Genomic DNA, 112967 nt, shown 5'->3' with positions numbered 1-112967 from the left:
CACTAATGTTGTGCGTATCTTTTAAACATGTCAAAGAAAATCAGTTACTAATCTATAGGTTTTTTTTTTTGCTTTAACTCCATCATGATTTTCCCGGTATGGAGAATCGAAATCACACCTTTCGGTTACAAGGCGGAAACGTCAAACGTCAAACGTTTGTATGACGTCAAACGTGACGTAGGCAATTCCTGGTAGCTCGGCAGCGACTAGCAGGCGATACATGTAAAGGTAAATGTTAAATTGAAAGATTTTTATATTATTTTATATATTTTGTTAGATCTGATTTGGATAAAGGATATGTTTTTTATTATTAATCTGTTAATTATTTTGGCAAAATATCCACAAATGTAAATGGTCTAATACTGCTCCCTCTATTCATGCTTTTAAAGTTGAATCCTTTTTTATTTACATTCTATTGGAAATTTAAAGAATCAAAAGGCAAGACATGCAATGGAAATTTCTAATAAGTATAATTTTTAGTTTTTACAGTTGTGAATTCCTCTGGGTTTGAAGTGTCTGTTTCTGTATATATGTCATTATTCTGTCTCCTTTTTTGTATTTCTGGTGTTTAAATAAAAAAAAATATTTAAAAAAAAAGACTAGCAGGCGATACCTTCTCTGACATGACGTAGCCAAAAAAGTCAATGTTTAAGAATAAAAGTTGCCATCTCTGATGAATACATAACTAACTACTACTACTAATACATAAATAACTTTATAAAGATTACCTTTTTTCTATTTCATCAAAGTATACTTAATTACAGCTGTTGAATATTTACATAACCTGAAGATTTGCATTGTTGGAGTGCAGTGCCTATCGGGATGTATTTATTTTTTTACTTAGGAATGTCAGTAAGAACACCGCTTCACCGGCCAAGAGCAAACCTTTATAACTCCCACCCCCCCCCCCCCTCCCCGCATCACCAATGAATAGAATCATCAGATGAAATACATTTTAAAAAACAATTTAGAAGAACGAGCTTCTTCTGCAAACGAAGCGCCGGTCCGCGGCCGGTCGCGGTTTGAAAACGAGCTGGCGAGCTGGCGGAGCCGCAGCCGCCGCCGACGCGACGCGACACGTCACCGAGGTCAGAGCGACACTGGAGCAAAGATGGCGGCCGCCTACGAGAGCTTTCAGCTGTGAGTGCATCCTATTTTTACCTTTTCCCCCCTTAGCCTTCGGCGATTCAGTGGACGGGCTGAGTTCATTCTTAGGGAAGCCAGAAGCGGGGTGAAAAACGGGGACGCTGGGTGCCTTTCCTGCAAGGTCTTTGACCCGGTTTATTTTCCCGAGGAGTGCTTGTCATGGTTATGGGGTCTTGGCTGCACTTAGTACTCGGAAGTGGCGAGTCGCTCAGATGATCGGACGGACTGAGCTGGACTGAGCTTTGCGAGCAGTGAAAATAAGCGAGGTCACAGGGCTGTGGTGCATGTGTCCAAAGCGTCGTTGGTTTAGTAACAGACCCGTTTTTGTGTGCAGAAGAAAAGCTTGCAACTCGGATTATTATGTCGGGGATTGCCGTGTGCCGGGATGGTTTTAATAAAATATTTTTCATCCCACCCAAGCCATGCAGAACTGCGCTTTAGATTTCTGTAGGTAAGGGATCGCTAGCGACGTCACAGATCTAATTCTCCTCGTTTACAGTGACGACTTCCACTCCACTGCCGGTATAATTTCATTGACTCCTTCAGCAACCCAGCAGTCAGAGCAGGAAGTCCGGTGTTGTGTAGTTAAACTGGGCAAATCGTATTTAAAGGTGGAAGCGTATGGCCTGATGGTAGTGAAATTATGTTTGGCATAATGGGTATTGCCATGAACACGTAATTAAGAACTGCTATATCCATTTGAAATAAACGAAAGGAGAACCTACAGTATGTACAATTTCCTGAGAAAGACTGAGTGCACCTTTTGCAAAATGACAGCAGTAACATTCAGACTGCGTATGGTAAGACCATGCTTGAAAGACAGAGAGTCAAGAAAAAGTGGTTACCAAAGTGACTAGTGGTGTCTGTCCTGGCTTAGGTAGTTGAATGAAGTCGCTTTCTTGTAAATATGGAATCCCACACAATGTTGGGTTCCAGTGTACTTTTATTTCTTATCCAACAGAACAGTGCACGTTTAATTTAAAAACAACACAGCTTTCACCCATATGCGATCTGATGTCCTATTGATTCTTTAATAGAAGAACAGAACTCCGCAAATACAGGCCCACAGACAAAAGAACGCAACTGCATATCTGGACGTAACTGGTGCAGTGCCACAGGGATCCGTTACCCAGCCTATCCTTGATTTCTTTCGGGAAACAGCTGGAGGAGATTACCTCCGATCAATTACCTACTGACTACCCAACGGGCCAGACAGCCTCCTCTCACTTGTAAAGTTTTAGAGTTAAAAACGCTGCAAATCTCAGTAGTGCAGTAGTTGTTGGGTAGAATCATGGTGGTGGGTCATGGGTTCGATCCTGGACTGGTGAACCTTCCGGGTGGAGTTTGCATGACCTGCCTGTGCGTGTCTGGTAAAACATGGGGAACTAGGTGAGTGGAACTCATGGTGAGGAAGAGTGTGTGAGGCTCAGCAGCCTCAGCCTGGATTGAGCTGTATCTCCTGCTGTCTTCCTTCACCACTCCTGCTCTGTCTGAATGTGGCTGCTGTCCATCGCTTGTAAACCTGCCTCTCCTGCGGGAGTCACAAAGGCGAGGAGACGTGTGCGTAGCGCCGGCACGCCCTGGGGGGGTGAGACCGTGAGGTATTGCCGATGAGTGGTAGCTTGCAGGAGATAAGAGACCCTAATATGTACTTTAAAAGCAGTCTTGTGCCAAAAACCATCTGTACCCAATGCCAAATAAGATTGATTGCCGTTTTTGTAGCTTTGCCTTCCAGTAAGCCATTGGCTATATTCCATGTTCTTAAAAGTAGTTGTTTAGGAACAGTGATTTATTTTCAGGGTGTGGTACAGTAGGTGCTGGACAAGGCACACCCAAGCAAGTAACCGGTGTATTGGAAACAGATTTTGTAAGTGCACACATGAGTTCTGCTTCTACGTTTGAAAGTACAGTACTTAAAATAGCTCCTTATAGGTGCCGTAGCTGTATGGAAAACAGGTTTTCAGGTTTCAGAGAGTATTCTAGATTGCTCAGATTGACTGTGGGCAGCCCCTTTCATGTAAGTAGAGTACGTCAAGCGAGGCAGAAGCAGTCCTGTGTCACAGGGTTCACTACATTTAGCAAGCAAGAGTGTCTCAGGAAAACTGACTTTTGCTTTCAAAGCTGAGGAAAAGGCTCTGTAGGCTGCCAGTGTCTTCAGCCTGCGGGTATACCATTGCAACTTATTGTAAACAGGGGGGTGGGGGATTCACAAAATACACGTCGATTCACTTTTTTTAGTCTTTTAAATTTAAGGGCTCGCTTATTAACCGAAGATATGCTGTCTGTCCACTCAGTGCTTTCAAGACTTCACATCCTGATTGTTGTGATCAAACAGTGGATCAAACTGAATGTTAATGTCTCGCCCACCATTATATAAGTTTATAATAGGACTGGTTTGCTTTACACATTTTGCTTTAAAGGCAGCCTTTACTGCATTAAGGGTCCTCAGTGATGCATCAGTGTCTCATTATTAACTCACTATTAACTCATTATTAGCCGTGTACTGGGCTCGTGTCAGCTGAGCACTCAACAAACCCAGCTCTCATGCACTGCCTCCCTAACCTGACAGACAAGAGTCAGGACTGATCGAGCTTGTTCCTAGGCTGTGTTGCAGGTCTCTGAACCTGTCATCACAGACAGGGCCACTCATGTTTATCGTAGGCTTATAATCCCATGAAATCGATGTGCATATTGCCATTTTGTGATTTATCTTTTCCTGGAGCGCATCGGTTGTGAAACTTATGTCTCGTTCGCTTATGTAAGGAGCTCCGCACAGCAGGGCTCTTCTGCAAAGGAGCCAGTAATATTTAAGCTTTTGTGCTATAGTGTGTAACATAAACCCAAGAAGAGCATTAACCAGCAAAGACCGGATTCCTGCATGAGTCCCTTATGAATAGTTCACATCCTGCATAACCTGTGTCAGCAAGAAATCTGAAAGAGGAGCAGAACGCGTTGTGTCAGCAGGTTTATGGAATGTGCATCCTATTTTTTTGCACGATATTCCAGTATACTAAGTCCTGATAAACATGCTGATGAATAATTCTTCCTTTTGTGATGAAGAAGTCATCCTTAAAAGTCTTCCAAATGGGGCTCCATGTACTAGGACTTATGAGCAGAGAAAGCAAAAAACACAATAAACCTCATGAAAGAATTGAATTTATTCAATTTGCTCGTCAGAAATGTGTTTTATATTGTGTGTCACAACATGAGATGGTCTCATGCTAAGACTGGGACAGCTATATATTCGTGCCCTTTCTAATAATTTCACACTTGTCTCCTCATCAGGGCAAGGCTGAGATAGTGAGGAGTGAAGTGTTTGTCACCAGACAGGTTCTCCCTAAAGGAGCTGCAGTACAGACTTTCCATCTGTTGCCCTAGAGTCCAATAACCCATATTTAGATTAGTCTGTAACCTCACGTCAGGAGATTATCATTTTGGCACCAACCATCAGCCTAAAAACTAAGACATAACTCAAAATACCTTGGCCTACATGTGGCAGATTCAAATTCAACTGATAAGGATGATTTAAAATGCTGTACAAATGAACTTTTTCTATTCAATAAGAGTGTCGCACATTTTCAAGTAGTGAAGATTTTTAAGTTCTGCTTCAGTAAGTCAGGTTTAATCAGTCCAGGCGTAATGTGTTCACACAGCGGGTCCCGCGAGTCGAGAAGCAGAGTTTTCATATTGCCAGTGGGTGGAGTATCTGCTGGAAACCCAGTGAGCTGGAGTTCAGGGTGAAAGATATCCAAAGATAGCAAGCCACAACCCAGCAGTGTGGATGCTTTGGAAGATGTTTTATGTCAGTTATCAAGGTTTGTTTTGGAAAATACATTGCATTTGATAAACAGGGAAAAAGATTCAGGGCATTCATAATTCAATTAGTGCTTTGCATTTCATATTGTCATTTAATAGAGGAGATGTGTATTTACTCCAGATTTGTGTTCCAGGCTATTGTAAAAGTACTAGGTCATGTGTTTTTTTTAACTGGTACAATGCTTTTAACAGTACTCTACAGTGCAGGGTATTGTACAGTGTAGTGTAGTCTACAGTGTGTTCTTTGTAGTACTTTAAAATTGTATCTGGGAGGTGAAAACTTACTGCTTCCCCTCGGTTCAGACATTAAAAATGTCCCCTTGTTTCCAGCGAAATGCTTTGCTCTGTCTGTAAGGTATTGGCCTACTACACTATAGTCCTGCAAGCCCTGGTTCATCTTTTCAGTTCACAGCACTCTGCTACAGTACAGTGCAGCGCAGCAGAGGGAGAGTACAGCAGCCTCCTAGCTGGTGCTGCAGGAATACTAACAGCTCCTTCACATTTACACCCAGCTGTGTTTCTGGCTTTTAAGAGGTAGCGACTCATCTTGTAGGCCTGATAATCTTTGTACAGCTGAGCAGATCTGACAGCAGACCTCAAAAACTGCAGGTGTGGCGCGTATTAGTAAAGCTTTAGTACTAGAGGATGATGTCTGGGACTGAAAAATGTCACATGTACAGACAGAGTGCTGTTTGAAGATGAGAAGAATCAGTCAGCTTGTGGCCTTCGATGTAAATGAAAGTGCTGGGAAAAGAAACCTGATTTTTAGGCTTAATATATTTAAAGTTAAAGTCTTCCTCCAAAGGTGCTTTTTAAGAAAAGGAAGAAGAAACAACTGCTTTCAGGTTTCAGTTAATACAGTACCTTTATCACACGCTGAGAATACAGCAAAGAAAACAACAAATCAACAAGAATAAATCAATATTAATATGGCACGTGAGAGTAAGGGAGCATTCTGAAGCAGGTTTATTCGGAGGCCTGAGAAGTATTAGTAATTCTGGATTTTTGATGTGTATGGACCGACTGTACACGCACACAGAGGTGAAGAGCTAGTGGAACTACTGAGCCCTGCCCTCATGCTGAGCAAGCGTGTCACTCTTTTACACAGGCACACAACACCCGAGAAGTTCTACATAGAAGCTTGTGATGACGGTGCCAACGATGTCCTCGCCATCGACCGGGTCTCCACAGAAATGACCCTCACAGGTAACGAGCTGGAGACCCCACAGCCTGAGGGGGACATGGGCCTCCTCTGTCTCTCATACTGCCTCTGAAAGGACAGGAAGAGATTTGCCTTGTTTTCATTAATATGCTTGGGCAGTTTTTAATTGTATCAATATTTTAACCTATCAGGACATAGGACATACCACAATGATATTTAAATATTCAAATTATATACTCAAAGCTGAAGTAGTTTTGTTATATCAAAGGAATTTGTTCAGCTAAGTTTAAGAAACGTTTTTTTTAAATATATGCCAGAACTTTTTTTTTGTGCTAAAGAACTGTTTTTCAGGTAGCGTTTTATGCAGAAACTGAGTTATTTGCTAGCAGATGAGAAAAAGGTCATCTCTGCATGCCAAACTATAACTGGAGCTGCAGAGCATGACATAGTGTATCACGAACATCCTGAGAGGACAGAAGTGGAGAAGGCAGGTTTGAGATCAATACATTTAGTGTCTTGGCCAATTTGCATAAAATTGGTTACTTTCCAGAACTGTTCCTTAAAGAGCTAAATCTGCGCTCCCTGTGATATAAACTCTTGTTTGTTTTGTGCTGCTCTTGGTGTGTGAGAGCACATGCTGATGTGGTTTCTGGATTAAAAGGCCTTGTGTTCAGCATGCTGAAAGCTTATCTTCTCCGGGAGAGTGACTGGTGTCTTGTTTCCTCAGTGAAGAAAGACGTTCCTCCTTCAGCGGTTACCAGACCAATATGTGGCATCATGGGAACAGTACGCCTGGTTGCAGGTGGGTTGGTGATACTGGATTGTCAAGGCCTGTTCTTGTATTCAGCGCAAGAAAAAAGATATAGGAATTATTAGAAGGTGAGGTTAGATCTGCACGTACACTCCTGCAGAATTAGAAACTCAGTTTCACTGTGGGGTTTCTGTTTACACCATGAAGACAGTGATGAAGTCATTGTAAGTCACCCTGGATATTTGTATATTAATAATAATATGGTAAGTGATAGAGGGGTCAGGTGGCCAGCAATCCAGAAGATGCTTCTGTGGATGCAGCATGTTTACTGTGGTTTGGTAGTTTATTGCTTTTGAGTTGTTTTGTGCACTGTGCTCTGGTCACAGACGTGTGCTCTTTGTAGGTTAGACACTACAGAAGAACCAGTGTACAATAATCCATATATATATAATAGACTAGATGGGCTTTACTGACATATCTTAATAAAATTCTGCTACACTAATTCTTAGGAGGTACTACCCAAGTGAAAACTAGATGCTGTATATTCTAATACATCTGATGCATGTGTTTAGTGCAGGTCTTCACAAGGATCACAAATAAAACAATTGTCTCAATGGAAATACTCAGGAATTGGGGAAAAACCACAGGATGTAAAGATAGAAATATGGTCTACAAAGGCCAGGATGTTCACTTGGGAACATTTTATCTCCTGTGAGATTTTAAACAAACAAAAACCCCATAGTACTTTGGTATTTGTACATGTTAAATCTCAGCTCGGATGGTGTGATTCACTGTTAAATAAGCAGACGTTAAGCACCGTTTCAGCTATTTTTGCTTGAGCTGGAACACATTTGTTCAGAGTCGTAATAAGGATTTTCACTGCAAGTGGGTCACGAATGTAATCCAATGCAGAATACTGGCGTTCAAAAGAGAAAAATCATGTGCTGAGTATTCAAGCCAGAGCTATTTTTTTGGTCAGTAGTCATAATGCACTTTCACACATGAGGTGCGGGCTTGAAATGTTAAGCATGCAACTGCTTCTTTTGTAGAATTAGGAATAGGCTAATATTCTACTTCATCTGGTGAAAGAGAATTGTTTTGTTCTCATATAGCTAAATAATGATAATGTTCAGTGAACTTTATTTTTTCCCCCGCAGGCATGTATCTTATTGTTATCACCAGGAAGAGAAAAGTTGGAGACTTATTTGGTCATGCTATCTGGAAGGCGACAGAATTTGATGTGATATCTTACAAAAAGACAGTGTTGCATTTGACAGACAATCAGGTAATGTTACAAGTTTTCATCTGCATGTGGTTTGTGTTTATCACACTGAAGACTTTAAAACTCTTTTCTTACCATGTGTTTTTATGAGGGAGTGGAGGATACACTGTACATATTCCTCTTCATGTGAACATCATCCTTGTTAGCACCATAAACAAGACTTGGTGTTTCGTGTTGGTACCTTAAAATGACATTTTTTCCATTTAGAATTGGAGATACTCTTATTACCTTTTCAACCCTGTCGGTTCAGCAGACAGGGCTGTCAGACTGACCGCTTCTTGTGGGACTGAAACGCTAGCCAGAGGACAGGTGCATGTCTCACCGAGAGCAATGAAGCTTGATTGCGCAGAAATGCCAGAATCCCCTGCAGACTCAGGGTGACTTGACCATTACAAACCAACCAACTTGTACATGGTACTCTCCTCTCCAACACTGATATATGTCTAATAAAGACGTGTGAGAATGCAATCAACGTGTTGAGAGTGCCACAGCACTTTAAAATTAAAAATAAGCATGGGAGATGGGCAGAACTGAGGAACTAGAAGTTCCTTTGCTTCCGAATTATAACTTTGTACACTTTTTCTTCACAGTTATTAATTCAGTTGGTAAAGTTTGGTCAGGTCAGATATACAGATATGAAGCTAAAATGATTATTTTCTGCATGTAGTCTTTAGTTGCTCGGTGTAGACTCTGGACTGAGCATGAAGAAGCGCTAGGAGAGCGAGTGATCTGAGCAGGCTGTTGAGGTTTTTCCTGTCAGGAGACTGGACTTGATGTATTGGAAGCGTGGTGGAGAGGGGAGGCCAGAACAGCATGAGTGCTGAAAAGGCTTCACAAACTTTACAGGATGAGCCAGGTCCGTGCAACAAGAAGCGATGTAATCAGTCTTATTGGTAGCTGGTTTTTGGTTTGTCGGTGGTGCATGTGTTTCATATAACCGGCTACCTGTCTTCTCGGCGTGCATGTGGTTGTCCGACCTATGATGTGTTGGATCTCCTCGATTAACCACAATATAGGAAATCAGTATTTGCTAAAATAAACCTGTCTATAATAATGTTTAAATAAGCTAGTGAGAGTCTAGCCTTCAAAACTGACCGGAAGAAGGAGAGGCTTTGAGGAAGAGGAGGAGGAAGGTGAATAAAGATGTTCTTTATTTCTCTTTCTTGCTTCTGCTTATGCTGTGGTTCATCACTGTTGAAGGTGTATTCTTCAATAGTAATATGAGGGACTTAGTCATTCGCAGTGAAGGTAATTATCCTGAGTAGATCGTCAGAAACGCCCTTTGATCATTTGAGTTAACTGTCCTCTTCGTCCCCTCAAAGCAAGGCAAACGCCTCAAGACAGTCCTCTCTGTTCTTAGCTTTCTGAACTCAGATCTTCCTTGGTAAGGAAATGCATCTAAACTTTGCTGTCCCCAGGGTGAGGACAATATTGATTGACCTAATGCACATTTAGTTCGCGTTGCATGTAAAGGGGAGAATATTAACATTTTCAACTGGATAAAGTAATTGTTAGAGTAGTTTTTTTTAGATTTAAAAGCATTTCTCTTTTGCATAATAAAAACTTCAAACCCACTTTGAACAAGTGGGTTAAACCCTGCAAACCTAACCTCCAAAACTGAAATGTTGTACTTTTTCATGAGCATAAGTATTGTTCTTCTTACCAGATGCAAGACAACAAGACCTTCTTATCGATGATCAACAATGTCCTGAGCACAGATGGGTTCTACTTCGCCACCAGCTATGACCTGACCCACTCCCTACAGCGCCTGTCCAACACCAGTCCCGAGTTCCAGGAAATGAGCCTGCTGGAAAGGGTAACGGAGTTTTCCTGGGTCTCTGCAGGCTTAGCTTTTTGTAGGACTGATGTAAATACTGATTAAAACAATAAAACGGTCTTCTGAATGCGAGTTAAATTTGAACACTTAAAGTCATAATGCTTAATGCGGTACTGAAACGGAATCCGTATGATGTACCAGGTCTTTCTTCAAAAATATAGCCTTTTAAGTAGTAATATACACTTAATTTCATTTAGAAAAAGATTTAAATGTCTTGTAAAGTATAGAATGTCAATAGTGAGAGAGCTAGAAGTATTGCAGTATGAGGTTAACGAAGTTACAGGCTTAGAAGGGAATTTGATGGTCAGTAGCCATAGATCACTACATACTTAAACTTTTCCATCTCTGTTCATGAATCCATGACTCAAACATGCATTAACCGGTGTAAATTAAAAATAAGATTTTGGTAACGGATGTTATTTCTTCATCTTATAAAAACACTTAGCTGTATGTGATTCCTGTCCTTTTTCTGAAAATAATTGCAACATCTGAAAAAAAATGATGTTCTGAAATGAAAATATCTTTAATATGTACTGCACATATACTCTTTTTTAAAGAGTTTAAATGTCACGTTTATAAAGCTTTGTGTTTAACAGTAACGACAGAAGAGAAATAAGCCTGGGCACTGCAGACCAGCGCTCTCGTTCATAATAAATGAGGCATTCTGGTTCAGATTACAGTGTGAAGTTCTTGGCAATGAATTAGTTACATAGGAACTGTCTTTTCCATGTCATGCAAAACCAGAAGGGCTTGTAGCAATCTAAGAAACAAATATCCCAATGATTCTAGGTTCAGGATGACGCCTATAATGGAAGACCAGATATAGCACGTTTTATTGACAATTCAGCGTTTTATGCGACGAAATTCACCTGAATAAGGATGAGATTCTTCATATATTTTCAGGTTTTGGTTATGAGTCCTAAACATTCACAAATTTGTATTTAATTATACATTTTCTTCAGTCCACCGCTTAATCAGAACAACCTAACGACACCAGCTCCTGAGGAAGCTTTGTATAGAGTCACCAAAAATAACCAGATAGCCAAATAGTGATTCAACAGGCTAATACTGTAAAGTAAAACGTTTTGTTTTTCCCTATTGTACAGTACCTACTAATTGTGCCTAGACTGTATGTACAGTGTCCAAATATATTTTTTTCTAGGGATGTTTAGCACATGTCCTTCTATTTTCACTTGCTTTTCCTGGTGCCTGTCGCAGTGACTTAGTGCATCTGTTTGTTAAAGATTTACTTACGAACCCAGGAGTAAACGTGTGCCCTTATAATTCTCTCCTCCTTTCCCAAATAACGGCGAAGGGCAGGGAGCTGGACAGACAGTAAGTTTGTGTCTTGACATATGGTGCTGTTTCTGGTGTTTGCAGGCAGACCAGAGGTTTGTCTGGAACGGGTATCTCTTGAGAGAATTCACAGCACAACCTGAGGTAAGTGTAGGGGTCAGGGGGGGTTTTAATCATTCAAAACACTGTGTGCTTTCTTGGGTCTTCATCTTTAAATGTTACATTTATTTTGCACCTATCAAGGTCAAATGCACAAGAGCCAGGAATTCGTTTTTACAGCTGCAAAAACCAGATATCACAAATACTGGGTTCTGTTATTTCGTTGCCAACAGAGCAAATATTTGGTGTGAAATCAAACGAGGGTCCTGTGCAGTGGAGAGAGGAGCAAAGAGTACTGCACAGGTCCTCATTAGTGCTGTGCTGCCTTGTGAAACGTGTTCCGCCTGACCCCTTCCACAGTATTTCCCCTTCTGGCATTATTTCCACATGTATTCCTAAAAATTGGGAAATAACCCAAGAACGACTTTGAGCGCTTGAAAGTTCAGTTGTTATTAGACCATTCAGGTACCAGTAAGTGGATTTCACAGAGCAAATGCAGAATATGAAAGCACCTACAGTATCCTGCATGAATTCTGAACGCATTTCTGCTTATAGAGGATGTGAGTATAGTCAGTTTCAATCATAATAAAATATACTAAAAACAACAGGCATTTTGGCAGATGTGCGATTAACACAGAGCCATTTTTTTTAACCTCTGGATTTGTGTCATACGTGTCAGTAAAGTCAGGATTTCAGTATTTCGCCTGAATGGGACTGGGACTAGATCAGTCTTTTTCCTTCCCCTCAGTTGATTAATTCACACTTAGCCCAATTAGGGTTCTCGTAGCAAAACAGTTCACGGGAGGTTCATTAGTGTGCTTTTCTTTCATCTGTCCCACAGCTTCACAAGTTCGCCTTTCCAGTACTACATGGATGTATCCTTTCCTGGCGCACGTTAGTCTTGCTCATCTTCACATGATTTAATGTATGGGAAAAGCTGTGTATCAGAGAATTGGTTAGCAGTGTGTTGAACACGTTTGGACATGCAAACTTCTATCCTGTTAGACGTTACTTTTATACAAATGTGTCCAACATCTAGATGAAACAGCCATCTATACAAAAGCAGTTTTTGTGAGCAATGGCCTTGGAGCTTGAAAGAAGCTTGTAAAAAAAACAAACGCTGTATTCATGCCTTTCAAATAGAGCTTTCTAATTGTCTAAGTCTGCCAAGTGTTGCTGTAAAGTGATTATTAATAAATGTGTAAAGCTTCTTTTAATGGATTAGCTTTTTCACATGCTTTCCCTTGAGTTTGAGTAAGATTGCATAGTCTGTATTAACTTCGGATCTCAGAGAACTAGATCCAGTTATTGTTACTATACTATGTTTTTGTGTAATTCCGAATTGTACTTCCTATAATTATTTTATTGTTGGTGCCGTTTAATTTAGTCAGGAATCTGTGTTTTTGCTTGCTACAACACTCACTGATGTTAAAAGATACCTGGGCAGTATACATTGTTGAAACAGAGGGGTTTAGTGTTTATAAGGGGCCACTAGTGAGAATTGCATTGTAGCACAATGTGTTTTTGTGTTTTTATGCCCATAAGTAGTACCTGTAATGGTGTTTTAAAAGAATCAGATTGGTCTTACCTGTATTTCAAGTGTTATTGCTTAGTCAGGTAGGGAGAAGGCCTGAAGTAATTTTATATGGCATTAAGCTACTTTCTCAGCATTGCTGCAAACAATCTGGTTGTAGAATACGAAGAATCTGGAGCTGCATTTTGCCTGGTAGCAGAGGCTAAGGCAAATTTTGGACTGTAAAACTAAATAAAAACATTTGAGCGAGGTGCTTTGTCGGTATCCAAGTTTCAGATTAACAAGCAGAGGTTAATTCCACACCGAGAGGCAGAAAGCAAGAAATAAAAACGCCATTTCAGCAGTAGAGTCTTCTTCAGGCATGTTGCAGAATGAGAAACACTGCAGGAATATGAGACTGAGAGACGTGTAAAGAGAACATAAGAGTGTGAATTTGTTTTTGTCCGAAGAAATGGAAATAACAAACTCCAAGGAAAGTGTGAAAGGCCAAAGTCATGAAAATACAAAAGTACTAATCACCTACACTGTGTCACTGACAGACGCAAACTCGTCGCAAAGATATTAGTATATATGGAAGATCAAACTAGTAATAAGGTTTACATGAAGGCAGTCGCACCTTAAAGCTGTCCTTTATAATGTTCTCTGCAGCGTCCTTGCTCAGCACTGTTTAGGAAAATCGAATTTTGGGTTTTGAGACAAAGTAAACTGCTAGATTTGCTTCTAATTGGTCTGCGAAACGCGTGCAAGCGAACTCCCCCGTGCGGATTAAATTTGCCGAGAACTGAAATCATTGCAATAACTCCTGGAAGACTGGTCGCACGGTATGACCCTGAACCCCAGCCCCCAGTCATCGCTATGAAGTCCGGCTGCATCAACGGGAAGATCTTCGACTGGGTCATCATCTCCAGGAGGAGCTGTTTCCGCGCTGGCGTGCGGTACTACGTGAGAGGTGAGAGCTCCCTTTGCCCGCCTGTTCTGTCACACTGTCCTCGTCTTACTTCCTTCCGCTGGCACTGCCTGTCCCTTGTCCTCCCTGCAAGGGGTCTGCAGTCCCACGAGTTTCTTTCTCTCTGTGAGGGGTTTACTCATCTCAAAACCATCCAAGTGATCTTAGATTTAAGAGTACAAGCTACGTTTCTATGATAGTTACAATATTTTTTGCATGGCTTTGCAGACTTTAACTGAAACTGACATGCGCCCCATTTACTAACAGGACACCCCTGTTTACTTGTGGAAAAACAAATTGCAAGAATACCCTTGATTCCTTGCTTACAATATGGTGACACTTTTAGGTCCGGCGTCCTGATCAGGCTTGATCATGTATTTGTGACATGGAGTGGTCTTGTCTTTCCAGGTATTGACTCTGAAGGGCATGCTGCTAACTTTGTGGAAACGGAACAGATTGTACAGTACAGTGGGGGCAAAGCTTCGTTTGTGCAGGTGAGCTGAAAGAAGAGGGTTAAGTTCAACATACCAGCCATAGATGGAGAATAACCTTCATCTGCAGTGATTTGCTATCATTGCCAGAGGTGCTCTGTGTTGTGCTTCTGTATGAATTGCCATAAACATGAATTACATGTCGATGTCCATCTGCGCCAAATATCTTATAAGGGGTTTGCGAATGTCCAGCGTTATTCATGGCTGTTTATCTCTTACTTCTGTTTCTGCTTATTGAATCACTGAAGTACTACTGAGAATTTTAAAGCATCATATATAAGTTTATTATGTCTTGCTGTACAATGATTTAGATTCTGGTGCAGTGGCCGTCGCAGTGGCCCCTCCCCCCGTGGGCGTGTCAAGCACAGTGCCCCCTCCCCCTGTGGGTGTGCCTTTATTCAGAAATAAAGGCAAGCAAGTTGAGGAGGGGCTGTTTGCTGAAGTTATTGGAAACCATATCCTTGAAGTAAGGTCTTTTTGACACTCAGGACAAATAAACTCTGCATTTGTGAGCAAATAACTCAGTTAAGTCAACAATTAGCACTGGGGATTTAGAGCTGGAATGAAATCCAGTGATTTCATTGTTTGGGGGAAAACAATGAGAGCCTTAATTTTTTTTTTTAAGGTAATGTTACCTTACAGTTTTTGCAATCCTTACGTTTCAGACTCGCGGATCCATGCCGTTCTTCTGGTCTCAAAGACCAAACCTCAGATATAAACCAAAACCACAGATAAGCAAAACAGTGAATCACGTAAGTTATTCCCATCATTACTTATGGCTTTAAATTCACTGTATAGCATGTCAGTCTGTTCCTGGAAACACCACAGAAGTATCTGTGGAATCTGTATTTAGGGCCAGGGGCAATTTTACCAGGAAACGTCTCATTATTGTTTTTAAACCACCATTAAAAGTTGAAACCGCTGCTTTTCTGAATGTAGAAAGGATGAGAGAGTCCAGTCAGTTTTACACGTACCTGAACACTTACATTTACAAATATACTCATCTGAAGACCCTGACAACCTTTATACTAATTCTGTGACGTATCATGGTCAAAGCAGGAGTGAGCAGATTAAGGCATTTTGCAACAATAAATGAAAATTTAATATACACCTGTTCTGGAAAATATACAGTATGTAGTGTTTTCTTTATTAATACTTTGTGCATTTAATGTTGCATACAATTTTTCTTTGTAGTCTGATGGTTTCCAGAGGCATTTTGACTCGCAGATTATCATCTACGGAAAACAAGTGATTTTAAACCTGGTATGTCTTTTCCCCTGTAACGTTTCCATTTCCGAAGGGAGGAGTTTGTGTCGTGCACATTGAAGAGAAAATCGAATCCGTTTTCGTTCCAGGTCAACCAGAAGGGCTCTGAGAAACCCTTAGAGCAGGCTTTTGCCAAGATGGTGTCGAGCCTGGGCAATGGCATGGTGAAGTAAGTGTGGTTCAGTTCCAATCGCGATTGGATCATTCTGTTGCTTGAGAACTAATGATTATTAGAAATCCATTGATGAGAAGCTGCCATTCTCCTGTTTAATACTCGGAATCTCAGGTGTGTGGCCGTCTCAGGCGGTGTTCCCTGGCCTGTGTGCGCAAAAATCTCAGGTTGTGCACATTTGTTCCCCAGTGACAAAAACGTGTGCGCACTAAATCGAGTGTATGTAAAATTGTAAACCTGAAATTATTTTTTGTTAATATAGTCATTCTCATAGAAGCATAGAGATCCAAAAGACCGGGACAACGACTCGGCGAGCCCAGTCATAGAGACTGAGTGCCGAGCGAGCAGGAGCTATGAGGTTCGAGACTACGAGAGCAGAGATATCGATTATCGAGTAGAAATAATACTGCACACAGCCAAATTGAGCCTCTCGCAGCCAGTCTCACTTGGTCAGTTTAGCATTTTTCAATTGACAACCGTGTTTGTTTTATTATGATCATATTTTGGGGGGAAATTATATATTTTTTAATTAATTACATTTCCTATGTGCGCTGATTTCATAACCTGTGCGTGCGCACACACGCACACAGCTTAGAGGGAACACTGGTCTCAGGCCTAGGTCAGGAGCGTCCTGGGTTTGAGACGGTCAGCACCGTGACCTGTGATTTCAGCATGAACACAAGCTGTGTGTCTCCCTCCCCGGCTCAGATACATCGCGTTTGACTTCCATAAGGAGTGCAGTCGCATGAGGTGGGACCGGCTGCAGACCCTAGTGGACAAGGTGGCGGAGATGCAGGATGAGTTTGGGTATGCTGTTCTGTTTGTTTGTTTTTTAAGTCTGAAGTCTTGTTTATATTTGATGTGGTACCTGAAGTAGCAGGCTTTCCTTTGCTAATGTCATTTTACACCTTGTAACGGGATGTAAAAAGTTCTGCGTGTAAGCTCCACGTAGCGTATAGAACTTCGATCTACTTCATTCTGTTTAGGGAGCTGTCTTTGATTTTTTGTTTCCTTCAGAAAAGCAGTAATAACAAAAGAGCAGCTTTTACTTCTGCATTTGGTGTTGCGTTCTTTACACAATGCAGCTCATCCTTGAGTGCACTGGAATAGATGCACAAATGGGTGAAAGACAGTGTTTTATTGACATCGCGACCATTTGAATGCCATTTTGAGCCATTTGTAGATCTTTGTCGTCGGTGTCATGCCATGATCTGATTGATGAGGGGCGTACGAGTCCCTGATGGGCCAAAAGCTCAGGATCAGGAGTGCAAGTGATCAGTAAGAGCTGACTAGTGGTGCTCGAAGAGCTTTGTGACTACAGGCATTGCGAAGCCTTCGGGCTTGAGGCTGCAGGGCGGCACCCTGAGCAGCCGTGCCCGGCTGGGGGCTCTCCCCGCAGGTACTTCCTGGTGGACGCGGAGGGGAAGGTGCTGCAGCAGCAGGAGGGCACGTTCCGCAGCAACTGCATGGACTGCCTGGACCGCACCAACGTCATCCAGAGCCTGCTGGCACGGCGCTCCCTGCAGTCCCAGCTCCAGGCAAGCAGGGGGGCAGGGAGGGGGCAGGGGGGCAGCGGGCAGGGAGGGGGCAGGGGGGCAGCGGGGCAGCGGGGCAGCGGGGCAGGGGGGCAGGGGGGCAGCGGGGCAGTGGGCAGGGGGGCAGCGGGCAGGGGGACAGGAGGCAGGGGGGCAGGGGGACAGCGGGCAGTGGGCAGGGAGGGGGCAGGGTGGCAGGGGGGCAGGGGGGCAGGGGCGCAGGGGGGCAGCGGGCAGGGAGGGGGCAGGGGGGCAGGGGGGCAGCGGGCAGGGAGGGGGCAGGGGGGCAGGGGGACAGCGGGCAGTGGGACAGGAGGCAGGGGGGCAGGGGTACAGCGGGCAGGGGTACAGCGGGCAGTGGGACAGGAGGCAGGGGGGCAGGGGGACAGCGGGCAGGGGGGCAGGGGGGCAGCGGGCAGTGGGCAGGGGGGCAGGGGGGCAGCGATGAGGTGCTGACAGAAGCTCTCCGTGTTCGTCCGGAGCGGAGTTACAGCGCTGCTGTAGCTGCACCGGTTGCCTCAGGTGCTAGCTGGTAAACAAGCGGCTGGAGCTTTTCAGTTTTCTGAGCGGCTCCTGACATGTCTCGCCTGCTCCCAGCATGCCTTGTTGGGTCACGCAAACTGCAGCCTGTGAAATAAAAGCTTTTTGTTTCTATTAGGGTCGTGTACATTCAGTTGCATCCGAAAAGTACAGTTTAACATGTGAACTGTAAAGCCTGGCTGTTTTTTTTTAATTCTAAAAGAAATGAATTGGCTACTTTAGCCACCTGAACCTGTGGTTAGATTAAGGATAGTTTTTTTCTTTTTTGTTTTTGTCAACAGTGTTGTGAAGGGCAATCATGAATTTGCATTCATTTGCATAACTTGCAAAGCTTTCTTTTACTGTGTCTTGCATAAGTGCTGTCTGTATTTTCATCCACTCTGATCCTGTCCTTGGAGGGCGGCGTGTACTGTGTGTCTTTCTGCTGTTGTAGGCTCGGAGTTTTGTTCTTGAACTCTGTGAGTTATTTAATCTTGTGACATAAACTATTTTACAGTCCTCTCCTTTCAGTCGCAGTAGGAGGGCAGCTCATTTTAACACGCAAATGGCACGATTTCAGTGATGCACGTTGAAAAATAATTGCTGTTTTACATGAGTTTATGATGAAATAACAACATTGTAAGGTTGTCAGACTTTAAATCGCTTGGTTTCGTGGGCTCTGCAGCTGGGTTCTTTCTTATCAATAACACTGATTGGCCTAGTTCCGTTGTATTGTTGATCACATCTACTTCTATTGCCTTTTCCAGAGGCTGGGTGTCCTCCATGTTGGACAGAGGATTGAAGAACAAGCAGATTTTGAGAAGATCTACAAGAACGGTGAGTGGTGTCAGGTCACGAGCTCTGCCAAGACCCCCGTTTGTTTTTTTTACTGCGTCATTTTAACGGCCGACGCCTCTTCTTTTGCCAGCGTGGGCAGACAACGCCAATGCTTGCGCCAAGCAGTACGCAGGAACGGGGGCCTTAAAGACGGATTTCACAAGGTAATACTCCAACACTCCAAACATCTTACATTCCCGGCTTCTCATTCGGAAAGATTCCAGTCATTCACCAGCCTGTTGACCTTCACACCTCTGCAATTTCCCTCACGGGATCAATAAAGTATCTATCTATCTATCTATCTATCTATCTATCTATCTATCTATCTATCTATCTATCTATCTAAAGGCTGATTTTTTTCTGGCAAAGTAAAAAAGCAGGAGTTTTTTTTTTCTTAGTTAATTTTTGGCATCTTAAAATCTGTAATTTTGTCACGTTTGAAATCAGCGTTGCGGGTCCGGGTCATCTTGAGTCTTGATAGATCAGTCATAATTGAGACTCCCTCGGGCTTATCTGTGTTTGGATTGGAATATTTTTATAATCATTCCGTGGGCTGATGCTTAAAGGACAATGCGTTTTCAGATAGCCGATATGAAAGTGAGCAAACAAGTATATTGCACGTATCTTTGATATTATGGGAAACTACCAATCATTTTTGGTCCTGCTTTTTATGAGCTTTAATGATCAGTCCCAAAACAAGTCAACCCATGTTGAAGTTCGCCCTCTTTCGCGGTGTTTCACTTGCTCCACAGCCCCACTACATGTAGCCCAAGCCTTTTTGTGCTGGCTGTGAAGGAACGGTGGATTTCAGGGGCAGAGAAGGTCAAGTGTTAGGCCAGCGTTCAGACCGAAAGGGCCCAGCAAACTCGACAAAACCGTTCTCACCCCAAGCAGCAACTAAAGCTCATGTTCACGGCCCGCATGAGGAGCCAACAGGCTTGTTTCCTGTGGTCTGAAAGCCTCCCGTCTGCCTGCCAATACCATGAATCACACCTCCCCTCTTTGCCAAATCCGGGAAACAAAAGGAGAGTGGTTTGGACGAGGCTGACACATTCTTCACGTGTCTGTTCAGGACTGGCAAGCGGACCCAGTGGGGCCTGGTGCTGGACGGCTGGAACTCCATGATCAGATACTACAAGAATAACTTCTCGGACGGGTTCAGACAAGTAAGCTCCCATCTCCTAATCCAGGCTTAACCAAGTGTATAATGGCGTACATCATGATACCTGCCATAACCCCTTCCCACAAATTCTGTTTCCAGGACTCCATAGATCTCTTCCTTGGGAATTATGCAGTGGATGAAGCAGACGCTTTAACTCCTCTGCACGTACAGAAAGACTGGAAGTTCCTGACTGTGAGTTTATCCACAATACTGGAGGGAATGTCTGCTTAGATAGGTGGTTTAACAAGCTGTACACTGCCTGAGGTGGAGTAGTTTTATGAAACAATGTCTTTTTTTGCATGTTCTATGCTGCCAAGCATGCCTAAAAACTGCTGGAGCCTGTAGTTTCTTGCTGTCATGTCCAGGAAATGTGTTTGTGCTTCACCTAGCAAACACTTTGTGTTATTATTCCCTGTCTAGTATAATTGCCCTTAGAGTTTTTTTTTATACATTTCTTCTTCTTTTTCAGTTGCCTATCATTATGGTAGTTGCGTTCTCCATGTGCATCATTTGTCTCCTAATGGCAGGTAAGCATACAGTATCTGTTTACAAAATAGCCCCTTGTTTGAAAATGAATACCCATTGAGATCACTGCTCTAACAAATACAAAGATACTGCTCTTCTAAAGCTGTTAGAAATATGATGAAACATGACTGTACGTTTTTTAAGAGTGAAAGAAAAAAAAGAGGCCAGTAACATTTGGCCCTTTGTATTGTAACGGGCTTACATTATTGAAAGTACATTATTAGTCTGAGCTGTCTCAGCTAACCTTTAGAGCACTTCGGTGTGCGGATTCTGATCAGCAAGGGCAGCTGAGACATTACAGTTCTGTCGTGCGTGAACTTGGGTTCTGCCGGATCTTCTCATCTGCTGCCGAAGCTGCCGGCGGTTCAGTCTTGCTCAAAGCGCTCTTTCGACTGCCTGCTTGCAGGTGACACCTGGACGGAGACCCTGGCTTACGTGCTGTTCTGGGGCACAGCCAGCTTTGGTACCGCAGCCATCATTCTCTTCAACGGCAAGGAGTTCGTCGATGCCCCGAAGCTCGTCCAGAAGGAGAAGATGGACTGAATGTGTGCGTGTGGAAAGCAGATCGGTTACCATGATTCCTCTCTGCAGGCCTGGAGTTTGTACTGACCTGCTCTCCACACCGTGGCAGGAGGCTATCCTCATAAGTGTTGGGTTTTTTTTCTTTAGTTTTATTTTTACCATCAAGAAACAGTTACTGTCTTTGGGTGTTCAGGGGGTGTGGGGATCTAAAAGAAGCGTCATACATCCGGAAAACAAAACCCTCCTCAGTGTCTGACACCGTCCGAGATTTAAATAACCGTTACGTTTTGCTGTTCACCCACGTGCAGCATCTTCTACAGGTGATGTTCAGATTCCAACAGATTGTAGCACAGCACTTATTCTCGTCTTGCAATTCCCACACTTCTTACGCAGAGCAGAATTTGCAGTCTCAAGGGCTCGGGCTTCACAGAGGCTCTTAAATTGCGTGTTGTATATGGTTGGCTATAAATGTGATGTCTATAATCCTGGGGATAAAATGGTTAGCTTTTGCACCAAACAAGATGTATAACAGGGCCGTAGTCAATTCTAGGTTTTTTTTCCAGAATCACTCTTTCAGATTCAAATCAATTCCCAATTCCAATTCCTTTTTTACAATCCCTGAATGGGAACTGGGAATGGACCTTAACCCAGACCTACAAAGAAGTGTTAGTATAGAGAACACTAAAGTACAAATATATTCCATCCTTTAATGGGATCTTTATATGGTCTCAGCATTCAGTATATGCATTGTCGCTGGTTTAACACCCTTTTTAATTAACATACTGACGGAAGACATGTGTAGTGTCCTGGTAGAAATTACATGAATGCTTTGATAAAGTGCAGTTTTCCTTGTCTGTATGTAATTACTTTGTTTTAACTAAATTAATTACTTTGAAGAGGATATACCAAAAAGCCTTATTGACAAAAATAATTGCGTGATTGTCCAAAATAATAAAGGAAAGGAAACCAGAATGAAATCAAGGGGAAAGAAGGAATGCAGTTTCCTTTTTCACCATCTTATACCTTACAATCTTCCAATAAAACAGTCCTTTTACATTTGAGCTCCTGTGTGGGGGGAAATCCCAAACTCCTGAGAGTTGTGACGTTTCACAGGTGTCTCTGAACATTGCCTAAACATTTTTGTTCTTTGCACAGTCACTTTGTAGGAGATTATTTTTGTAAGTTCTTTAACGAGAAGTAAAGTTCCTAGGAGTAACAAAAAATACAGAAAAATAACATTTTGAAAATTGCTGCTAGAACCTTTGAGACAATAATCATCATACCTCATAACTGGGTATCAATTTAAGTTGTAGAAAATTAACATTGCCATATTTAAGATCATATAAAGTTCCCATCGGACCAAATCATTTTAACCATGTAAAGTGCCACATTAGTGGCTGGTCTGTCTGCTTTTGCAAATGTTCTGTTTGATTGCTGGACTTAACACCACTGGGTTGGGTTTTGACTGGTTGCATTGTCATTGTGTTTTGTCTTGTTGTATTGTGCTCTCAGCTCTGCAGTTAATCAGATTTCAGCTTGAATGTCTGCCTTACAAGCTGTTGAACAATGGGGAAAGTGTTGATAGACCTATGGTATATATTGATAATGTAAATTATAATGTTTCTTTCTGATAAGTGGACTTCAGGATGGTCTTAACAAATCAGAGAATGTATAATTGGTTAACATGCCTTGTATGTGTTTTTCCACTTTAAATTTAGTGGTCCAAACCATAAAACATTAACAGTGTTAACGCATTCATTATACTGTATGTACTTTTCTCCCTGGGTCAGCTTCTTCTTAATAGTCTCTTAGCAATATAAAAAGGAAATCACAGACTTGAGATATCAAGTTGTTTTAACCTTTGGTGCACATAACCTACAACTTACTTTTACTCTTTTTTGCATGGAAATTCTTCATTTTTTAAAAAAAAAGCATTTTAACATGATGCAGATACTTTCAATAGAAAAAAAAAGAGTTGTAGGGATTTGTGTTTTAGGTGGACAGAGGTACAGATCCACCCGTAGGTTAAAAGAATACCAGCCTGCTCCCCCTCAAGTTTGTTTTCAGTGCGATCTTTGTCTACGTATACAAATGACTTTCAGATCTTGTTTTTTTTTAATTGTGTAAAATATTTCCTTGTAATTATGTTTTGGACAGTTTCCTTGCACTTCGTACACAGTACACATCTCTGTATACAAAGCTATATTTGAAAATGACCTGCTCCAGTGTGGTTGAGGTAGACTTAATTTAGAGAAAGAAAACAATATTAAAACTCATGTTGTATTGCAATGACTGCTACAAAATATGTCAGTTCATCTGGATCAAATGCTTTACTGCCCTTAAAGGGAACATTGCTGTTTATACTGTAGAATATGACTCCTGAGTTGTTGTACAGCTCTTTGTGCAGATGTAGTGGATATTGGTAAAATCATTTCTGATCATTCTTTTATGTCCTTTCAGTGGATGATATGCTCACCATTCTGTATATTTACCTTGGTAATAATGTGAGAGATGGATTAGGGATATTATATTTCACTTTGTCTCATTAGATTTAGTTGATTTCTAAATATTGACACTTGGTTAGTGTTTTACAGGGAGGGCTGTCTTTAACTTTGCAATAAAGTCATTAATAGATCAACATCTGTTTCATTTCCTATTTCAGTCATTGCTGTTTTATTAGTGCTTTTCCTGTAATGAACTTGAGAAACCATTCCATTATTCAGATGTAAAACAAAATCATTTTCATATAAATGAAGAATAAGGATTTCATTTCAATAATGACAAATATGGTATATTATTAGCGTTCATATTTTACAAACCCCTGTTCTTCCTCTTGCAGTTACATGTCATGGACAAAGTTATATAGTTATAAAATACAGTAGAAGTCAGGGATGAAAATAGGAGTAGTCTTTTAAAGGTAATTTTTGATTAAACTAAGTGCAAAGGTCACCTTTCTTTAACGAAATAATGGTTTAATTGTAACTTCAACACTGCAAGTTAAAATTCAAATGTTTTGTACATCCAAACCTATTTGGGAAGATGTTCTGTTTCAATCCACAAGTCTGAGCAGTCGGTACATGTACAGTGCGCTGATGTTGAGACTAGCTTTACAGACTAGAGCCTCTCTCTGTGCTTTGCATTTGTAGTTCAGTGTTGTTCTGCACATGCCCAGTTTGGAGACGGTGCGCAGCTGTATCGCTGACGGGCTGTATGGTTTCTGCCTTGTTTTAAAGAAATGTAACTGCCACAGCTTTAATTCCATTGTCATAGAATGAATGCATGATCATTGCAGGAACTTTTGTCCAAAGTGAATGAATTCTCAAATTGTGTCAGGTTAACATGGTTGCGGCAAGAGATTTGCATGGACGTGCCCAGGTTACTTGATGTGCAGGAAATTCATCTATTTGTTTGGAATTTACAGTTGTATCTTGTATCTAAATTTAAGTAGAAACTTTTAATGACGGCTATAACCCTGGCAATATCACCATGCATGTGACACGATTTAATCCAAATGCTACATCATTGGCTACACGTTGTATATTTATTGCATGCTTGCCGCTTTTCCTTTCTTGACAGATCAAGTACCATGCTTTTCACACATCTATATGCCTGTCTGCTTTGATCTAGTATCTTTTGAGAGTGGATAAGATAATATAATGACCATTAACTAATTACTGAAGTATTTTATTACCATTTGCTTTGGCCGACTACAAAAAAAGTCAAGATAGCTCTAGCCATCATGATAGAAGGGATCCTATTATGTCTGCTGTGCATAAACAGTAAGAAGCCAGTTCTCTCCCCAATGTATTCAAGGTAAGGGGTAGAGAAAAAATATTTCCAGTGTGTTCAAAATTGTAATGATTTTTAAAAATGTTTTGTTGTGGCTGTCTGCAATACCAAAATATCGTTTTCTCACTTCTGTCATTCCATGTTTTAAGTGGTATGTTTTATTTTACAGAATTAATAAATTCTCATGAAAAACAGACATTTGTAGTCATTTACTTCTGATTTCTCTTCTGTGTGTGCCCAAAACCTGGCTTCTTTTTGTTTTTTGTTAAGCGATTCAGCCGTGACAAGCTCGTTATAAGGAATCATCACATATAAAACAAATAGAGCACGTTTAATGTGGTCTTTCCAAAACTGCACAGGAAAAAAAGTCAAAAATTTCTCATTATAGTCCCTAATAACTGCAGAGAACATGATTGTGCCATATCGCCCCATCTTTATGGAACAGCTGCAACAGAAAACAAATGTATTGGTAAAACTGATAAACATTTGACAACTTTATATGGCATTAAGGTATTTTTAAAGTTTCCAATCACAGACGAAGGGTTAGGCAAATGTTTATGCTTTTATAGCTCCTGGCGTGGAAGCACATCACCTGAAAGGTATGGGCGCTGTTACCCCTTGGCACCGTGTCTCAACCAGCCTAGACTAGTAATCTTCCACATTTCGAGAGGAAACGCATCTCGAAAATACTAGTGCACGATGCTTTATTTTCAGTAACACGTTTCCACGCACAGCAACGAAACGAATCTCCCAGCTTCGTCCCCCTCAGACACCCTGTAAGAGGGTGCAAAGGAACAAGTAATAGGTTTATTTCATGCTGAAAAAAAGAAGAAAGAGAACACAACGTTTCGGCCGTGGAGCCTTCTTCACACCTGAATTCCATGCTGAAAAAAAGAAGAAAGAGAACACAATGTTTCGGCCGTGGAGCCTTCTTCACACCTGAAGAAGGCTCCACGGCCGAAACGTTGTGTTCTCTTTCTTCTTTTTTTCAGCATGGAATAAACCTATTACTTGTTCCTTTGCAGCCTACGCATGCTGACGCAGCTCCCCACCTGAACTACCCTGTAAGAGGGTGCCGTCTACTTGTTCCTCCACTGAGTAATGAAACACACGGTGGCGCTGTGCTGAGCCTCCCATCCCCATCCTACGTCCGAGGCCCCTCTTCGCGTCTTTCGGCGCCTTCGGTGCGTTTCCGGGTCACCGCTGCCTTTCACTTCCGAGTTAGTTTCCGATTTAATGCCGGAACGGCCCAGCGTCGCTGTATCGTTTCGTGTATAATTTTTTGTCTTACTCCGGTGGGGGGTTTCTTCTCGCCATCAGCCGCCAGCATGAAACTCGTGCGGTAAGACGTTTCGAGGTGTTTCGACCTTGGGGCCGGCGTTGCTAAAGGGTGTAAAAGCGCAGGGATTGCCGAGGATGGAGTTAGATTGTGGATTGTTTTCAACTCCAGAAAGCGCTGTTCGCGTCGGGGAGACGCAGGAGGCGGGAAGGGGTGAAATGAATGGCCGATTCAAACGGCTTCCAGGGGGTGGGAGGGAGAAACACCGTTTCGCATAGGGCTGCTGAAATCTGAAATCCGTGCCTGTTGTCGGATGTGTTTAAGCGGCGGGTCAGTCGAGTCCCAGCGCGGCTCTTTAATTTCTCCGCACAAAGCGCCGTAGAAATGTTGGAGAGGAGCGCCGGGCCGGCGGAGACATGTTTTCATCCGGTCGGTGCGACTCGGTTTTCGTGTTTAGCCTCCCGGTGCAGGACGGTGCTCGTCCCTCTTTACACCGGAACTTTTGACGGGTGTTTTATGTACTGACTTTCCCCTCTCCCTCCCCCCTTTACAGATTTTTGATGAAGTTGAGCCATGAAACCGTCACCATAGAGCTCAAGAACGGAACGCAGGTCCACGGCACCATCACTGGTGGGTGGATTGGCTCTTGTCGCAGTGTTTGTTCTCAAGAAGCCCAGTGGGTTGGTTTCTCTCAGTAACGCTGCGGGTTTGGAGGGCTGGAACATCAGGTCCTTTGTCTCGTTTCAAGACGAGGAAGGGCTGTCTCTCGCAGCACGTCAGGATGGAGGGTTCTTCGAGCCCGGGAACAGATCTGATCGATCTGCCGCCGGGCTGAGGCTCCATGCTCGGGTGCAGTTGTCCCCGTGATCCTTAAAATCCACGAAGCTTATCCCTCGCCAGAACAGCTTCCCTTCTCACGAATGTGTTTAGCATGAGAATGTACTTACTGGCTTTGCTGGGTGGTACTCGGGCATCTCTCTGCTTAAGGATAGTCGATCCCTGTTTACTTGCCTGCTGTAATAACATGCAGTCAGGGATCACCCGGTACAGTGGATAAAAGTATTGGCCATCTTTTGGGGGTGCTTCCTGTTCAGACCTGGATGTGTGTCCTGTGTGCTGGGGGTCAATTTAAAAGTCAATCTGACAGCAAATTCATACCAAATTTTACTTTTACCTTCAGCCAGTTATAGGAGAGAAAGATGGGCTAATTCGGCAGAAAACCAAGTGTTCTTTGTGCGACCATGAGTAGAATAGCTCATCCCCTTTCCCGTGTTTGTGTGCTGCGCAGGTGTGGATGTGTGCATGAACACTCACCTGAAAGCTGTGAAAATGACGTTGAAGAACAGGGAGCCTGTCCAGCTGGAGACACTGAGCATCCGTGGAAACAACATCCGCTACTTCATCCTGCCGGACAGCCTGCCCCTCGACACCCTGTTAGTCGACATCGAGCCGAAGGTCAAGTCCAAAAAGAGGGAAGCAGGTAGGAGTTCTGAGAAGATGCTTTTCCTCAGGAGTCAAATATATCGTCGGAGTAGAAGTGCGTTTCTTCACGCAGTTTTAAATAAGAACTTAAGCATATTCCCAAAAGAGAGGTGGTCAGGATCTCTTCTTGAGGTTTCTCGAAAGAAGCCGGGGTATCGGCTTGATCAACATGGCTGGTCAGCTTGTTCCACACTCCCACTACCCTTGGTGTATATGGGATAATGAAGTGTCTCCTGTTCCTGGTTTTAAATTGTCCCGTGCATGGTTTCTTTTTGAGGTTGTTTGAAAGGACAGTTGGAGCAGTGGTTCGTGTACAAAATCATATTTCAGTTAAGACTCATTGTTTGGTTGAATACATTCAACTTCCTAAGCTCAGATTTTGATGTATGGACACTGAGAGTGTAAACCAAGAAAATATTGTTGCATGTGCTAGGGACTGCCTTAGACATTCTTGGTACCTCTTTGTTTTGTAGATGAAAATGAAATCAGTTTGCTAAGACTAAACCATCATAGTAATTCATTGCCTGAAGTTAAGTTTCTGCTTGGTTTTTTGGGGGGGTTCACTGAGGTGCAAAAAAACTGAGGCATTTCAAAGTATTTCTATGTTTTATATACTGACAAAACCTTAAAGTAAACTAAAGTCATCTTATAGCAGACGTTTCAGGTGCGGTAATATGGGTTTGTACCTGTTGGTTTGATTTGTACTTCTCGTAGTTTATAACTAGAATTGACTTCCTGAGCTATTCCCAGGAAGTTGCATGAGAATAGTTTATATGTGGATGTAATGATTGAGAGTCTCTGTGCCCCTTTTCCTTAACCCTTGCAGTATCTTTAAAGGGCGGATCGGTTTTCTTCTTTGGTATCTGGATGTCTGCACAAACAGTCGACAGGTTTTCCTCAGCGTGTTTAACCCCCCTTCAGTGTTTTATTTGTGTGCATCGCTCCTGCTCTTTCACTGACGGGCTGCAGTGCGGCTGTGAGCGCTCAAGCTGCGCACTGGCGCGACAGCACGGCGGGTGACTGGTGTCTGTCCTCTCTCGCAGTGGCCGGCCGCGGTCGAGGCAGGGGACGGGGCAGAGGCCGAGGAAGAGGGCGAGGCAGAGGAGGACCGAGAAGATAACTTCGCTCGCTGCTGCTGCAAGTGCTCTCCCTCTCTCCAGCAGAGGCTGTCTGTACAGTTTTTTTTTTATTTCGCAGGAAAATGTTGTGGATGATCTCACATTTGTTTTTTTATATCTAATAAAACCATATTCCTGATAACATGGTGCCCTGTTTAATTGTAAGTGTTAAAGGTTAATCTTTCCTTTGGTTGGGGTAGATACTGCTCTGTACTGTATGTGTTGATGGTGAGGAGTGTTTGCAGTGTCTTACTAATCGAGACAGATCTTTTTGGCATTGAGCTGTGGGACTGGCTTGTATTGTTGGGGGCCTGTTGATGAATCCAGGCTTGGCCCTTGTAAGTTGTGGCAGTGTGCAAACGCACAGGGAGGGTTTAAACGTTATTGGTTTAATGGTCATTCTCTAATGCATTTCTTCAGCCCATTTTCTAAGTCCTAAATACTTTTTTTTTTATCTTGGATTTGTTAGAAAATTGAGTGGCAGGTGGTTTTAAAACTGTATTTCAGGCACATTCCTTGTTTGTGCAAGATCCTTGTCCAGAGAATGTTTTGCACTACAGAGTGCTAAATGTTGAATCATTGGAATTGCAGGCTCTTCAACAGGTAGGTTGACACTGATTCAAACGCAAAGCATGCCGTGGGCAGGAAGGAGTGACCTTGGCAGTAACCGAGTGTGACTAAGCAGTATCCTTTAGGTCTGTGGCTTCTAGATCGTCCTTCCAAATAAGTTGGTCATCAGTCACCAGTTGCTAAAGTTTGGAAAAGGTTGTAGGGTATTAATCAAGTCATTTGGTCAATTACTAGATGTCTGGTCCTTAAGGGATGAAATACAATTTTAGTCCTATATTGTATCTAAGTCACTCAGTTTGACAAATCACCTTCAGAATTGATTTAAGTTTTGGGCTAGTGATAACAATGTTGCTTCTTACATTTACCTGGGGGTGATAGTAGCATTGCTAAGCATGATGCTTACTATCTGTCCAGAGCAGATCTGCAACAGGCAGACAACAGTTTTTAAGAAAGTTGGTTTGCAAGGTAATTTGTTAGCCAAAATAAGAAGGCGTGTGCTACCATTTCCTAAAAGGGAACAATACTTTATTCTTCATCACGCTATAGACAGGTGATCCCTTTTTTATGTCTTAAAAGATCTTTATGTAATCCTACTACTTCAAATTCCACTTTGGAATTTTTTTTTTCAGGTGTCAAATGAGAAATGGTGACTTTAATATGAACAAGGATAGTTGTATGTATAGCTATAATATAGGCAAGTACAATGTTTTTTAAAGGCACATACTTTATATGTAGAAATGAGAAATTCCTCTTCAGTGGCTCTTGTGTTTCAGAGTCAGAGGCTGTCAGATTAAGGCCATAGACTGTGAAGAAACAGATTTTTCATCTCCATTCACAGAGTATCCCACATTTCCTAAGTGGTAGCGGGGCTGACTGTAGTCTCTTTGGCCTTGCTGGTCTTTTTCTTGATAAGAGTGACCAGGGCCACCAGCGGGACACAGCTCATAGACGATACCAGGAGAATCCCAATGAAGACCTGGGCATATACAGGATACTCCTTTGTTACCGTTTCTCCCTGCGTTTAAAAGAAGAAATACAGATTTAAGAGGATGACTAAGTGCCTGATTATCAACAGTAATGTCATCGCTCCGTTAAATATTATGCGTAGTCAAAGACGTGAAGCTTTGTGGCTGCCTTTCATTTAAACCAATTCATTGGCTTTGACTGTAAAGACTACGATTATCAATGAGCGTGTTTTTTTTGGGGCTCATGGGGATCATGGTAAAACTTGAAGAAATAACGGTAGAGAAAAGAATAAAAATGGGACAAGATTAAAAACAAAATGTTGAGGGAAAAAATGTTATTCAAGCAAATATTTTGAGGCGCCGTCTCTGAATTGGGCCTGTGTGCTTGTGTGCGTAGCTGGGGGTGTACTGTATCTCCTCGAGGCTCCCTGTCGTTTTGGGATGGGCTGCAGGTAGCTATGACCCCCCCCCAGGAATGAGCAGCTTTCGGACAGGGAGGGGGGGGGCTTCAATGGCCCGATGGCGCAGTGAAACTCACCCGGTTTCCGTCCCACGCTTGGTATGTGGGAGTCCCACCCATGATGTAGTTGGCAATGTAGAACACAAAAAGTGCAACTATGAGAACGGGACTCACAGCTGCCCATGTTATTTTCCAGTACCAGTGGGGGCGATGTCCGATCATCACTTCAATGTCCTTCTCGAACCTGCAGAGCCAAATGGGCAAAGCACAAAAACAGGGGAACCAAAATCAGCTCCGCTGACGTGTCATATGCACAAGTGCAAGGAAGCAGCGGGCTCTGCATCTGGACGTTCGCGCCTTTATGCGCCTATAACGCTTATCAGAGGGAAGGGGGGGAAGAAGAGGGAGAATGCCGTTCTGTGGATGTGTGCAGCCTGCTGACAATCACACCTTCGCAGAATTAACAGCGGGTGAGTGCTGGATGAACGTGGCCGCTGAGCAAAGGCTCTGGTGAAGGAACAGGTCGAGGTTCCTTCTGTGCTGAGATGGAAGAAAGAAACAACATTTTGTCTGAAACGTGTTTCTTTTCTTTTCCTTTCAGCCCAGAATAGACTTACCTGCTCCTTTGCAGCCTGCGCATGCTGACACAGCTCCCTACTTGAAGAATGTTTTGTGCCCCACACAAAACAACACAATCCACACCTCCTGTTGTCGCTGTGCCCCTCCCCCCTCCACATGAAGCTTTTAAGAAATAAAGTCACACAGCCAGCAGGAGAGATGTTAACGGGGTACAAACCTTTTCAGGCCGTAAATATAGCAGACGCTTAAGATTTCAATGAGGACGATGAAGAGCAGAGAAAACGTGGCAGCGTATTCATTGAAGATGGCGAACCAGTAGTTGCCTGACTGGACTGTGAACGCCAGGCTTGTCACGCCACAGAACAGGCACACCAACCCTGTAACACACAGACACTGCCTGAGCCGCCATCACCCTCCATGGTGCCCTACATGTGACTCTAATTAACACGGCCATCACAACTAAACAAACTCAGCAGGACCTTATTCTTGGAAGGGGTAATACTTTTTTCTTACTTGAATTTTGCTTAATCACGTACTAGACAAAAGAGACCGGTGCCCTAGATATGGTACAGTAATGAGCCAATTATGAAATACAATAAACAGTTTTGCGTTGATGAACATACGTCATATGTTAAGTAGAAGGAGATTTTCCGTTTTGTTAAGTCAATTTGTCAAAGCCAGTTTTTTTAAAGGAAAATATGTTAGGTGCAATGTACTGTAAATCCAGCCAGCTAAATGGCAAGATCTAATTCCGGGACCAAAGAATGATGATTTTGAGAGCTTGAGATTTCTTCTTCTGCCTCGATTATCCTGGCTGTGAGCGTCACGTTCTACCCACAACGGCCAAAAATCAATGTCTGAGGGGAACGCCAACTCAAGCAGACTGTTCTACCTTATAAATGGTTTTTTAAGCCTGCAGGTTTCTTTAATCTGACTGATCTTACTGGCCAGCGATTGGATTTTAGTGGGTATCTTTTTTTCGACCTCCTGTTTGGTCTGAGGTTCCAGTTATTCAGCGCAGATCGCTGGCTCCTGATCGGGCTCGGCGGCTCACCGTTCACAGCTTCCTTCTTGACGCGCTTGGACAGGAAGTCCCAGTCCCTCAGCGGGGTTATAACAGCAGCCACATTTCCCAGCATGCTTCCAATCCCCAGCATCAGCAGCATGGAGAAGTACAGCACGGACCAGAACTGGGGCAGGCCCATGTTCTTGATGGCCTCACTGTACACTATGAACGCCAGACCGGTGCCTTCGACAGCCTGGGAGAGTCAAACATGTGTCAGCATTATATAAGGCTTGGGTCTGTTCCTGAACAGGACACACTCATACCAGCTGTGACAGTCGCCATGTTCATGCTTGGTAAGCACAACATAACCCTTTTCAACCCCATTTTTCATTCAAGCTCTTCTACTATTACAGCCAAGGACAAGAATCTCTTCCTACCAGTAATGTTTATCTTGACTGACCAGTTCATTTTGAAAATTGTTTTGGTAAAGGAAATTTTCTGCAGCTAAAGAAAATTTTATGGGTGTGCCACCTACTGTCACACACGACATAAATGCCCCTTATCTTAGAACATACAGATAAGGAGCTTGATGTTAACCGTCTGTGATACTCATCTGTGACCTAACGAAGTGTGAAAATTTCCATTACTGGTGTTAGAACAATGGTGACTTGCCTATGTACAGAAATCTAGAAAATAAATATATTATCCTCTCATTTTGAAACCCTCTGTAAACTCACCTTCAAGTTTTGATTGAATGAATTAATCCCCTTGCCCTCTTATGAACCAGCTTATGCCAGCTTGAAACATGAAGTTAAATTCGTGTTTCACTGACGTGGAATTAAACTTACAAAGTTGACAGTCAAAAGCTTTTCATGATGGCCTTCAAAGATCTGAACAATACCAGCTTATCACAGCAGTGGAATCACAATATGGTAAGTGCCAAATTTTTATCATTATTTTCAAAGTTACCTGTACTTACCATATCACCTTATCATCTATTATCTAACCAACCGAATTGAGAAGTTCTGTGAGAATATAAAAAATGCCAAATGTGAGAAAGGACAATTTCTAGAGCTGATGAAAATATTTCGCTATGAATAGATGATATGTACTGAAGGCATGATTTCTCAAGATCTTTTGCACCCAAGTGACTGCCACAAATAAGCCCCAAAACAGGTCTGATGAACAGGAACTCCTGATGTAAAATAGTCTGGAGTTTAAATAATACATTTCCTTATAAAAGAAAATGAAGCCAAATGATACTGGTGCAAAATCCTTGTAAATCCGTCCTCCACAGGTGGTTCCACACATCACAATGATTGCTAGTAAATTAGCTGCCAATGATCTTCAATCTCGGCTCTTGTTTCTAGAAAAGGTATTGGAAATGTATCGAAACACTAGTGTAAGATGTTTTTCCATCTGACTTCCAGCAAACCAACTGGAAGCAGAGATGAAGACTTCTGCTAAGGTCTGCAGAATGTACATGTGCAAACCAGAAACCTCCCCGTCACTCCTGCATTATTTCAGCATGTTGTCATTGTCTTAGATGGCCCTAATAGCAACGATTGTCAGGTGTAAACCACCTAATGTGACTCCAGAAATAAAGAAGAACTGGAGAACTGACGACCCACCCTCTTCAGTGGCATCTTTTGATATCCAGAATGTTAGTTAACAGGAGTTAAAAAAAGAAAAGAAAAAACAATAAATCATACATTAAGCGGAATGAAAGCAACAATCAATGTCGGTCGGTTTTGCAGACTTGTGAGTTAGTTATCTTAGCCAGTTTCTCCTTACCATCGCTAATGTTACGTAAAATAAGGAGTTGAGCAAGGAAACTTTGAACTACTGTTATGGCTAAACAAGGAACTTTTTCTAACTCACAATAAAGTTGTATTGTTTATTGCTGGACTGTGAATTGCCAGGTTGTAACCAACAAAGAAATGTATTCACAAGAAACTGGCGGATGTCCAAGGATATTTCAGTGACTTTGCTTAAGACATCGAAACTCCATCAGATTTCGCAAAATCTCAAAGGCCAGGTCACAGTACTTGCCTTCAATTTCCTACTTTTCAATTTAATACTTAAAAATGCTAAAACAGCTACAGTACTGTAGCAATGATCGTATCAAACTACTGAACTCTTATAGAGCCAGGCTGGCCAGCAGCCGTTTCACCCTGCAGCTCACAGCTCACAGCTGGCAGCCCACTGGAGCTCAGCAGTGTGAGCCTGGTCTGTACCTGGATGGGAGACCTGCTGGGAAAGCTAGGGTTGCTGCTGGAAGAGGAGTTAGTGGGGCCAGCAGGGGGAGCTCACCCTGCGGTCTGTGTGGGTCCTAATGCCCCAGTATAGTGACGGGGACACTATACTGTAAACAGACGCCGTCCTTTGGATGAGACGTAAAACCGCCCTGACTCTCTGTGGTCATTAAAAATCCCAGGGTGTTTCCTGAAAAGAGTAGGGGTGTTGCCCCGGTGTCCTGGTCAAATTTCCCCCCTGGCCTTTACCCCTCATGGCCTCCTAATAATCCCCATCTCTGAACTGGCTTCATCACTCTGCTCTCCTCCCCACTGAGAGCTGGTGTGTGGGGAGTGTACTGTCCTCTAGTGCCTCACATTTGCTTATTTTATTCATTGTGTCGATTCTACAAAGAAAGTTTGTGCACCTGGCTTTAGACAAATTATTATAATACAAGCAGTTATGTTATGTAATTTTAACGGAAATTATAATTAGCCTCTGACTCGGGATTGAGTGTAAAGGTATTCACATCAAGGCTGGATTGTATCCCAAAAAGCTTGTTTTGGGGTCTTTTCCATAAAACTTGAATAAACAAAGCAGATATAGATCTAGTATGTGACTTTATATAAGCGAAGGACAAATCAGAAGTCAAAAGCTCTGTCTCCCTATTAATGTTGCATTAGCTAATTAATATAATCAGTAGTAATTTATCATTTAATTATGCCACTTAAATTATGGAGAGTGGACATTTTTTACATATTAATAGGACTTTTTATGAAGACGCATTTGCCAAAATCTGAAAACCCAGAAAAGGGGCTGCAACAGTTTTTCATGGGGACTTCAATGACCAAGCTCACCATGTCTAGTTCGGCCTCCAGACTGCAGACTTCAAGTCTGGAAGATATTGAGGCGAACTTGTCTGGGTACGTTGTATTCAGCTCAATCTTCCAGTAGTCTAAGTTCTCTGGCTTGATGCTGTCCTCCTCCATATCAAAAGTATTTAACAGCAGCAATATCATCCTGTGAATATGAAAGGCAAGTAACAGAATGACTGCAATTCCTTCAACATTAGTCAACTCAAGATAATTTTTTTTCTAACATTTGAAGGAACATAAGAATTCACTATTATTATTTGGCTTTTTCGTCCTCAACATTTGGCAGGGATCTGAGTATTACCCATCATGGGCTCCCACAGATATTCAGTTCTGTTCACTTTTTCAACCTTGTAAGTCAACGTCAGTGATAATTACACTGGGTGTTCCAAAAACAGTACCATTTTACTTCTAAAAAGCTACTTCATTTAACCATGAAAGTTCCTTCAGACTTGTCAGAATCAGAGCACAAACATGGCTGATTGAACTGTACATGTTCAGTATGTCTAGATAATAAGTGAGCTATGTTAAGGACCCAATAAAACTATAAAAGAATACAGCTACAAAGAATATTTAACTGCAGTACACATTACCCCCATTTTAAGCTGTAGTTTCCATCACAGCTGGAATATTGAAAACAGCACTGTGAAATCACATAGTCAAAAATATCCTCTTCCTGTTTCATTCAAGTCTGGTCAACAAGACGACACTGGACTCCCTTGACCTGCTTTGAGGTTACCGTGCCAACAAACAGCAACTGGCACTTCCAATGCAGAGAAACGGGTGTCGTTCTATGGCCTATTAGCTGTTATACGGTCAGTAAACACACACCGATGCTCTAACGGACTGCATGAGGGTAAAGAAATGGAGTAATTTGAAAAACTGAAGATGACTTAACAGCACGAGAAAAATTAAATAAGGTCTACCTGTCTAGGCATCTCTCATAGTTGCATGTTGCCTTGAAGCCATAGATGGCGAAGGTGACGAGGCTGGCGAAGATAGAGGTGCCACTGTTGATGATCGACACGGCGATGGCCTGCTTCTCGAAGTTGTTGTTGGGCTGGTTGTAGCTGGCGAAGGCAATGAGGCTGCCAAAGCCCAGGCCCAGGGAGAAGAAGATCTGGGTGGCAGCGTTGATCCAGGTCATGGGGTTGGCCAGCTGTTCGAGCTGACAAGAGCGCGCAGACGTTAACTGATGGAGACATGATCCCTGGCAAAGCTTCGACAAGCGATACTGAAGCTGCTCTATGCAGCACAGTGGGATGTCCAGCTGCCACAGCCTGGAAGGTCTGTCTGAGCTTCTGCAGTGGGCTGGCAAGATCACTGATCATGAGATCATGTCCAGCCCCGGTCCTGGAGAGCCCCCATCCGCATAATCTTATAGGTCACCCTAGATCTCCCGTTATTTAAAGATGAGGAACACCCATCTAAACAAGTGTGTCACATACTGTAGCATTAATCCCATCTACCGTTACATTCTTTACCATGGTCCAGCACTTATGAAAAAGTGGTACACACAGTAGGATCAGGCAGTAGAAAAGGTAAATATAACCTTTTTTTGTTCTGTGACAAAGAGGCAGGAGGGTTTTTTTGCACAACATGCAAAAGCCAGACCAGATGTATTCAAACACACATTTTAACCCCAATTTGGCAAAGACAGGAGTTTAACATTTTACCTTAGGTGTGAACATATACTTCACTCCATTGATAGCTCCATGTAGAGTTACTCCTCTTATCAAATAGATGATCAGGACCAAATAAGGGAATGTGGCTGTAAAATACACTACCTAAGGCAAAGAGAAAGCACAGTGTTTTGTTTTTTTTTGGTTTTTTTAAATGTTGTTGAAGAACAGGAGTTCATTTAGACTGTTTTCTTCCGCTCTTGTCTTTTAATCTAGCAGATGGACAAGGTAACCCATCCATCCATTTAAGTTACATTCACATCAAGTATATTCATAAAACATTAATCATGTATCCTTTCATTCAAACTGCTTTATCTAATTCTGGAGCCTATCCCAGCAAGCAACGGGCCCAAGGCAGGGTACACCCTGGATGGGACGCCAGTTCATCGTAACACACAAACAGACACACACACTCACACCAATGCCAGTTTTCCCGAAACCAATTAACCTACCAGTACGTCTTCGGATTGTGGGAGGAAACCTGAGCACCTGGAGGAAACCCATGTGAACACACGGAGAACATACAAACTCCACACAGACAGCACCTCAGGAATTCAACCCAGGGCTCCAGCACTGCAAATCAGTAAAAGCTAGCCACTGTGCCCCCATGCTGCTCCATTCAAAACCACAAATTCAAAAGAGAGAGATAATTACAAGCTATCAGAAATCACTGAATGCTACCAAATTCTACCAAAAGAGAAGAAAGTTCAGTATTTGCACAAAGAGCAAAAGACACATTTATAATCATATCTTTGTCCCCCCCCCCCCCGATGTCCTGCCTCTGAGATTTAAAAAATTACCTTTCCTGTTGATTCTGTTCCTCTAACAACACACAGGTACACCACCAACCAGGCTAGGAGGAGACACAGCGCCTGTCCCATATGGACATTCCCAGTTTCATCCATCGAGGATGTGATGTTTAAGGTCTCTCTGTACCAGAAGTATTCTGTAGCAGAGCTCCTCTCACATTCCTCCACATAGCCAGTCAGGTTGCTGTTCACAGGGCACTCTGCCCAGGGCAGCACTGTCTGAGGGAGCGCAAGGAGACATTCCGATCAGGGTGAGACTCGGGCAAAATCAGTGGGCTTGAAAAACACTGTCGGCAAGTAAGCATTGAGGCTTTGCTTTCCAAAGGTGAGAAACTCCCTGTTTAATTTTGAAGAAAAAAAAAGAAATGCACTATGTTAAGGATGTTGGCCCTATGAAAACTTTAACTTACTAAAAGGAAAAGGAAATTCTTCACATTTAAATTAAGATGGTAAAATTATGGTCTTACTGGGGGTAAATGTTGCATCAGCTGATAAAATTAAAAAAATAATTTAAGTATTCTGTATAACAGAAGTCTTTATTTAGGGTAACTTACATAGCAGAACATTTCCATTAGATGTATGTACCTGTACAAGGAACAATTGTGCTGGTGCAGTAAGGCAAAAATAAATTATTAAAATACCTACAATGCATGTCTTTTATTAAGGCTGTTATTTGTTGTATACCTAAAAAGGGCTTAGATGCATATTGGATATTCTTAAATAAGTTGTTTTGTACTTGTGGGCCCAGGACATTTTTGGAAAAAATATCAACTAAATACTCCAACCTGAAATGAATGGAAGAGATACCAAAATGCCCAAGCATTTATAACGTTGTAGTACATGGAAAGATATATGGATGTCACCACACTTGCTATACCTAAAACAGAAAGAAACATTTATTATTCATGATGTGGACACAAACATCTACTGTCTAGAAAAGAAAGAAGACAGAACACAACAACAATGTCAGGTTTTTGATTGCTTTCTTCTTACTTTCCAGAGTGAAATTAGCTTCTGCTCGTTCCTTTGCAAGTCATCTGCAGATACAATTCCTGATATATTTTAACTTGGTTTTTCAAGTGAACTTCAGGGATGTAGAACAGATCCTAACATTTTGATAGAATTCGTTTCTGGCTCAGTTTCAATGAACTGAACACAAAATACACTCAAAAAGGAAGTGATTTTAAATAGAGATTTAGGTTTTTTAATTCTTCATGGGTCAATCACATTGACCTATGATGACCGACAGTGTTCACATTGTAGATGGGCAGAAGTGTATCAGCCATCCAATAAATCATTTTCTAAATGATGCCATTTCACAGACTCAGGGGGCAAAAGTGCACACTGTGTGCAGTCGGAGAATGTTTTACAAGGTATGTGGCTAATAAGTAATAGTTTTCTTCTATACAGGAACATTAGAGAAAAGTAGACTGACCAGTTGACTAGATTGCTCATAAGCCAAAACAATTTGTGCAAACCGGCTGGATAATTTGAAATATTATAATGAAGGAGCTCTCAACTAGAATTCTGTATGCAAATAAGATCTCTGGGAATAGCAAAAATGGATTTAAAAAAGCCTGTCTTGCTAAACTAACTTGCTAGAGTTCCTTGAACAAGCAATATTAAGTACTGGATGCACATAGAAAATCTAATGTATTTTGACATTTTCAGAAGAAGCCTAGCAGATGGTTTTCAATTTAAAACACAAACTATAAATGCGAAATGGGGAAATGCCGAGTTTGCATCTTCCTGGGAATGCGGATAAGCAAATAAAAAATGTTAGGATATACAATTCAAACCGGAGAAATGAAAACTGGGCAACGGAACGAAAAAACTGATGATGCAGGCAGGCGGAAGATCCGATTGGGAATATTTCCTGTGCTTTCACAGTTGGTATCTAACAGGTCCCTGACGCGCTCACCCACTCCGCCGAGATACGGGTTAATGGCTCTCCACGCCCCGATGCTGCCCAGACGCATCTGCTGTCCGATCGCCAGCTCCATGTAGAACAGAGGTATTCCTTCTACCAGCAGCATTACCAGGTAGGGTATCAGGAAACCGCCTGCCAACGCAATTAGAAATGTGTGCACGTTTATTTCTACTCATTTCTTTATCATCTTCACCAAACCATCTCAACAGTAAACCATTGCTTTGTGATCAGACCAAAGTGCTTCTATGCATGGCTTTTGTGCTCTTTAGCGCTTGCAACATTTTGTTTAAAGGATCTAGAGAGGTTTCATGTCCTTTCAAAGCACTAATAAAATCGAATAATGTCCTTGACATAGCCTAAGCTGTACACATAAGCCCGTATCGTGCTTGAAAATTGTACTGTTATTTTCTGCAGTTTTTAATTCTCCTTACATTGTACTCTTCTTGCAATGACTAAAAATTGGTATGAAATCCAGTAGATTCCTTATTTCAATTCTAGCTATCTCAGGATTGCGTGCTTAAATATTATGTACCCACCAATACATCATGCAGACTGCACTAGCTATTGTTAATGACTGTGACAGAAACATTCCCTGGAATATTTTGTTCACATTGTTTTGTAGAAGACCTGTTAGGGGTTATGAATTGTGTTGATCTATTTGGTTTAATTATGAATTGATTGTGTCTGGGTCCCACACCACAGGAGCTTGGCCTCCATCCTGTTTCGTTTCCTTGCTAAGCTTTTAATTCCAGACAGTAATTATTGTATTCTGCACCGCAACGACAGGCTCACAGGAGTAGGTAATGTGTGGCTGACACTCCCGTTGGTGAGCACTCTTGTGTCCACTCTTTCCCATTGCGACACGCTGTTAAAAATGCCTAGTTCCCATAATTGCCACCAATTAAATCCTAGGTCAGGTTTACCGGTAAAGGCTTAAACCTGTTGTCTTCCCTTTGCTTCAAAGAATTTTTGCTCACGTAAGCTCACAGAAATTGCTGACCACAACAAATAAGGATTAACTCTCATTGTTAAAGATATTCCAAAATAATGTTACTGTAAAAGCTCAAATCCTCTGAGTTATTTTAAATAGAACAGTGCTAACGTTCTTGTGATGGAAAATATTTGCTTGGCCTTGACTTTTCATCACAAGGTTACTACTTATGAGTGGTGCCAGCAGGTCTTACCGTATGCACTTTACGGGAAGTCAATAATCATTTGACCTGCATTGATACAAAGCTCGTGGATTTATTGTGAGTCTTGTAGTGATTGTGTCATGGTCCCTCAGCTGAACAATCTGATTGCATGGCTAAGAACCTTTCACTCAAGCTTTTTATTGCTTAGTTTGAGACAACGCAATTGCAACTCTGGCTACATATTGTAAAATCGTCCCGTTTCTGAAACTTGTTAGCCGGAACCAGGGAGGGGGAAACTGATGTATGGACTTCTGTTCTGTTATCTGGATGTGAAAATGAGAAAGACGTGGGCAGAGATTTTGTGTGCTGTTCTGTTAGACACGCGTATAGAAACAATAATAGAGCAACATAGAAAATTAGGGAAAAGCATAGGCTAATATTATTTTTCTTCCCTACGGTGGGTAGTTCTTCAGCATTCCGACACTTTGCTGTAGTAACCGTAGCACTCTCTGATGCAAATTGACATGAGAAAAAGGACCTTTTGTGTCTTTTGAAGATTGCTTCTCAAGTAATTAATGGAATATGTCACTTATATGAAATTTTCACAAAATGAATATGTTTTGTGCAGTGTTTCATTTAAAATAAGAATCCAGTGGTGTTGTAAACAAAAGCTGAAGTTCATATCCTAAGCTAGAAGGAAAATTGGTTAAAGACACCTCAGGTTTTGAAAGTAGCTCGCTCAACACAGTGGCTTTGCACCAGATACAACTGCACAGTATAGTACAACCCTGACAGCAACAAACTAAAACAACAAGTGATTTCCCAAAGAATTAAGCGTTACAAAAAACACTTGCTTTGTTGTGTACACATTTACAATTCACTTCCATATTAATTGAAGAAGGTTGATGAAATACTGTAGCAGTAGAATCTGATTTCTTAAACTACTGCATAGCCTTATAATATTATTATAATATGACTATTACTAGTCTAATTGATTAAATACATTACTATGTGAAGGAAGTACATTTGTACCCTAACATGTTTTCAAAAAAAAAGAAGACATCTAGAAAAAAGTAAAATGCAGTTTCCTTATTTTTGGAGTTATATTTTACTTTTACCATTTATTTCATCGTTAACCTGTCAAAAGGTGCTCAAGCACTGCATTCCAGTTTTTAAAGCTTTCAGGTACATGTATCTGTTTGCTCTGAAACACACTACATGGTACAGACTATTCACATCAGAACATATTCAGGAGAGATAAAAACGAAGTGATTTAAGAAAAGTCTTAGTCCAGAAAACGAACCCTACCTCCTCCGTGCATTTGGCACAAATATGGGAATCTCCACACATTACCCAGCCCCACTGCGTACGACACGCAGGCCAGGAAAAATTGCATTTGATTGTCCCATAATGGTCTGGAGTCCTTCTCCATTGCTGAGATTAAAGTATCAGGAACAGCAGAGACTTTGCTTCTCAGCTGCCTTCCAGGCTCTTTCTGTCACTGTGAGCACTTGTTGCAGGAGCTTAGCAGCCTTTAACCAGTAAACCTATTAAAGAGACCTTGTAAATAGATTACAGACAGGCTGACAGAACTATTGTGCTGCTCCTGCACTTGGGCGCTGGGTAAGGCCACCATTTACCAGATGGACGTCTTCTTGAGAGGGAGGGCCTTTTCAAGGAGGGTGTTACTACAGGCAGGCCAGTGGTTAATTAGGAGTTCTTTTATGGCAAGTGTTCCTTCTTACTCGGAGCTCCTGCACTATCAATTTCATTTTATTGTGGTCGTTTGTGTGCGTGTGTGCGTGTTCGTGTGGTTCCTAGAGATACAGGAGGTGAGCCAGAAGATTCTTGATTCATCTAGGAGAAATCATAGGACGTGAATGTTTGTAAAGTCCAAATAAACAATAGAAGCCCTTGTCTGTGGACTGTGAACTTTGCCTTGCTTGAAACAACCTCCATCTCAATGATTGGGTGTTCTATTGGGGTCGCTGAGGCGATGCAAGATTCCAGATTTTCTTCCTGAATGATGACTCTTTTCCTTAGTCCATAGCCAAGATTTGGCATGCAGAGTCCGTGGTGACCCAAAGACTTGATTCACATTTCAGACACGTCATGAAAAAGAATTAGAACACCTCTTATACAGGCTTTTATATTTCAAATCAGTGGCCCTAAAAACACCAGCAAGGGATCTAAGCAACAAAGCAGAGCACTAAACATCTTTAATGCTCTGCTTTAAACTCAGTGCACTCAGGAGACAGTTTGCAGGCAGTCTACCACAGTAATACAGCATCTCTAACATGGCTACAACAAAGCCAAGCACACTTACCCTACAGGTATCCAGCACGGATAACTACACAACAGACACAGGCATCATCATGATCAGCTATTTTTAATTATCCAGATATGTCTAAGAAGGTCAGGTCTGGGATAGGTCTGGGAAGACGGGCAAGCACAGAACTGGCCAGTACACCTAAGGCAAACCAGGCCGCTGCTGTCGGTAGTGCTGGTGGACCACAAGGTGGCGGTCTTCCTCTGGATCACAATCTCCAAACCAACACCACAGCGTGGTGACTGCAGGAGGAGCTTTCCTTCAGGGGAGACATCATACTGAGGTTTAAAGTACTTAAGTCACGGCAGGGGAGAGGGGGTTAACCAGCTGGTGTTCTGGCACAACTCCTCCCCAGACTCTCCCTTCAGTTCAACTGCAAACAGTAATTTTTACGTTCTCTACTGGGCTTGCTGTGTAGAGGGACTGCTGGTTCAAAGAGGCTGGTAGAATTCAGCGGTAGAAATTACATGTAGTGTCTGCATTCAAAGTAACTTCACTTATACCTTTCTTTTGGAGAGGAATTTACACAAAGCACAAATTAAAAGAAATATGTAGAATATAAATTTTCACCACAAACCTTATTGAGCTGGATGTTTTTTTTTTGTAAAACTGTCAATAGGAACTTTAAACTTGTAGAGTGTGCCTTGGTCATGATGTTACTGATGATCACTATTCCCTGTCTGTGTGCCTGTGTGTCTCATGGAGAGCAAGCTGGGGTCTGCGAAAAGACAAATTCCTAATGCAAGAAATTGTGTACGGCCAATAAAGTGATCTTATCGTCTTCTTTTTCAATCTTTGGAACAGCTGAGTTTATAGATGGCAAATAAACAACTACATCTTCGCAAAGAACAGATGTGACCATGAAGGTTAATGCTGTTGGTACCCAGTTACTTCAAATATTGTTGCTTTCACAAAATGCACAATACCAGTTAGTTTTAGCCGTTGAGCAGGAGCAGATGGAAAAGAATGAGCATGGGCCCAGGAAGTGTGAGTGTGTCTGTCCGGCATTAGCACTGCAATGAGAGAAATATCATTTTATTGGTAGTGGCTGTGTCCCTTTAGCCTGATCTGGCTCTCCAGCGGTCAGATGGGGCTGTAATAGGCAGGAGAGCGTGGTGGTGTGAGAGGAGAATCGGTAAGCTGCCTGACAATGTCAGAGTGCAATTCAGGATGAATAACAAGCGCAGGTGGCCTTGTGGAGATCAGTCTGCTGTGAGATACCAGGTATTGGTCTTGTCTGAATGCTCCTGTACTGTAACAGTCAGGGTCATATTTAGAGGGCATCTTGTGATTCCATAAGATGCATCAGTGTGCCATAACAAGGACTTTCAGGGAACTAAGTGCCACTAATATGTTTAAAGAGTCATCAGAAATAACACCATTCAGTCCTCACGTCACACAAAACCCGATTATGGATATGAAATGAGACAGGAGACCTGTACCACCTGGGAGCAGTTTATGACCACGCCCACCTCAAGGGGTCAGGTTATTGAACGTCTACTGTATTCTGTGCGTGTTCTGCACTCTAGGTCCTGGTTCTCAGCCTTGTGATTCTTGGTCTTCTGACTGATACATTTTCTACTACGCCTTTCAGACTTCCCTCGGTGTCATGCTACTGTGTTTACTGCCGGCTATGGACTTTTGCTTTGTTCCTGTCTTCACTCTTGGTTTGTGTTCGCCGTGCTGTCTGGCCTGCACATGTCCCCCTCCACATCTCTGCCTCTCTCTCCTCAGCCTTTACTGGGCTTATCTCTTGAACGATGGGACACTGCTTCGTTCCACTAGGAGCAGTGGTTATGACACTCATTCATTCATATGAATAACATTCATATGTATAATATTCTCTCTATGCCCTGTTGTGCTGTTAGCAAAACTCTTTTAACAGCCCACAACAGAAAAACTTGTGTCCACTAGAGGGACTCTGGGGGACGTATACCACCTCAGTAAGTAAATCTGGCAGCCACACCGCTGTTTTTGTGATCAATCAGAATCAATGCATTTGCATGAGAATACTATGTGGGTAAACCGCATATATAAAAAGCCCTGCAATATATTTGTCCTCTGTTCCTGTCCTGCCACAGCCCTGCACATGTCCAGTGCCAATTCAGGAGGCTTTGTCAGTTTGTGTCTCTTTTCTGTATTTTGAACGGTTTTCGTGTCACTTCTCGCTGAAGGGATAAAGATGGAGGACGAGACCTTTCTGTACTTTGCTTATGGGAGTAACTTGCTGAAGGAAAGACTGCAGCTGAAGAACCCATCAGCTACAATTCACTGTGTGGCCAGACTCAAGGTAAGGAGAATAAAAGAAGGAGTGGAGACTTCACAGGGCTTCCGATGATGTGACCTTCGGTATCTGTGCAACTAAGATATTTTCATTGGAAAACTTCCAGTTTGCTTCTTTATCAGGCAACGTCTTGTATACAGTGACAGTGTTGATGTAAGGATGCAGTGTGGTAGCTGTTTTATCATGTCTTATTTGCCACTTAACTTTACCAGATTATTTTCAATTATGTCTTTGTTTTTGATATCAGAGCTCAAAGGACAACATATTTATCAGAAAACCGCATATCAGGCCTCACAAACAGAATGATTAGGGAGAAAAGCCCAGCTCACGTTGATGACAAAAATCGAATGAAATCAACACGAGAAAGGTTTATGGAGTTTTAGTTTCTTGTGTGATCCAACATCCACTTTTACAACGCTACTTATTTATTTCTTCTTCACAGACCAGAGCAATGTTAGTTGCCGTTCTTGCTGTGCAGCAGTTCAGTGTCCTGTAGTCGCATGTGAGGTGTAGCAGATCTGACCTTCTCTGGGTCCGTCCGCAGCACTCACCCGCTCTCCAACGTGCTTCACTGCAGGACTACAAGCTTGCCTTCGGGAACTTCGAAGGCCGGCCTAGTGACCGCTGGCACGGGGGAGTGGCCACCATCGTTCAGAGCCCAGGAGATGAAGTGTGGGGGGTGGTGTGGAAGATGAGTGTAAAAGACCTCCAGTCCCTAGACAGGCAAGAGTATTTCTGCTTCATGAACTGGCTTCTATTTAAAGTGATCTTTCTGGATTTGTGCCCGATATAGTGCATGGAAAGATAGATAGATAAGACTTTATTAATCCCGTAGGGATTGATGGGAGTTGATGGGAGTTGATGGGAATCCATCCATTGATGGAAATTGAAAGGGATAGTCATGAATCCTTTCTTCTTGGGTTTTGTATTAAAACATTAACCCTAGCTGATTTTTGTAAAAGAAAATGTCAGCTTCAACAGGGCCTGTCTATAGCATTTGACCCACCAAATCAGTCATCCAGGAAAGCTTTATCTCAATGGTTAGCCACAGACAACTCCTGAAAATTGCAACCTCACTCTTAATATAGATGGCTGCACCATCATACCTTCAGACAATGAGTATAAATGTATAAATGTGCTGAAATACAATAATTTGCTACGCACTATGCTTTACGTATAGTTGTGCTTTTTAAATTAATTCTAATACAATTTCAAATTGAATTAATTATTATAATTATAATTATTTCAAATTAATTAATTCGGTCATGTAAAATACACTTTCCTTTGGCAGACCGGGGGTGTTCTCGGGTCAAAAGCTCAGGTAATTTGTAGATTTGTTTTGTACCTGAACAGACAGGAGAATGTGAAAATCGGTGCTTACAGTCCAGCAGAGGTTTTGGTCTCAACAAAAGTGGAGGAATTGACTTGCCGGACTTACATCATGAACAACTGTGTCTACGCTCCTCCTTCACCACAGTATCTTAAGGTAAGTTTTTTTTGTTTTCCATTTATACAGAATCCAGTGGGGTTTATTTTAAACTGAATCTAAAACGTGAAAAATTCACTTGTTTTGAAGAATCCTATAATTAAGGGCTCTCCAGATGATAAAACAGTACTTTGCATTGTTTAGAGGGTGGATGTTATGGAGGAGATGTTGCTGGCTTGAGCTAACCTGCCAGACTGAGCTTTGGGATTTTGGGGTTATGATGTAAGATGAGTATTCCAGTGCTGTAATTTCCCACAAGGCTAAAGCACTGGGATCCCCTGCAGAGACAGGTTGTCCTTTTGAAGCAGTAGTTATGGACTATACAATCGGGACAACCTGAGGTGCCTATGGCAGCACCTTCAACCTGGAGTCGAACCACATGCTACAGCTGTGCCCTGCAGAAAAACTGCTGCCTATCATTAGACGATTTTGCGGCGAGTCTGGAGTGAGTACAATGTGTCCTCTAGTGCGAGATGAGATATTGTAGTGGTCTCACTTCTCAGGACACTCAGGAACCTTCAACCCCCCTGTAGCAAAGTATAGCAGACTCACTGTTTGTCTGGACTGTGTGTTGGGTGCTCTGAGGTGCCAGAAAGGGCAGCTTGACTGAGATGTCTAACCAGGTTTAGATTTACATCCACAGTAGGCAATATAATCAATATCTGTGCACATCTGAAATAGCAAAAGATGCAAACTGAGTTTACCCACTTCTTTGCACACCATGACCAGAACTGAGAATTAAACCATCACAATTCTTTCATGTATTTCAGTTTTGTGCACGCAAACCAACCAGTTTGCTTAAATGGCAACAGACATTATTGTACTCTTCGTGTATGTGGGCTTGTTCCCATAGCAACAGCTGGAATTAGAAAGCCCCATTGTCTTTGCGTTGAAACGACAATGAACTCAAAGCAGCACTGAGTCAAAAGCTTTAAGCTCTATTCATAGTCGCTCTCCTGAAACCACTGGAAAATACATTTTAGATTCATATTCTGGATATTGCGGCAGCAAACTTTATTCTTCATTATTAGTCAGTGTAAAAATAAGCTTTACCAGCATATTTCTATGAATAGGGATGATCTGTCTTTGCTTCACTGTGGATATATACAGTATAGGCACATTTTGCGTCTCGTGTTGGGTTTTGGAAATTTCTTGGGCATTTTAATTGCATTGCTTCATTTAAAGTAAAATCGGTTTTGTCTATTCAGGACTTCATTTTACTTTTGTGTGAATTTGTTTTGAATATATTGCCCAACAAACTTTTTATAGCGAATGAAAAAAGCTCTGAGATTTCAGTAACAGAATTAACACTTCTTAGGTAAATCTTGCAGTTGAAATAATAAAGTGTTAATCTTGTTTTCAGAAAAGAAAAATAACCATTACTTTCACCATAGCAGTTTCAGTTTCCTAATAAACAATGAGCAACAGAGTTTGATTTTGACGTACAACTCTGACAAAATACAGTGGCAATTAAGTGGACAATTCCTAATTGAGTTACTACTGTAAATGATCAAACTACAGTTTTTATTTTTTTACATAAAATATTGTAATACTCTGAAATTGGCATAGGGGATAGTAATATTTCTATGACATAATTTAACATACAAGCTCATTTGATCCAGGTATTAATTTAAAATAATATATCTCAGATCCTAACTACTTAACCTGTCCAGAATACAACCCTTATAAAGCTGATGGCAGCACAATATACCATAGCCAAGATCTAGAACAGCTTTGTAACGTTTGTTTAGAAATATTTACTGTGCTAAATCTTGACATTTCTGTCTACATTTCTTTTGTGCTTCAGGTTATTGTTTTGGGTGCCGAGCAGAACAGTCTACCATCAGAATATCAGCTGAAGCTGAAGGCAATAAAGACTAACAACTACGAAGGACCTCTAGATTTAATGTCCGAAGTTGAGAAGGCCATGAAGAGAAAGAATAAGCAAACCAATAATAAATAACTATTTTTTACTAAATGGGGAGTCCTTTTCTTTTGTGTCCAAATTGACCACATCACAGTGTGGGACTTTAATATTAGTGTGCGCACACCGGGGTAAACATAAATACAGCAGCTGAGGGCATCTAAACTAGAAAACTCAGAGGCACAGACTGGTTCGGAAAAGCCCAGCTAAGACTGAGAACACCCTTCAAGGAAATAAAACATCTGCTGTGAAATTCTTATACCTTTGTGTTAACAACCTAATGAATAAAATGCAAGATCTCAAGGTTATTGCGCCGGGAACTGTGTGACATAATAGGAACAACATTAATACATAATAAAACAACAGAGAGTGGGTGGATACATTTTGTCCCACAAGGACAGGTAGGACAGGAGTTCTAGAGTTCCGACCATAATTTAAAAATAAAAGACAATATTGCAACAGATGGAATGCAAAACATCTTCAGTACTTACGACAGCAAAAGAACTGTAAAGTGGAATAAATCAAGAGATAAAAGTGATAACGGGAGATAAAAACAGACGTATATACCGATGTTATTAGAAACCATGGATAACTTACCTCGTGTAATAAAAAGAGCCCCGTTGTCTTTGGATAATTCAGCTTAACTGACACCCCAGAGCTAGGTCAGCTTTAAAGTAATAAATTGAACGATTATCGAGCTCATTATTCCGGTTATACTTAAGGAAACAAGATATATTATTCATAGACCCATAGTAGTTAGGATAGTTCAGTTTTTGCTCACTCTTATGTTACCCTTAAACTGCAGGACTGCAAATTGCAGTTGAATGGAAAAGAAAACAAACAAGAAACCAGCAAACTGTACACTTGGCTTGCATTTATTCAGTTACTGCCACAGCTGTGGAAACAGGTGTTCGAGGTTAACTAGAGATGCAGAGACGCGCACACACTGTCTGCTACCACTGGCGGCGATGAGATTCACTCTCCTGGCAGCCGGCTTGTTCAACGCGTCGCGTTGTGGTGTCGTCATCAGAGGCGACGGAGCGAGTGTTAGAAGCGGTCGCTGATTGGTGGATGGACATGGCACTATTGCGCGACCTCATTGGGCCGAAAGTATTACAGTATGATTTCCTGCGACCCGGCACCTGTCTTCTTATTAACTCTTTCTAGGTCTAGGTTAGATTCGAGGGGTTGAAGTATAGGGGCCCGATCGCTTGAAATAAATTTTCTCTGCTGCCAGATTTGCATACACTGCCATTCAGTGTCCACGGCTCGCTGTGGACGTCCCTATCAAATTACGCTTGCCTCTATGTTCCCAAAAAGAAACGTGATTTTTTTAATGCAACGTGTTTGGATGTTGGCCTTCAAGGGTTAATTAATGGGTATCAGGTCACAAATACATCTGTACTATCTAGGCTACAAGCCAGGTAGTAAATCCAAGCCACTCTATTACCTCAGGTGCTGTAGTTGCGCGGATACGTTTCTGTGCGTCTTTTTCCGTTTGTAAGGAAAAAGAAAGGATTATTGGCACTTATTGTTCGCGCAAAGCCCGCAATATTAATAATTTATCTTCGACAGCCGGTTGGAGAGGTATTTTATAGTAATTGTTTTTGAAAAGTTCGACTGTTTGACCCTGTCGACGTTAATGCTGCAGTGTGAAAAAAGCTATTAATAACCGGGTCATGACAAACAACGGGTACTTCTTGTACTTTGCTTACGGGAGTAATTTGCTGAAAGAAAGACTTCATCTAAAAAACCCGTCTGCAGTATTTCTCTGCAAGGGCAGGTTAAAGGTAATTTCTCAAAAGTTGCCCTTTCCCTGTTCTGTTGTAAATTGTTGTTTAATTGTTGCATCGTGTAAAAAAAATTAAAGTCCGTTTCCGCCAGGCAGTAAAAAAAAAACGCGCTATGATATCTCGCAATTGCGACATTGTATCTCAGAATTACGACTTCATATTTCGCAATTGCGACTTTATATCTCACAATTGCGACTTAAAATCTCCGAATTACGACTTCATGTCTCGCAATTGCGTCTTTTTTTATCTCTGAATTACGACTTTTTGTCTCACATTTGCGACTTCGAAATGCCCACATTTCGTTGTCTGTCCTTTTGTTGTTGTAGCGGATTCGGGTTCTAGGGCTTGTGCCCTCGCCGCTCCCGCCCTATTTCGTGCCTCCCTGCATGGGCTCGAACCCGGGTCCTGCCAGCTGAGCTAAAGACCTTCTGCAACCAGATCGTACAACCTGTATGTCGGCCGGTCCGTTACACTGTATTCATACATCGTACAGGATCTATAGGCCTGAAGACACGTCTTGTACAGTGCCCTGATAAAAATCAAATTAATTACACTAATTTTTATGGAATCCCATTTCCGCCAGGGAGGCTTCCATAGTACCAGGATGGAATAGTGGACGGTGGGCTTTTTAAAAAAAAGTTTTTATTTAAACACCAAAAAATACAAAAAAGGAGACAGCATATGGAAAAAGATACAGAAATAGACACTTCACATCCAAAACACAATTTTGTTTAAATGCAATTAACCAACAAACGTGACAAAGATTCCTTCTCATTTTTACAAAATACACATAAGTCATCTTGTTCGTGTTTAAATCTAGAAAGTGTCAATTTAACAGGATAAAATCTATGAACGATGTTAAATGAAATTGCTTTAACTTTATTTGTAAGACAGCATCTATCAGCAATTGTCCAAACCAATTTCCAGTTTATATTCCTAAACATAGCATTCCAAAAGGAGACACAAGAAAGTATTAAGCCACAGTGGGCTTATTGTGCCAGATGAGCAACCTACGTTCATTGCTGGCGCCAGAAGTGATGTCAAAATTGTCACATGAAGGTGCAATTGCGAGATATAAAGTCGTAAATACGAGAAATGAAGTCGGAATTAACGAGATTTTAAGTCATAATTCTAACATTTTAAGTCGCAATTGCGAGAAATAAAGTAAATGGGCTTCCATATTTTTATTGTATAACTATTGTAGCAAAAAATAAAATCAGTGTAGAAGAGCAAGTGGTACAGACACCTTTCCAGTATTATTTACGTTTTACTGTGTGTGTCAAAATCAAAGTCCTGGTCCAGGTGTTTCACGGCGGGTGCAGGCATCATTGCGAAACTCCCGCAATGTGGTTGCTCCTGTGAAAAAGCTTGCACTGACTTCCTCTTGTACTAATGGAGATTCCTTTGATCTAGAACTACGCGTTAAAGTTTGGATTGAAGAAAGGGGCTGAAAACAATAGGTGGCACGGAGGCCTGGCGACTATTCAAGAAAGCCGAGGCGATGAAGTCTGGGGAGCTGTGTGGAAAATCGGGACTATCCATCTCCATAGTTTAGATGAGTACGTGTTTTTTTTGTACCCCTAAAATACTTATGGTACGTCATCTGACCGAAGTTACATCACACAATAGCTCAATTTGAAAACAGTGTTTGAATAATTGAAATGATGTGTGCGTTGCGGAATACAGTGATGTTCACGGAAACTAGAGAAAACGTCTTTCTTTATATATCTAGAAATATCTATAGAGACAAGGTGGAGGCTTGTATCTGATAAAGCACTTAAGGATCATATTTTTTTCTCGACACAGAACTAATGCTATCCCTCCAAACTCACTATTTTCTGAATAGCAGTAAATGCTATCACAAACTGAATGTTTTCAATAAAAATATGTAGTCAATAATTATTAAAAACACATTCCTAGTGCAGATTGTCTAATAACTCTGCCTGATAAGAGCACCCTACTTCCTGTTAGCCACATTGTTAATAAGAAAGTATCAGAAATAACATATTGTTACTGTCAGTCAATACTTTATATTTTCAGCTTTGTTTATTATTTAGCTCTGTGCTCTCTACAGTTTCTTTCAGCCTTGAAGCCTTTTATGCATTCTCAGGTGTAAATGTGGCAGGACTTGTTTCTGTGGCACAGCGGAGTGTAATTCATTTGAATAATTTTGCATTACTTACAGGCAACAGGTCACTTGTGTTTTGCTACTTTTTAGTCCTCTTGGCATGATGTCAAGGTCAATATTCTCTGCTAGTCATTGCAGAAAACCAAGAGTTTAAATTTCTTTAATAACCTCTTTTCCTAACAGTGAGAGGACTTTAGCTACAGTAGATTCGATGCAGTTCTGTTGAATGTGACAAACTCAACTGCTGTGAATCTCTTTCGAGTACCTGCCAAATGCGTGCACTTTGCAGGATAGGAATTAGAGTACAGCTTTACACGATGCCATTATGCCATGTGTGTGTCTGTTCTGGAGGCAGGAGTTGGTCAGTCTGCAGGTGTACAGCCCTGTTGAGGTGAAGGTGGAAGCAGAAGGAGGAGAGCTGCTTTGTCGCTCCTACCAGATGAATGACTTTGAGATCTGCCTTACCTCACCGCAGTACAAGCAGGTAAGAGACCACACTAGTAACCAATCTAAAGGAGGTTTTCAGGATGGATCTTTTTCTTCTGACTCCATTGGATGCACCAAAGAAAAATAAATAAATTATTTAAAATCTGTTTCAATAAAGACGTATGTTGTTTGTGTTATAAATAGTGTTACTGTATGTTTATACTAAGGCCTTGTATCTGGAAAAATCCAATATAATTGCAACTGCAAGAACGTGTTTTATTTTTTATCATCCAAATGAAAACATTACACTCAGTTTGCTTTGCATGTTAATAATGTTTTTTTTTTAAATCTGAAGTCATATAAAAAGCTTACAATCTTTTTTTAATTTATTGAACTGTGGAAACTCCACATATAGCATAGTCTACTTCTGTGATTTAAAAGTTTAAGTGAGTTAGAGTTCATTAGAAATTTTGGATTGGAAGAAGTCTACACGGAGAGTTACTCAGGACAGTTAGATTCTGCACATTCCTGGTTAATGGCTAATCAGGCCCCCCATAGCAATGAGAGCAATTTTGCCAATGAGCCAAATTAAATCTTGGGATACAGAATTTGCGATGACGCTGGGAATCAGTGTTTAATATTCTGAACTTGTTTTGCCTCACCCACTCACTCCTGTTTTTCGCAAGGTTGTGTGCTCAGGAGCGAGACAAAGCGGCCTGCCTGACGACTACATCAAAATGCTGGACTCTGTGGAGACCAATACGTACGACGGGACCACCGTGCTGGATGACATCAGGGAATCAATGAAATAGTTTGTGTCGCTCATCACCATGGCCATCACCAGTGCTCTGACTTGGAGGTTCTGGGCACTTGCTGCGTGCCCAGTACTTCGAGATGCACCGTCAATATACACTTCTGGGCTCCCACTTTATTACCAACTGACAGCCTCACAGAAAACCCGGGACCTCCTGTATACTGAACACTAGAGCCAACTTGTCATCATGGACTCGTCTTAAAAAGATGCTGGTGAATGAACCAGCCATGGAAGCTGCAGCTGTCCAGTCACTTTCGGCATCTAATGAAGACGCATCTCTGTAGACTTCACCTGTGACCTCTCACCCCCGTACTGTACTTCAGTAGCACTTACTCTGTGTTGCACCAATGCTTTTAATTCTTAAACTGGTAATATAGCGTGCTGATTGCACTTAGTACAAACAATGTCTACTTACATGCAAGCCCTTTAGCATTACTGTTTTTGCTATAGTGCATGTATATTATTTTAATTTTTACTGTTATTTTCTTAAGTGAACCTCTTGTCCCTTAATTGTACCTCTTGCACAATTGTTCCTTGTCTTAAAATTGCCAGGTTGCATAGATGGCTACTGCAGACTACAGTGCAGTACTGCCTACAATATACCTGTGACACGATTTCCCTGTAGAAATGTCACACTCTTTTAATAATTCAGTTAAAAATTGCTAGATCAGTTGGAGAACTGAGAGATTGTTTCACCTTTTAAAATTTAATAAAACTACAAAAGCAGAAATTTTGTCCGATTTTCTGTTTCTTTTTCTCTTTAATTGTGATCTGTTTTTTACTAGTTGTCCTGGCAGACGTTTTTCCCCTTGGAAGAGCCTGGTCGACAACTTCCATTCACTTGCCATCTTCCGGTTTTTATGTTTAAGATCCTGTTTATTTCAGATTCCTGTAAATAGCTTCTTGCCTGACTATCAAATCCACCTACAGGTCAGGTAGTATTCGCTTAGTCTCCATTTAACTTTGTGCACATATTTTTCTAAAATTAATTAATAAAAATGAATACAATCTGGTGGGAATAATAAACATTGATAAATCATAACTTAATAACCATCAGATTAAAAAAAACTTGTATTGTTCTGAAAATGTGCAATTGTTACATGAAAACCAAGAACATTCTACAAGAATGGTTTATATAAATACAATTGTAATGTGGATACACATAGTATTCTACTTACTTTTTAATCTGTTTTCATCCTTGTCGCTCGGTGGAATGCAGAACAATTAAAAAGTATCAGCGACAATCTCATTCTGCAGTTGACGAGATGTATCGTTTTCAGACACCTACTGAACAACCTCAGAAAGAGGAGAAAATCAGCTTTGTCTCCCATCTAGCGGAGACCAAGCGAAATCGCAATTAGTCACTAACCCCGAGGTACAGTATGTCTCACCCGTGGAAAGGAAATAATCCTTTTGTCACATACTGTACAGCGTGTTTTAGTTTTAATCTCAATACTACCTGACATCTTTAAGGAGGTGGTTTATTTTTTCCCCTTTATTATTCTATAAACTATCTCCCCAGATTGTTTTATTTCTTAATCCCAAATATCTCCTGCTAATTGTAGAAACTCCCTGCGGCTCACAGCTCCAGTGGCAGTAACGGCACAATTCAAGGATCTTCGTATTTCACTTTCGCTTGCTTGTTAGAAACGTGTACCAGGCTGTAGTGTTGTTCTTGTGGCGGTGGTGGACGACTTTCCCTAAAATACTAAATACGCCACATCGCCATTTCCTTGTCAGGACAAATGCAGATTTAGAGACAGCCAAAGAGCGAGTCGCCGAAGTCACGCATTTAACGCAGAAAGGGTCAAAGAAGCGTTAAAGTCTCGGTTACTACGACCGACAGACACAATCACTCTTGTATTCCTTTCTGTTTCAGCCGGCCTGGCGGATAAAGGCGGGGGCTGGAGTAATGTAGCTGGAGGTGTTGCTGAATTCTGCTGAGAATCACAACTGGGTTTTCACTTCCTCACTTGAGTGAAGTTAGTTGTTATAGGTCCTTGACTATGTGATAACCGGTAAGTACCTATTTCTTACATTACTATTAAATATTCCATTATTATTTTGAGGGAAAAGAAGCTTTGACTGTATGCATCAAAACACAACGCGACTAGCAGTTTCGTTTTCTACACTTTAACTGCGTGGTATTTTGTTCTGTCTCACTGGACGCAGTTCTGTGGTTAAAAGGGGTATCAGCAGAACGGGGGAAACTTAGTCGGAAATGTGTGAAGGACTAGTCTCTGTTTGGGCCCTGGTGTCCTTTCAGTCCAGGTCTTAAAACAAGGAAGAGTTTAGGCTAGTGATTTAACCATTGAGGACATTAAACTCATTTCACGCAGCAAAACAATCGGTCAGTTACACCACGAGCGAGTGCTGCACCCTTTTATAATAATACCTCAGTGAAAAGGGCGGAATCTTTTTTTAAAAAGTGGATAAAAACGTGGGTTTCAAAGCCGATTTTCCGATGCTGACGCATGGAGCTGACATCCAGTTTTTCCTCTTAAGGTAGTCACTGTTCTCCACGTGTTATTACAGCTGCCGTCGCCCGTTTTAAAATCGCTGCCGGGAGAAAGAGTGCCCCCGAACCATGGTCTTTGACAAATGGGAACTCAGGACTGCTCTGCTGCAGAGAGGCCCGGTAACGGCGTGAATACCATTAGACTCCTCACAGTGCACCGGGAGATACTTGTCAGTCATATTAAGAACACGCAGTGCATCCTAGACAACCTGCTCGGCAGTGGCTTCTTCTGCACTGAAGATGCCGAGATTATATCGCGGTTCTCTACTAAAACCGACCAGGTAGGCTACTGCTTTCTTTCTAATCTCTAATGCCATCCGTAAATGTAAGGTACAAACCATGAAACGCATGACTTTGCATTACAGAACTAAGTTTCTATTTAAGCCAGTTAATGCATGCTTCAGATACCCCCTGTATTTTAAATGATGTTGCTCATTCAGGCCAGTTTGTCTGATTTTTATTTTATTTTATTGGGCATCTCCAGTAAAAATAAACCTGCCAGTATCTATACAGTAGAAAAAAACCATTCTGCTCTGGATTATGAGTGGAGAATGTATAGTTTTCAAACCCATGTGCTCGGAGAAAATGTTAAATTCATCCTCAAAGATATGGCATAAAATACATTTTAATAACGCATTAGTCCAGTTTTGTCAATGACTCTCACAAATACCTGTATTTAACTGTTAATTAAAACTCAATTAATTAATCAATTCATGTCTTGCCAGGTTCGTAAAATTTTGGAATTGGTGCAGAGCAAAGGAGAAGAGGCGTCTCAGTACTTTGTGCATGTTCTGCATGAGGCCTATGATGCCTATATAGACCTAAGGCCTTGGTTTAAAGAGATTCAGTATCAACCCTCTGACTCTGTTAAGGAACTACCAGTGGTCAACACTGATCCAGGTAAATATTAGGGTAACTTATAAAGGAACACTTACTGTAATTAGATGTTGATATTTTTGGTTTGTTGTGTTTGCAATTGAATAATTTACAGTGCCTGCAGGAATCCTGTGTCTAGTTTTCGAGCTGGCTGTAATACGGAGCACACTGGCTGTTTGTAGCTGCCCCTGCATCAGGATTAAGATTGATAATTGGCAACTGAAAACAGTTGAATTCTTTGATTGGGGAACCTTATAACTAAACAACAAAAGTTAAGGAAGTTAGTTTCCTTTTTTTATTTCGAATGTGTGTTGAATACACATTTAAGGTGGTCGTGGTTTAATTAAATAAAGGTGAAAATGAACTGTGGCGGTAGAAGTAACTAGACATACATGTTCAGTGAGCGGGAGCAGGTTGGACAGCAGTATTTGATATCTAAGGTGTGGAAGTTAAAGATACTGGTTTCCCTCTCTTTAGGATTAACGCTCTTTTCTTACTGGCTCAAGGGCAACTTTCTAGCACTAGGCCTGTCTCTGTCTGGACCTGGGTTGAGAAAAATAGTTTTTTGTCTCGGCTAAGATTCCTTCCCATTTCTTTTACCGAGTTCCAGCAATGTCCAGCTTGTAGATACCTGCTTCAACACCTAGAAGTAGAGTTTTCAGTTCACGTGTATGTTTTGATTGATGGAGCTTCATTAAGACCGTTATTTTGGTTCATTTCTTTAGTAAGCAAGTACTGCAAGAAGCTTCGTCATGAGCTGGAACAGGACACCAAGTTCATCACCTCCTACGCGCAGAAAGAGGAGACGCTGCTGGACGAGATGTACACGGACACCGTGATAGAGCTGCTGAACGAGCGCAATGAGAGCTTGGGTTACCTGGAGGGCCTGGAACAGCTGTTCAGTGAATGCGGGGTCTTCAACCAGCTTGCAGAGACCATCTTGGTCCTGGGAGATGCTGGTGTTGGGAAGTCCATCCTGCTGCAGAAGCTGCAGAACTTGTGGTCCACGAGGCAGCTGAACATCCAGGCGAAATTCTTCTTTAAGTTCCGGTGCAGGATGTTCAGCGCCTTCAAGGAGACCGATGAGATTTCCTTGAAGGACCTCCTCTTCAAGTACAACTGCTACCCGGACCAGGATCCGGACGGCGAGGTTTTCCGGTACATCCTGCTGCATCCAGAGACCGTGCTCTTCACCTTTGATGGCTTTGACGAGATCCACGCCGACTTTGACACGAGGAACATTCCAGAGGTCTGCTCGCCCGAGGAGAAGACCCACCCGCTCTTGCTGCTCATGAACCTGCTCAGTGGGAGGCTGCTGAAGGGCTGCAGGAAGGTTTTGACAGCGCGCACAGGCACGGAGATCCAGAACAAGGTGGTCAGGAAGAAGATCCTTCTGAAAGGGTTTTCCCCAGAGAGCCTGCGGAGGTACACTGCTCTGCACTTCCAAGAGAGGGATTATCAGACTTTAGTTAATACCCAGCTGGACGCCAACCCTCATCTCTGCAGCTTGTGCTCTGTGCCCTTGTTCTGCTGGATTATCTTCAAAAGCTTCAAACACTTCCAGTCCATTTATGACGATTTTGAGCTGCCCAACGTCTACATCACCCTGACCAACGTGTTCATGCTCATGGCGGAGGTGTTTCTCAGTCGCCCCTCCAGCCCCAGCTTGCTGAAGAAAAGCAGCAGGTGTCAAGCCGATACTTTCAGGACCGGGAGGGAGACTCTGATGGCTTTCGGCAAGCTGGCCAATCTTGGCATGGAGAAAACTGGCTTCGTGTTTAATCACGATGAGGTGTCGTCCTGTGGCCTGACGGAGAAGGAGCTGCAGCTGGGATTTCTGAGGCCTGCCAGTCACTACGATGGCTGTGGGAACCCATCAACCTTTGAGTTTCTTCATGTCACCCTTCAGTCTTTTTTTGCAGCTTTTTTGCTGGTGCAGGATGAAAACATAGGCTCTGTGGGTATTCTGAAATTCTTTACTGAATGTGAATATAGAAAAACTACACATTTTCCTTTCTGCACCTGCCTTGGAGGCTCCAAACCTTCTACGAAAGATCCCTTCCAGGACAACGAGCATTTGCAGTTCACTAACCTGTTCCTGTGTGGACTTCTGTCCAAGTCAAATGTCAGCGTGTTGGAGCACCTGGTGTCCCCAAAGTCATTGAAGAAGAAACGAGAAGTCCTTAAGTCCTATTTGTCTGACAGCGTGAAAGCTCACTTGAAAAATGTGCCTCGGTTCAAGTCTGAGGAGGAAGAGAGCAAAATACACGTTATGCCCAACTTCATTTGGATGTTAAGATGCATTTATGAGACCCAGAGTGAAGAGATCGCCAAGCTCACTGCCAATGGAATCTCAGCTAGTCACATCAGGTTGACTTTCTGCAATATCTACTCGGCTGATTGCAGTGCACTGAACTTTGTTCTGCACCATTACAAGAAACGTATCGGTGTTGACCTGGACAACAACAATATCAGTGACTATGGTGTGAAAGAGCTGAAGGCATGTTTCCATAAACTGACAGTAATAAGGTAAAGGATATACAGCGAAACTGTTGTTGGTTGGTGGGTTTGTTTACTAAGATGAAATAAAATGTGTTTTGAAGTGAACTTGGAGGGTGTCTGGCAAGTAACGTGAATAGTAACTTTGTAACTCTGTTTTCCTAAGTAAAAGTTATATTTAGGTGTAATAAGACATTTGTGCTTTTCAGATTGTCTGTCAATCAGATCACAGATTGCAGTATGGAAGTCCTAGCGGAAGAACTGATAAAGTACAAGATAATCAGGGTGCTGGGGTAAGTAGTTTGTAAAAATGTTTTGCCAATTAAATGAGTAATGTTTAAGTGATTGCATCCTTAATCACATCCTGTCTGGATTTTAAAAGTGGGTATGAAACTGTTCAGTCTTCCCGATCAGTATAAAGTATTATCTGCTAATCCATGCATGGACTGACATAGAAGGACGAAGTCCTCTTCTGGCAGGATGTCAGTCATTTGGAGGAATTGCCCCCCATATCAGTTAAGACGCTCTGTTGGTACTTGATAGTATTTGATCTAATTCTGCTTCGTTTCAGACTGTACAAGAATCAGCTAACTGATGTTGGAGCCAAACTGGTTGCTCAGATCATTGAAGAATGCCCAAGTCTCAGAACTGTAAAGTAGGTACCATACATTAGACGTTTTCCTTTGGTAACATGATTTGTATTATGTGGATTCCCGTGTGTACTACATGTCGTCCTTGTTGTACAAGACTGGATAGAGCTCAGGCCACCCAGCTTGAATACTTGCTGGCCTTTTTTCTGTTGCAAAAAGTAACATAGTATTTAGTCCTCATGTTTCTTCTTTTGATTCATAAGAATAGGAAGAAATGGTTACAAATGAAAGGAAGGCCACCCAGCCCGTTTGGTAGTTAGTAGCTAATTGATCCAAGGATCTTATCCAGCTGTTTCTTGAAGAAAGCAAGGCTTCAAGCACATGGTGCGTGGCTTGTTCAAACTCTGATTAAAGTGTGGCTAACCAGGAGAAAAATGGCACTTTACCATTTCAGTAGGATTCCTGGATTTCTGAATTTCTGTGCACACTGTTAAAACTTTCTTTTCCTGTGATAAAAAATTGAATTTTTGTGTCTCAGAATCGGGTGCAACAAGATTACGAGCAAAGGAGGAAGATACTTGGCCGATGCAATTCAGAAAAGCAGAACTATCTTTGATGTTGGGTAAGGCTTACTGCGCGTTTAGAAACCACATGGACTTCGAACCCATTCCGGCCTCCTCAGATATGACCATGACCTGTGCTGTTCTTCCATGTCGGTAGGATGTGGGGAAACACCATCGGGGACGAAGGAGCGAAGGCCTTTGCTGAAGCCCTGAAGAATCACCCCAGTCTGACAAACCTCAGGTAGGAGCATCTGTGCGTCTCGAGAAGCTGCTCTGGACTGCAGTGCTGTCTGAGCTTGTTTAGAACATGTGCTCGAATTACAGTAGCGTCTGTATTTCCTGAAGGCAGGCTATAGGAAAGGGCAGATAATAGATAGAACAGGCTGGTGACGAAATTGTCGTGTCGGAAGGGTGTGAGGTAGCAGTCTACAACACTATAACACTATATTACCTCACCACTGCCCGTTTGCTTGATTTTTGGAATCTGAATCTCCGGAATTTTTCTTTCCTGAAGTTTCCCCAGGTTGCAGTTGAATTGTAAGTGAATTGCAGTTGTACTTACAAAGTGGGGAAGAGCTCCGCTCCACTTTGCCCACGTCCGTTTGAAGAGCTGCTGGCCCTGTCCCCCGTGTCTGGTCGCACAGAGCCCGCAGGAGAGCAAGCAGTGGTCGGAGGCGTGCTGCAGCTCTCACCGAGAGCCAGTCATGCTGGCTGCTGACTGGACAGTTGTAGTGGTTGCCATTGTGCCGCCAACTGTATCACGGCTTTTGTCTCGTCCTGCTGCGTGGGGAATTGGGGCTGGAGTTGTCTAAGGGGACAGTCCTCAACTGGCGATGTCTAGACTGGCTTTACTATTTGAGTCCCCAGAGTGTCTACAGATGTATGATGATAGAATTTCTTAACATCCTTGTGTAAAAATATAAATCTCTTCTGAAACAATAGCTACTTTTAACAGGTTGCCATTATGGAGGAATACAGGTGTTGTGACATGAATGTCGCAAATGTTTCCATGTGTGCTCTGCTTGGTCATTTGCAGAAATAAAACAGACCCTTAAGAGACCTCCTCTTAAATGTAATGTTGGCAGGATTATTTAGCCCAGAGAAGCACCTGCCTAAAATGTTTCTTATTTTGTCTTGAAGCCTTTCTGCCAACGGCATCTCCACTGAAGGAGGAAAGAGTCTGGCTGCTGCACTGAGAGAGAACACATCTGTCCATATTTTTTGGTAAAATACACACCTTTTCTCTAGCTACAAATCTGATTGCAGATTCATGTGTTTTGAGGCAAAGACAGAAACAGTAAAAAGTCACTACTAATTAGCATACTATTTTTTCCAGATAATTTTGTTCTAGTGAATGAGTTCCAGTTAATTTTCCAGAATCCTCCAGACTTTTGTCCAGCTTATTGAACTCCTGCATAGTGCAATTAAATGTGCAGTACAATTTACCTGTGTTTTGAGGAGTTTCTCATTTTCAGTACACCTGTGATAAACAACTGTAAAACACACGTTCCCTGCAAACAGAACTTTAGGGAAGTTTGACTTCTGCTGTCAAAGAAGAGTTTCCTGTGGCTCTTTGTCCCTCAGGCTGGTTCAGAATGAGTTCAATGATGAAGTTGCTGGATGCTTTGCAGAAACAGTCCGAGTCAACGCTGGGTTAACCCATCTGTGGTAAGTGCAACTTCAAAGGGCTCAGCCAACATACAACATGCAGTCTGTGAGTGAGCTAGCCTCTTGTTCCAGGCTCAAAAAGGAAGTATGAGTAATGATGTGATATTTTGTGTTGCTCAAGAAGGCTTTTTTTAAGACGTGTAGGGTAATACAGCACTTTGCAGGCATTTGAAATGGTCATTCTTCTTTTTACTGTATCTGTAATTGAGCTTTGGGTCATTCGATTGCAGTGGAGATTATTGCTCATGTACAGTATGTGATCAGATATGTTTCATTTTATACTTTTGATTTCCACGCTCAGTCGATTTTGGGAATTTAATATTAGTTGTGATCCACTGCTGAAAGGTCTGCTCAAAGATCTATTTTGATAATAGAATGATTTTAAATACAAGAGAGAAAATTTCATTCACTGAACTGAAAAGGAGGAAGTCCTTGATAGGAAAGCACTGCAAATTAACCAGATTAATTCTGACACATGTGGCTAATTATCCACAACTCGTATCAGGACAGATGCCAAAGTTAATCATTTATTTTTGCGAAGACTTTTTTTCATTTTTGCAGCTAAGATTTTGGTAAGCGGCACTGTGACACTCCAGTATTATTGTAACCGAAGTGAGGAGCACTGTGATTTTACTAAAACTGGTGCTGTAATTAGTCCAGATGTAGCTAGCAGCTGTCACGCTGTTGGATACTGTTGTTAGGAGGCTGGTTTCAGACGAGAATCTAATTATGAAATCACAAGATACTTGTTTTGAAAAAAACAAGTTTTTGGACTGTAGAATTGTGGGCAAGCCATGTGTTACTTGCCATAATTGAAAAGCAGTTGATATATTTTTCCAAGACCCTTATAACCAATTTCCTGTCTACCACATCCTAAGAGATCTTGTATAGCTTATATTAAATCTTAAAAAAAAAATGGCAAAAAGTATAAACAAGTGTAATTGTAAAATTGTACAGTGTAATTTGTAAAATTTGGAACTATTTGTTGTGTAGTAAAATTGATAAAATAATTGGAATAGTTAATATTACTTTCAGGACACATATCGAGTTACCCTGGAAATATGTTTCCTTATACACTGTCATCTTGTACTCTGTCAGCTGTTCATTTTCAAGATGGACGTCTGTCAATATCTCTGTTTCCAGGTTAATCGAAAACAAGATCACGGCTAAAGGGGCAAAACTGCTAGCGGATGCTCTGCCTCAGAACGGATCGCTTAAGGAGATCTGGTAAGATTTAGACATGCGTCTCCCGTTGTCGCGCTGGAATGAAAACTGTAAAATCGCCTGGCCTTGCGTGCCGAGGCCTGCTGCAGGTTCAGCTGGAACCCAGGCCAGAGAACTTGTAAAGACGGCTAAGGCCACCTGTTGCCCCCCTCCAGACAGCGCAGCTCGTGAAGGGTGGCTCAGTTTCCTCTTCTCATCTTCCTGCTTCTTTTGTAACAGCCTGAAAGCAAACCTCCTTTCCAAAGAGGAAGAAGCGTCTTTCAGCCACGAGCCGCGGCTGATGTTCTGCTGACGAAGACCCGGCCCGGCGCGGTGACATGACCTCACCTCACCGCGTGAGCCTGGTTTAATTGCGTAATCAAAACACATGTGGTCCGAGGGCCGGACGCCCGTGGAAGGGCTGCAGTGGGCTGGGTCGCTCCGGAGTGCTGTTGCAGCTTTGGGAAGACACTTTCCCCAAAAGAAATGGATTAAAAAAAACATTAGGGGGTAGATTTTGTCACTATCCCTCAGACAATTTATTTTTGTAACCTTCATGCTATTGCTTAAACAGTTGAATGCAACCTGTTGTTTTTCAGCCATGTTAGATCATTTGTACGTTTGTTAGAACAGGGATTATCTGGCCATCGTGGTAGCAGTGTAATGAAGTGTTTCGCATCTGTGTGATAAATGTGTACTCCCTTATTCCCTTCTGTGACACTCTGGATTGTGGTGTAACAGTTCTTACTCCTAGTCCAAGGCTAACTGCAGTAAAACTGCATTGCAGAGCTTTGTAGCACTTTGAGCTCGTTATTTTAAATGTTTACTGATTAAAGGTCTTGTCAATGAGAATTTTAATTTTACGGATCATCAGTGAGTTTATAATGGTACACAACAGCCTGTTTTAATTGGCAAGGCATTGACCACTGTTGCTTACATTTTAAATAAGTTTGTTAATTGCTCAAGAGGTATTATTCTGCAAGAGAACAATTCCGGGCTCAGGTAATGATTCCTTAAAATACCAGGCGCCCAGTATTTGTTTCGAGTTTTTAAATTTGTTAAGGGAGTTGAGAATCGGTATAGATATCTAGTCAAAAAGACATTTTAATGCATGTAAGCCCAAGCCACTTCTATGCCCTACTGTGATGAAAAGGGCCTGGTTGCTGTTAGCGTGAAGGTGGTTTCTGATGCAGGAGTTGCCCAGCGTTCTCCTTCAGCAGGCAGCAGAGCGGAAAGCAGCCCTGCGAGGAATAGGCCATGTCCACAAAGACTGACCCTGGACAGTCGCAGAACGCCGAGAACTCGGATGCTTTTGTCTCCACAGTGTTGTTCTCTGTCAAACGTTTTCTTTCACTTTTCAGATGAAGGAAAATAAAAATCTAATCCATTACACTGTCTCCCTCCCTGTCCCTAAAATCCCTCTATGTTTTGTTTAATTGCGGGCAAGAGGAAACTTTCAAGACGTTCTGTGTACACTCTTGATTTGAAATTCACTAGTAGCAGCCTGTGTGGTCATCAGTCTTTTATCTTGTGACTGGTGGGGGGGTGTCAAGTCAAAGAGCTCCTAGTCCTTGTGCAATCACACTGACACATCACGTCCTCACATACACTAACGCCTCCTTTGTGTTCCATTGAACCATTAAACATCAGCAGCAATCATGAAGCAGCATTCTGGGACAGCAGAAAAGACAGGTCTTGCACGTACAGTTCTAACCTGTTGCTTTCAAAGTCGCTCCCGTAGTAAAACCTTTCTGGATTTGCACCCCACTGATCCAGGGCCACGGTTTTGCAATGACAGCTGTTTTTTGAGGGTGCGATATAGAAACCCGGTTTCACACGTGTTAACAATACAGTATAACATCAGGTATAGAAATATGTGACAGGTTGACTCAGCAGAAGGTCAAGTTAGTCCCTTAGTCTCAAAATGAAACGGAGAAAATCAGTATTTTGTGTTAAATGTTTTTTTTTCTTACCCATCTGTTCCACTAAAAATACATTCAAGGTGAAAAAGATTTTATTTCACATTTATGTACATATTTTACATGAATGGAATGTTATTACACATACACCCTTAAATCATTAAAAAAATATACCATGATCATCAGCTTGTCGAAGAAGTACCACAGTGCTACATAACCAGAATATTCTCTTTCAACCGGTTTAATTACAAAATGTACAAAGAGCTTATTTCATGTCAGCTGCTCCAAATTGGTGACAGAGCATTTAACACTTCTTCTTGATTACAGAAAGACAGTATTTGCCTTAATTTGTTTTGAATTATCCAGCTGGTGTCACTCATTGTTTTGTATCAAATCAGTAAAATGTGTTGCATTACCTATGAATATAATGTTAATAAAAGGAGTTCATGTTTTAAAGCCCTAGAGCTTTTAATTACTCACACAACCTGCATTTATTCTGTTTTTCTGTGTGGTGAATACACTGTTAATTGGAAGCTCACCTTTCGCAAACTGTATTCACATGGGCTCAGGTATGGCAATTTTAGCATAAGCAGCAAATACAAATATTTACAATTAACAATGATGAAAAACATTGAAAAAATAAGTATTTACTGGGGAAGAAAGTAAAATTATTGTAACCTTGATAAATTCCAGCAAAGGTTCTTAGATGACCTCTTTTCGATCTATTAAAGCAGAACTAAACAACCTTACAGAACAAGCCAGGAGTGCCCCTGTCCAGTCCTAAAGTATTACTCTCTAGTATCTTCTTTCAAAAATTAATCTATAAAATATTACAATGTTTCTCTGGAGCAGGTCAGAATCTTCACTGAGAATTTCATAGCATAACTGGACTCATGTCCAGCAGGCTTTCCGGCCAATGCCCTAGTAGAGTTGTGACATAAATCACTGGCTTCACAAGATGAAATGAAAACCCCCTTGGCACTGCAGGGAAATGGGACTGTCCCTCAGGGGAAGACAGTGAAAAGACACAAGGGAGTCTGGCTGTAGCTGCTAACGTTATCTCCGTTTAACCTGACTGCAAGCCTTTCTATACGAGACGCAACAGCCAGGCTGCTCCTTTTTTAAACATGAATTCTCATTCTTATGCAGTGAGAACACAAAAATCTGGCATCAATTTCTCTAAACACCTAGTAAATTAACTCTTCTCTCTCTATTAAAAAAACGTAGTCACAAGTATAAGATGTTGATCTTATGTCAGTTTCACTTTGATATTACAACACTATTTCTTTTGAGATTGGTGGACTGTTAAAAATATCAGTGTCTCTGACGATACAATAGTGCAAGCTAGAAATTAGAATCCCATATACTTCAAGAAATTGTTTATTTCAGCTTTTTTTGGTATCGTATTAAATATCATCTTGTCAATCCCTTTGACAACCAATGGTCTGCAATAGCATGTCTCCTTACTCTTATTAGAAATGTTAAGCAATAAAGATGTCTCACATCCCAACATCTTACAGGTTCCAAAGCTTTAGTGACATTCACTGCGTCCTTACCAGCCATTAACTCTTATTTTTACCATTTGTGAATTACTTTCAGATTAACACCAAATGGGCTTTGCTTGGCATATCACAGCACTTCAATGGCTTCAGAAGGGTTGATACAGCAAAGTACTCGGAAGGCCTCCAGTTTCAGCTGAAAGCTGATACGGGCTGCAATCATCCCCAATGAACTGCAACAAGACTGGGATGTTTAAGGGGAGGGGCAATGTAATGTGTGAATGTGTTACATTTGTTTTGCTGGTACTGCAGTTGCTGCTGAAGCTTATCCATTGGCAAATTAATGGATGAAAAAAGCCACATTTTCAATTCAAACCAGACTTTCACCACTGTACCTTCATATTGAAATTTTTTGACGGAAGACAGTCACATCTAAAGCATTAGGACCACAGCTGAACTCACAGTGAGCTACAGACTTACAGCTCGTGATTGGCCAGTAGCGTCCCTTGTTTTTTTGATTATTCAGCACGCTGGCTGTGTGAACAATTCACTCACATTCACAGAGATGCAGCACAGATAGTGGCTCTCAAGCAGGATCAAACCCGAGAGAAAAACAACTTCAGGCCTTTGCAAACAGACCCATGAAAAAGCACAGGCTGTTGCTCCTGCACTTCTACAGTATTTTACAGATGAGCTTAAAGGGGAGAAAGCACTCCACAGAAATGCGTTTCTGAATCATTTAAAGGACTTACAACTCTTTGTGCTGTTTTTAATGCACAATGTTTTTCTTTCCTCATTTCTTATGTGCACGCCGGTGTCATGTCAGAAGTATGATCTGAACACATTTCGAAGGTATGAATTGAACTTTTTCTCTGTGACAGCAAAGTAAGTTTTTTAATTAAAGTTTCCTACTATGGCAGTAATCTGAAAGCCTATTCTAAGGAGCACAGAGCATGGCACAGACACTGAACAGATTCACTAAGGCAGGTCTCCACTGCGATTGAATTCAGTGTGCCATTGTTCTCGAGAAAATCCTAGAGGACGTGTACACATTAATTATGCACTTTGTAAAGCAGGACATCATCTTCTCTAATCAATATTCAACTGCGTGTGCACATAAACCTCAATTTTCTTTAGCACGGATATTTTTAGAAAGGAGCACCTCTGCAGCCAGAAATGACTCATAATTGTGTGGTTGTGCAAAATGTACAGACATTACGTAATTTCGACATTAAAAGATGAGTAAGAACAACAGTAAGAATGATGTTATTAGCAATATAGAGGCAAGAATATGTACAATTATCCCTGTACTTATCCCTGGATTTAGTTCAGGATCAGCTGAGCTTCATGTCCCAAACTAATATTGCTACCCTCTACGACGACCAACATTCCAGGCATACATCAAGAGCATCAGCTTTCTCTACGCATTCAGGTTACTTTGCTGCTCCCACCCCTGAAACAGCCGAAAGACCTAAAGAAAGCACACAGCAAAGTTCGCCTCCTCCTCCCCCAGCTGCAAGAGACACACACTTTCTGCAGGGTCTGGCCCAGGTGGCTGCAGCCCAATGTTTGTCGTGTAGAAAATGCTCAGCCACATTCACTGCTCACAAGGGACATGGCCCTGAAATCTAACCCACCCACCACCCAAGCCAGACCTGATGGACGCGTGGGGTTTCAGCCTCCTCGGCCTGTAGCATCCTGACCTTTTCCGTGGAATGGGGCTCTACGGCAGCGATCGGCCCCTTCGGTCTGACTGAGAAGGCACTGGTATACAGTTAGGAAGGAGCTGGCTCCAAAATGAAGAGCTGTCCCATCGTACAATCAGCCAGCCGATGAAATCAGCCCAGCAAGCAGAGGATTTGGATCCGTTGTCTGATAAAGCACTGGAAAAGAGTGGAGAACCATCCTCCTCCACCTCATGGAGAAGACTGTGCCCTTGAAAGGCAGAGAGGAAGCTACTGAACTTTCCCCTAGCACTTGAACATCAGTGAACAGCAGGGCAGAGTATAATGCATTTGAGCTGCATAGGAGTGTCGGTGTGTTTGCAAAGTATGCTTGGATATACAGAAGAGTGAGAGTGCAGACTTCTGTATATCCACAAAGCACACAGATGATATGTACATATTAAGGTGGGGTGGCTCATTTTTATCAGCAAAATCCCACAAAGTTATCACTGATCTGCATTTCTCAAGGATCAGGAGCGACTCCATTCTGATCTGACGATTAGGAATAACTTTGATTAGCCATAACAAAACACGTGTCGCACAGTCTGGAAGGAAGATTTTGTTTTGTTTTTAAAAAAGTGAAATTTAAAGTAAAAGCCTGCCATGACAGCAACCTATAAAATATCACTGTGCGTCTGTGGAAAGAATTTTAAATCCTTGAAGTCTTTTATAAAGACAACAAATGTGTGCAAACAAATGCATAAATATACAAATCTGTATCCCTGAAGACTGATTTAATGTTTTGGCACACCGAAGTGCTGTGACAACTGGCTCAAAGAGAGGAGGATACTGTTTTCCTGGGAGGTGAGGATCCGTGTGCGTTCCGTCCAGCCAGAGGCAGGCGCTGGCAATGGTACTGGCATCTTCATGAACAAAATGAGCTCTGCAGTCTGTTTGTCTCGGAGCAGACCTCCTTCCTTAAGAGGGGAGGTGGAAAACTACATGAAAAAGACGATGTTTTAAGTTAATATTATTCCTTTAACCAGGATCATTTTCCATGTTTCATAACCATGAATTCGGTTCCAGGAATAGGCTCTGCTTCAGAACTACTTACAGTTGAAAACTTTAATCAAATTGCCTGCTTACAATATTTAACCAAGGTAACTAAAAATAAACATAGCATTAAATGGACATTTTATTTATTCAAGTAGTATCTCACAATATCAATACCTACAGAACTATTCACGCACGCAAGAAGCAACATATAAACAGCATGCTGTAATAATACCGAGCCTTTACCTGTGCAAAAAGTAAATTCTTTAATCTGAAGGGTGTTCTGGACACGACCTGTTCACCTCGAACCATTCATCTATACAGCTAGGGGAGACAAGAAAAATCATAATGTAACTCATAAACAGCGTGCACTCCTAGACATAAACTGGTCAAAATAATTTAAAAAAAATAGACAAATATACTGGAAAAAATGAAATATTTTCTAACTCCGAAACTGCAGCATGCAGTAGTGAAAATATAGTAAACAATTAGGTGTGAACAGAGCGAACCTTTCTACTAAACCAACGGGTTTGGCCCCAGATTTCCAGAGCGAGCCCGAGCGAGATGGGGAATATGAACAGACCGCCTGTCCTCACCCCTTGTGGTAGATGCACAGACAGGTCAGGCGAGCGATGGTGTCTCCTTGGACCAGCTCCTCCAGGCATATCGCACACTCCCCTGCATCTTTCGTCAGTACGTCCTCTGAAGGAAAAGAGCACAAGGCAGCTTGAGAAATAAAGGGGAGAGTTATAGACCTGATCCTCCCAAGCCTTCTCCGAACAGATAATTACATACAATAATCAAGATCTTTCAGACTGTGAAGTGGATTTGTATAACAGCTCTTCCGTTCAGTATCTCATTACTCAGTAGCTTCCTACCGGAACGATGCTGTAGTCATAGGGAACCGATTAACAGTCCAAATCTAAACGCTTCTGATAGTGAATCAGGAATGTGTACTTCACGTCAACAAAATTATAACTGCACAACCTCTTCTTGGCATTTAAAAATACAGTCTAGTTATGTTGCATGTTAGGAGCCAGACACTCGTGAAACCAGCAGAGGGCACTCTTAATCTAGATATGACATTGCCGTAACCATTAAATTCATTAAATAAGGTCACAGGTTTTACATTACAGTAATCGGCACACAGAAACAAACGATCAAAAATGTTGTGCAATGTAGAGCACTACTGGTGGATGCATTGCAATGGAATGTTATTTATTGTGTGATGAGACGCAGTCAGAATTTAACTGCCAAACAAGTATGAAGCAAAATGGACAGCGCAGAGCAGTCATTTATTCACTGGGTGTTTTTCACTGAAGGGTGAACACTCTGGCCATTGCTAGGTGGGAAATACACAGCAGCAGATTAAAAATCTCCCATTTTAAAGAAACGAAAGAAAAACAAAAGAAACATGAGGGGGAAAAACCACTGAGGAGCAATATGATCCCTTTGCCTTGGAGAAGAGCTCAGCTCTAACCAACACGCAAGGCTGCTCTGGGGAGGAAAGAGCCTGTTACTGAACCTGGGCTGGAGCAGCACCTCAGTTCGCTGATTCAACGAGCAGGACAGCAGGCTGACGTAGCTGCAGATAAAACAGTGGACTCTAACTTGATCATTTTTACCAGAAAGCGATTTTTTTCAAGCCTGACCCAGAAGATCTAAGAACGTGATGCCAAGACAGGCAAGTGGAGAAGCTTGGAGATCTTCTGCATACTTCCTTATTCCAGTCAAGCCTGGGAGAGAAACCCGGGAGCAGACATTCCCAGGAAACCAATGCAACACGAACATCGTTTCTAATTTTCTAATTCACTGATACAAACTCTATTTGAAGAGCAGCAGCAGCCTGGCAGGTCTTAGGTCAGTCGGGAATCTCCACGGAGCAGAGCGACCCTGCCCCAGCTCAGGGCCAAGGCAGCTGTGAAACGCTTTCTTCACAATACTGAAGAATTACTACACAACTTCAAGAAAAGCAGCAGCATTCATAGTGGTCATTTCAATTTCTGTTCCAATCAGCTGGCAAATCCAGTTTTAAAAAAAAGTCCTTGCAGACAGTTATCCATTTGGCCTTAAGTATTTTATGTAAGCTTTAACTTGGATATACAGTATACAACACCTCCCATACAATCTCAATTCCAGCACTTAGTCCGGGGATTTTGTGTTGCACATACAGAAGGGGAAACTGAAGAAAAACGGAAGAGGATCGCACCAGTGGCTATTTACGACAAAATGCTGACATGCTCAAAAACTAGACTCGATTCATTCCTGAGGAAGAGCAAACGTGCCATTTTAGTGGATTTATAAATGGAAGAATTTCCAGCAGGAAAAACCTGACTGATTTACAACTTTATTTGAAGCGCCTCACCAATATGAAAGTAACGATCACTGAGTGTTAAGCTTCTTTAAGTCCCAATGTGAACTCCTATCTGGAAACAGCGTTTACCGAAACCCCGAAAACCTCACAGGCAACTGGCTCCTGAGTCTACTTTTTTGGAAATCCATGTATAGCTTTACCTCTTCTCTGGTTTTCACTGGATGAACTCAGTAATGGCACAGGCTCCTGTGACCCAGAGGTGCTGGACAGCATGGGGAAACAATTCCCTTAAGGATTCAATAAACAATCTATTTTTCCCAGATGCATTTCACAACAAACAAAAATGTTCAAAGTCAAAGGGGACAAAAAAAGCCACTTAACTGGTACTTCACGTTCAATCTGAGACGATCGTTTCAAAACCATTTTAGCTCCAATTGTCTACAGTACATAGCATTATTTTAATCAGTTTCCTAGCTCCAATTAGGAATGTATGCTGTTAGTATTACAACTAGCTTGTGACGTCAATGGGTACGATACCTTGTCTGACAAGCTTGTTCATCTGTGCGACTGTGGTGCCAAGCTAAATTACATGATCTTGGGCTTTATCAGTTTAACTGTACTTCACATTTTCCAGCGAAGCCAAGCTGTGCCAGTGTACACTACAATCGTGTGCATGCTGTTGTGAAGTAAATCATGCCCACACTGACAGCAGCACTTAATCCAGGCCCTTACAGAGACCTTCACCAAACACAACCTACACTTTCGTCCAGACTGACGACATGCCCAGAGACAGCCTAGCCTTATAAACACAGCAAGTAGTTTCCAAAGCACTGTGGCTTACCAGTGCAATAAATACATTTCCTACTACTTTAGAAGGTAGAATACCACATAACATCTTCATAGACTATACACGTTCAACAGAATTTAAATCACTACTCCAATTCTGCAAATTTTTAGGTACAATAAAATGCAGTGTTTTAAGAAATTTTAGAAACCACTGCCAAATGTGCTTTATTTCCATAAATTCACTTGATTCACTTTGTCAAAGGTTAGTCATCCAGTATCTATCCAAGCAAACCACTCCTTGATCTTCAATTGTTTCCACCAGATTTATCACTGGCACTTACAGTACATGTGGTATCAATACAATGGTTTGTTTCAGCAACTAGAGCAGAAATGTTTTTCTCCCTCTCCAGGACAAGTGTATCCAGTGCCATGAAAATCAATATTTCACTCCTGTACATTTTATTTCTGGAGGACGTAGAACTGAACTTTGGTTCCCTTTCTAGTAAAACATTAGCCCCCAAAATGAAAGGGATGTTCTGTTCCTGGAAATGTGCTCAGAAAATTATACAGATTTCCAGAAGGGTCTTCAGAGTCATGGGTCAGGGGCAGCAAAGGATGCAGAAAAACGTCTCGGGGATAAAGACTGGACCCTTCTCAACTGCTGCAGGGAAAAGGTGGATATATTGAACACATATCACCGTGGAGTGGATCAAAGAAAGGACAGACAACAGGCTAAAAGACAGAAAGATCCATATTAAACATGAGTAGTATCTGCGACACCTTGGGAGGTTCGCTGGTCAGAATACCCAGGCGTTTCCTGGCCTGTCCTCTAGCCTCTGGTACAAAACAGAGGTCCTTCTCATCGAGACAAACTGCTCCTGCGGTTGGAGACTTCATTTGTGCCCGTTCCCACAAATGCAAGAGGGCAGACACCTTCTTATCTTGGTTCTCCAAAGTAATATCTTCCAAAAACTGCTGGTTCCATGTTCTTTTTTTTAATTCACTAAAAAAAAAAAAGAAACTAGCTTCCAGCACAAATACCTGTTCTTATCACAAACAGCACACTGTCTGCCACAGCCTTAAACACCCCGAGCACAGGGCTTCCATTGAGAACAGCTCTGCTTCATCAACTCTGGCCTTGACATTGTCAAAACAACAACGGGGAAAAGCTGTGGGGGTAGAGATGATCTAAACCAGGCCCACAGCAGAATCCCCCTACTATTTCCTCATAATCAGTCATATACATTACTGCCTCCCTATATCTTGAGAAGAGCGAGGGGATATAATGGGGCAATGGAAACACATGAGGCAACGTGTGGGGGGGAATCTGACACGCACGACGCGCATACCGGGCAGTAATAAGACCGCGACGACGGAAAACGCCACCTGCCTAGAAGAATGATGCGGCTCTTTGACACTGAATCTCCAGGAACATCTGGCCCACAGCTGTTATCTCCAGCAGTCGCATGTCTGCAGCAATCACAGCCACAATTTAGGACAGCCTTTGTGTGAGCGGGATATCAAAATAATCTTGTATTCTCACAGAGTCAACTGTTAAATCTATCCCCGCCAATGACAAACGCCATTGTTCTCTCCACAAAATATCATCTTCAAGCATCGTCAGGAGCCACACAGCCCTTTTCACCCCATCCTTACAAGTGTGCACAAAACAGTGACGTTGTGATGGACTGGATTTTCCTCTTATGTACTTCATCCTCTGACCCGTTCATCAGTAAGCAAGGAATCATTTACTAAACTCTGGGTCTCGTGTGCTGGTTAGTTACCGTGTGTTACTTCTTAATGAACCTCACAAGACACCTAAGCATTGTGGGTAATTCTAGTGTAGTCCACTGAGCAAGACCTATTTAAATTTTTATTCCTTTATATCTGGGAACACACTGATCAGTACGTCCCTAATTTCTCGTCCCTTTATAGATATGCAACACAGCCAATCCGAACTGAAACCAGGGATTCCAGGAATGTATTCTTCCCACTAAAGAGCAGTGAACCGGTTTGGAGACCTGCGTCACAGGCATTTTTCACACTTTGATTCAATTTGCTGCAGAGCTGGAAGCTGGGGGGCTGGGAAGAGTGGCATTACTGCAGGGGCTCGGCTGTGTCTTGCCGTCTGGGCTCTCACGCGGGACCTGAACTGCGCGACACCGTCCCGGCGCAGTGTGTCCAAGACTCAGCCCACGCTTCGCCCGAATGAAGTCACACATTTGGCTGTGAAATGCACCCGCCCATATCATCGTGTATTTATTGAACAAACTCATCTGCAGACAAAACGCACAGAAGCTTATTAATACAAGCCAACTACTAACATGCAGATGAGCATTAAATTATAGCATTCACTGAATTAAATTTCCCAAACAAAAAATACATTTTACAATTTAACAGTACCTCAAAGCCTCACAAACTGCACCCTATAGTATTTATTTAACAGTTTCTCAACACGTATAGCTCTGTGCGCAGTATCGTTTCAGCCCGTTCTAGCTTTGAAAACTATACCCAACTGGGCTCAAGCACCTTCAGTGATATCGACATGATGGTGTGAATCAGTTGGCTAGTTTTGCTTACTCAGATGTAAGACGGTACACTATAGCAAATAAAACAGGGACACAGAGGAACAACACAACTACTTCTCTGTTCTCGAACATGCCTTCCTGTCGACAGACGCCGTCACTGCAATGTGAATGCCTCTCAGCACGTCTCGCTGTTAACCAGACAGCTCCTGGACTTCCAGCCGGACTTGCAACCTTCAGCCAGCTGCTGTCCTGCTCAGATTAAACATGGCTGCATCTTTAACGAATCGTTTTTTGCCAAGAAAATGAAAAGAAGTAAAACCCTGACAGTCAACATGAGCATGGAACATAAAGGGTCAATTTAAACCGCAACCAGCCTATTTTGGTCATGCAATTAAACTTGTGATTATTATTTGGTTTTAAAAACATCTTCTACGCAAAATAAAATAGCTTAAAGGCCTATTTTAGCCTTTCTTCGGCACTAAAATGGCAAGCTTCGCCAGTGTCAGTTTATATCATCCAATCATGAATGATTAATGCAGAGCACAGAACAGGGAACAGGTTTACTGTGCTTTTAAAACATTCGGAATGAAACCTGAAACTTTGTAAATCAAAGCTGAACCTGGCATCACTTACAGGTGACTGATGAACTAGGGTCCAGACCAAGTGCTGATCTTGGTTCAATATGAAACACTGAGAAACTGAACAAAATCAATGCTCCTGTGAGGTCAGGGAGCAAAGAATGAGCAGACAACCAAAACATGTCTCCTCTCTCGAATAACGCTTTCTATATACCAATTCTAAGCACAGAATCACAATACTGAACAACCACAAAAAACACCACCTTATTTTTCAAATACATACGAATATTCTCTTTTACCATTGAGAACTGACAATGTAAGATGGAAAAGCAAAAGCAAAAGCTGGACTAAAAAAAACACGTCTCAGCCATTCCCATTCCCGCGGAGGCCATAATAAATAGGAGTCACTGCCCAAAGCCACAGATACAAATGTTTACAGATTACGACATCAATGTATTCAAAATCCTTTCAAGTTATTTAACGCAACAGAGATGATGGGATTCTCCGGCTAAGGACAGCATGTCACAAAGAAAGGACCAGTTCACTCATCAGTGAACGCTGACATGACACTGATGCAGTCAATGAGTGAGCCAATGGCAAATCGTTTCATGTAGCTAAACATGCATCACACACGTGATTTTTTTTTGGAACTTTCTACAGTGACTGACACATACAGGCCTTAGCATGTGATTAGCACAAGTTGCTTAGTGAGGCTTCTGCTACTTACTCACCCTATCTGTTTCCAAAGAAACACATGACAGTCAGTCCTTCTGTATAACACGAAGCCCCACTGCCTCCTTCTCTACTAGAACAGAGTAAAGAGAACAGGAATAAGAGGAATACGAGGGAATTTTACAGCATGCATTTCATCCACACGCACACTGCTGGAATGAGGATAAAGCCTGTGTATGCAGAGTTTTTACTGACACTCCTTTCACGGGTGTCTGTGCTCTCACTGCAGCCTGAGCCGCATCTCGCACTACTGTAACACGGCATGACACTTCCTATCTGTACTAGTGTGCAGTAATATACACAATGTCAGCTCCTCAGAATGAGCCCTGTCAGCATCACTCATCACTAGACGCAGTGCATCTCCCCAACACCACGTTTTGCAAAGAAATAATCAATCGAATTCATGAGACATTACGTTGTCTGCTGCCGAGGTAATGACATAATACCAGTCAGAAAATATTTTGCGATGCCGAAACATGATTTTATGATAAATTATTGACCCCTTAAGGAAAAGGTTGAGTCTGGATGGACCAAATTGCCTGCACTCATTAGTAACTGTTCTGGAGGTCCTAACAGCAGAGCAGAGGAAGAGCGATCACAAGGCCTCTTCTCCCAGCATGGGCTAATGTACAGTATACTTAAAATAAGGATCTACAGATGCCCTGGTTCTCAAGATTACAGTGATTTTATTGAGATTATCCAAGTGAGCGAGACACATTAGGCACAAACAAGCACGTGACTCCCACACAACATGCAGTAAAAACACTGTCTATTGGGCAGGCAGTAGCAAACATTTGAAAGGACATAAGATCATGGCTTTGAGGCCCTTGTCCCTTCACTCCATGAACCCCAGACACTCATCCCCTGGTCTCAGTATCGCGAACACTTCGTCAATCCAACTACCCGACACCATACAGAATCTTCATTCTGTGCAATAAATAAGTAAATCGTCATCGCAGTCAGCTCGCCACAAGCATAATGCTGCTCATCAGTTGCAGGATCCACACGCACTGTACAACCATACACAGATGGCACACTTCAGACGTACAGCTGACTGGACACTCCAGGGTGTGACTCTGAGGAGTCTGTACACAAGTACAGAATCTTTCTCCCCCTCTGACACTCTTGCTCAAAAGAGTGTCTCTGTGTCATGGCTGCCTGATCTAAAGTGCTTTTAAGATCCTACTGCTGTGACCACTTTATAGACACAAAGGCAAGGCCAAATGAGAAGAGAATCAAATGGTTTTCTGTTCTGAAAAGATGGAAATACATTTTCACTGTCTAATCCCTTAATGCTGTATTGTCACATAAAAAGTGCTGGGGCAGTTAAAAAAATTAGAAAATCCACAAAGAAAGCAATTTCATTAAATTCCCAAGTTATATTACAAAGGATTAAGCAGAGATTAAGCTTTGTATTGCATAATGTACACAGTAAGAAATTACATACAAATGCTTGATTTCATACTTCCATACTAATCTCCAGCAAGAATAAGCCTGTAATAAACATCACCTAAAGACAGTCAAACACACAGACAGACACTTCTCTGCCAGTGTTCTAATTTTCTAATTTGTTTCGCTTGATTGTTTTTATTCTTGTATTTTATTAAACTGATATTTTTATAAAATATATAAAGTAAAAAAGTAACCCCTTTCCAGCATCTGAGTAACTTGCGCTTACTCAAAGTAACCTTGAGTAGATCTTAAAATGGATTAACGTGTGTAAGACAGAAAATGATACAGTATCTGAAGGAACAAGGCTGCTGCGCTAATACAAGGAAATGTAATATAACGTAACTTGTATCATTGTTGCATGCTGTGGCACAGTGCTGAGTGCAGGTGAAAACAAGTCAAGCTCCCGTCTGCGTGCCCCGTCCGAAGATCAACGGATCAAGAGACTGTCACCAGCCTGCATGGATTAAATACCACGGTGTGTAAAACCCAGACAGAGTAATCGGTCAAAGGCTCGTGTTGAGATTGACTGCATTCACCCTTAATAACAGGTGGAAGCCAGTCCATCTGCCACACCCCCAAGGGAATTCAGGATCTGTTTAGGCTTATGAATATTATTTAGTTAAAGAGTAGCCTCGGGGACAACTTGGAGTCTACGCCTTTTTTTAACACAATTAATTTAGTATTGCCAATTCGTTTTCGTTACACCTACCTAATTTGGCCAACCTCAGAGTTTGGCATTTTTCAGGTCTCTGTTGGCAGCTGCGATCCCCCGCGACTACACGCTGGGGAGAGTGAGGTCAAACTCCCCAACTCAGAGCAACTAAGGGGGTCCCAGGCACGCCCACAGCGCTGCATGCCTGCGAGTGCCCAGGAGGGGGTGCCGCCCGGCTGAGAGCCAAGAGTGCCCTGGAGCCACCTGTGTGCTGGGGAATCCCAGTCACAGTCGGCTAGTACCCTGGCCCAGGCCCATACCCAGGGTGCCTGAATCCTAGAGCTCAAGCCGACTGAAGCACCTTGCACCTCATGGACAGCCAGATTCAAACCTGCAGCCTCCCTGGGACAAGCCCATAGCCCTAACCTTTCCCCCACACCGCTGACATCTGTAGCTATAGGCTGACACTCCATACAGCAAAGCCGCCTGCACTTCTTCAATCATAAAACCCCATCCTGTACCTGGCCTTAAATGGAAAAACAAGCCCTTGCTAAAAGCAGTGTGAGTGTTGACTGGCATTAGCTAGGCGTTAGATAAGTCCAGCATGCCGAAAAAATAACGTCTACATTCTAAAACTGAATATCAAATCTTGCAAGACGCCAACGTTGAACTTTTTTTTGGAAATATTAATTGTGTGAAATAAATGCTCATTTAACGCATGACGAATCAATCCCTACGTCGTGTGTAAGAGTCTACAAGCATTCTCACTCTACTGGAGGATAATGGTGTATGACGTTCCAAGGTCAAATAAGACGGTGTCATATACGATTCGCTATAGGTAGTCACAGTCTCCATCCTTACATGTAGGGTAACGAGAAAGAGCTCGTAACCCCTCGGGTTTTAATCGAAACTGAGACACTGCTCGCCTGGTCAGTGCACAGTAAGCTCTTCGCTCCCCACCCGTGGCAACGGTTTATTAAAAAGCTGCACTCTGGCACACAGAAAACGATCACTGGGAGCAAATCCTGCTTTCCTTTCTTTACTCCATTATGCTAGGTAACCGTGGGTGGACAGCAGCTCTAGACGGGTACGCTCTTCAAGCCTGGAACACTCCATCCATCACAAAACGGGAAGAATAAATTAGCGCTGTGCAGGAAGAAATGGTCGAATCTGACCACGCAACATGAACATTTCCAATCAGAATTCATTTCTTTTCCAATTTTCACATTTATAACGGAGAGTAACACGTCTGATTTAAACAGTGTGTTTCTGTCCCCCACTATGCTTGCAGCAAGTCAAACTATCATTCTCGCATTGTTCTTTTAGAGAGATTTCTAAACAAACCCATGGTAACAAAACACATCTGAATGTGGTCTAATGCAGCCTCCTGGCGGGGGCTTTAAACAGGACTAAAATTCTTTCATTAATTGCTCTTTCAAAACCAACACCAAAACGATAAAAAACTGCATTCGTTTTAAGGTTGAGAATTCATTATTAACAGCTTAAATTTGGCCCTTTTAAAGTTTTCAGTTTCGAGATCCAGAAGAGCACTTTCTGAAATGCCTATTAAAAAGTTCCATTACTGAACTTATTCCCAGTAGGCTTACACTTGCGGAAGAATGAGAGATCATACATGCTGAGCTCCATGACTGATTCTATTGCTTTAAGCCAAGAATTTGAAAAATTATTTGAATGGAAACTCTCTACTGTTAAGTTAGCTTAATCTAGACACCGAGACATACTGAGATTTGGTACTTCTAACAGACAACCCATGTGATCTTTGACAGAAATTCTGCAACTGACTCGAGCTGGTTTCGAATTATGCTGTGAAAGAAATGGATCAATCACGCTCAGAATCTCCCCCCCCCACTCTAAACAACTCATTTCAATTAGTGGAATTTAGTGTATTTAGTGTCTTATTCAAAAAATTTCCACTAAACTCCCTTATTTTTATCCAAAGGAGGTCTGGGCACATTCCTCACATAGAAGAGAATGAACAAACAAAAGTCTTTTTTCCCCCCTCTTAAAAGATTTATTTATTAGTCAGTCAAGATTCTTGACTGCATGCCACATTCCCCGGCTACAAAGACAGGCCCGGTCAGGATAAAACATCATTGGATCCGACGATTCTAATTCATGACAAAGCACTGCCTAAACAAGGAAGATGAAGGAATTAGACCACTGACGCAAAGTTTCGCTTGCTGCTGCACAGCTGGGTGCTTACAAACTGAACCGGCACAGCCACTTCAGAGGCAGCTGAGTCATGCATTGACATCGCAGCAATCTGGAACTCGGACCACACCTCTGTGAGCTGAGGTAACAGCGCTTAGATGTCTGTCTGCTTATTGCAATTTCTGTTTTAGTAATGCTTTTGCTTCTAGTGCATCCTGACCCACTATTAATTTGTGTCATGCTGTATATGTACAGTACTTCTGATGCCTGGGTACCACTTGCAGTCCTGAGTTTACAAGTACATATCAGCTCTGGTGTCCTTATACAGTTACGGTAGGAAACACTGAACACAATTACATTTTGGGTACATTTAAGTCTGAAAAATAATAAACTAAATTCAGAGATACATGACATGCAGTACTAACTCTATGAAGGTAAATGTTGATTAAATGAACATAAAAACTGAATGAAGCTAAAGACATTTAATTTTACTCCATGTGGAAGGACAGATGTACTGTCAGAACCTGACCAGATCTCACCTCCACACAATGCATCTCAGAGTACATGTAGCTTAAGATACTTGACCCCCCCTGAGACCCGAGACAAGGAATTTTTGGGTTTTACCATTATATGTCGCCCTTGGTTTTGTTAAACACATAACAAGGTGCAGATCCATTTCATCTGAGGGTACAAACTTGGAGCATACAGGGCACTTGAAACCTGCAAAAACAAAGAATGGAGAAGTATGTTAATCCGTAAGCCAAGTACAGCAGGTGTTGCTTCAATATAGCCATCTTTCCTCAAACAACTGCGGTATTAGGACCATGTTTTTCACCTGCACACACTTCAGCTTGACTTCATCACAACCAATATCAGAACAATATCCTTCACTTATTTCATTGCACCAGTAGATTCTCCTTTCGGCCAGTGAGACTCCACTGTGATGCTTACGTGTATTAAAACCTGGCAAGATGGCTTCAACATAACGTGTGCAGTCCAGATCCCTGTGTGGTAAAAAGCCAAACACCCCCCCCCCCCCCCCGTACCACAGGACCGCATTTCTCTAGATTTTCTGTACCAGGGACCAGCTGCCAAGGGTGCCCCTCCTTTGAGGGCCTCCCAGGGCAACAAAGCAGTCCGCAGCTGGAGTGCCAGCTCACCGGCAAAACTACTACTGCAGGGCAAGGCAGCGACTGGTCAGCACAGCTCGAGAGAGCTGGACCAGCCTGCAATCTGGGGTTCGAGAAACACAGCCACAGAGGTCAGCGTGAGGATATCTGCTATTAGGGTAGGAGATTTCTGATGAAAGGTCTCCCGATTCTCTGTGCTTGCTTAAACTGCAGGGACAGTTTGCATTTTTAACAGGATTGTGCACTTGGGGTAGGGGGGAGAGGTGTAATTCCGCTTTCAAAGGGAGTAAGATGGGATGTTAGAGCATGTGACTTTGTATAAGGCGGCTCAAAGAAGCATAACACTTCCCACACACACACACACGCACGCACGCAACACCTTGGAGCATCTACCAATTTCTCAGCTTCCTCTTCCTCTGTTCTACATGCTCAGTCCTCACTTTCTTCCCCTTTTGGGCAGCTGTACAGGAGCCAAATGTATTCGTCCACTTGACGGACTGGAACAAACGCTGAACTTGCCAAGAAAATACATCATAAGCACTCACATCACGGGTTTTCACCATTTATGTATTAAAAAAGTTCTCATGTGTTTGATGAGGTGCAGTGGCTATCTCAATAATGTCGTTGTAATTTATATTGAGCCGGTAAATGTGTTGAAAGAATGCTATAAGTCACAGATGTGGTAGATTTCTATACAGAAAGGGTATAGAAGCTTTCTGAAGTTCTAAAGGTTTTTTGGAGTTTTTATATCCTCTGGCAGTGGCGTCCTGCTTAGAAATGAAGGACAGATGCAGGCCAATGTTAGCAGAATACATTTGCCGAAACAGAAGCCTTCCATCAAGACGCTCAAACTAGAAATAAAGATGACAGGATTATATAAAGCTTAATTGCAAAGTGTACTTTTGCAAGTCTCTATCAATATGTTTAGTACAGTAGCTGTAGAAAGCACGTTACAAGCACAGTCCACAAAAGCCTAACGGAAAACCAGGTTCAGCGTGGGGCGCTGGTCCCTCCTGAAAGCACCCAGAAACTGCTAACACCCTCAAAGCAACACAACCCAAAAGAGGGACCCCACGCGTCTGTGACACGAATACATTCGATCGTCACGCGTTTACAAAAAGATGAACTCTTCCCATTCTGCGTATACAACACCCTTTTAAACAGACAAACAGCCACTTCTAGTTCAATGTTTTTTCCATTTTCTATCTATAGTTTTTCTTACCACCTGCTTGCAAAACTCTGCACTTTACCACATGAACTGTCAACCTCCCAGGTGTTTGGCCAGTCTTGAATTTTACTTGCTGTTGGCAGGTGTCCGCCAGTCCTCCTAGTTTGGCACCATCTGCCAAAGTGAGTAGTTTACTCACCGTACCAGAACCTTTATCGATATAAATTAGGAAGAGTACTAGATTCTGGAACGAATGTCTGAGGTGCTTCACTCATTTCATCACCACAATCAGAACATTCGCTCATTATCTTTACCTTCCATTTTCTATTTATTAACCAGTTCCCAATCCAAATACACACATCTCCCTGAATGTCTACTGCCTGTGATCGCAGGGTTAAACTCTTATGAGCAACTTTGTCAGAAGGCCTTCTCAAAATCTAAACAAGCAATATCATCTGTTGTGTGTCCACTGCTGTCATTGCTCATTCAAAGAACTATAGCAAGTTCATCAGGCAAGACCTAACCTTCCCAAATCCCCGCTGTCTCTTCCCTAGAATATTTCTTCCAAATAACTCATCCTCCAGTTGACTCCAATAGCTGACATTCAATTGGTCTGGAATTACTGGGATCAGTAATGTTTTTAATAATATTCTCCACCAATTCCATATTGATCCAATCCCTCTTCAAGTCACCTGTTTTCCCCAGACTGGCTCCAGCAGGGGTGTTGGTTCACATCCCACTCACATAATGTTAATCCACAGAGCCGGCTGTGTGGGGCGTTGGGACTGGCTACACCGCTCACAGTCAGCTGAAACCCTCATAATAACACTCGTGACTGAAATAAAAATTAATGTAATTGAATGCAAATATCTTCACTTCATGATTAGGCAATCACTGCAAAAGATAAAAAGGCCTCAAGTTACTTAAAATCCCATTCTCTCTTTGCAAGCTCTAATTTCTTTAATTCATTTCTAAATTTGAACTCCCAGTCGTGAACCTGATCATTAGTGTCGTGGACTTGAGATGTCTGATTAAAGGGTGCTCTTACTGGCCTGTTTTTTTGCCATTCAACATTATAGGGTTTAACTGGAATGCCTGACAGCTCGTGCAAATAAAACGAACATTAATTCTGAACTAAAGATGTTAGGAATTAATAATCTTGTGTACGGCTTTCAGGCTGTGTAATATAATTAAGACTGTAACTGTTGTGCTATTACATTAAAGCTGATGACCTGGGAAAGGCATCCCCTATGACACTAACTGCTTTGGACAGTAAACTGTGCCTTTGCGATTATGATTAAGAGTTGTGATTATCCAATAGCTGCTGTAAAGAGTTAAGAAATAAAAACCGTGCACCCTTTTCTGCACATGATGCGGGTTTGTCCAGTTTCATACTGACTTATTATTAGTTTGTATGAACAGGAAGTAGTGTTTCAGCATATACCCCTTAAACGCTTATGGACAGCCAGTATAGATTTAAAGAAACAAATGCACCAGGTTTTACTGAGCTAACACCCACACTGTGAAGAGGCGGCGTTAAGCCAAAAGTATGGGACATGCATAAGCTCAGACAGTTGGTCAGATTAAAGACACTATTGCTGTACCTGTGGTGTTTTAATAGACAGGTGGCTTCACAGATTGCAAACAGATCGCAATGCTATGCGACATCCTTTGTTAAGCCTAGTTGCCAAACATCACTTTGTTAGTCGGGCTAACACTCCTTGTCCATTCCTCATTCCTGACTGTGTCTAGAGTGATCTTGCTTAGAAAGTAAAAAGCCTATAACAAGGACAGTGACCTGAAAGAAAAAGCTCTTATCTGACAAAACCATACTTCTCCACAAGACCTCCCCAAAGCAAAAATTATGATCATGTGCTTCAGAATACGCACTCACACACGGTGCTGAAAGCCTCTGAACTACAGTACTTTGTGCTGTACACAGATATAAATATGACACACATCTACTGTATAAGAAAGGAGGCCATTTGGCCCGTCTTGCCTATTCGATTGTCAGTTCATCGATGCCAGGTGACTTCATACAGGTGCATTAGCAGTTTGACGCTTATCTGCATTCATCAGGGAACACTTCTCACTGACCTACAATAATAAAGGCATTGTGGTGCAGCAATTGTTGTCATTTATCAAAAATGCAGTACTTCTGCACTTAGAACTGAAGCCAAGACAGAACAAACGCTGTGCAGGATTTCTGCAAGGGGTGCAGGTAGTATTCCATTAATATGAAAGTGTTGATGGCTTCCAGAAAAGAAGCCCTTGAACTCAATCACTTTTCTTCCACCCTTGCTGAACGAAAAAACAATGCAAGACTGCTTACTTGCACATTTAACTGTTTTGTAAACTTAAGCAGAATCACAAGCACTTTAAAAAAAAAAAATCAAGGAATCTCATTTGATCCAGGAAACTAACCAACACACTAATCAGTCTTGAGGGACTCTGCACAGAATGAGAATTATGAACCTTTGCCCTTCTCCGTAACAAAACTTTAACCTTCACAAAGGAGCACAGAAGACCCCTGCAAACAACCTCAAGGCCAGGGGAAAGGGAAAGAATCACCCAGGTCATCAGTGCTGCAGTGCAGGGGATCCAGATGAGGATTCTCTAGGCAAAGAGATTCAAGGTCAAGCACTAAAGAAGTATTTTGATTCTAAGAATATATATATATAAGTCACAAAGGTTTCATCTGATTAGAAAATGAGCCACCCCATTAGTATATATCCACATTATGTAGTAAACATTAAAACTGCAGCAGAGATCTTGACCATTCAATGCGAAAATTACAAAAAAGTCTCTTAAGTGTGATCTAACAAGCTACTGTGTTCTCAGCACACCTGACTACACCACATAAGACAGCACAGAATCACTATACTATACATTAAAACACTGGGCAACTAGAACGCAATACTGTTGCTGCTTTCGGTTCAAGGATTTAGAACCTGCAAGGAGCTGAGTGTCATTTGGTGGCTTGGCTCTTGCATTATTACGAGCACTGATAAGAGGAGCCCCCACTGTCACTGAGCAACTCACAAATCAAGAACTCTGACATCTTTCTTAAGTGCAGCAAAAGGCATCTGCATCTTGTCTGGGTAAAAAGAACAATCCAAATGACTAAACAATGTGCATTAAAGCCACACATACGCTGTGGCCTTTAACCAGGCTGAAGAATAAAAACATGTACAGTATAACTGGCTTTGTGGTTGCCTATGGCATAGAATTTCCTGTGTAAGGAAATAACTGTTGAGTCTTGTGATTAGAACTTCCTGATTCAATATTCCTGGGCTGTGGAACACTTTTAATTATGTTTATTACATGTCTCCATGGTGGCAATATAACATTGTATAAAGAAAATGGAATCCCTCACACTTTAAATGAAAAGCAACCCTAGTTAATATTTTGTTTTGGAGTTAATTAGGACTCTGTTTTCCAGTTTTACAGTAACGTCCGATAACACATGGCCTCAGTTAAGGAGGTCTGACTCACAGAACTGGGAGTTTAGCAGCAAAGTGGGTCCAACTGAAAGAGAAGAAGGAAAAACGAACAAAGCCTCGCTTTGGTTTCGTGTAGACTGATCCCGATCCACTTTATGAGCTTGTACACCTCTAAAAGCAATCATGAAAAGTCAGGTCAGAGCTGATAGTGTTTCACTGTTTGGCACACAGACACTATGTTTTTGATACGGAAAAGTTATTACAGTAGTCCATGTGTAACTTAGGCTTGCAGACCTACTGTACAAAAAGGACCTGCTGTTCACTCATAATACCCTTGAATCACATTTTATTTCTTGTAAGAGAACAGAACAAACCTGTTGTTTGAAGCCGTGTCAAGCATCAGCTATCAGAAGCAGTGAGAGAAATGCTCAAAAGCTCATGTTCCTCATACTGTACAATACACACAGGTACAGATCCTGGCAAAAAGATCTAGCACTTTGTCTAGTACAGGGTTGAGGACATTGGGGACACTGCTTTTAACCCAAAGATGTACTCTGCTAGGAGAACAGAAGGATTTGTAAGTGCAATGCTGTCATTACAGTATCTAGATCATCAGCGCTAGGAGAAAATCTCCAGGTGCAGTATGTATTCATTCGGTATTCAGAACATTTTACATAAAATGACATGAGCTGGACGGACTGCAAACAGGAAAACAAAAAGACAGCTCAGCTGAACAGATCACTCGTCACCGTGCTGGGTGGCAGGAGAGGGGCGAGCCCGGAATGAATTGCCCGGCCATGCTGTTGAAGCCGATGCTCCGGCTTCCTTCAGGAAACAGCTGGACGGGCTCCTTGGATCAATCAGCTGGCTGCTAACTCCCAGCACAGGCGGGATGGGCCGATCAGCTGCCTCCTGTTCCTGCGTGGTCTGAGCACTGGGAAGGCGCAGGAAAGGAACAGAGCACGCCAAGTCTTGACAAAGGGCTGCGAGTTGGTTAGTTGTTAGAACGACAGCTTCGCAGACACTCGGGAGACATTCTAGTCCAGGCTATCTAGAACGCCCTTATGAAATTTCACGCTATGGAATGTAAAAGCAATTCCGTGAAATACAGCTGCTAAAGGGCAAGACAGGACAGCAGGTAGTCTTGCTCTCGTCTACTGTTTTACTGTAAAGCGCTGACCTGTGGTGTAAAACCTGCACGTCTGCATAAGAGAAAAATAATAATGAAACAAAACGGCTCCACCAGGGAGGAAAGAGTCGAGAAAGAAGAATTTACGGTCGGTAAACTAACAATGCCAAAACTTATTTTGGTCTTGACCTCCTTTGTAAGCTCCTCGTTCACTTCACCATTTGTGTTGTGTTTTGTGTTTTTCAAAATTGCACATTTACACAACACCAATGCTCATGCCTTCACTGCTGCAGCGGCTCCTCCACACGACGCGAAGGAAGCAGCGAGCACCGGTCCTACTTGTCCATGAGGAACGGCAGCGGAGAATAAAAAGCCCGTGCGGTTGTGCCCCTCCCCTGGGAACGGGCCAGGCTGCCACAGGAGTACTCCAGCTCCCGTTTCAAACGCGCCGCGTTCATTGGAGGCTCCGAACGAGGCAGCCAAAACAACAGCTTGTTTGCCCATCTCAGCTGGGGCATGAATAGCTCTGCTGACTCAATCGAATGAATTAGCACTGACAGCTGGAACCTGCCTGCACCATGTAACTCCATTTCACGGGAGGGCCAGAGGAACCCCCGCCACTCAACAGCCAGCTCTTTACACAATTTCTCCATTATGGTAGCTACTCAGTGCCCACAGTTTATTAACATGTACAGATGGCTGCGTGACTAAACGTGTAGGATTATGAAAGTAGGGCCTCAAAGACTGAGTGATACACAAAGGTGAGCAGAGTGGAGCTCTTGCAGCTATCTTTTCACTTAGTACTGAAATTAAAGATTGCATCAGACTTCACACTTCGTATTTGTCTATCCAGTGCAACGGAGCCCGCTGATCTTGTCCCACAATTAGCAGGCGGTTACATTTAACGGGGAAACCGAACTAGCTCCAAGAGCATTTTTGTTCATTTAATGAGGCGTACGGCAATCGAGTGACACCGTGCATCAGTCTCTCTCAACCGGTGTGCCATGGCATTTTGGAGAGGCCATGAATGAGAAAAATAAAAAAGGAATAAATCTCATTTGTATATATTAGAACTGTAGAGAAACCAAGGCGCCGTGTCGCAGGTTCAACGGATACGAGACACGGGGCCCCCACACTGATGAGAGGAAGAAAGGGATGAGTGTCCATGAACCCTACAGTACATCGTTCTCATGCAGGCCTATTGCAAACTAAACACCACCGTTCCCTTGGCTACATCTCCCACTGGTGGTGCCTACAAATATTATGGTGCAATTAACTTTGGTAAATGTCACTCGCAGCAGATGTGAACCCCACAAGAACAGCTACAGTTACGACAGCAGCACATAGAGAAACCTAATCTGGCCGAAGACTGTGTAACAAGAGTGGGATATTTCATTGGATTAGAGTCGGAATTGAGACAAAAACGAGATTTCAGAAGTGGAAATGGACTTAAGAGACTGCTTAACACCTGCTCCCGCAATAAAATGTGTCAATTTACAAAAAGTCAAAGTTATTAGTGCCGTAAATCCCCAGTGCTGGCTGGGGTTTTAGTCTGAAGGACAATTTGAGATTATGTGAAGAGTGACTTGGATATCAAATAACAGAATGGATTTTGCACCATTCCCCCCTTCAGCCTTGAAATTGTAGAGGATTAAAACAGTAATATATAACCCTCATCACATATCATTTACAAGGTGACATTAGGCTATGTTAAGTTCGGAACAAAAGAAGATCTTATCACAATGCGTTAGCTAGAAGCTAAGAAAGATAAGCTATAAACTGGTTTCTACACGACAAGCCTACTGCACATACATTTGCAAGGCAAACCAACTCCAAAAAAAGCCACCAGCATAACAAAGACGAAAGCCCAGATGAAGCTTACCGCTACAACATGGAACAGAGACAGGAACGCCACAGCACGCTCTGCCCAAGGACATAAAACCACTATGACCAACACAACTGGAAAGTTAATGTTTAGCATGTACTATGCGTTCAAAAAACAGTTTAACTTACTCCAAATTGTGGCTTGCCTAACTCATGAAAGTCAGTTTATTGATCTGATAAGGAGTGAAAGTAGTTTTCACCAATTTACCAAAGGACACCCAACGTTGAATTAAAATTATACGGTAGAAGAGAAAATGAGAATTCCCAGTCGAATGAACAGATGGCATGTGCAATAAGTAAAACAAAATCTTCTACCCTGCAGCAACCAATCAACAAAATCACGAGTCATCAAGCAATCCATTAGCCCCATGTTTACTGGACATGGTGGACTGGCCTGTCGCTAGGCTGTTGCAGCTCGTAGAGACAATCCCGGGGCTCAGGAACATACACACAAGCAATACCCGAGCCTATACGCAGCGCAGGCTTCTCAAGAAAGTCAACCTTCTGTCCTGAAGAGGAGAGAAAACAGAGAGGGAGGGGTGAAATACTTCCACACGCACACACAAACCAGGCTGGTTGGCCATGATCCCTAAGGCAGTGGCTCTGGAGTGCCCTAGTCTCTGCTGGGCTTCATTCCAGGTGACCTACTCACTGCTTAGGTAAAACGAACTCCGTAAATGAGCCTCTGGTTTGATTAGAATTTGTACAAACAAATTATCCTCCTCTCTCTCCAACTTCTTTCTCACCTGAACTGTAGCAGTCTTAACATGTCCTAACAGCTGATCAGCTACATAACCAAACACAAGGCGGAGTGATACTGTAGCAGGAAAAGTCAGTTTTGTTCTATATGAGCCCAGCTGCTTTCATTTTAATTTAAGTTGTCTAAATAGTTTTCCGAAACCCACAACCTAGCAAGAGCTGAGCTGAGCACAGGTAGAAGGAAAATGCTGTAGTTCGGCCAGTCAGAGGATGCAGAGGTCTTCGAATGGGAACAGTACTGAGGACCACTGACTTGGTGTCTTTACTGGCCTGACAATCACTGGAAGCTAATATGAATAAAGCAGACAATCAGACGATGCCACAGAGCTCTAGGAAGGCCCAGCAACAGGCCCTAACAACTACTCAACACGAGCTGGCACATGGTATCCGAATGACGAGATTACTGTGTATACATCACAGATGAGCAGCTGTCCTATGTGGGAAAAATAATAAAGGAAATTTTGATAAATAACATGACAGAAACACTCTGAAGGAGTGAAAAGCAAACAGAAGTTTACACTAATCCAAAACCCCCAGCCTCTACTACCAAGAATTCTTCACAACAAAATATCACGAAAGGTTTAGTATGATGATACAAAGGGTGATGTGAAGCCACGATTATTCTAGCTGTAGACAAACCAATAAAAATACCATGTATCTTTAACTGTTTTCACCTCCACAACGCTTAGAAATGTTATATACAATAAGGATTACCCTCATACTGTCTCAAATGCACTGCCCAATTATATCATAAAAATAATTAATAAAAATATTTTGAACACAGTTCTTTGACAATGAAGACTAATATTACCCCTAAGTAAAACAGTGCACAGTTGATTTGCATCCAGTTTATTTGCCTGTGAAAATTAGACTGATCTAGAGGCTTTATGAGTTGCAATACGCAACTGTAAAACCGGCTGAACAAGTTATGGAAAAACTATAAATGACAAAACATTTGAAACAAACTATTGGATCTATAGAATACTCTCCTGTAACTTTAAAAAAAGTACCACACAACTGACTAGGCACTCTCTTGCAAGTTTATACACGCACAAACTTTTAATTGCGCTGTTTAGATCAGGGCTGTGCACCCTATACACACGTCAAGGACACATCCTCCGAGGTACAGCATAATACTATGCTTGATCAAAATGTGTGTATCTCTTTCTAAATGAAACGAGGCTAGTCAAATGAAGAGGACTACTTTATTTAGGGATTTATCAAAGAATATTTCCACCCAGGAGTGAAATAGTTGAGTCAATGGACAATGTTGGTGAGGTGTAGACTTTAATGTAAATCAATACCCCCATGAAGAAAATATGAAAAGCAAAAGCCCTCTAACCACAGTTATCATATGACCACTTAACTACTGAGTGTATTCTTTGACGGCATTTAATTTCTTTTTTTTGTTTTTTTTTGTTGACAAGGTTTTAAGTTGGAGATTTTTAGCCATCTCCTGAAACTGAATTTGGAACCAAACCTAGATAAAATAACCTTATTTGTGTTTTTCCTTTGCGGTTTATCTACCATCTTCATTCCAAAGAGGAACAGAAAGCAGTGTGAATACTATCTGTGAAGCGGGTGTCTAATAATACCAACCCGAAGGCTATTTCTCAATATTTTTCTGATCGGAACAGCTACTCAGACTGGTTGTTATAATTATGGGGCTGACTGATAGCTACCTTCTTTTTATTAGAATTTCCAAATAGAGAAACAGATTGTGATTATGCGTTCTGATTTTGTTGTTCTTTTTCCTTTAACATTTATAATCAAAATAAACCTCCTTTAAAGCATCTACAGCTCTACAAACTCTGAACAGTAAGTACAAAAACTGAACTAAAGCACTCACTTTATTCCAAGCCTAATTTAACTTAGTTTTGGAAATGTATTGTTTATAATGCACTTTGGTCAGTCAATACTGAACTATTTTACAGTGCGCCTTGAAAAGGGCAATCATTTCAGAGTGCTCCAGGAGACATAAAAAGCCCATAAGATTAAACTGAAGAAAACCACAAAGTCAAGAAAAACATCGATCATTCGTTTCGCAGGTGCAGATGATAAAACAATCACAAAAGGCCTTAAGGGGAAAATCAAGTATTAAAAATTCAATTTAAAAGCGTCAAATGCATCCGAGCCCCCGACTTCCTTTGGGTCCCAGTGTGGAAGAAGAGTGGGGACACAGCGAACCAGGAGGTGAGCCGATCAGATACTGGAAGGACGGGCCACGTCGAGCTCTGAACATCAGCTCTATTCGGCACGTCCAGAATCCTGACCAGGAAGCGCTCAAGTGTTCACATTACTCCTGTCCTGGAGTCCGTGCACTGGCTTCCTATCAGCTTTTGTGTGGACTTCGAAATCGGCATGTTTACCTACAAGGATCTGCACGGCTCAGCACCTGTCTGACTTCCTTGCAACATTCCTTCATCTAATTCTGGTCTCCTGTCTGTGCCACACGCTGGCGTACATACTATGGGTGACGGGGCCCCCGTATGAATAGAGGATGATCTGGATGGAGGGATGATCCCAAGTTACATATTAGGCCAAACACATTTGGCTACAACAGAGGAGAAAAAAAAATCTTAAAGTTTAGCTTAAAAAAGGTGAATATCGGCTAGCAGGATCCGTGCCAGAGCTTTAAACAAATGAAAAAGCCAAATCATCTCTGTTCAGACCTGCGCATTTTTCTGCATGCAAGTTAGCTTGCACCATACAGGGGCACTGGGTTAGAAACTGGTCAGAAAAACCACATTGGTCTGAAACTGGCCAAAATACCTTTACAGCAGCAACCTGGTTTTCCTTAGAGATCACCCATCCTACTGCGGACCAGGCCCAGCCTCACTCAGCTGCTGAAGGCCGACAAGATGATACTAGAAAGTAGTAATCAAATCCTCAGTTTCCAGACACATGGGACAAGTGTAGCAATTAGGCATGTGGGAGTAACGCTCGAGTTCCAGCGCCAGCAGAAACGCTCGAGACTGTCGCTGTGGCCAAGTCACTTGTGACCATCTCCTGCGCTGTGGCGCTGTTCCTTCCCTGACTGGTGACAGCGGGAGGCAGTACAAACCGGAGGAAAGAGAAGCCGAAGAGGCTGGAGAATCCCTGGTGTACTCAAGTAAAATAATATTCTCCTTCACCATCTTCAGGCTTCACCTTTGTAGGGGTTTCTTTCTTTCTTTCCAGTGTTCAAGACCCAGGACACTCATTAAACCTCGTGTGGTACTGCAGGCCAAAAACAAAGCTAAAAATACCAGCTCAGGTATTCCATGCATCCATTTTCAAGCCGCGTCTTCCAGTTCGGAGTTGTGGGGGGGGGGGGGGCAAGCAGCGGGCACGAGGCCTGGTATCGCAGACCATCGCAGGGCAGCAAAGATGGGGCTTTCTGCCAAAACCGGCTGCATTTTTACTTCGGCCGACACACAAACGCACTCCTGCTTCACACATTTCTAAGAAAGTCTCTTTTTTTTTTAAATAAGAAAATGGGAAATAAAATGTACAAGTTGCACTTTGGGAACCCCCCCAGCAATACCAAGGCAAAGCACACAAACAGGACTATTCGGAGACAGGCTACATTTTCACAGCGCCCTTTCAGCTTCACTAAAGCTCACCAGAACAGCCATCTGGTCATGACAAAAAGAAAAATCCCTTAAAAGAAATACAACAGGAACAACAAACAACAGGAAATCAGGGCACAGAGAAGCCATAAATTCTGCCATTTAGTTATTGTTTCACAGAGGCGAATAAATCAAACTACAGCACCACGTCACAAATTGTTTTCAAATATAAAACACTGATTCCTAAGAAGTCATTTACACGTTTTTTTTTATTAAAGTGAAAATGTCTATATCTGTTTAAAATTGTTTTAATAAGCTTTGGATTTCACTTTTTTTGTGTAGTTCCTGTTGATTTTTCCAAACTGAAGTGAAATGAACACTTACGACACTTGGTCGTGTATTTTAAGACGAAAGGGAAATTATTTTTTTAAAAATAAGCTGCATCATCTATAACTTATATGAATACATATGTATGGTCATGCTCTATAAATCTAATTTACTCTACTACAGAACTCAGATCAAGGACATCTGTGGAAAACTAGAATTCCTTGACTATATGTATATAATTTCACCGCAATGCTGCCCTCACCCTCTGGCTGAGTCATGAGATGCAGATCGTCATCAGAAAGGTCACAAATGAGATGAGGCCATTTGGCCCACGAAGGTCAATCGCCTCTATTTTCTAAAGTACCGTAAGTCCGTACAGTTTGGAGCAGGAATAACCTCCCCCCTTCCAAGCCAAGTCATAATTCTTCACAAAACCCCCATAGAGTGAATTTAGACACTGATCACAACAAAGAGCCTTTCAAGAGGGCAAGTGCACAGTGAAAACCAATCACATCAAGACCAATAATCACCCATATCATGACAACGCAATTACAGACAGTTGCCCGCAACGTCTGATCCACTCCGAAAAAAGGCTACAAAGAATTACACCTGCACAACCAGACACCTGTAAAGTAAATGAAATTATTAAGTTCCTGCTGACAAGGGCTAATATTACACTTCAGATTCTCAAACTCTGAGAAGCAAACCCATAAGCTTAAATGACATTTCCTAATTGCCACCCGGATCTGAACTGAAAGGTCACTGAAGTTGCTGAAAACAGATGGATGGATACGCAGAATTCAATAGGCAGTTTATTTTTTCTTATCAATACGCCAGTAATTATTTAACATGGGGTCCAGACAGGTTCCCTAAACCCAAAACGTTTGTATGTGAATATGCGTGTCACCTAAATTACCTCCAGTATATAGATCAAAAGGTCATTCGTCGAGATGTGTCAAAGCAAGGACGAGTTACAGCACTTAACCTAAAACAGGAAAAGTATGCAATTCTAGGAACAGCTGTACGGCTGTCATTAATGTCACCAGACTGAGAAGCCAAGCAGTCAGCAGGAGAATCACAGATGCCAGGGCAGTTAATCAGCGGTGCAGAAATCATTAGTCTTCCCTCAAGGTCTCCAAGTCAGACGTTCTGTAAGTTAACAAGCACAATGCACAGCGCTGCTACAGTTTTCTTTACAAACACTACTTCACTTATTTTAGTTCCCACAAAAACATCCACGACTTTGATGTAGGAACGGCAATACGGTCACTCAAAGCGATTCCAAATCCAGATGTCTCAAGGCTCATAGAATTTCAGCGGCACTGGATTAGTTATGTAAAAACTTCAACAGGAAACTGATCATACTTTTGCTGCAGTGCATCTGTGAGGGGGGTCCTTCACAAACGTCAAATACTCGTCGTCAAAACAGGCAGCCACAGATGTTTTTTATTGATTAGCCACCACTGGAACCAAGCGATCACACAGCAGGGACAGAGGTTTAACTGTAAAAACTGCTGTGCTACTGACTCGTGCGCCACTTTAAATGATCTGCTGCCGCACAGTGAGTTTTTAATTAAATACATGCTACACATAAACCACACACAGTGTTTGGAAATGAAAGGTTCATACAAGACACAAAAAGCCATCGTTGCAAAAACAATTCTGTTTCAAGACATCCTGCCTCATCGTTATATGGGGGGATAAAATTCTGCTGATATTGAAAACATATTGATGTTTAAGTGATAGTCATGGGGGGGAAAAATTGCAAAACATCAAGGCAAATTCAATGAAATGCAGATCGTGCAATGGGGAACCAGAAGTGAGCTGTGAAGCGATCCTGTGACTCGTATGACAAGATGGATGTCTACCCCCAGCCTCACAAATCTGACAGAAATCTCAGGGCATTCTGTGATCTGTATCTTTGTCTGCCTATAAGGTAGAGACGGCCAAACACCATGTTGAGAACAGAGACAGTTTATTTTAAGCCTCGCAAAAAAAAAAGAACAATTAAGCCATCAAACTGGAACCACACAATATCTGCCAGATAGTGTTCATTAACGCTTCAACAACACAACTCTTCCCCCCCCCACCCCCCAACAACCGCTCCTCTGCTAAAGACCGGGAGCATGCAGCTGTGAGGAAGAGGGATACTGTAACCAGTTAAAGGGAGCAGGAGGCAGGCGAAGGATGGGCAGAGAGAGGGGAGTGAGAGCGCTGGACGAACTCGCGTTGGAGACGTGAGCAGAGCAAATAATCGCCGTGTAGGGAGAACACGGTGAACGAAACAAGAACACGCAATCCTCACGTGAATACAGCAGAGAATCCCAATAATAAGATTATTTAGGGAGCTCAGGGGAGATGGGTGTGAGTGAGCTACGAGCTCACTCAGGCCTCCGCACGAAAGGAAGGCGAAAGGCCAGGAGAGCTGGGAGGCCGGATGCCGGTTGTCCAATGAGAACATGCGTCTCGCGGTGAGAGCCGAGTGGAGCAGCAGGTACCAGCTCTCCCCCTGCAGAGCCCAGAGGGGCTCCCGGCTCCCGCCAGTCAGATAGTGGGCAGGACCAGCACAAGGCTCTCTCTCCCTGCCACCCCACGAGGGGACGAAAGCACCACGTAGCGAGCTCACTCACAGACAGACTGGGCAAAACCGCAACCCGACTCCACAGCCGTCAATGGCAGCGGCCTGCGCTAGCCGAACCTCTGATTTCTGTGCACTTATCGAGCTCGATGTCCTCTCCAGGAGGCAGAGTGTTCGCCACGTAGTTACAACTCTACCAAGGTACCACTGTCTAGATGTAGGCAAAGCTTTGTGCTACTTTCTCACGGGCTGCCTGACCACCCATGACATAGTAACATATCATTATAAAAGTGAATTAAGTACAATTTCATTCTCACATAAAACCTTTTAATCTATATAAACATTTTGCATTACGTACCCACATACTGTACATATGGGTCCATAATTATTGCCAATCCTGCACATTTTTCGCAAGGTCATTTAGCTCCTGCACATTTGCTTGCAAGATGCCACCTGATTCAAAGCCCTGATCTCCTCCAGCACTTTCATGAAGAATCTCAGGGTTTCAGTCCGGCTGAGCGGCTTATTCCAGACACCAGACACCCACAAACGCTTTGTTTAAATTAATGAGTCCAGAAATGTGTAGTTTTTTTTAAAAAAACTACACATTTACGAACGGTAAAGCACAAAGGCAGCTTGAATACTGGCTGAAGACAATGAAAGGGTGTTTTCCAAGGGCAGGGCTAGGATGCACAGCGTGTACTGCTGTTGACAGACAGCTGCTCTGGGCATTCCCTGCCAGCTCGGGATCTCACTACCATCGGAAACTCAGAGGAGGGAACGTGTTCCTTCCACAAGATGGGAAAATTCAATTAAAACCAGGCAAAGCACTCTCATGGGACCTTCTATCAACAAGCATAAAGTGTCAAAAAATTCCGGTTTGGCTGTAATCAACAGCACACTTTTTCCGAGAGAAATTTAGCCAGCTCAGTGCGGTCTTTAAAATATGCAGCCAACCAAAAAAGGTTTATATATAAAAAATTAGTCTTTGGGACCCAGTGCTGCAGACAGTGGTTAAAATAAAACCTGCAAGGCACAAAATAACCCACACTTAAACCTTTGCACGCCATTTAATTTTCATTTTTCTTACAAAATGATTGCCTTTCACCTACCTCAGACGAGTGTCTGAGGGGTCTGAGCCAAGCGCTTAAGAAATCCGAACAGACTCCAATGGGAAAGGCTTAGACTGCCATCAAGACTGAGAACCTCAGGCAGCTCTCCGGGGGGCGTTTAACATTTTCGCTTGTTATGTGTAACACTTTAAAAAATATATCAGGAGAAAGAACGCATTCGATAAATGACAAAGGAAAAGTGTCCAGTTAAAAAATGGAGTACAATGATATGCAAGCACAAGTTAAAAAATAACTAAAACCCCAAAGGGAGAGGGAATGAAGACTTTTCCAGATGGAGGGTAAAATATTTGAGTATTACAATGCCAAAAGCACAGTAAGGCTCGTTTCTTCGCTCTTTCATGCTTGGTCTTTCTTTCAATTAACCCCAAAAGAACCTTCATGGCAATAATCACACAGGCTTTGAGGCTAAAACCAAACTTGATAGTAAACCGACAACGTACAGTAGGTCATCTAATTCCACTGAAGACTGATGTTGTCAAGTGCGATTCCCAGTGATGTGAAAAGGGTAAATGAGGGGAAAGTTGAGTCCATGTCTGTCAATCTCACTCAGGCACACTTAAATAATTATGAATCGGTCTTTGTTTTACAAAACGTCAGCCACAGTGAGAGCCCATTTATCTGCCACATGTGCCCATTTACAAGCAATAGTAAGGAGGACAGACGCTGCCATTCAGAGGTACGTTTGCCTGCATTTTGATAAGTCTTCACAACTACGGCACTGCTTACTACAAAAATAAAATGACTCTGCATCTCCTTCTTTGTTAAAAAGTTAAATGCCAAACCGCAGATCAGCTTTCACCATCAGAACTGCCCTTGCACCGCGTTGAAAACATTCCACTCAATGGAACATCACGACAATGAACAAAGAGACACGACAGAAAAATACTACACTGGAGAGCTGAGCGCACAGCACAGGCCCCAGAGCCCTTTGGTCCCAGAGCCCTTTCACACAGTGCTTTCGCTTGATCTCAGAGCGACACAGAGCAAGGGCCTGCCCTCAGGGACAGGGCACGGAAGAGAAAACAACAGAGCAACAGCAAAGCTCAATGGGAATCCCAACCGAGAACTGTTCATGACTAAACCTGGCAAGGAGCACCCTCACAGAGAGCTTATAATTAACTCACGGGTTTTAATTCCAGCGTGAATAATCAGCACCACTGGTAACTGAGGTATCGGTGCGTAGCCTACTGAAGATCTGTGCCTTTTTGCTAAAGGTTTTAGCTGTTTCTAATATCGAACCAGACCTTCTGCCTTCAGTTTATTTCGGTCAAGGATACGCAGTTGATCACAGAAAATGGCTAGCACACTCCTGCTAAAAGAATTTCCAGCCCTGAAAAACATATCCCAACTACGCAACTTAAGTTACACAACTAAAACGCTGAACAAAGCCAGCAGCAGGTTTTAGTAATAGTAATGTTATTAAGGGCACTATAAAAATGAAATGCATGGGAACTTGCTCATGTGATAGAGTTCTACAAATCACTGCAACAATTTAGACCCTTCAACCAAAACCAGGCCTTTCTAAACAGGGTTTAATATTCTTACTTATTACCTTAACTATCACCAACCGTAGTACAAGAATTGTTGAGAATGTGCCCTTGCAAAGGGGGATTCCCAAAAACACTCTAATTCTCTAACCCCAGACAGCCGGTTTTATTCCAGTACAGTCGGTGCTCCTGCTATTCCTAGAGAAATGTGCTGGGTGGGCTTCAGCCTCCTCACGCGTTCACACTCGACTCAGAGAGAGTTCCTGAAGAGTTAAACAGGACTCTAACACTCAGTTTTTCTGAACAATAGTCAGGGTTTCCTCCTCCCTCTGTATAAAGAAATGTGCCGGACGTGTTAATCTGCTTCAGAATGCAACTCGGGGAAGGCTATGGACTAGAACCAGTTTTGGAAGCCAGACCTCAAGAACATATGAAGCAGCGATTAAAGGAAAACTTACACCACAGTGGATTTAATCTTTAATCTCAGGGAAGTTTTAGTAGAGCAAACGAATATTTCACCTCGTAGTTACAGTCAAGGTTTGTAATGGGTACATAAAGGCTATATTGCTTTGCACGTATCATTGAAATTAGGACAAGAAATTAAGCCGTGATGAGAGGGAAAGTTTGTAACCTTTAAGGAAGCCTGCTGCTTGTCATTTATTACACCTTTTCCACATACCACGAGCTCTGCACTGTCTAGGAACTGGGAAGATAAACACAAACAGCTATCAAAGTGAGGTGCTTCTGTTAAGACGACAAATCTAAGAAACAAACGGTGATGGCTAAAAGCCTAAATAAACTGGCACCTCTGTGAGCAGCCCGAGATTTGTCAGCAAAAATACGACGACTCAACTTTCCAGATCGCATCAGCTTGGCATTCCACCCAAGTGGAAATACTGGCTGTGGCCAAAAATCCCCCCATTGTTTGTAGTTTTATATACTTCTAACCTTAACGACCATAAAACATTTTTCCAGCGACTAGTTTTCAGAGTTCCTTTTCTTTGAAAGCGGCTCTACTACAATATAGACGAATGCGGATAGAAATATTCCAATAGACCTCAATATAGTTTTAGCAGAGCAAATTCAACAGCCGACTTACCAGATATGAGATGACCCAGGACTGTTCTTGTTAATTTGCTACCTGTTTCACAGGTATCCACTGGAGAAGAAGAAACACATTACACCATTAAGCCAGCCATAAACCAGTCTTTAGCTAGCGTGGCTTTAGGCTGTTCTAGAAAAATATTAGTCTTCATCTCATCAAAATTCTGAAAGACACAGTTAAATTTGTTAAAAGCAATGGCAGCAGGAAATAAAACAAAATGCTTATGACAATAAGACTGGCTTTCAAACCAGACTAAATATATATCTTCTGTTGATACCACTGAAACCCATTGCTGAAGTTGGTAAACTAAGGTCTTATTTCCTCTCCAATGACCTTCTTCAACCTGATATAATACAAATGGGACGACGTGGGTCATTCATTCATTAAGGAGCACCACTTGCCCTGCTGAGGCAGCAGACAGGCCCATGTCTGCTGACACTAGCCAATGCACAGTTATCGACCTGTTACAGAGTGTCAGACTGATGAGGACATTCGCTTGAAACACAAATCACAACCGAACTTTTCACAGACCGCAGCACGCCTTCCAGGTAGACTGGTACAGTTAAGACGGATGCCTTTTATTAAGCATTGCTCCTGGAAAAACTCTGAACATGCACAATTGAGCCGATATACATTTTGTAGATTGGAATGTTTTATGGAACTACAGGCTAATGGAAAAAACATCAGGAAGAAAAGAGTAAAAGATTCATCCAGCTTGATTTTCAACAAAGGGGTGTCAGGTCCTGGCAAGCTATACTCAATCTAGTTGAACAAATACCACAAGGCTTTCAGTATTTATGATCATTAAAAAAATACATGTTTGCACTAACATTATTGTATTCATGTATGCTTTTTAAAACCAGTCCAATATGGGTATTGTTAGGCCTGCAATTTTATTTCTTCATTACAATAACAGTACTATTTTAAAAAAGGCAAAGTCATAAAAAATGAAAGGAGAACCATGTTGAGCAACAAAAAAGCCTTAATTTATTTTAAACCAGACACGCAACCACTGAAATGAAATGTCAAGTAAAACGTCAACACTGCAATGACACATTTGGTAAAAGATGTCTTTTTCCTGAGAAGCACTAGACTCTGTAGGCCAGGATGCATTAGCACTGCCCTGAAAGCTGGCATTATAAAATTTTAAAGATGTAAGAGGTCAAAATTAGAAACACTTAAATGCAGCTGTGGCAACAGCACTATCTCCTTGACAAGCTAAGCCCCATTTCACAACAGACACTGCCCACAGTTAATGGTATTTCATATAACGTATACACAGGCAATAAACTGGCATTTCATTTTAAAAAATCTGAAAGACAATAGTCATATTGAGGTCTTTAGCATTTGGTTTTATACAAAACCAATATTACAGTCAATAAAAGGGATAATGAATAGGAAGAAATAAGAATAGCAAGAAGACACCGCCAAGATGAACTGGTCTAAATCTGAATAAGGGCCCTTATCATTTAAAAACATGTAGTGCCAGTTAACCACGCTCTACACAGCAAACAACAGGGAATGAAGTTGTTCAGGGGTAGTCATCGTAATTAACCGCTTGAAAATACAGCTGAGTGTGCAGCCCACGAAACTAATTCTGTAATTTGGAGATGTTTTTCTTCTACAGACCACAGTGACCACTTTTCAAAGACAATTTTTATGCAAACGGTGTAGGTTGAAAATCAGATGGCACCTCAAGGAGAATTTACTGTAGCCTGTAAGCCCATGTAGGAACAAACACAATTGCTAGAGTTACTACCGCATCTGCAAATCCGAAAATGCCAAAACCAACCTGAGGTAGCCAGCAAAACAGCCAACGACAATATCCAGGCATTTCATACTTTTAACATCCCTATCATATTGGAAGAATCTTTCAGCACAACACAAACAAATTGTTTAATTTCATGACTATTGTTGTTGTTGATTACAGTACATGACTCAAGCAGTAACTGTAAAACAATCAGATTACAAACCAGTTAATATATTAATGAAAAGCTTTAGCATTTCTCTGAAGAGTTTGGTGCGGATAGACAGAAGATAATGCTGCTGACGGAACATTTTTATAGAACATTAGTTAAACTTGTGCAAACAGAAAGAACAGCAACAAGACACCCGCCAAGCTGAACCGGTCTGAAGCTGAATAAGCACCCTTCTCATTAAAAAAAAAATGTAGTGTCAGTTAACCACGCTCTACACAGCAAAGTGATCATCGCAATTAACCGCTTGAAAATACAGCTGAGTGTGCAGCCCACGAAACTAATTCTGTAATTTGGAGATGTTTGTCTTCTACAGACCACAGTGACCACTTTTCAAAGACAATTTTTATGCAAATGGTGTAGGTTGAAAATCAGATGGCACCTCAAGGAGAATTTACAGTAGCCTGTAAGCCTATTTAGGAACAACAACAAAAAAAGACTGCAAACAAGAGGAGGCTATTTAGTCCATCCAGCCTGCTTGGTGTTGAATTGATCCAAAGAACCATCCTGTCTCGAAGGCTGGCAGACTGGCAGCTTGGACAACATGGCTGGTAGCTTCTTTCAAGCTCCCTTAACCTTCGTGTAAAGAAATGCCACTTTTTCAGGTTTAAATTTAATAAAGAAACCTGAGAAGCATGTAATGCTTCATAGGAACTGAGTTTCCCGAATGAGAAGAAAAAACAATATTTTATTTGTCAAGATGGATTTGCATACCTGCCTCTGAAAGATAGGGAAATACAGAGACATTGTTTTTTCTTTTAAAGTCCCAGAAGAGGCCGATAGAATATCCAACAGCACGGGGACGCTGACAGCCTTACTGTACTATCTGTAACAGAGGACGCCTCACGATGAGGTCCATCAGGAGACCGGGGGAACAGAAGAGGGTGACAGGGCAGGACAGATGAGGCATGTACACACACTTGTACACAATCCTGCCATTCTGATTACTGCTTCTCAGTGCTTGTAGGGCTTCAACTATTGCTCGCTGTAAATTAAGTTACTTTCTTCTTTGCCGTGGCAGCCTGTAGAACACTTCCCCACTTCTCCGTCGGGTTCAGTTAAAACCCAACTGAGTGACTGTTTACCCACACAGAGCAATACAAGCGCATGACGGGCAAAAGTCAGGGAGGCGCAACGCTTGTGCCAAAGTGCACCTCCCTCTGAAAATACAGCTCTCGGGAGCGGTAGAGCTTACAGGCAGACAGCGGGCAAACTAGGAGAATAAAACACGACATAATACTTTAAGATTTAAAGGTAAACCAAGGTGTTTAGGGCAAAAGAGTTACAGATATTAAAGAAAGTTTAGTGAGTCATTGCTGTTAAGCCATTCACCTGCAGTCGTCACCAGGCAACCACAGCCAGGGCAGAGTGAGCTACTGTGTGGCAGGCACGAGAAAGAACATGCCAAGGTTAATATGAGTCCGCTAAGAGGCCGGGTTAAACGCCCAGTTCGCTAACCCACGGGTTACAGCAGAGTGGTCATTGAGCTGCGTGCTTCACACAGCCCCTTGGAGATCTGCAGCTCATGGAGCAGGTTTCAGCAATCGCTGTCCCGTATATCTCCAGCCTCCCATAATGCTTCTCCGTGAAGCAGCAGCCGGCCGAAACAAACTTTCGCATTCAGCCCTGGGGCCAGCAGGGGTGAAAAGAGGAAGTGGAACATGAGCGGACCTCAAGAAGCGAGAGAGGTGGAACAGCGAGGAACCAGCGCAACTCGCAGGACGTGGACGTTTGGCTTTTTGTGCAACGAAAAACAAAATACTTCTTTGATTTGTATCTTAAAACAGGTCTGATTGCTGGGGCACCTTGCTAACTCAATATTTCAGACTCTACTCGTGATGCCCTAGCGCTTGCTGACTGGAAGACCTCGCTGGAGCTCAGGACAGTGAGCTAAAAGGGATTGTCAACAGATCAAAATAGCCACTTCCTCAGTATCTTTTTGATGTAATTCCAGTTAGGGCACCTTATTTTCCAACAGATGAAACCGTGCCCAGAATGCTGACATTTTCCAAATCTTGATTTAAGAGCTGGAATGCAGGCATGTAGACTGCCCAGCTTATTAACATTCCTCAAGAGACTGCCACAAAGGCACCTTACATTTCTTCTCCCCTGAGGAACTACAAAACGCCACACAATATGTAGAGCTAATCAGGTTTAGCCTTAATATTTACAACACTAGAGGAAGATCAGGGATATCCCCATGCCTCATCAAAGCCAGAAAGAAAAAAAGCATTCATAAATGTTTTTAAGATTATTTTTCTCTTTCCTTGAGCTACTGAAGATAAAGACATACAAGGATATTTAGGATAAGGATAATATACTACAGGACTTAAATTCTTATAATAATAATAATTATTAATGAGTTGCATGCTGGTTTTTTTTTACTTTCCGCTGAAGAGGAAACCAGTAGAATTTGTCTGGAAATGACATGGAGCTCTGGTAGCGGCTCAGGACAGCACAGGAGCCCCACTGTGAAACGGGTGAGGTCATGTTAATTTGCATTGCCTTTCAGCCTTTTGTCACTACAGTGGACTCGAAATCGCCCACATCCCAGTAACTCTTGGTCTGGTGCACGCATATTGTGTTAAACACCCGTTTCATAGAAATATAAAGCCACAGAACACAAACAGGCAGAGTTTGAGGATTGCTGTTAGTCAGAAGTGCTGGAAAAGCAATTTAATTACTGCAGATTTCAGCGCATTCAGCTAGAATAACTGATCTAATAAAAAATAAGAGCAATAAAACAAACAAATAGAAAATATGACAGACTATAAATATATAATGTTATAACTTAACATATTCTTAATTTAATGCCTTGAAATATCAACAGTATGAAATGCCCCTTTAACCCGTGATCCGACTACACTTAAAGATTGAACTAGCCAGCTGTACCGTACAGCATCTAAACAGTGAAATCCCTGTATAAACCAAAGCTTTTCTTCAGCTATTTCAAAACCGGCCTTTCACTATCAGAAACAATCATTCTCTGGTACACAGCCACACCAGTTTCAAGATAAACTCTGAACGCCTGAACCGACTCAAAGATTCGACTTTAAAGTTCAAAGGCATACTAATCATAAACAGTACAATGTCAACAAAAAGAGTTCTCCTTCCTTGACGAACAGCTACTTCCACATCAAGAGCTTTCTTCAGTCATCTATTACAGTGACGCTGCCTTCAAGTACAGAGGCCTAAACATCAACGTACACATAAGGCAGTTGAAGAAACGACATGCACCTTCTTTACTTCGGATGCACATTACCCAAGGGGTGTTAACATACAGTTATTTACAGAAAGAAAGAAAACCACTAAAAGTGAGCCTTCTTTTTCAACTGAATGCAATAACAAAACCTTTTTTTTGCAACTTGACGTTTTAAGTTTCCCAAAGAATAAAACGTGTTACAGTAAAATCTGCCAATAGTAACACAGAATCTCACATTGTAAAGCACTAACACAAAGCCAGAACCGATCAACCCCACAAGACAGTTTCAATACCTGAAGAGCCTCCGTAATTTTATAGCTGTTTGGAGTAGTAGGTGGTAGAGACTTGTCTGGAGCCCCAGTATGATGTGGCTTGGTTAAGGTTAGAACTGTGGCAGGCAGATGATGACTGGTTTATTCGCACTACGGTGACAGACTAGGAACTGTTCAGCTCTCACAAGTTGGAAACAATCCAGGGCAGAAATGTACAATAGGGTAACAGTAAATGTGCTGTTACACTTAGGGAAAAAAAAGTCAAAGAAAATGTAAAGTTGGGGGGGAGGGAAAAAGTTTGGAAGTAAAGAAATAATTTAAAAATCAATTTTTCAATTAATTAAAGGAAAAACAATCTGTGAAAAAATCAAAGTGTTCAGTTTTTGGCATGTTAAAATCCCACCTATTCTCATGCGAGCTTACAGTGTGGCATCCGTCTTAGGAACCTAATAGTGCCCGAAGTCTAAAGCTCCACCAGGAAACCTGCTATTTACAAATAAAAGCGTATTGATGTGAACTCAGACAGGCCCATCTTGCACATGAGGTAGTCATTTGAGCTGCTTTGAAACTGGCTTCTGTCCAAAAGGGCAACAGCCTGCTGATCTTTGGTTAAGGATAAAGTTTCATCTGTTGCTTATGTTCCACAGGCCAGACTGGTTAAAGACTCTGCTGTTTCACATGCACAGTAAAACACAATACTGCTTCACTGAAGTACAACCAGTGAGAATTCACAGGACTTTCAGTTTTCTTTCCTTATTGTAACACGCTAAGTGTAGCTTTTTTTTTGCTACAGACATTTTAATGAATACACAAATATTAGAGTTTCCTTAACTGCTCTTATCTTTATTATAATGGGTATTTTACAGACACAGCAAACATTAAGATTCAAAGCATTATGATTAACACATGGTATAAGAAGTCTTATCAGGCACCACTTAGTTGCAGAATATTAAAGTCAGCCCCTGATAAATACAGACGTTTACAACCACATCCTTCAGCAACTGAATCACATCATTACAAAATACTCAACGTTTTGTTAAGGATGAAACACTAACACCACAGGCAGCCCGTCTTCGTACACGAGACTTGCAAAAACACAACACGTACACTGCCTGCAGAAACGTCTGCTTCAGCTGGGTTTTATTACACTGCCCTGCACATGAAGGGAGGAACTAGACTGGAGTGCACGCAAGACGACAGACCGCATGGAGCGTGGACTTGGTTAACATAACCTGATGAAAAACATAAATATTATCAGCACCTATAGGGACAAGACATTTAAAAAAACTTGTAGCCTTTATCTTATAATGTTTCAAAATACTAAGCTGGACACTGCTATGAGACAAACTTTGTATACAAGGGTGAGAAAATTATACACACCAGCAACCACAATGATGAAGACTTTATTGGAATTCTGAATTAAGATACCAATATGAAAGGGTAATTTAACATGAATTTCAATAACCTTTCTTGAATGAATACACCACAAATATGAAACAACTTTTATATCTGCAACTTTTCTAATAAAACTAACCTCTCTCTTTTTCATATTCCAATCTCTACAAAGCCAGCTCTGATCTAATCTAATATCTGCTGCACAGCTCTAATATTGACCTGGTTACACTCTCTCTCAAGAACCTCAGTATCATCATCAAGCAATATGCTTTGGATGTAAAGGCTCTCATTTGTTTCAAAAACAGTTCTTTCTCTTTGTGACCCAGTCTATTTCCAGTTGGCTCTGGATGAAGGTCATGAATGGTGGGTGTATAGACAAACAAGCTTTCCATCTGCCAGGAGGTATTGCATGGTCTTGGTACCAGAAATGAGAACCTTTTGAACAAGCAACTATTTTGTTTTTTAATTTTACACTGTATTCCTTTCTTCTAAGAATTTTGAAAATGTGCACACCATACATTTGACTGAAACACACACATTTACACAGTGCAATAAACACAAATGCATTTGTAAATGCATATTAAGAAGACCAAGTTGATTAAACTCAGCGTGTGTATGATGTGTGCTTAAACATGCGTGAACCGTACGCATGTTTATACTGAAACACACTGGCACCGTGACAAAGCCACAAGCAACTCTCAAGAACAACTTCAGAAGGGCACTCCAGCACAGCAGCTTAGGAAACCTGTCAGAAGTCTGTGCGGTTTGCAGGAGAGCACGTATCAGTGATCATTCATCATCAGGCAGGCCCATTAATTACGCTTGTGTGCGCGTATGAAATTACAGCACGCAAACAACAAGGATTTAGATATCCATGTTAATGCACAAAATAACCCAAAGAAAACCAAATTCTATCAAAAACAGAGGGGAATCCTCTGCCCCAGGCTTTTCTTTTTCCCTTTAGAAGCAAATGAAAATATTCCGAACAAACATGATCCGGCCAACGTTATATCACTGGATTTCTGCAAATCCCTTCGGAGGAAATCTGGCCAAAACTGCGATTAACACATTAGATTGATTTGTTCCCATTTAGATGCACGGTTTTCTATGAAAGCCTGGATGAATACCTGTCTTCTGTGGGGAAACACTGAATTGCAGCTTTTTCACTCAAGCGTTGCACTGTAACTTACAACACAGCACTGTCCCAACAATAAGAAGCCCTTCTGTTAATGCAACTCACAGTTCATATTTAAATACGTACTTAGTCCCAGACCCAAAGGGACACCCATATTACCAAGCAACCATAATGGTTTCTGTTTACTCAGACCTGCTGCATGCAATTCCCTCAGCAACTAAACCTGCTGCTGATATACAGCATGTGGCTCTTCCACCTGTATCACCAGGCAGGTCAGAGGTGCTGTTCTGTCCTGCCCCTGTGAGAGGCTGTATGAGAAACACATCAACAGGGAGACGGAAATAACACATTAGGTACCAAAGAAAGACGTTTTCTCGTCACTTTCATGACTCGAGTAAAACTGTCACCTTTCCTTCCTTCTTACAGCAGGACTAGCCAGTAACGACAGCACTCTGAACAAAGCACTGTACAAGACTTCTGGCTTGAATTCACCGAGATACTCGCGACATGTTTCCACATGTCTGACCAGCAGGCCAGGGGACATTAGATTCTGTTTAAATTAGATCTGACGATGCAGAAATTACAGGTTTCAATTCTATACCCTTCCTTCATGGGTAGCTGGGGTGCCTGAAAATTGGATTGCAAGGTTAGGAAAAGAGCACTTAACTGAAAAATATCAACTCTAGAGCTCTATGATGCTGACAGCGCGAAAAGGCTGATGAAGACAAAAACAAGCATTCGCAGACCATGTTTCGCATAATGTGTACACTGATTTTTTTTTATGGTCTGGGTGACACTGGGTTATATATCCCACTTGAGACTAATCCTTTAGCGTATGAATCTGACTATTTAGAAGCCGAGAGGAATTACATTCTTTTAAAGCCTTTTTGAAGTAATCTGCTCAACTCCAAGACCAAACTAATTCCACGAACCAAACACCAATCAGACAGATAAATTAAAGTTACCTGGCCATATTTTAAAATACTGCATTCATTTGCGTGCTTTAGTCACATTTTGAAGGAAATCATCAAAACTTTTACTCAATTTGGAATCCTTTTATAATCCCGTAACAACTGAAAGAAATTTACTCTAAATAAAAATGCAATGCACATTAAATCAATTAAAAATAATATAACTTTCTCGTAATGGGTTACCCACAAGTATCATTAAAAATGCATATCTGTAATAATGTATCTCATCACTATTATTGCATTTTGACGTTTTAAGTCTACGGAAATCCTATAGGAGGATGACTACTTCCAAATATGCTGTCAGCTCCTGTAGGCTTAATGTAACGTCTGATACCAATTCTTTACTGAGCGCCTTGGATCAGTTGTCATTTGAAAGACTCTTCCCTTTTTGAAACGTTTAATAAACGATCAAATCAAATTAATTCCGAATCACACGAATGGTATAACGCCACATATCATATCTCACAATATTGAACCCAGAAGTGAGCGGTGCCAATCTGGCTTAGGAAAGTATAAACAACTTTCTCTGGATCGTAATTATGTTGCAACCTCAACTTACAGATATATTTCTTCCGCGACTACTATGTTACACATTCAGAGCAATACAAGGGACACAGAGGAAAGCAAACCACATGGCGCATCGCAATCTTTTTTTCGACACCCCCACAGCCGGCACAGTAGGAACTCCCTGGGAATTTCCCCTGGAAAAGGGCAGTTCCAGCTAGCACGTAGACCCCCCCCCCTGCGTGTGTCTGGGAGCAAACCCCATCTCCTTGCACAAACCCACATCTGTGGGGACGCAGGTCGAGCATGCAGACTGGCAACAGGGCCAACTTACAAAAACCAGCACCCACCCACCCAACTGCATCTGCTGCTGCTGCTTCCAGTCTTGCTGGAAATCAGCTGTAAACCAATTTCAGTCTGGGACTCCTGCTCCAGCTGAAGACGGTACTTTCCACACGGCCGTCACCCCCTCCACCTGATGCACACGAGTTTCCTCACGCCCACCAGCTTTCTGCTCCGTCTCAGCTGGCTCATTCCCGATCACGGAGCAGGAGGTGTGACTGTTTATTGTGACAGGGGGCCCAGGGCTCACGAGTTTGATCAAAACAGGAGCCGTGCGGTTTTGCTCGAGGTCGCGTCCTTTCGAGAGATATTACAGAAGATGAAAGGCACGACCTCGCTTTTCACGGCCGGGGCTGAAGGGGGCTAAGCTACACACCTGGTGGGGAAACCAGCACCGTTGTGTGTGTGTGTGGGCAAAGACAACCAACCACCGGGACGCATGATCAATCTCAGCCCTCAGACGTGAACAGGTTTTTTTGTCCGCTTATCAACCCAATATTAACCAGAAATTTCCAGTTGGGTGCCCCCCCCCGCTCGCAATAATTCGTGCACTCCTGACATAACCCACACACACAGGCCCAGACCAGCTGATAAAACTGGAGTAAAACTAAAGGTCAAGTTCGTATGCCAAACACTATACGCACTAACTTCCACTTCACCAACAGTTTTCCCTGCGCAGTTACGCACGGTATACAACAACGAAACAACGCGTTGCACAAGTGCAGCCGGTGCCGAGGCGCTACACACCTCTACACACACACACACGCACGCAGGCAGGCAGGCAGACGCCGGTGGAAATGTGTTGCGGTCGAGACACAACCCGGCTCCGCTCTTACCTCCGAAGAGATGCGGCGAAAGGTGAGACGGTAGCGAGCCGATGAGCAGCCGCGGCGCGCCGTGACCGCCGCCGCCGGTGCCGTCCTCCGGGGTGCTGCTGCCGGACTCCTGGGAGCCGCTGCTGGGGATGTTCAGGCCGGCTTGGTTCAGCGACTGGGGCCTGCTCCCGGTCCCTGACCCCGCTCCGCCGCCGCCCACCGACCTCGTCCTGGGGCCGAGCGGCTGAGCCGCGGCGGCGGCGGCGGCGGCTCCCGAGGCCCCGTGTGCGGGGGCGGACCCGTAGCCGTACCTCAGCGCCACCGCCGCCGCCGTCCTGCCGTGCCCGGGCCCGGCCGAGGTGCCCGAGGGCAAATCCGAGCCCGAGTAAGCCCTGGTCCGCCCGTTGGCCGCTGGGCTGCTCTGTTTCGCTCCCATCTGTCAGCTACCAGTCCAGCCTGGGGAGTGATAATGAAGTCTTGAGCGGAGGTGTTGCAGGGGGGGAGGGAGCACTCACAAGCTGTCCAGCCAACTGAGAGGAGTTCCCCCCCGGCTGTGTGCGCCGGGAGAGCAATCCAGAGCCCGGGCAAGGCAGTGAGGGAAATATTAATAGTAATACCACAAACAAAAGGAGAAAAACACAATAACAACAACCCCCGAGGCTGCCTGGCACCGCCAGGAGTTAAGGGGGCTGGTGGAGGGGTTTGGGAGAGGGGTAAGGGGTTGTTGGGCTGATGGTGAAATTAAAACAAAAAAACAAAAAGGGGGAGGAAAAACGTCAGGTAAGAAACTCCCCCCTGCCGGGATATGTCAAAACAAAAGCATCATACAACAACAGCAACAACGAAGGAAAAAAAAAACCCACGACGAAATGTTCAAAAGGGTGCCACGGCGATTATTCCTCGACACCGTGCGTGTGCGCTCCGGGCCGCCCGTCTCCGCCGCCATGCCTCGTCTGCCTCGCCGGGGAAGGGAACCGGAGAGACGGCCACCGATACACACACACACACGCACAGAGAGGGAGGGAGCGGGGTGGGGTGACGAGGGAGGCGGGAGGACCGAGAGCAGAGACGGCCGTGGAGGGAGGGGAGAGGACGCGGCGGCCCTGCCCTTTGTGCGTCAGGCGACGTCGGCACCGCCGGGGCACTACCCACCCGGAAACCGCCGGCCACCACTGCCACGGCACCGGGCTGGGGACACGCGTGATCCGGGGGCGGGGCTGCTGTATCTGTCGCTCGGTGTCTCCGTGTCGCGCCCCACGGACGGGTGGGGGGAGACTCGCGGCTAGGAATGTGCTGCCCCTCTCGCCAGGTGGCCCGGTGGAAAAAAGGACCCTATCTTACGCTTTTTAGCTGCCAAGTTACGGTACTGGCCGCGTTTTGCAGGAAACAACAAGGTATACTGAG

The 112967-nt window shown here is 42.4% G+C and overlaps 7 protein-coding genes across 11 annotated transcripts; 5 read left to right on the top strand and 2 right to left on the bottom strand.

Annotated features, from left to right (window-relative positions):
* The first annotated feature begins 1062 nt into the window (after positions 1 to 1062).
* sacm1lb (SAC1 like phosphatidylinositide phosphatase b) lies at positions 1063 to 24881 on the top strand. Its single transcript, XM_088928641.1, has 20 exons — positions 1063 to 1140; positions 6071 to 6168; positions 6852 to 6926; positions 8033 to 8160; positions 9824 to 9973; positions 11375 to 11434; positions 12231 to 12264; positions 13771 to 13872; positions 14278 to 14363; positions 15026 to 15112; positions 15555 to 15623; positions 15716 to 15795; positions 16507 to 16605; positions 17198 to 17336; positions 18620 to 18689; positions 18781 to 18853; positions 19762 to 19855; positions 19951 to 20043; positions 20321 to 20378; positions 20783 to 24881. The coding sequence occupies exons 1-20, from the start codon at positions 1112 to 1114 to the stop codon at positions 20917 to 20919; spliced, it is 1761 nt and encodes a 586-aa protein (XP_088784767.1). The 5' UTR covers positions 1063 to 1111; the 3' UTR covers positions 20920 to 24881.
* A 1017-nt stretch (positions 24882 to 25898) lies between these two features.
* snrpd1 (small nuclear ribonucleoprotein D1 polypeptide) lies at positions 25899 to 28708 on the top strand. The gene is made up of 4 exons (XM_088929630.1): positions 25899 to 26029; positions 26520 to 26596; positions 27255 to 27446; positions 28492 to 28708. The coding sequence occupies exons 1-4, from the start codon at positions 26016 to 26018 to the stop codon at positions 28566 to 28568; spliced, it is 360 nt and encodes a 119-aa protein (XP_088785756.1). The 5' UTR covers positions 25899 to 26015; the 3' UTR covers positions 28569 to 28708.
* A 931-nt stretch (positions 28709 to 29639) lies between these two features.
* Positions 29640 to 42479, bottom strand: slc6a20 (solute carrier family 6 member 20). 2 transcript variants are annotated; one of them, XM_088929691.1, is made up of 11 exons: positions 42116 to 42479; positions 39666 to 39806; positions 38530 to 38621; positions 37736 to 37963; positions 36930 to 37040; positions 36180 to 36421; positions 35239 to 35401; positions 32195 to 32399; positions 31358 to 31517; positions 30640 to 30805; positions 29640 to 30151 (listed from the first exon to the last, which is right to left on the bottom strand). In XM_088929691.1, the coding sequence occupies exons 1-11, from the start codon at positions 42237 to 42239 to the stop codon at positions 29990 to 29992; spliced, it is 1794 nt and encodes a 597-aa protein (XP_088785817.1). In that variant the 5' UTR covers positions 42240 to 42479; the 3' UTR covers positions 29640 to 29989. The 2 variants fall into 2 exon arrangements, with proteins under 2 accessions (XP_088785817.1, XP_088785818.1); XM_088929692.1 differs by having other exon boundaries at positions 30736 to 30805.
* Positions 39501 to 48869, top strand: LOC148822530 (gamma-glutamylcyclotransferase-like). Its single transcript, XM_088929693.1, has 5 exons — positions 39501 to 39786; positions 45311 to 45426; positions 45998 to 46143; positions 46774 to 46906; positions 48714 to 48869. Exons 2-5 carry the CDS (start codon positions 45319 to 45321, stop codon positions 48867 to 48869), a joined length of 543 nt encoding a protein of 180 aa, XP_088785819.1. The 5' UTR covers positions 39501 to 39786; positions 45311 to 45318.
* A 1371-nt stretch (positions 48870 to 50240) lies between these two features.
* On the top strand, positions 50241 to 54721 carry LOC148822529 (gamma-glutamylcyclotransferase-like). Its single transcript, XM_088929160.1, has 4 exons — positions 50241 to 50620; positions 52037 to 52182; positions 53103 to 53235; positions 53864 to 54721. Exons 1-4 carry the CDS (start codon positions 50510 to 50512, stop codon positions 53987 to 53989), a joined length of 516 nt encoding a protein of 171 aa, XP_088785286.1. The 5' UTR covers positions 50241 to 50509; the 3' UTR covers positions 53990 to 54721.
* A 954-nt stretch (positions 54722 to 55675) lies between these two features.
* Positions 55676 to 64395, top strand: nod1 (nucleotide-binding oligomerization domain containing 1). 2 transcript variants are annotated; one of them, XM_088928951.1, is made up of 12 exons: positions 55676 to 56009; positions 56527 to 56790; positions 57235 to 57409; positions 58111 to 59914; positions 60094 to 60177; positions 60456 to 60539; positions 61013 to 61096; positions 61195 to 61278; positions 62178 to 62261; positions 62622 to 62705; positions 63849 to 63932; positions 64149 to 64395. In XM_088928951.1, exons 2-12 carry the CDS (start codon positions 56593 to 56595, stop codon positions 64219 to 64221), a joined length of 2838 nt encoding a protein of 945 aa, XP_088785077.1. In that variant the 5' UTR covers positions 55676 to 56009; positions 56527 to 56592; the 3' UTR covers positions 64222 to 64395. The 2 variants fall into 2 exon arrangements, with proteins under 2 accessions (XP_088785077.1, XP_088785078.1); XM_088928952.1 differs by having other exon boundaries at positions 56497 to 56790.
* Positions 64396 to 65903: 1508 nt separating this feature from the next.
* Positions 65904 to 112589, bottom strand: LOC148822527 (E3 ubiquitin-protein ligase znrf2-like). 3 transcript variants are annotated; one of them, XM_088928953.1, is made up of 6 exons: positions 112427 to 112589; positions 111585 to 112019; positions 81882 to 81977; positions 70640 to 70745; positions 70290 to 70367; positions 65904 to 69988 (listed from the first exon to the last, which is right to left on the bottom strand). In XM_088928953.1, exons 2-5 carry the CDS (start codon positions 111997 to 111999, stop codon positions 70310 to 70312), a joined length of 675 nt encoding a protein of 224 aa, XP_088785079.1. In that variant the 5' UTR covers positions 112000 to 112019; positions 112427 to 112589; the 3' UTR covers positions 65904 to 69988; positions 70290 to 70309. The 3 variants fall into 3 exon arrangements, 1 of the variants encoding a protein (XP_088785079.1); XR_016093840.1 differs by having other exon boundaries at positions 70553 to 70745; positions 111585 to 112589; XR_016093841.1 differs by lacking the exon at positions 65904 to 69988 and adding an exon at positions 76981 to 77054 and having other exon boundaries at positions 70346 to 70367; positions 111585 to 112589.
* Between the last annotated feature and the right edge of the window lie 378 nt (positions 112590 to 112967).

Source organism: Atractosteus spatula, chromosome 12 (assembly GCF_055471065.1).
Source record: "Atractosteus spatula isolate fAtrSpa1 chromosome 12, fAtrSpa1.hap1, whole genome shotgun sequence".
NCBI lineage: Eukaryota > Metazoa > Chordata > Actinopteri > Semionotiformes > Lepisosteidae > Atractosteus > Atractosteus spatula.
The sequence above is the reverse complement of the archived record's forward strand: the minus strand, read 5'-3'. Positions and strand labels throughout refer to the sequence as shown.

Bases quoted from the DNA above. Each gene is read 5' to 3' on its own strand.
- LOC148822529 (XM_088929160.1), top strand. From the start codon at position 50,510: ATGACAAACAACGGGTACTTCTTGTACTTTGCTTACGGGAGTAATTTG. The intron at 50,621-52,036 runs GTAATTTCTCAA...CCTTTGATCTAG, and splicing joins TCTGCAAGGGCAGGTTAAAG to AACTACGCGTTAAAGTTTGG. The intron at 52,183-53,102 runs GTACGTGTTTTT...TCTGTTCTGGAG, and splicing joins CATCTCCATAGTTTAGATGA to GCAGGAGTTGGTCAGTCTGC.
- sacm1lb (XM_088928641.1), top strand. From the start codon at position 1,112: ATGGCGGCCGCCTACGAGAGCTTTCAGCT. The intron at 15,796-16,506 runs GTAAGTGTGGTT...TCCCCGGCTCAG, and splicing joins CTGGGCAATGGCATGGTGAA to ATACATCGCGTTTGACTTCC. The intron at 17,337-18,619 runs GCAAGCAGGGGG...TGCCTTTTCCAG, and splicing joins CCCTGCAGTCCCAGCTCCAG to AGGCTGGGTGTCCTCCATGT.
- slc6a20 (XM_088929691.1), bottom strand. From the start codon at position 42,239: ATGGAGAAGGACTCCAGACCATTATGGGACAATCAAATGCAATTTTTC. The intron at 37,041-37,735 runs GTAATTTTTTAA...TCTTTGCCTTAG, and splicing joins GAACAGAATCAACAGGAAAG to GTAGTGTATTTTACAGCCAC. The intron at 32,400-35,238 runs GTGAGCTTGGTC...TGACTCTCCCAG, and splicing joins TGGAGGCCGAACTAGACATG to GCTGTCGAAGGCACCGGTCT.
- LOC148822527 (XM_088928953.1), bottom strand. From the start codon at position 111,999: ATGGGAGCGAAACAGAGCAGCCCAGCGGCCAACGGGCGGACCAGGGCT. The intron at 70,746-81,881 runs GTAAAACCCAAA...CTTTTCCTTCAG, and splicing joins ACCAAGGGCGACATATAATG to AGGACGTACTGACGAAAGAT. The intron at 70,368-70,639 runs GTGAGGACAGGC...TGTCTCCCCTAG, and splicing joins CTGTGCATCTACCACAAGGG to CTGTATAGATGAATGGTTCG.
- nod1 (XM_088928951.1), top strand. From the start codon at position 56,593: ATGGGAACTCAGGACTGCTCTGCTGCAGAGAGGCCCGGTAACGGCGTG. The intron at 56,791-57,234 runs GTAGGCTACTGC...ATGTCTTGCCAG, and splicing joins TCTCTACTAAAACCGACCAG to GTTCGTAAAATTTTGGAATT. The intron at 60,540-61,012 runs GTAGGTACCATA...TTTGTGTCTCAG, and splicing joins CCAAGTCTCAGAACTGTAAA to AATCGGGTGCAACAAGATTA.
- LOC148822530 (XM_088929693.1), top strand. From the start codon at position 45,319: ATGGAGGACGAGACCTTTCTGTACTTTGCTTATGGGAGTAACTTGCTG. The intron at 45,427-45,997 runs GTAAGGAGAATA...GCTTCACTGCAG, and splicing joins ACTGTGTGGCCAGACTCAAG to GACTACAAGCTTGCCTTCGG. The intron at 46,144-46,773 runs GCAAGAGTATTT...GTACCTGAACAG, and splicing joins GACCTCCAGTCCCTAGACAG to ACAGGAGAATGTGAAAATCG.
- snrpd1 (XM_088929630.1), top strand. The intron at 26,597-27,254 runs GTGGGTGGATTG...TGTGCTGCGCAG, and splicing joins GGTCCACGGCACCATCACTG to GTGTGGATGTGTGCATGAAC. The intron at 27,447-28,491 runs GTAGGAGTTCTG...CCTCTCTCGCAG, and splicing joins GTCCAAAAAGAGGGAAGCAG to TGGCCGGCCGCGGTCGAGGC.